Here is a 144179-nt window from a genome sequence, read left to right on the forward strand (position 1 = left end):
AAAACATTGGTAAATTTCACCATGCATGTTATTTTTAGTCTGATGTGTTGCACAGTGATACAGAGTCCAAGATATTCAGAATGACAGAGAATTTTTCTTCCCTCCACCTGCTGTAAAATGCAGACAGATAAACTTTATTAATCCCCAAAGGGAAATTCAGGATGAATGTAGGCTGCTAAATGACTACTAACAGGATGTACACACAGATGCTTACAGTTTAAAGCTCTGTACATAAAGGGCACTCTGGTTCTATTATACTGTAGTTCTATATTAGTTCAAACATTAAATTAAATGATCTACTGCAGTATGCTAGGGCAGCATGACTGAATTATTGGTGGGTCAACATTTTACAAGCTGATTTGATTTCCAACTCCAATATTGATCCAACTGAAAGGCTGTGTTTACTATGCGGTCAACAGGGCTTTATTCATGTGACCATGAATAAAATTATTATAGTATTAAATAAAACAACAATAAGACAGTAAAAAGCCAACATCAAACCTATTTCCCCCCCCTCATTTAAGGGTATATATTAACTTATTTATCAGCAAATAGGGGAACACATTTGCCTATTTATATTTCACTGTACTTTAATTGTGTAGGCATTCCATGTGTATATAATCTTTGTTTAACATAAACAAAGATCATATAAAATTACTAATTCCAACTCTGGCAAGTGCAGGACGGACACACATGCAAAAACTGAGCAGGAACATACTATGTTGCGTTTGCTTATAATTGCAATACTACCACCGAACTTTAGTATCTAAAATAGTCAAAGCAATTGGAAAAATAAGCCAACAAGGATGTTTGTGGTATTTCAGATGAAACTGCTCACATGTGAACAGCTGACAGTGAAATTAAACCAAATAAAGCACCGAATGATATGTGATATATAGTACTGCACACTACATACTGTTGTTGTTTAATATTAATAATGCAGTATAACATGTATTTGTAATGCTGAGCATTCATTCATTTTTACAAACAACTTCATCATGGTCAGGATTAAGATGGCTCAGAGTCTATCCTAATTCTGAGGGATATTTTCTATCACAGAAAAAACTACCAACGATTCGCACAGCCTCTGACCGGAGGCAAGAATTGAAGGTGAGGTTCGAACTCAGGGCCTCATGTTGCTGTGCCATTGTGCTGCCCATTTGAGTTTTGCCATTATGACGAAACTACTGTACACATATCGTGTTTTACCAGAGCTGGTTTGCCAAGTGTTAATATTTACATTTTTACATTTTCAGCATTTAGCAGACGCTTTTATCCAAAGCGACTTACACAATGAGCAATTGGAGGTTAAGGGCCTTGCTCAGGGACCCAACAGTGGCAACTTGGTGGTGGCGGGGCTTGAACCGGCAACCTTCTGTTTACTAGTCTAGTACCTTAACCACTGAGCTATCACTGGCCCACATGTGGTTTGTAATACAGTCGTTTTACAAATAAATGAGCTTTAACACAAGGGTTAAAAAGTGAAAACTGTGGAAGAGAAAAAAATGCAGTGTGGGGTCATTCAACTGAAAGTGTCCACAAGATAAGCCTGGCAAGGCTGGTACAATGGACGAGTTTGTGTCCGTGATGAGTTTCGTATGTTCTCCAGTGTCTGCAAGAGCTTCCTCCAGGTACTCAAAGGCCCCAAAAAAGCTCCAAAATGTTATTTGTTTTACATAAAACATTTTGCTTCTCTAAGTGTAAGTGTGCGGTAAATGTGAGGATGTTTGTTGGCAGGCATGGGGCGGCACGGTGGCTTAGTGGGTAGCACTGTCGCCTCACAGCAAGAAGGTCCTGGGTTCGATCCCCAGGTGGGGCGGTCCGGGTCCTTTCTGTGCGGAGTTTGCATGTCCTCCCCGTGTCCGCATGGGTTTCCTCCGGGTGTTCCGGTTTCCTCCCACAGTCCAAAAACATGCCACCAGGCTAATTGGAGACACTGAATTGTCCTATAGATACCTAGCCGCTAGATGCACAAACCAGTGCATCGTAGTGCCGGTTCCAAGCCCGGATAAAATAGGGAGGGTTGTGTCAGGAAGGGCATCCGGTGTAAAAGCTATGCCAAATCAATGCGGATCCGCCGAGAGCCGACCCCGCAGCCGAACGGGACAAACGAAGAAGGAAGAAGAGGAAGAAGAAGAAGTTTGTTGGTAGGCATGGTAGGGAACCAGGATCCAAGGTGTCTTCATGTCCTGCGTCCAATGTTTTGGGTAGACCACCATGACTCTGATCAGGATGAAGTGGTTAGTGGAAAATAAAGAAATTAATTGTTGCTACGATGAGATGACATGACACTTTAAAGGAAAAGTGTGGCATTTAAACATCGCCAGTGTAATCACAAACTCCAACCCCTGGCAAACGCTGGATTTGTGCGCATGCGCACTCAATGTCCAGGAAAGAACCGTGCTTCTGACGAATTCTTAAATACGAATTAAACAACACCAAACATTTAAACCCTGAAGTAAAGTTGAATTCTGTGGATACTACTACTACAATCAGCCAATTACCACTTGTGTATTTGTAAAAACGAACGGAAATAGTGAACAGCCAGTCTACAGCCAGGTTCCAGCTGAATCCCAATGGCTGAGTAGTTAGTCCATCTACAAGTGTGTTAGTCCGCATATAAAATATTCACACCCTATCCAGTACAAATGTCCGCTATGGAGACTATAGGAACCTCAATATCCAGTCTACTGAATGAATTCAGCACACACTGGTAGATTAGCAGCAGAGCTAACTGTACCCGGTAGAGCTGCTCTCTGGATTGACGCTCGGTCACTCAGCATTAGTTACCTGAACAGTTCAAACTCAAGCCGTGCTTAAACGCGTCTCTCACCTTCCACAATCCGCTCATACATCCACAAACTGACTGAGTTTCATCCGGAGTCACGAATTCGCTTCAGTAAGATCCACAATCCAGCGTGTAAACGGCTTTTTCAGCGGCGGGTAATCGGACTGTTCCTCTTAGTATTCCTGTCGTCTCTCCCAGCCCAGCTAACCGAAACCGCACGCGCGCACCCGCAGGCACGCTGCATCACTGCGCATGCGCAACGGGACACAGTAGCACCGTCAGTACAATGCGCGTACCTGTGCGCTTAATTTACATTTTCATTTACAGCATTTAGCAGACGCTTTTATCCAAAGCGACTTACACAATGAGCGGAACACGACGAGCAATTGAGGGTTAAGGGCCTTGCTCAGGGACCCAACAGTGGCAACTTGGTGGTGGCGGGGCTTGAACCGGCAACCTTCTGCTTACTAGTCCAGTACCTTAACCACCAAGGCCCCTAAACCAGCATCATAATACAGCTAACTACTGTATAAAACCAGGGTGGCGCAGTAACATGGGTCCTGATGAGCTGGGTTCGATTCTCACCAAATTCAGCACTGAACACGAATTAGATAGTATGTAAGGCAAATAGTATTCCACAGCTACTGTCTGTTGCATGATTTTGGACATCTGTTTTAGCATACACGTTTTTCAAAGTGACTTACAGTTTACCAAAAACAAGGCAAGCAATTGAGGTTTAAGGGCCTTGATCAGGGGCCCAACAGTGGCAAAATGGCAGTGATAGGGCTTAGACTAATGACCTTTTGAGCAAATGGCCAGTACCTGATTGAAGTCACCACTAGAACATATTGTGCAGTTGTAGCTCAGTGGTCAAGGTACTGAACTAGCAATCAGGAGGTTACTGGTTCAAGCTCCACCATCGCCAAGTCACTGTTGGGCCCCTGAGCAAGGCCCTTAACCCTAAATTGTTTATTCCGTATGTTGTCAGAATTGTAAGTCGCTTTGGATAAAGGTGTCTGCCAAATGTATTATATATGTATATGTATTTGGGGACAGTGGTAGCCTAGTGGGTAGAGCTTTGGGCTATCAACCGGAAGATTGGCGGTTCAAATCCAGGCTCTGCTATGCAGCCACTGTTGGGTCCTTGAGCAAGGCCCTTAACCCTATCTGCTCCAGGGGCGCCGTATGATGGCTGACCCTGCGCTCTGACCCCAGCTTCCAAACAAGCTGAGATATGCGAAGAAAGAATTTCATTGTACTGTACAACTGTATATGTATATATGACAAATAAAGTATACCTTCACTGAGTATACCTACAGTATATACGCATTCATTGTCAAATATACACTTATTTTCTCGTTGTAGTCATGTGCTTCATGTTAACACTTAAGGTAAATCAATGCAAAACCAGTTTTATGTACTGCAGGAAAAGTAATATTCATTCATTCATTCATTTTCAGTAGCCTCTTCATTCTATTTAGGATTGAGGTCCAGTACCACTAAAATGCTAGACACTATGCAGAAAAGCACACTGGAAAGTGGGCAATACACCATACATTAACAACTTGACATTCACACCTAGAGGCAATTTAAAGTTGGCAGTTTTCCTTCTGCATGTTTTTTGAAAGTGTAACAAAATGAATGTACACCAAGGTGACCCATGCAGAGACCATAAGAAGTACTGCTCCCTGAGGTATAATAAAGCCATCATCCCCACGTTGCTATGTGAAAGGCAATCTACCAACGGAACCACCAAACACAACATACATCATCATCACAGTTCATTTATTAACTGCTTCAGCATGGTCAGGACTGAGGTGGGCCGGGGCAAAATACTTCGAGCACTTAAATCAGAGTACTCGAAGGAAACCTATGCTGATGAGATAAACAGCGATCTTTTGATTAAATCGATACAAAATCATTCCCCTATCACTGCTCTCTGCAGACAGATGTGTTAACAGCTGCTGCATTGATCATGTTTTGCTGTATTAAACTGTTCAGCAAGTGCGGTCTCTTAATGTTTTTGGTGATAGAGCGCACCCTGGTGGTATCTGTAGCAATAGCAAGTTCCTCTAAACTGTAAGTGCAAATCGTAAAATAATAACTGGAGTATTTCAAACGTAAACAAAATCAGTGTTATATACATTTTAATCAGATTCATTAACATGTATAATGTCAGAAAATATTTCTATATGTAGGTAGATTGTCTTATGATCAGCTAGAAGGTGAAAATGTCCTTAAATAGGAGAATAGTCCCAGAATGGAAACAAGTACTGCCACAGATCACTCAAGCCATTAAGGTAAACATTAAGCTTTTTAATTATATTTGAAATATTAAATTTCAAAACGCAGTATCAGAAGAAATGGCAATGTAAAAGTTATATTTAATGTATGTAAGTAAGTTCATTCATTTATTCGGTTATTTTTATACTGTCTTGGGACCTGCACTTAGATAGATAAAGAAGATATAATTTATTTGTCAAATATACATATACAGTTGTACAGTACAATGAAATTCTTTCTTCGCATATCCCAGCTTGTTTGGAAGTTGGGGTCAGAGCGCATGGTCATCCATTGTACGGCACCCCTGGAGAAGACAGGGTTAAGGGCCTTGCTCAAGGACCCAACAGTGGCTGCATAGCAGAGCCTGGATTTGAACCGCCAATCTTCCGGTTGATAGCCCAAAGCTCTACCCACTAGGCTACCACTGTCCCACTGTCCCTAGACTAATGGAAGTGTTGGACAATCATGTCTGTGATGGCGGTGTAGACGGCTGAGATTTGAACCAATGGGTATGTTCGAAAACCTAGTGAGCTGCCTTGCTGTCTTACTGCCTACATAGGCAGCTGCCTCAGTAGAGAAGATTCTAATATGTCATTGACTTATAAGACAGGTTATTCGAACGTGCTACTTAGACAGCGATTCGCTTACTAAGCTCACACAGTTAGCCTCATGCCATTCAAACCAATGGGATGGGGTGGCACAACGCCCTAGCATGTCAACTAACATCTTCCTCTGTGTACCAAAAACGGTTAAATTTGGTGACAAGCCCGAATTTGCAAATAAAAACACTTGTGCAAGTTTATACAAATTAAATTAATTTATTTACGTTTGAAAATAACTCAGTTCGTTTCTCCGCACCATCCGCCATCTTTTTTATTTTTCTGTAAGAAAAAAATTTGTGCCGCACTGAATGCTGGGATTGCTCCCTTGTTCTTGAATCAAAATAGCGTTGAAATTTTAAGATGCCTCACTATTGAGCATATTAAGTTATCTAGGATTTCGAACAGCCTCCTTCTCTGGAACGCGCGTAGGATGACGTAAAATGCTGTCTATGTACTGTAGAGAGCTCCCTAGGTTTTCGAACACACCCTATATCTTAGTGGTATTGGGCTAGCATGCTTATTAATCAAATCTGCAGCAAAGTTAATACAAATTTAAGCAGTGACACAACGTGGCATTTTCACAGACCATTTGTTGATGATGTATGACATAATGTGACATGAAGTGACACTAAGAGTATGAAAAACTTTTAGCAAATCTGATCCAATGGCTCTGATTTTGAATTAATATTTAAATCTAGTCATATCTGTGACAAATGAAAACTAATTTTTACATGTAGCTTCTATTTTGCAATAATGGAAGGACATTTGGGATTCATAAATGTTTTTCACATCATAATTTTAATGGTGTAAAATGTACATGGTAAGCTGGGCATGTAAATATATGATTTATCTTAAAATGTCAATGCTTTCTCTGTTATTACAAAATATTCTGTGCTAGAAACAGGAGGAGAAAAACAGAGAGCATTCTCAGAAGATGATGATGTGTTTAGACGCAGCACCTCACAGTCAGTTCCGCTACTCATGTTGCCCGAACTATATCCAATGCCTAAGTGTATTTAGTGAGCAAAGTGGCACTACTGTGGTGACTTTCCAGTGGGGCTACAAGATGACCCAGCATCAGGTAAAAAAAACACAGATGTTTTGCTTAATTACTTATTGTCTCTCATTAGGTATTAGGTATATGTTTATCACAGAAACTATTTCTGAATTTAGTTTCTGGGCCATGGTCTCAGGAGTGTTATTAGTAACTCCAGCTGAGCATAAACTGAGCTACAATATGTAGAGCATACTTAGCAATAGTTTGTATTTACATTAATCTAGTATGTAGGGCACTCGAGGGGTACAGCAGTAAAACACGCTAGCACATAGCTGACATCTCAAACCCACAAGGCCAGGCGCCTATACAGACAATACAATCCTCATAACTGCTGCAATTATGACTTATGCTGGCTGATTAATGGCACCTGCACAGTAACACAGGGATAATGGAGATCAGTAAGTAACTCTGTACTTAATACAGATCTCCATATGAAACCGCCTCATGCCGGTGAAAAGAAGCAATCGAATATTCCACACGTGTCGAAGAGGGCATGTGTTAGTCACGGCTCTCTTCATTCAGGAGTGAAGGTTCAGCAGATATGACTAGATTTAGAGGACTACTGGGGAAAATGTGTACGAATTTTGGTTTATTGGTGCGTTGTTCTTAAAGAAAACCAGTGGTCCTGTAAAGTACCATTTATATATATATATATATATAATATAATATATAATATAATATATATATAATTTTTTGTTTGTTTATGCATTTTCTCCCTTTTAGTGTGTCCAATTGCCAGATTGCGTCGTGCTTCCACCAATGGCGATCCCTGCTCTGATTGAGGAGAACAAAGCTAACCCATGCCCCCTCCGACACGTGGGCAGCATGCCGTATGCATTTTATCATCTGCACTTTGACGAGTGCAGTGCAGTGCAGCTCAGCGTTGTGTACGGAGAGGACACACCCTGAAAGCACTCTTTTCTCATCTCTGTGCAGGCGCCATCAATTAGCCAGCAGAGGTCGTAATTGCACCAGTCATAGGAGAGAGACCCCATCCGGCTTAGTCCTGCCCATATCTGAACAACAGGCCAATCGTTGTTCATGGGGCCGCTCAGTCTTAGCCGGCAGGCAGAGCTGAGATTTGATACAATGTATTCGAGATCCCAGCTCTGGTTCCAGCGTGTGTTTTTACCGCTGCGCCACCTGAGTGGCCCCGTAAAGTACCAGTTTTAACTCATAGGTATTTACTTCATATAGGATAATTAACCATGTGAAACAACATTAGCCATGCTACATTTACTGGAACTTACTGAAGTTGACCAGACAAAACACAGAAACTCGTGCAGTTGTCATTTGGAAGACTTTTGGATTTGTTTAGTTCTTCAAAAGATTTACGTCTGTGTAAAAGCTGTAACTAGAGTTTTTCATGATGTGTTGCAATACTATTGTACAAGACTCTTCTGTCCTTCCTTTTTTTCATTAATTCACGTCCTATTATTTCCCCTTTTAAGATGAAAGTCTGGACTGAGAATTCAAAAGGAAAACTATGCCTTAACAAGAGCATCGCCTTGAACAATGACTACAAGATTCACCATCTTCTCTTCATTCCTAGTCAGAAAGTATTTGTCAGTGCCTGCAGTGATCTCTTGCTGCGTGTATTCTCCGAGCCAGCACAAGGCATGACCCTTCAGTATAATGCCAACCTGCTCAGTTCTGTGTTCTGTATGCACTACTCTAATCAGACAGAAGAGGTGTTGACTGGAAGTATGGGCATGATAACATTTTGGGGTTTCTGGACAACTCCAGAGGTCCAGCTTGGGGTCACTAGGGTACTGGACTGGAACTGCTGTTCACTGGATCGTGACTCTACCGTCAATGCACTGATTACGGTTCAGCAGACCTCGACTCTTTATGCTCTCTGTGATCATAGTATTAAAAGCTTTGACATAAGAAGCAAGAAGGAATTGAGGATATTTAAAGGTCATGGCCGGGCAATTCTGCACTGTGTCGCTTCTGACTGGGTACAGCAATATCTGTTTACTGGAGACATTTCAGGCTGTGTTCAGATCTGGAGTCAGGGATCAAGAACTCTGCTACAGGAGTTTCAAGCACACTTTTGCTCAGTTTCATCAATAGTGATTCGCCCAAATAAACGAACCATACTGACATCATCTGCTGATGGATGGGTGAAAGAGTGGAATTCCTCTGGACAATTGCTGTTTAAGTTACTTGTAGATGATCCTAGTGGGGTACGCACCTTGTGGCCAATTGGGGAATACCAGGTTTTGTGCCATTCACCATCTTCAGTTTCTGTATGGAAGCTACAGAGCATTTATCAACTCTTTTATGAAAGCTTCTGTAGCATGCAGCATCTGCGAAGAGTTGAATGTGGGTTTGGTTGGGCTCGACTTCTGGCCATATCTCAGAGTAGCCTAGTTCTCCTCTCACCTGTTAGTGGGGAAATGCTCGTCTTTTCCTGGCCATTCCTGTTTCTAAAACAGGCACTGGACTTTGCCTACAACCCAAGCCAAGAGGAGCTATTTGTCTCAAATGGTACATCAGAGGTCTTGGTGCTTGACATGACCCGTTGTCCATCACCAGTTAAGCAGATCCTGTGTACCCGTCGGAACAAGGAGGAAGATGAAAGTGTTATGTGTTTGGAGGCAGTTATGTTGTGTGGAGAAGGCTGGGCTGACACCAAACCTCGACCCTATCTGGTCTTCAGTGGTCATTGTAGTGGAAAGCTGCAACTCCTTTCTCCAAGCAGGTTTCACTGCCAGGTACCAAATGCCCATTCTGATGCAGTTTTACAAATCAGCAGTATACCTGGTGAAAACCCCCAGCTTTGCTGCTATGGAGCTGACAGGAAGCTGAGTGTTTGGGTGGTGAAAGCTGGAGAAAAACAAATCAAGCTGACCTGTACCACCCATATATACTGCAGCACAAGTATGATCCTAACACAGCTGACCCCGGGTCTCATTTTTGCAGTATCTCAGGGACATAACCTTCTATTGTACTCCCTTTTGGATGGAAACTGTTTACAGTTAGAAAGAATTTCATCTACTCCCATATCTTGCATGGATTACTGTGCATCTCTGGGCCTAGTTGTAATTTCAGGTCCAGCAGGAATTGTGGAAGTGTGGGACACTCATGGGATCCTGCTTGTTGTGATCAAACTGGGTGCTCCTGTAAGCCAGGTGTGCTTCGCTAACACACGTGGGGATCTACTTGCCTGCTTCAACGACAGTATTTTTATTATTTTTGCTGTAAAATATCTTCCAATTTGTATGCTAAAGCAGATGCCGGCTCATAACCAAGCTGATGACCTTCTAGAAGATCCCCTTCCATTTTTGCAGCAATCTTTTGGTTACTATGACTTAGATTTGGTGTCGAGGATGTTGCTAAAGCCTGTAGAAACAAAATCCTCAGAAATAAAGACAACAGAACCAGAAGTTGAAGCTCTGGAACCAGAAACGAATATGCAGTTGTCACACATGGAAATTCTCATAGAGGCTTCTAACCAACCCAACATTTTAACAAATAAAGAAGACCAAGGTGAGTTTAAATCTTAGTGTTAAATATAATTTTATAAGTTGTAAGCAAGTTTACCTTGCGTTTACATTTTTAGGTTCTCAGCCATACAGGCCACAAGTCAAATCTAAGCTAGACGAGAAGATTCAAATAGCAGAAGAATCAAAAGAGCCAGACACAACAAATGATGTTTGGAACAAGGTTGAAACCTCATTAGAACCAATAATTTTAAGGCAGGAGCCCTCTGGTTGGCCGGTTGCCCCTGATGGTTACATCCCTAACTCTGTAATTAGAAACTGGGGACAAAACCAAGAACCAGAGAAATCAAAGCTTGAAGTGGGTAAGCCCAAAATTCTACAGGAGACGTATGGTCTCTTGGAAGATGCACACATATCTGAAACTGTCAAGATTGTTCCCAAAGACCAAGCGCAAAGGATCTTAAAGCCAGCATTATTGTTGAAACAGCCTGCTCAGATTGAGTCTGTTACTGAGCTTCATATAGAAAAAGATGTAAACAGTCACAAAACTTTGCTGCAAATAATAGCTGAAAGCCCGTGGCTGGTAAAGAAACCTAAGGCTGTTGAATTAAACCCTGTCGTGAGTTCCTTGACACTGACCATGGATTCCATGGATCCAGACGTTTATGACAACTGTACCACGGCATTATGTAGCCTTTATCAAACCTACGAAATTCCACCAGAAACCAAAGAGATGCTTAGTCTGACTCTGCTTCAAAACATGCAGAAAGGAAATCCACACTGGAAGCGCCTGAGAGCACTGAAGATCCTGTTTCAGCTAAAACTCTTAAAGGAAAAAGACATGGCTGTAATAGCTGAGGTGCTAATTGATAAAGAGCATGATTTGCATCAGATGGCACGTGACGTCCTAGCGCAGGTCTACAGCATCAAGTATAAAGACAAGCTGCTGGATCATCTATGCAGCAAGGAGGTTTCTACTAGGTAAGATCTAGAAATTTAACATTACCTTGTTCCCAACTCTACTGAACGTCAAGATATGTTTAGACCACTGATGCAGCCTACAAAAGCGTTACAGTTTTATGCAACGTTTGGATAGCCCTGGTTAAATTTCACGTTTTGTAGATAGTAAAGAATGTAATCATTCCCTCTATAGCAAACAAAGTCTGCACATTTTAACGCTTAATTACTGTTTGTTTGCTGAATTTAACATATTGAAAAATAAGTAAAAATGTTGCATGTTTAGCATTAGTGGCACAATTTATTTTTTATATTTTTATGTTCAATTTTTTATATTTAAATGACACTTCCTGTCACAATAAGGTGACAGCTTGGGTTGTCTGATACATGCAGGAGACCATGCTACAAAGTTAAATGATATAACTTCTAATCTAGCACGGGGGCGGCACGGTGGCTAAGTGGGTAGCACTGTCGCCTCACAGCAAGAAGGTCCTGGGATTGATCCCCAGGTGGGGCAGTCCGGGACCTTACTGTGTGGAGTTTGCATGTTTTCCCCGTGTCCGCGTGGGTTAACTCCGGGTGCTCCGGTTTCCTCCCACAGTCCAAAGACATGCAAGTGAGATGAACTGGAGATACAAAATTGTCCATGACTGAGTTCAATATAACCTTGTGAACTGATATGAACCTTGTGTAATGAGTAACTACTGTTCCTGTTTTGATAGTAACCACATTTGTAAAACATGACGTTAAAATCCTAATAAACAAACAAACAAACTAATCTAGCACGTGTCTGTGTGGGTTTCCCCCGGATGCTCCAGTTTCCTCCTCGCTGTCTTAAAACATGCAGTCAGGCTAATCGGAGATACAAAAGTGCCCTAGGTGTGACTGTGTGTGTGTGTGTGTATATACAGTATATGAGAGAGAGAGAGAGAGAGAGAAAGTTTGCCCTGTGATGGACTGGCGACCTGTCCAGGGTGTTTCCTATTTTCCGCCCAGTGAATTGCACCCACCACGACCCTGACCAGGATAAAGTGGTGGTAAAACAGATAATGAATGACTGAATGAAGTTTATTTGGACAAAAAAGTATGTATTGCATGTATTCTGTCATAGAAAAGGAGAGTAGCAGAAATAAATGAAATCCAAAGATTGACCCATAGTAATGTATGCAAGTGTGTGTATCGAAGATCCCACTTTCTTTATGTTTTGATTAATGCCATCCTACTCCTACATTCTAGAAAGAAACTCTTTAAACAATTAGATGACCATCTTACCGAAGACCTTCAGCTACAGCAGAACATCCCAGCAGTTTGCCCCAAAACTACAAGAGAAGTGACCGTGCCTGTGTCCAATGGGCATCCCACTCCTCAGTATGATGACATGTCAGCTCAGATGCAGAGTTATTCAAATATTAAAGGGATTACTCCATCTGATATTCCTGCCCTTAAGAGACACGTCCCTGCTCAGCCATCTCAAGCCCCTGTTAAAGTCAATAAATCAGACATGTCCCCCAGTGAGCACCTCAAACCCACCCAGCATATCAGGAAGAAATACAGGAAGTTCAATATCTCTTTTCCAAAGAGGAAAGCCATTTTGTCCAAGTCAGGTGCGTCATACCTGAGCCTCAGTGACTCAACCCTAGTAGATCTTTACAAGAAGATCAAGACCAAACGTCTAACCTATTGCCCATTATTGCTGCCCAAACCAGAAGGGTTGGTTCACATGCCCCCCACTATCTCTCACCAACCTGAGCTCAACTATTGGGAGCCCATCAAAGGCCAAGGACAGCACAACTGGAGGGAGAACCTCTACCACCTTATCTCTCAATATGGTTTCCGCTCCCCAAATGCCAGTAGGATAGTACGCCAGGATCCCCCACCCACACCTGTCCAGGGTAACCTGTCCTGCACCCTACCCACTATTCCCACCAGTCATTTAACTGCTGGACAAAGGTTAGTGGAGAGGATTTGGTTTAAGAAAACACTGTTTCCTTCACAATTCCATCATATACAGCCTCTTCCTGAGCAGCTTAATGTCCACACACTGGATCACTCTGGAGAAAGCCAGTATGGAAGGCTGAAGGTGGACTGGAGGGCAGGACTGATGGACTGTACAGGAATAAAACTGGCACCCACAGGTACCAAAATGGCTCTGTAGTGTCACAAGATGGCAGTGTTAGCTGAGCTTTTAGTGTTATGGCGCTTTTCATACAAAGGGTGTACAAGATTTCACCTGACATCGTTAATAAAGTATCTAGCAATGACTGCATGCTTTCCACTATGATTTTATATACATTATAGTTTTTAAACGACATTGGTTGAATTTTAGATTAAGTGTGTTTAAAGGTTTTGTTATTGTGACTTGTACTTTAAATTGAGACTTATATTCTTATATGATCATTTAAGTTTGAAGTAAATTTAAGTTTAAAATATTGAAATGCTGATTATCTGAACGTGGTGGTGCATATTTATGACTTTTATTAAGTTTTAATGGTACAAACATCCACACATATCTTGCACATTTGTATTAACAATATTTAGGGTTTTTAATAAACAGTACTATATTTTTCTCTGAATTCTTTACATAATTAGAACTGTTAAATAATTCGGGACGCCGCTCAGGTGGCGCAGCGGTAAAAACACACGCTCAGCTCTGCCTGCCGGCTAGGCTGAGCAGCCACATGAACAACGATTGGCCTGTTGTTCAGATATGGGCGGGACTAAGCCAGATGGGGACTCTCTCTCATGACTGGTGCAATTACGACCTCTGCTGGCTGATTGATGGTGCCTGCACAGAGATGAGAAAAGAGTGCTTTCAGGGTGTGTCTCTCCATACACAGTGCTAAGCTGTACTGCACTCGTCGCTGCCCACTTGTCGGAGGGGGCGTGGGTTAGCTTTGTTCTCCTCAATCAGAGCAGGGATTGGCATTGGTGGAGAGGCAGCATGATGCAATCGGGCAATTGGACGCGCTAAAAGGGAGAAAACGGGGAGAAAATGCATAAATAAAAATATATGTAATAATTAGGGACTGTCTCCTTCATTTTATTGTTATTTGTGTTGACATTTAAAAACCCTTATTCTAAAATGTTATAATCATGGGTGTAACAGCTATTGTTTGTGACACTAGTGCCAGTGACGTTATAGCTGTTTATTCCACAGTAGCTTTAAAATAGACAAAAACTTCAAATTTACTTCTTTTTTTGTTTCTTTTTTAAGCCCCCTAAACAATCATTTGTGTAGGATTTTAGTAAAGGAAAAATTAATTACACTTTTCAAATAAGTTACATGATAGAGGTACACATTAGAACATGAAAACTTTATCTGGCTGTTTATAAAGGCATAAAACTGTTGATTCACAGTTAATTTCAGTATGTAGGCCCATATATATATATATAACTTTTATGAAAAACAATAGAAATTAAATAAAATATCTTGTGTTCATATGTTTTAAATTTCGTACAGACAGTGGAAACCAAACGTCTGTGACCGCTTCTATTTTGCATATAATGACTGTAAGAAGAATAATAATAAAATAATGTACATTATGTACATTAGTGGTCACAAACCTTCAACTTTCACTGTGTATTCTTGCTACATGAATATTTAAGACTATTGTAGCCTTTTTCCAAACATGTTTAATTATTTTAATGTTTTATTATTAGTTTTCATTTGAATTAAAATAAACAATCAGTGAATAATAAGTTTTCCAACTTTTTTCTAAATGCTCCAGATAAAAATGTTAACACATTTTAATTGCTTAGAAAGGAAAAAGACTTCTACAGATGTTCTACAGAAATAGTAGATGGATGTTAGGTTGATGAAAGCTGGAGTTGAACAGTTGATTGTACATTTATATTAGCTGTACCTGTACAGTATTTTATTCTGACACTAAATGATGTTCTGTTTTCCTGTAGCTGTGAGTAATCTTGTTTTAATTAGTCATTTAAAGTGAATTATATTTACAAGGATGCTTAAGTAAATATTTATCAGGTACCTGATAGTAATAGTAATCTAATACAGATAAGCTGCTCTCCACAAGAGCAAACATGAAAATACTTGTTCTTTAATTCACTGATGTTTAACTTCCTGCTCCTGATCAACACTAGAGTGCATGTTACCTAATTCAGTGCTTTTGACATTTGACCAGTTCAGTAACAAAAACAAAACTCTAAATAAGACAATCAATACCAAAGCATACAGTACGTTTTACTAATGAAATAAAAGCTGGGATATCAATAGCTTAAAGTTTGATCATCTGCTCTATGCATATGGATTGTCAGGTTGCAGTAACAGATTAATCACGGTTTAGTAAAAACCCTAAACTGCAACGTTGCCAAAAGAAAAATGTGACAATAATTATGTAAATCATAATTTATCAATAACATGTACCAACCAGTTAATAATTACCACATATGTATAATAACAAAGGACCAAATCCATTTGTGGATTTTGGTGATATTTTTACCCATTTTGGTCACATAATGTAAAACACATTTGAAATATTGTGTCTGTTAAGCCCTTTATATTCTCATTATTCTTGGCAAAATGTCCAGCGGTTGGCACTTAAATTTTTTTTTCTAATGCTGCAAAATAAATACATTATATTTATATATAGTATTATACTATTATATTTGTTTATATCAGTTAAGGCTGTGTCTATAACTTGTAAAATTCATTTTTCTTTTTAGACCTAATTCAGCTATGTTACATTTATTAATAAATAAAAAACAACACAATTAAATAAATTAAGAAATAGTGGTAAGCAATTAAGGACAATTATTTTCTCAGTAATTATAAGGTATTAATCATTTTGAATAAAATAGTTGCATACCATCCATCATTTACCAGGAATAAATTTAGAAAAATATTTATCACAATATATTTGCACAAATATTTAAACAACAAAACAGAGACAATTAAATTTCTTAATGGTGCCTAATCTAATATATATATTTTTTTAATGATGGCATTTTTATTTAATACTGAGATACATAATAATAATAATAATAATAATAATAATAATAATAATAATAACAATAATAATAATAATAATGACTTTTCATTTTGTTTTCATGCAGGGCCTCGTCGAACCTGGCATTGGACCAGCCGCGACCCTGGTCGGGATAAAAGACTTAATAAATAAGAAATAATAAAATAATGAATAAATAAAATAAAAAATAAATGAAAGAACAAATGCGACTTTAAGTATTTTGTAATATTTTTAAACTTAATAGTCCTGGTGTGTAAAATAAAAGAGTCCTGCATTTCCCTTTGCGCTCATTTGGAGTGCGTTTGGAACCAAACAACTACAATACCCACAATGCACTTGTGTTATCCACCCCCTCCTGCTTCAACCGGTGTATCTGGATACAAAGTCAGCCTGATCTGTCAGTCCGATCCATGGAGACGGAATAAACCCCGAGCGTTTGACAGAAGGAGAAATGAATAAAGAAATCAATTCGGATTCTTTGACATTGGCGCACTAACCGAGAGGAACCTGGCGCTGTTTAGATGTGCGGATGGAAATGAGAGAGCTGAAATGTCACGCCCGAGGTGCTGCCAGGATCATGATAATGATGATGATGGACTGTGAAGGATCTAAGCAACTATTCATGGGAATATATGGATCAGAAACCAGGCATTATATGGATTTTAGGATAAGGAGGTCATTTGTGGAGTACATTTAAAATAAGACAGTCGCTATTATTATTATTATTGTTATTATTATTATTATTATTATTATTATTACTGAGATAATGAAGGAATTTAGCGAGCTGTTTTACTGGATCTAATCACGGGCTCTTATCATATTTCATCGGTACTTGTAACGTTATAATATATCGCAGCGACTATATTCTGTATCAGGCCTGTCGGCGCACCTGTATGTACGACTGCGTTATTATATTTCCTTTAGAAATTACTGCGACAATCGTACCATTGCAGCAGCAGCAGCAGCAGCAGCAGGGTATCTGGGTATCTGGGTATACATGCATCTATGCATTTTAATCCTATGCAAGATTAACAAGTTGGGTACAGTGGGTGCTGGGCCATGATGATTGCATGGCTTCATTATGGACCTGTTGCCAGTTCATATATACTACACAGGTAAATGAATTACAGGACAGGTCAGTGTATTTATTCATAAACCGTTTTTATTTGTTTGTTTCTTTGTTTTTGATATTTCGTGAAGTTCTTACATTCTGTGGGCTGAAATATTTGTTCCTAAAAATCCTGTCCTCTGTGTTGCCCTAAGGTATGTAAACATAGGTGCCAGGCAAATTTCAACCAATCAGCACAAGGTGGCATTCTAAACATATGTTTTTTGGGGGTGTGGCTTTGAAGGAAACATGAAAGGGAAGGTCTATAGCGTTATCCTTCTTAGAAATTACAGACTTTCCATTTAATGATCAGGCTCATATGTACATTTATTTTAGATTGTGGATCTGACCCATCTTCATTGGACTTCATTGGACTGCTTAATTTCTGGGATAGAACCCTGGGGATTACTTTGAGTGCCCAGTGTGAGGTACAAGATTATATGTCCAAGTAAGTAATATCAGGTTTAATTATCATTTAATTCATGTACAATTTACATTTGGGAGATGCTTTTATCCCTAAGAGACTTACAGTTAAGACAGAATACAATCCAATCAATTGAAGGTTAAAGGTTTTGCTGAAAAGCCCAGTAGTCTCAGCTCGACAGTTGTGGGGCTCAGACTCTCGGTGTCCCAACCAACCAATCCATGCAACCAACCCATCAAGTCCACCACTAGCATGTTGTATGGAAACATAGAAACATAGACACAATCAAGTACTATAAATCTGTAAGACTGTCAAGTCTCTTATATATACAAAGATTTTATCTGTAGAAGAACCAACAGCCTATTTTCCAATGGTGCTGAATAAATCCAAACCACTGTATTGTAATTTGCACTTTTACAAACTGAGGTATAACATTAAGACCACTGTTGGACATTATTTATTTTAATCTCTTTAATCCCAAATAAGACATATGAGCATGGACAATGTCTTAAGACACCCTCAAAGTGCCTTTACTTTACTCTGACAAAAAGTACTATACAAACAAAACTACAGCACAAGCTTATAAAAGTCCCTGGGTTAAAGCCTGAATTTAGTTAATGTTTTCTGCATGGATTTTGCGCATGAGTTGACCGAGGTTCTCCCTCAGCTCCCACACCGCTGACTAGCGGGCTCAGAAATGGACCCGTATTCAAGACTGAGTGGTATGGGTAGTGGGGGTGGAGGCAATGCTGCCCCACTACCCTGCACTGGATGTGGAGGTTCGTGTGGGTCACCAGCTTCCTCCACAAACACAAATCAGACTTCCTGTCTTACTCATACAGAGAATGGCAGCAGCTGGAACTCGAGCACTATCTCCCCTCTGGTTAACTCACCTGATTCCCAAATCCACCAGCATCACGGAGCATCCAACACTTACTGGACAGCTGTGTTTGACTATGAAGCAGCGGCAGAGGAGGAGCTCACCCTGAGGCGTGGTGACCTTCTGGAGGTGCTTTCAAAGGACTCTAAGGTTTCCGGAGATGAAGGATGGTGGACTGGAAAGATCAAGGACAAAGTGGGTATCTTCCCAAGCAACTATGTGACTCGGAGCGATACCACTCTACCCCCTGGAGGTGTGCTGGTAGGTGGTCCATTAGAGATCGACTTCTCGGAGCTGTACTTGGATGAGGTGATTGGAGCAGGAGGCTTTGGGAAGGTGTATAAAGGTGTATGGAGGGATGAGGAGGTGGCTGTCAAAGCGGCCCGCCAGGACCCAGATGAGGACATTAGCGATACGGCGGAGAGTGTAAGGCAAGAGGCCCGACTTTTCTGGATGCTCAGGCATCCCAACATCATTGCCCTGAAGGGTGTCTGCCTCAAGGAACCCAACCTCTGCTTGGTGATGGAGTACGCCAGGGGTGGGGCACTAAATCGAGCACTGGCAGGGAAGAAGGTTCCTCCAAGGGTACTGGTTAACTGGGCAGTGCAGATTGCTACAGGCATGGACTACCTGCACAACCAGACCTTTGTGCCTGTGATCCATCGGGACCTGAAGTCCAGTAACAGTGAGTACTTCTTTAAGTTTTTGCAAGGTTTTATATTAATGCCTCATACTAAAATACTTTGGTGTGTCTTAAACAGGCAGGGGGGCATTTGCTTTGTCCCTTGGTTATTAAGGAGGTAACCTTAACCCGGGTCTTCATTGTAGTGGCCTAGTGCATTAGATCACTATTGCACCTGAGCGAGTATTGAGTATTGTCTTTTATCCCCTGATTATGGTAATCTGTGTCAGTGCTTGATGTAAACACAGCTTCATTTGAGTGTAGCTTTTCTTGGCCCATTTCTGGGTGCTGTTAAGGTGGAAAAGCAGGTGGAGACAGGAACATCTCTAGGATGATTTGTAGTGTCAGAGGAAAGAACCAGGCATTTCTCTGCATCCTCTTTACCCAGTGTCTCCTCTGCTGTAGGGATGCTGCTCTGGACCTCACAGTGTTATTTTTGGTGCTTTGAGCTACTTGTTAGGAGTTGCAGATGTTGGAGAGCTAGCAGAGAGGAGACAGCAGTATAGAGTACAGTGTGTTTGTAAGTGTATGTGTTCGGGTGGGGGAAGGAAACAAGAGTGCTAGATGCTAAGTGCATGGGGTTTTTCTCTTACTGCATTGCTCTACTGGGTGTTTGTGAAAACATTCTATGGCATACATGGGCATTCAGAGGCATCAGGACCCCAATGAATATTTTTAATGTTAATAACACAGCTTAAATCTGAATTTGATAGATAATCATGCTCTAATATCACATATTATGCAAGTACTTGGGTAAGTTTCCCAAACATTTTAATGTGGGGTCTAAAAACTACAGAATTATTCTCATTTAATTTAGAAAATGCTTTTAACCTTTAAAATAATTTGGGTGGAAAACCAGTCTGGGATGGGCATTGTGAGCTCAACAGTTAAAGTACCACTTTATTGATCAGAAAGTTGCTGACTGAAGCCTTGCCACCGCAAATTTGCCACATTTGGAGGACCATAACCCTTTATTGCTTGGATAAAAGCATCTGCTAAATGCCCTCACTGAAATAAGAATTACAGTATAGCGCAATCGTTTACTTTTGTATGTGTTGTGTTAATACCGCTAAAAGCAGAATGACATTTTTACAGGATTGATGATTATGACTAATTGCGTGTAACTATACATATATAGTTACTAAGTGTTAAACTAACATTAAATATGACACAGCCGGTGAGAAGGAGACTGATAAATACTATGATGACCTACCAAAAATCTTGGTGCCCAAGCAGTATCAAACAACACTGACAAAACATGTTTGACAAAGCAGTTGAAATAAATTCTCAGTCAGTCAGTCAGTCAGTCAGCAAAAATGGCTCTTTTAGTCCATTAGTACCATTTCAGCAGTCTAGCAACTTTATTCATGGTTAATTATACACATTCTGGACCTAAGTCTTTGACCACAACAACAGCCCTGGCTTTCTATACCTACTGTATGCATCTCATTTCACTTGCAGTTCCTTTTAGAAACCAGACGCTTGTATGCATTGCCATTATTTGTATGAGATGGGGGGCTGTTAGACTGTCAGTAGATAGAATTACACTTCTGCTCATTATCCAGGTGCTTAGAGCTCAGATATCCTCTTCAAACTACAGCCGCACTTGGCACAACCACCAAGGTAAGACAGCACAAATCCAAGCCCTGCAGCCTCTTCCCAGCACCCAAATTCTTCTTCATCTTACTCTGCCTTACTGGTACTGGTTATCCATTACACGGGTGGTCAAAATACATTCATTTTTTTTTTTTTTTTACCAATCAGTTTATTTTGGTCAGGGCTGCAGTGGGTCTAGTGCCACCTGGAAACACTGGGCACCTCAGACATTCACTCACTCACACCTAGGAGTGATTTAAGCAAGATAATTCACCTTCCGCATGTTTTGGTAGATGGGAAGACAGTCTAAGACAGTGACCAGAGGCAAACACAATCACAATTAATAGTTCCAGTTATTTTTTTCTTCATGGCCAAGTGTGGACTAGTTCCCAAAACATGTTAGCGGGAGGATGGCTTCTCTAAACTGTCCATGGGTATTACTGTGTGAGTGGAATGCAGTGTCATTGTCATACCCTGTGGTATACCTGACGTATACCTGGCTTGTTTTAACAATAAGCACCAGTACACTATAAATATAGTGCTTACTATAAAGATTAACAAATACATTACTTAAAAAATTTGGTAAAAAACTATTTTATTATACACCGATCAGCCATAACATTAAAACCACCTCCTTGTTTCTACACACACTGTCCATTTTATCAGCTCCAATTACCATATAGAAGCACTTTGTAGTTCTACAATTACTGACTGTAGTCCATCTATTTCTCTACATACTTTTTCAGCCTGCTTTCACCCGGTTCTTCAATGGTCAGGACCCCCACAGAACCACTACAGAGCAGGTATTATTTAGGTGGTGGATCATTCTCAGCACTGCAGTGACACTGACATGGTGGTGGTGTGTTAGTGTGTGTTGTGCTGGTATGAGTGGATAAGACACGGAAATGCTGATGGAGTTTTTAAACACCTCACTGTCACTGCTGGACTGAGAAAAGTCCACCAACCAAAAATATCCAGCCAACAGCGTCCTGTGACCACTGATGAAGGTTTAGAAGATGACCAACTCAAACAGCAGCAATAGATGAGCGATCGTCTCTGACTTTATGTCTACAAAATGGGCCAACTAGGTAGGAGTGTCTAATAGTGTGGACAGTGAGTGCTTCTTACTGGTCCTTTTTTACCTTCAGCTCTTCCAAGCACAATGAATTGGTTCTCCTCATAATAAGTCCAAAATAAAAGTGCTTCAGTTTGCTTATCTGGGCTTCATGTAAGAGGTTAGGTTTGATTTGGTTGAGGATCCAATTGTTTCGCTTCTTTGTCCAAGGCACTCTCAAAAGTCTTCACCATTGCTAAAGTTATATGGTATGCTGAATCTAATGGGTGCAGTCAAGCTAGCCCTGTTTATATGGGCAGAAATAAGCACCAGCTATAGTCAGTCAGAATCACTAATGAGGAATTAGGAGGCCACAAAGATTCATTACATTAGATTCATGTCTGTATTCTGCTTTATGTACAGTATTATTGGTTTGCAACATTATATGTATGAAATGTAGCCGATTTAAACCACTGTGGTAAAACCAAAACTTCTGATCATTTTTTAAATATGACTGATACACAAACAGTGCTACTGTATGTAGAACTATTGATATTTTGTAAGTCTTTAATTTTACCTTTGAAACTAAACATCATGATTGATTTAATGTATTTAAAGTCTTGTGTTACTTTAATGTCTATGCTGTTACTTTGCTATATTGCTCACCTCTTGTGGATAATGTGTGGACCTTGCATGTCTTCACTCTCTGTGTGGATCAACAGCAGTTTAAATATTCAATTGTAAGAAAGCAGAGAGGATTGTGGGTCATTCAGTAGCATCACCTGTCACCACCTGGCTCAGCAATCACTGAGTCATGCAGAGCTCAGCATCCACCATTACTGCATAAACCTCCCTTACCCAACATTACATAATGAAACTCTTTAATTCAGTGAAATGCTAAGAAAAATGGATGCTGGAGCAAAACCAGAACACAGTGCCGGTGGGGCAGTACACTATATGCTAAAACCATGCTTGCTGGAACCAAAATAATCTGATTACCATGAACTTCTTTGATGTGATGTCACTGGGCATTGGTGAGTTGATAGGCTGCACATGTTGGTCAGTCTGTATCACCTCCTGAGCTGAGCTGAGCTCACTCCACACTTAAGTTACCTGCTCCTGTTGCACACTTACATAAACAAAGCCCTGCACCTTGGCAGGGGTATGGGCATCAATTTGAGGGGTGACTCAGCGCACAGTAATGCTAAACCACCTGATCGCGTTCCCCAATGCACTCCTCAGGCTGGATGTTACCAGAATCCAGCAACAATGAAAGCAAGATCACATGACCTGAGCATTGCAGTCTGACACATGTTTACATTTGTGATGGGTAATGTTAATTTGATCTTACTATTGCAAATAAGGTGAAAATAACTAGAAAACATGCAGTTAAGGTACTCAACTAGTAGTCAGTTGGTTGTTGGTTCAAGCCTTACCTCTGTCAGGTTGCCACTGTTGAACCCTTGAGCAAAGTCCTTGACCATCAACAAGCAACTACAATGGATTCCAGGATTAGTAAATGTGTGATTGCTAGCTAAAATGCAAACTCGGTCTCAATGTTTCACAGCTTACTAGCCACCATGCTGTATTTTGCTTACAATGCAATGGTTCTAATTTGAAGTAGAATGCACCAGTATAGGTTTATTAAACCAAGAATCAGTGTCTTCACCATGTTTAAGCTTTGCATTTGACTACGTTGTATTAACAATTTATCTTGTTGGCGTTGCTTTGAAAAGGTCAGTGGCAAACTGGGTCAGAGTTCAGTAATACTTTATGTACAGTGGCAAGCTGTAAAACCGGGCATCAAAGCGGCAAATCTGTAAAGATAAGCGAGACCACACGTCTCCTTAGGAAACAATGGCACAGATCTTTACTGCTCACTTATGAAAACATGACGAACTGGCTTTCGTGCAGTGGCTAACATTTTATGATACTGTGTTTGCAGGGAAAACACAGTCCGCTGATTCAGTTCACTTTGCAAACACTACAACCCAACTTCTATCCAATCTACCTGTAATACAAAGAGTTATACAAGGTTAAACATCCTAATTATGCACTGGTAATTGTTGTGATGTTCTTACTAGTGCGGTTAAGCCTGTGATTATAGCCTGAGAACTTTAGTCAAGGGGTTGATGTATATTATACTCAAACAGAGCCTGGTTAAACACTTTATTTTGATCAGGGCACAAGACAAGCGGGAAATCACCCTGGACAAGGCACCAATACACACACTCACCCACAATATACACATGCGCCCACTAAGAGCATTTCCAAATTTTGCATGTTTTTGGGAGATAGGAGGAAACATGAGTACCCAGAAAAAACCCATGGACATTGGACCCATGACAGAACATTCCAAACAGACAGCACCCACTCCGCCAGCTGTGCCACCATGGTATTCATACTGATTACAGGCTATTTTAATAATATGTTTTTGCATGACAATGTGCCTATTATACTGTCAGATAAAATGTTAAAATGTATAATCCTCATCCTCAAAATGTAACCAACAATGTACATGTACTCCCAAAGGTACATCAGTGCTCTTTAAATTCCTATTTTTTAATTACATATGTTTTTTTATACATAGACTTTACTAGTTCTGTAGCTGGTACTGTGGGTGCCACACAGTATCAGGGGTCCTGGAAATGTTTTTTCTTCCTCAACCGTGATCACTGTTTGTAAAGAAAATTGTACATTCTTTTTGTCTGCTGTAGATATTATATTAATTGAAAAAAAAACAAAAAACGCCACACTGATTCCACACACGTCAACTCTTTCAGAAAATCCTTTCACTGCTGCTTAATTTAATGTTTTCTCCTCAAAAAGGCCAATTCTAATTAGCTACATTTCTCAATCATTAACCACCAGTTCTAGAAATATATCATTGGCTAGAAATGACATCAGCTTTAATAACTTTAGATGGATGTCTAAACTAAGACCCCAATTATTAAACAATAGACCCCAAGTTTCTAATGGAGAAAGATTATGCTGATTCTCAACAGCATTATAAATTTGCTGGTACTTTATTTACAGCATTTAACCATTAAGATTTGTTTATGCAATTCTGGGTGGAAAATAAAATGATTTAATGATGCAGCAGGTAGTGTAGGTGCTGCACAGGATCATCTAGTTTAGCATGTACTAAATAACTTGCTTTTACCTCCCAGAACCATCAGAAGGCAAAGTGGCATGTGAACGAGTGGGTAAATGAGTAATAGTGTGATGCCCTGCAGGTGGATATACACGTGTTGCAGTGTGGGCAGCATTATAGTGGTAGGGTTCCAGTTTGAAGAGCCCAGTCTGCTCAGTTCAACAACCACTTTACATATAAAGCTTCAGGTACAGTTTGTGCAGGTACAAAAATGGAGAAATCGGAGAAGGATGAAGCAGAACACAGAAAAAGAGAAAAATTCACATCTTGAGGCTGAAGTACAGCAGCATAAACAACAATGACCTCTTTATCACACATCTCAGACAGAACTGGGTTCATAATGACAGGAGGTGCTGCAGCAGGGGGAGGGGAGCAGAGACAGACCCATAGATGAGAGAACATACTGTTGCGTGGAGTACGTGGCGTACAAATGGGAGACCAAACAGAGCAAAGAACATGTGCCTACTGTGTGTGTGTGTGTGTGTGTGTGTGTGTGTGTGTGTGTGTGTGTGTGTGAAAGCTTCAAGGTCAGTACTGTCAATAGTTATTGAGGTCACTGTGATAGCAGAATGATAATGCTGTGTGTATCTCAGCAGGTGACACTACAGTGGTTTAACAGTATAGTACAGTATACCTATTAATCCAAATTACTACAAAGCCAAAAGTATTTGGACAATTAGACATCACATTTATATTTATGCATCAGATTGCCATAATGTTAAGCATAGGTGATCACTCAGGAGAACGTTTCCAGAGTCCAGTGGTGGTTGCCTTAAAACATTCAACAGAAACTAACTGGACATTACTTGACCGACTAGTGGCAAGGTCACATTGAAATATAAAACACATGGCAGAATGAGAAGCCTTTTATACAGTGTTAATGCCTATACAGAAAGATCATACAGTTGTAATTACAATCAGTTCACCTAAAATCTAGCATATAAATCAAATAAATCAGTTTGTATTGTAATTTGATCACCAGTTATGTGTGGTAGTAAAAAAATAGACAAGGCATTGAACATGTGACAATGTAAAGTAAAAAAAGCTTGAAAGTCACTAGGCTTTAGTTGTTTTGATTGTACATGTTGGATAAAAAAAAATTGTGCCCTGTGACAATAATGATTAATCAATCTGGTCATTTGATTGATAAAGTAACTTAAGAGCCAATTTTCTTAATACAAAGCTAGTTGGTGCTGGAATTTTTGTCTTTTAGTAAATGAAATGGTAGTATTTTGGTGCTCGGGTGGCGTAGTGGTCTATTAAGCTAGCCTATTGACCAGCCGGGTGTCTACACCACTGTGATTGGCTGTGCCTGATATGTGCAGGTGGGTTCCTAAAGTCTGAACTTTCCTTCGCTGCTCCATTCGAATGAATTCAATCAGAACGTGCTTCTAAATTTTCTTAATACACCGATCATCCATAACATTAAAACCACCTCCTTGTTTCTACACTCACTGTCCATTTTATCGGCTTAACTTACCATATAAAAGCACTTTGTAGTTCTACAATTACTGACTGTAGTCCATCTCTTTCTTTGCATGCTTTGTTAGCCCCCTTTCGTGCTGTTTTTCAATGGTCAGGACTCTCCCATGACCGCTACAGAGCAGGTATTATTTGGGTGGTGGATCACTCTCAGCACTGCAGTGACACTGACAGGGTGGTGGTGGGTTAGTGTGTGTTGTGCTGGTATGAGTGGATCAGACACAGCAATGCTGATGGAGTTTTTAAACACCTCACTGTCACTGCTGGACTGAGAATAGTCCACCAACCAAAAATACCCAGCCAACAGCGTCCCGTGGGCAGTGTCCTGTGACAAATGATGAAGGTCTAGAAGATGACCGACTCAAACAGCAGCAATAGATGAGCGATCGGCTCTGACTTTACATCTACAAGGTGGACCAACTAGGAAGAAGTGTCTAATAGAGTGGACAGTAAGTGGACACGGTATTTAAAAACTCCAGCAGCGCTGCTGTGTCTGATACACTTACACCAGCACAACACACACAAAAGCAGGCTAAAAAAGTATGCAGAGAAACAGATGGACTACAGTGAGTAATCGTAGAACTACAAAGTGCTTCTATATGGTAAGTGGAGCTGATAAAATGGACAGTGAGTGTAGAAACAAGGTGGTTTTAATGTTAAGTTCAGTAGGAACAGAGACGGCGTACTGCTCAGTTCAATCCATTATTATACATATTAGATTGGAAGAAAAATGAAGCATCCATGACATGGTCATGTTCACTGTTAATGTTTACACTTCTTTATTGCTTATGAGTTGCTGAACTGAGTGAAATATTCACCTTTGATATTTTGTGCTCTATCAATTAGTAATGAAGTGCATTCCTTGCCAGAGGAGTGCATAACTTAACCCCAGTGTTCACCTTGTACAAACAGTGTTGATTATAAAATGACCAAAAAGCTGTTTGTTTGCACTGCTGGTGAAGATGATGACTTACTGCCAGCACTTACTAATGTCCATACTAATGCTACACTCTGTTAGACTAAAGGCTTTTGGTTTCGCCAACACCGTGAGAACATGGACATGTGGGTCACCAGGTGCTGCTGCTACTTGGAGTTAGAAATGTACTCCAGCAGTTTGCAGGCTGAAAATAGACCCTTCTTAGCACAAATATCCACATGTATAAATCTAATTGTCAAGATCTGAATATGTTTTATTGTCAAATTTGGGAAGTTTAGTTTATACATTAACGTTTATACAAAAAAGGCACATAAAGTTGGATTCGCTACTTTGAGTAAGTAAATAGGTAAGTAAGTGTTTAGTGTCTTGTGATGGAAATATTGCTCTGTCCAGGATGTATTTCCCACTAGTGATTATGTCTAGTGATTCTTCTAAAAAGCAATATATGAATAAATAAATTATTTTAAAAAAGTTAAAATAATGGCAATTTTGTTGGAAGTTAAATAGTAACTACAGCAAATTTGGTGGAGTCCAAGGTTTGGTCCTGACCTCACATGACCGAGAGCGGCAACACACAGTACACAGTGTAAACAGAGACTCCACACCCACACAACACACATACGCACACTGAGATACACTCCTTTTCACCTACATTGTGCCACCAAAACACATACGAACACGTACACAAAGTAAGTGGCTCTTGTATAATAACTATTAATCACAATACAAACACTTGCTAACTCCTTAACACACACACAAATGGACAGCAAGCTAAGATGGCACAGAGTAGCCAATCCTAGGCCAGAGATTGATCCAGGGAAGAATAGCACAATGAGAGTAAGAGGCGTGTTGTTCCTGCCCAGCTGGTTTCAGAACTCCTCTGCACCGTGTGCCCTGGCACTATAGTCTCCAGAATGAGTGCCACCAGAACACTAACACTGAGCCACGCTAACACTGGGTGAGCCATGGTAGCACTTAAACAGTGGCATAAAGACGTCCATCTATATGAAGAGTTCATTGTGCCTATAGATGGGCTTTAACATGTAGTGTCTGTTATTGTGGGCTGTGTGTGGGTGCCACAAGTCATTCGTTTGTTCGACGGGAATTGACTGAGGGTCTGAAAATCCAGTAGAAATTCAGTTATGATGGAAAATACATTTTAGTCAATTAAATAATTAATTAGTTCTGGTCAAAGACTCCTCCTGGACACACAGGATGCCAAGACATTGCAGGGTTTTATGCACTTACGCATTCAGTCACTTATTCTCACCTGGGGCAATATTAAGCATCCAATCCATCTTGTACACGTTTTGGTAGGTAGGAGGCAACAAGAATACCCAGAGAAAATATGAATCAGACGTATCATTTGTGATTGTTGAATTGTCAGTGATACATTGTAAGTTTTGAAGACATACACTGATCAGCCATAACATTAAAACCACCTCCTTGTTTCTAAACTCACTGTCCATGTTATCAGCTTCACTTACCATATAGAAGCACTTTGTAGTTCTACAATTACTGACTGTAGTCCATCTGTTTCTCAGCATGCTTTGTGAGCCACCTTTCATGCTGTTTTGTAATGGTCAGGACTCTCCCAGGACCACTACAGAGCAGGTATTATTTGGGTGGTGGATCATTCTCAGCACTGCAGTGAAACTGACATGGTAGTGGTGTGTTAGTGTGTGTTGTGCTGGTATGAGTGGATCAGACACAGCAGCGCTGATGGAGTTTTTAAACACCTCACTGTCACTGCCGAACTGAGAATAGTCCACCAACCAAAAATATATCCAGCCAACAGCGCCCCATTGGCATCTAGAAGATGACCAACTCAAACAGCAGCAATAGATGAGCAACCGTCTCTGACTTTACATCTACAAGGTGGACCAACTAGGTAGGAGTGTCTAATAGAGTGGATAGTGAGTGGACACGGTATTTAAAAAAATTCTAGCAGCACTGCTGAGTTTGATCCACTCATACCAGCACAACACACACTAACACACCACCACCATGTCATTGTCAGTGCAGTGCTGAGAATGATGATCCACCACTCAAATAATACCTGCTCTGTGGGGGTCGTGTGGGAGTCCTGACCATTGAAGAACGGTGAAAGTAGGCTAAAAAGGTATGTAGAGAAATATATGGACTACAGTCGTTAATTGTCCAACTACAAAGTGCTTCTATATGGTCAGTGGAGCTGATAAAATAGACAGTGAGTGTAAAAACAAGGAGGTGGTCATAATGTTATGCCTGATCGGTGTAAGGTTCATTCATTTGGATTGTGTTGTTGTATTTAATTCACTGGTGCAGTAGCTTGGTTGGCTCAAACTGAAGAAGATGAATAAAAAAAAAATATATGAATAGTATGTGAAGTGTCACACCTACAAAGTTATCAGATCAGTCCGACCAGCAAATCCAGCTGCTTGAATGTCATGTGTAGAATGTAACACTCTATAGTGGTGGTATGCGCTATTTTCCTCTCATTTTTACTGTGACAAAACAGAACAGAAGATATTATTTGATATCAAAAGAAAGAAATGGGGGCACGTACAGCTGTTAGGAAGGTGAACTTGAAGCAGGATCAGTGTGGCTTTAAGGGAAAGTGTGTTCTCGTCACCCTCCTCTGTCCAGGCAAATTTTCCTGTAGTTCCTGGTTGGTGGTTTGCATTCCAAATAGCTTTCAAAAAGCTGCATTTGTGTTTAGAATATGTTGACTTGAGCATGCACACTGTGCACTCTATAGACACTTAAGTGGTCTGATATTGATGTTGAGAAATATGTAGTTGTGCTGGTAATGTGCGCCCTCAGAAATTTCAACAGTGGCACCAAAACCTCACCATGCAAAAACTTCATCATGCAAAAAAGTCCACCATGCAAAAGCTGGTGGCTGTGATGTACAGATGTAGTACAAAGTGCCTTATGGGAGTAGATATACACCCCTGGAGCCAAGCCAGTGGATCAGTAATACGGACTATAACAACTCATAAAATAATCATAACATTCACTGTATGGCCTAAAGTATTTAGACACCTGACCGTTAGCTTGTTGGACATGCCATTTCAAAACCAAACGGTGACCTCTGTGTGATCTTTTCAGCTATAACAACAACCACTCTTTTAACAAGGCCATCACAATTTGGCCCTTGTCAGACTCGCTCAAATACTTACGCTTGATCATTTTTCCTGCTTCTAACACATCAACTTTGAGGATAAAATGTTCACTTGCTGCCTAATATATCTCACCCACTAACAGGTGCCGTGAGGAAGAGAGAATCAGTGTTATTCACTTCACCTGTCAGTGGTCATACTGTTATGCCTGGTCAGTGTATAGATATAAAAAATTTTCTATAATTTGTTTTGTAAAAGGTTTGAGGGCATGAAAATGATTTAATAAATTGATATTACACAGGCATCATGTTTAATGAGTATCATGTTAATGAAGGTGAAGTTCATCTTTGTTCAACTTAGATGAGCATCATATTATTCATTCACATGGTACATGAAGGGCTAAAAATACACTTTGGATAGAGCACCAGTTAATTGCATGGCAAACCACACCCACATTCACTTACTTACATCTAATCAAGCCACCTTTTGCAAGTTTTTGGGAGGTGGGCATAAACCCGGGGACCTAAAGAAAGCCCATCCAGATATAGAAAGAACATAGCAGTAGGCAGTGACTGAACCCAGGTCCTCAGATGTATTTCTTTGTGACACTCTAATAGTTGCACCACTGTATTGCCTGTCAGTTGCTGTTGTTAATGAAAAGTATTTGCTCTATCAACAAAGAGTAAAGTGAACAAGCTTAAAGAAGAAAAATGGGACATCCATGTTTCATTTTCACCTTCATTCTGTATTACTTACCAATTCTTAATTCCTCCCCACAATATTTGTATTGCCATCTTTCATAATACTGTACGCCCTATTTTCTCACTACCTCTCCTCCCTCTCTTCCATCCCTATCTTTGTCTCACCCTCTCCGGTTTGGTGCAGTATGAGTGCATCTCTGAGCAGACACCAGTGCAGACACCAGTGCAGTCAAGAGAGGAATGGAGGGAGGGAGGATGAAATGAAGAAATGGATGGAAATAAGAGGGGGGTAAGAGGGATTGTCTACAGGGCATGGTGATAAAGAAGAGTCTTAGTCTCCCAGAAACTGAGCACAGGGAGGAAAAAAAACAGGCACTGATTGGACCAAACAAATCCCACCCTGATTGCCTCTCACACCTCATTGGCACACAGCAAGACTTTTGCACTTTATCAGCCAATAAGATTTTGATTTAGATTTAGCATGTACATCTGCTAAGGAGGTGCATAAATGGGATGGTCTGTGCTATTATACCAATGATGCCAACAAACAGCCAGGATCCTAATAAATTAAGGCATAATATATGAGTTGGGATAAAATATGTACCCGCCTCTGCAGGAGGGGGTAAATTTGTAAGATCACACAAGTCTGCCTGTAGTGTTTGCTGGTAGAAAGTACAGGGATACACACACAATGCAGGAACAGGACTTGATTCACCTGCAGCATTAGCTGTATTGTTTGGACACTTTCTAAATCACCTCTCTGCACCCTACTAACTGTGTTCACTATTTAGCAAATATAGGGAGGATTATTGACTCGTTTTGTGAAAATCCTTGGCTCTACCATACTAATAGCTCTTACAAGAAAATGGGCTATTTGTCCTTGTTAAGTAATTGAAAATTGATCCTCAGTTTTCTTTGCTAGATGTTGACTGTCAACAAATTGAGTGAGTTAGTGAGGTAATGTGTTGCGATAGGAATGAACAGTTTTTAGTCTATTTAACTTTTTTTGCAGATTTTTGACTAGCCACACTGGTTTTAATTATACAGGTAAGGTTTACCAACCATTTGCTTGCAATCAGACATAACTAGCCTCGAACTAGCTTCAAACATTAGACAGCTAACATTAATACAACACTGTTAAACTATTATATTGTGTAATTATTTATAATGAACACTAATTTGAGACAAAATTAGGCTTTGCTGGATTGCTACTAAACAGCACCTACTGGATTGACAGGGGGTGTTAAACTAAGCACAATGACTTTTTTTTTAAATTTACGTGATGATTACGATGGCATGGATGGTATCCGATGGCCAAACGGGCACTGTATTTGAGGTAAGCTGTGATGGGCGGAGTGGCCAAACCTGTGTGACCATGAGCTCAAATATCTTTTGACAGATGTAAACACTTTCTCATACGCACATACACACAGTGTACAGATATACAGTAGACAAGACAGAAAACAAAGGTATGTTAGATCAAACACACATACATGCACACACAAACACACGCATAGTGAATAAACTGACACACCTTTGCCTGTTTTTTACTATACTTCTTAAAATACACTATCCTGTATTTTAATGCACTTTACAATGTTTCAATATACTTTACTATACTTTATCCTGCTTTAAAATACTTCATTATAATTCAGTATACTACACTTCATCACTGGTTAATATACTTCATTATACTTTAGTATAAGCTACTATACCTCAGTACAGTTCACTATGCTTTGATATACTTCATTATACTTCGGTATACTTCACTACACTTCAGTATACTTTGCTGTATTTCAGTACACTTTACTTCAGTATACTTCAATATGCTTAACTATACTTATATACACTTCATTTTACTTTAGTATACTTTACTATAATTGAATACATTTAACTCTACCTTACTATAATTCCCTATACTTCTCTATACTACACTATACTTCAGTATGCTTCACTATACTTCAATATACTTCACTAAACACTATATCAATAAACCTTTAACTTTTCATTCATTCAGTCTCAGAAAAGTGGCAGAAATCAAAAAAATCTCACGAATGCTGATGCTCGAACATAATTCATTTTATAATTTTCACTTACTACGTTATTCTTGTTAGGGTTTAGTAAACACCCAGAATCAATGGACATAAGATGGAAATACATGTATAGGGCCACCAATCCAACACAATGCAACATACACTCACCAACTTACAACTAGGGAGTATTTAAAGCAGCCAGTCCACTTTTTGCATGGGAGGTGAGAGGACATTTCCTGTTCCAGCATGACTGTGTCCTTTTGCACAAAGTGTTGAGGAACTACACAGGCTCGATCTCCACCCCAGTGAACAACTAATAAATTAAAAAGTAGATTGAGAGACTGGACTTTTTTACATTAATGGTTAAACTTACAAATGTACTTCTGACTGAATGGGCAGAAATTTCCAGTCACATTTAAAAATCTTGTGGCAAGCCATCACAGAAAGGTGGACACTTTTGAAGCTAAAAATGAGAAAAAAAAAAGTAATAAAAATGGCGCTCATGGTCAGGTCTCTACATCCATTTGGCTATTACATGTATGAAGCAATCAGTAGATATGATGATTAACATCAGAGGGCCACTCATAGCAAAATGGTTTATGTCTTGTACTTAAAAGTTGCTAGCAGAAATTAGAATTTGATTTAAAGCCATTTTCAGCTTTCAAAAAGAGTCGTCTATCCCTGTAAATGAGGGCTCATTTGCAAGCTTTCTTTTTCCTGAGGGTCTGTTTATTGTTGTAAAGGATTTAAGTGCTGATCCACAATGTATGTAATGTGTTGCATTGGATCAGAGCTTTTTTCACAATCACAAATATTGTAATTACAATTACAAATATTGCTAAATCTTCCCTTTTATTCCCCTAAAAAATAAAATAGTTAGTACTTTATTTTAAATGTGCAAAATAAATGAGGGATGTGAATACCTTTTTCAGGTACTGAACACAAAAAAGCTTCTCAGTCAAATAAAGTCATTACTATGCACTCTTTTTGTCTCCCTTAGTAATTTGCATATGCATGGGTGATAAGAAAAAGGTATAACGTGCCCCACCCTTTTGCCTAACAACTCAGCACAGTCCATTCTGGTATTGACACTCTAAATATGTCCACAGTTGGAACACATATGGAAACTGCATAGCGTAGAGAGTTTCGACCCCTCATGCTCGCTCATTTTCACCCACGCCCTCTCAATTTCGTTTTCAGTGTCAGATATTTACACGTGTTACATCCTGACTGAAATCATCTGCTAGAAGATTTTCCAAGACTGATAAAACAGGGCATGGTATGGCATTGTGGGGAATTCATGACATTCATATTGGCTGTAATTGACTATCAAATTGGGGTTTTTTGGGCAAAATCCTATTTTCAATCCCTCTCATTGGAATCATTATGCTAGCACCACCCCTTGTGGCTGAGGAGGGTTGAGACTATCACGCACCTCACTCCAAGCATCTTTTTACCTGCCCGTAGTCACAGAGAGAACTGTATTGCATTCAGAGAGACACACTAAACTTCCTAGATTATCCTTTGCTAGGGCAAGTGCCTCGACCAGACAACAGAGGCCACTATTGTACTGGAAATGAATGGAAATGAATTTTCAACCTTTTCCCTTCCATACAGGTGCAGCCAGGCATGCCTGTGGGTGGGCCAGTAGAAAGCACAGCTGAGATTCGAACTCAGTGGTGACAGTCAAATCTTGGGGTGGTCTGGCTCTGAATTAGCTTGATCCATGTTGTTGGTATCCTCAAAATTTCCATATGCAGAGAGCCTAACCCAGCCTCTAAGATATAGTTAAAAATAGAGATGTGTATTCTTTATTCTGAAGTGATACAGTGCTTATTGTTACACAGTGTTGCTATAAACTTGTTAGATATTTTAAAGCAGTACTCTAAACTTCACAAAATACTTCCTCTAAACTGATTGGCAATCCAGCTAAGAAATAACCTTAGAGAAGATCACTATACCTGAACTAGATTGCCCGCATTCTCCACCAACTTGTTAGGTGCAGCCTAAAGTCACTACACAGTTCTTTCTTTGCTGATCTATGTTTAAAAAAGGGACGTCTGTGTAGTGACTAGGCTGCAGGTAACAAAACTATATTTATCTTTCACATTACAGTCTGAAAATTAAAATAGTTTTAATCTAACATTTAACAGCTATACTATTTACATTGTGATAAATGTGTTAGGTAAAATAACTATGATCAACCCTTTAGAATACTGATTATAAACTTTAGGTACAACCTATCACATCATGTAAACCTTAGATTACACTATATGGCTAAAAAGTATTCAAACACCACACCATCAGCTTATTGGACCTCCAATTTTAAAAACAAATAATATTAAAATACAGTGACCTTTGTGTGATCTTTTTTGCTGTAACAACATCCACTTTTCTGAGAAGCCTTCTCACAAGGTTTTGAAGTATGCTTGTGGGAATTTGTGCCATTCAGTTGGACAAGAAAGCCTCAAGTGATGTTCCAGTAAATTCCAAAGCTGTCAGTGGGGCTGAGATTAGGGCTCTGTGCAAAACACTGGAATGTCTTTAAATCAAGCTTTTCTTCATGTATTTATAGACCTCGCTTTGTGCACAGGGGCACAGTCATGCTGGAACAGGAAAGGGCCTTCCCTAAACCATTGCTGCAAATTCAGAAGCATATAACTTCCTTTATATAATTTAATTATTTTACCTGTTAGCAATCGCTGTGGTTGAAACACATGAATTAGTATACTGTAATGGAGACATTGCATTTTGACGTATAGTGTCTGTATCTTTTGTGTCTATGCTATGCTGTATCTCATAAATAATGTGCTAAACCTGCTGTTTTGTGGTGAATCATCATTTTTCAGCCTCTGATTATGATAGATGACTATGTGGCTAAACATGTAAATGTGTGGATGTTTGCTAGCATGGCAGTATTAGCGCAAGCCAACAGAGCCAGGATGTGTGTGTTATCTTCACACCTTACATGCTGCTCAGAGATGAATGTCTGATTATAAACAGACCTCACTATTGTGCACATTTTATTCCAAAACTGGAATCCATATGCTGCTCACTGTAGTGTTTTCTTTGCATCTGATTCAATTAATTAATCAAATAGTAGCATTTAGGAGGGAAAGCAGGTGTAATGCCAAAGTGTGGAAACATACTACAGGATAAAGAACAATCCCATTCATCCTACATGAAGAAGTTATGATCTTGCTCAGAGAATAAAGAAGAAATGTTATAAATTGTCTTTACTATGAATGTTTATAGTCATTTGTTGTGTTTTTCTCTCCCTTTTGTTTCTTTCTGCCATCAGTTTTAATACTGGAACCTTTAGAGTGGGATGATCCGAGTGGTAAGACACTAAAGATTACAGACTTTGGACTGGCACGGGAGTGGCACCGCACCACTAAGATGAGTGCAGCAGGCACTTATGCCTGGATGGCTCCTGAGGTCATCAAGCTATCTCGCTTTTCCAAGAGCAGTGACGTGTGGAGGTATGACATTGTGTTCGATCTGAGGGGGAAATTCACTATCGGGACAAATGAGTGTTAAATCTTAACCATGATTTTGTTTTAAGACCATGGGTCTTTGGATAAAATGTGTGAAAATGACATTTTATAGTATTACCTGTCAGCTTTCTATGAAAAAAACACACAAAACTATTAAGTTAATCAAATATTCTTCATCCATGCTTGACCTAAAGTTTTGACCGCAGACCAACTGAGCCATTTGTGTCTCATTAGTTTTGGGGTGCTGCTGTGGGAGCTGCTGACTAGTGAGGTGCCATATCGTGAGATTGACGCCCTGGCTGTAGCCTATGGAGTTGCCGTGAATAAACTGACCCTCCCTATCCCCTCCACCTGCCCTGAGGCCTTTGCCCAGCTGCTGGAAGGTAAGACTCATATACATACTTACAGCTACAACAAGGTCTCAATTTGTTATTCATGGGAACAGCATCAGGTAGATGGTCCACTGTATTACTTTACCCCCAATACCTGTAACAGCTATAACAGCTCCCACTCTTCTGGAATGGCACTGGTGTGTAAACAAAAAGGCCCAGCCCACAGTCAATGTTCCAATTTTTCTCAAAGGGGTTATGTTCAGGGCTCTTTGCGGGGTACGGGAGTTCCTCCACACCAAACTCATGCCATTCTTTATCGACCTCCGTCCACAGGGGGACAGTCACACAGCTGTCAACTTGCTTGGTAGAAGGTTTGAATGGCTTGTTGGGTTTAAATGCCTTACCATTTCTCCTCCAGAAATACTTCTGGTCATTGACCATAAAAGTCTTTTTCAGGGGGCCTTTGCAATCAGCAATCGATGAGCTTTAAGATGACTTGTTTTGGGCAGGGACTTTGGGAAATTCCAGGGCATTAAAGAAAACTCAGCTGACCATGGACTGAATTATCTTTGTTCTAGTAGCTCCAAATTTATGGCGACCTTCTTTTTTTGCTGGTTATTGGTTTACATCTGACCATTTGAAGATGTTTCCTCTTCTATGTAATATGTATTTACATGTTGTGTAGTAGTGTATATGAAATTTTGATCTCTAGTAAATGTACTTATCTGAGCAGTCAGAGCTTTAGGGGGATTTGCAGACCTAATGGTTCTTGAAACCTCAAAAAATTAGCACATCAGCACAGAACATTCACTGCTACTGTACCATAGTTTAGAAAAGACACAATCTAGCTTTTAATACTTGAGGTTTTTGTACATTTCTATGACAGCATTATCATAGCATTATCCCTTATCTAATCCCTCTTTTATTCTTTTCAGAGTGTTGGAGCCCAAATCCGCACAGCCGTCCCTCTTTTAGTTGTATACTCCAAAGGCTGCTGGCTATCGAACAGTCCTCCATGTTCCAGATGCCCCTGGAGTCCTTCCATTCACTGCAAGAGGACTGGAGATTGGAGATCCAGCAGATGTTTGATGAACTGAGGGCCAAAGAGAAGGTCTTGTTTTTCCTCTTTTCGATCAATACTGGAGTTTAGGCTCATTTATCCTATAGGCCACATTTTATTAATAGACTGTTAGTATTTCTCACAACACTTCTAAAAATGTTGCATTAAAATTATATTGTTTAACTTCAAATTTCAAAAATATTTATTGAACATATAATCATTTTATTATCAGCCACAATACGTAGTAAAAATCAAAAAGATCACTAGAAGTTTTATAAACCTGGCTTTTATACAGATCCAATTTTTAGCTTCTTGTTCCATATCTCACAAACCCTTTTCCCAAATCATTTTCTATTAATCTATTAACTGTCATTAATAAACAAAGAGGACATATTATTGGAAACAAGCATCAATATATTAATATTAAGTAGCCAGTAAACCTTTACGTCTATAACAGGTTTAATAATCTTAGGAATGATCTTATACAAGCCTGAATGGTTTGTGATGAAAAGTTGGATCAATCAAGTCAAAAAAGTGAAGTTGCTGAAGATCTACTTTACAGCCTGCAGTCCAGAACTTTCTACAGAGATTTAACCAATAGTAAAATCTGGTGACTGCAGTATCTGGTGACTTAGCACTTTGTAAGGAGGTGTTATTATCAGAAAAAGTCATCAGAAAAGAGTATTTACACCATAGGGTGCACCTTGTCTTACAATATTGCCTGATATTATTGAGATATTATGATATTACTTTTCTTCATTTCTTCATTGTCCAGATATGAGTTTCACACACATTTATTGAGTTATCGATCTTTTATACATAAGGTTTTTGAAGGGCAGTACTGTGATGAATTACTTGTAAATGCGAATCTTATAGTGTACAGTTGTTGTTGGGACTTTGTGTTAGAGGTACCCAGTAGGGGTGGGCGATATGGCCCTAAAATAATATCACGATATTTCAGGTTATTTTTGCGATAACGATATTTTTGGCAATATAACAAAACACTGAAAAATATTTTATTTATTTAGAGAAAACACTATTGCAAAAAAAAAAATAATGTTCAGTTTTTATTTAGAATTAATATAAGTTAACACTTCCTAAAATGTAAGAAGTATGTAAGAATTACGCACACTTTTCTGTATTTTGTCTTTCCAGTAAAAATAATGTAACATAATGGAATGGCGGAGTCAGACAATTTCCATAGGGGTGGCCAGACTGAGACCATTGCTCACACAGGGGTCGCACAGAAACTGATACCTTTTTTTATGTGGTCACTCACTCATTTACCTATACAGGCAGTGAGTGCCATGTAGAATTACATCACGAAGACCCGCATACTACTAATAAGCTTTTTTTCTTTTCATTTTCCCTGACAAGTAAAAAAAAAATAAAAAAAAATATAGCAACCTTAACATTATGAGGAAGAATTTCAAAGATATTCCTTTGCAATACTTTATAATTTGGCTGCCAACTTGTGTGTAATGATGACACTCAATTGAACCCCAGAACATGCTAGCGTGAATGCATGGAAAACTAATTTTAATTTTCTTTTAACAATATGATACAGACTGACCAACACTATTAAGCCAAATCAGCATTGAAAATTGACTTTACTTTTAATAACCTTCTTCAATGCTGGAGCTTTTTAAAACGGAATATTTTCTTTAAAATAGAAGTGTTATTTAACTGCTATTAAATTGTTTCCCAACAAAATCCGCCCAATTTGGCAACACTGGAATGCGCAGAGCCCGGTGGCGCCTTTACTCGTAGCACGCCACAATTACTACTAAGTACAGTAGTATTAGTACTAAGTACAGTAATAGTAGTACTACTTCTGTGTTGGTGGTTGACATTAATGTTAAGCGTATTACTGCACTGTTTGGTGGAGGTGCGCTGTTGAATTGCGTCCCTGTGTGAACCTGCGTGCAGAAATACTTCCGCAAAAAAGTTGCCGGCAAAGCGGTGGTTGGGGTTTGGGTTGCCAAAGATTAAATTATGGTGGAGTTTTTGGAACAAGCTCCTCCACCGCAGAGCCGCTTTCTGCCATACTCGTTGCTGTGCCCAAATGACCCACGTAACGAACGTATGCCATTTGCGTAGCTGTGTGACGTCATTACGTAAACAACGCAGAATATCGCTATTATTACGATATGGGCTTTTTTGTATCGTTTTAAAAATTATACCGGTATTATCGTGAACGATACGATATAGCACACCCCTAGTACTCAGTTAATTCTGTTGTTATTTTTGTGGTCGTTATTTTGTGGCATTTAGCAACTACACTGTAAAATTTAATTTATTTCTCTTAGTAAGCTTCAGTTTGCAACCACTGTTTCTGTTTTCAGATGTTTTAGGACATTTTATTCCCTTGAAACAGTAAGTCGTCTTTTAATTTTGTTAAGTAATGCACCTGCAGCTCGGACACCATTTACCTGACCACTTTGAAACTCTGTTGGTTGCCTCTTATTGCTTTGAAATCTCACATAATAGAGTGCTGATTGTCAGAGATTTTTTATATCTGAGACGTGTTGATAATTGGCTATCAATCTAATAGAACTGACCTGTAGAACTGTGTTGTAACATCACCTAATTTAGGATACTTATTATTTCACGTTTGCATTGTTTTGTCCATTATGTGTATAACTACAACATGATTGCTAACACAGTTACTCTCGAAATAAACCACAGGAGCTCCGTTCATGGGAGGAGGCCCTGGCCCGGGCTGCAGAGGAACAGAAGACCCAGGAGGAGCTGCTGAGGAGGCGAGAGCAGGAGTTAGCCGAACGTGAGATTGACATTGTGCAGAGAGAGCTAAACATCATCATCCATCAGATGTACCAGGAGAAACCACACGTCAAGAAGCGCAAGGGCAACTTTAAGAAGAGCCGCCTTAAACTGGGCAAAGACGGCAACTGCATCAGTCTGCCCTCTGGTGGGTCAGATAGAAAATGCAACAAAATGCAAACACAAGCTGTATTAATTATTCTGACAGACATGACTGACTGTAAATGAGTAAACTCTTTTATTTTTTGTGCAGATTTTGAGCATAAAATCACAGTTCAAGCTTCTCCCAGTGTGGATAAAAGAAAAAGTCAGAGCAGTGAGAGCACCACTCCACCAGCCAGCCCCAACGTCATCCCACGCCTCAGGGCCATCCGCTGTAAGTACATATCATAGTACTGAGAATTTCAATCCAGCTCTTAAGGACTCCCAGCTGTAGTCAGTCAGACTACATGCCTGGTGCTCAGTGAGCTTTTTTATTTGAAGTAGCTGACATGTAACGGTTGGTCTGTTTTAATCTAAAAAAACTTTCTGTAAATACCTGCCCTCACTCATTTACATTAACAACATTTAGTAATTGCTTCTTTTAAAGCTGACGGACAACTGGGGCAGAATACAATACACACCATATGGGCCTTGCTCAGGGGCCCAACAGCAGCAAGCTGGCAGTTGGGGTGGGGGGGGGGGCTGCCCACCACAAACCACTTGCCTTAAAGCACATTTAATTGTCAAGTTACTGCTTACAGACTTGTTTATGTGGTTTTCTGATCCACTGACTAACTGTGAACATGAACATCATAAAATATTTATCATGTAGCTAAATAATCTGCATCTTGTTGCTAAAACTACATTGAAAATGGGAAATATGTAAATGTAATTTTTTTAATTCTAATTTAAAAGCAAGGAGTAGTTTCATTTCATTTTTACAAACAAATCATAAAATCAAATAATCAACAAATAAACATTTGTTATTGTGATATACTTTCAGTTTTCACACCTTGTGAAAGATTAATACAGTATACATACCTAACTGAAGCCCAAAGGGCATTTTACAAGATATGTCTGAGGTGTTTAGTCCAGAGCAAGTTTATAGGTTAGCAATACATAAATAATAGATAAATACCTGTTATGCTAGCCCACCATTCCTGAGATGTGGGTTGAAATCTCATCGGTACTATCGGCCATCTGGGCATCCACATGAACATCTTTTGCTATGTCTACTGGTGGCAGAAACTCTATGATGGATTGACACCTGCAGTGTCTCCCCTTGAAACCGGATCTGCTGATGAAAATGAAAAAAAGAAATTAAATGAAAACATGAATGTAAACAGTTTGTTTTATTGATTTCCATATTTATTTTTTCTTAACCATTGTGCTGTCTTAATAGTCAAAAATGACCCACTAATTTGTTTATCAGCAAATAAGATCCTCTCAGTCTGAGATTTGACTTAAAGTGACCCCAGATATTCACAAAGATTGTGATCAATGGCAGGTTGTTTCTTTATGCAAATTTGGTTTTGGTGTTAAAATGTAATTAAGCTGCCTTTATGAAGTATTTGCTATAACTGTTGTACCATCATAATAATGCTCAATCAGTAAAGATTTTCATTTTGATCCGTAGTGACGCCAAGTGATGGCAGGAACACATGGGGCCGTACAGCTGTGTTTAAGAAGGAGGACCTGGCAGGGACTAAAAAGAAGGGCCGTACCTGGGGTCCCAGCTCTACCCACCAGAAGGAACGTGTTGGAGGAGAAGAAAGGTACATACAGCCTAATGTGCTGAATTTTAGGACCGCTTTTTGGACCAGTTTGTAATTCTGTATTTGTTTATTGGTTGCAGGTTAAAATCACTTGGTGAGGGAAAGGTGTGGTCATCCAGTGCTCCTAATTTGGGCAAGTCCCCCAAACACATCCCTATAACTGGTGGCTTTTCCAGTCTCAATGAAATGGGTGAGTCACAGGCAGTTTTTTATTCAAGATAATAATAATAATAGCTTTATCAATTAAAGGAGTGGATGAACAAAAAGTCACATCATCTTTATGCAACAATTCAACATTAACCCCCCCCCCCCCCCTTCTGCTCTTTTGATTAAATGGGCACAAATTTCCACAGACACACTTTAAGATGTTGTAGAAAGCCTTCCCAGAGGAGTGGAGGCTGTTATAGCTCTAAACACTAAAAATGAAGTTCATATTAATGCACATGGTTGTGGAAGTGGCAGGTGTAAAGAACTTTCCCAAATGTTTTTGTCTTCACAGAGGAACAGTCTGAGACAGACGAGCGATTGAGTCTGGAGAGCAGTAGTAACGGGGCAACAGAAGATGGGGGCCAAACAGGGACAGCTGTGGGACCTGGTGTGGGTTCCCAGGATCCTTTGCGGCGCTGCAATCAGAGGAAAAAGAGTGACATGGTGCTGCTGGGGTGTGCCTCCTTATTGGCTGCTGTAGGTTTTGGATCAGACCTGCTGCAGCTAGGACGAATGCAGGTACAGCAAAAGATAAAAAAAACTTGGTTGTATCTGGGGTCTGTTTTTAAGCCTTTAGGTTTTAAATGAAAGTGTGCAGTGTTCAGATCTTAAACTGTTGTAATTCTGTAGTTCAGTTATACAAATTTAATGTTCTGAGTCCAGATTTCAGGACTAATATTCTTTGGAGGACTTGGGGTTGGTTTATTTGTAATAGTAGGGTGTCTGCCAGCATGAAAAGGAAAGTGCAAGACAGTAGTGAGATCTGTTATGTTATATGACTCGGAGGCAGTGGCACTGAGTAAAAGACAGAAGATGGAGGTGGATGAAAAATGAAAATGCTGTGATTCCAGTTGGGAGTCACGAAGATGCAAAAAATAAAAACACATTAAGTAAGTGGCAGTTCTGGGGACAGAAACGCCTCATTGATGAGTACAGTCAGAGGAAAATGGCTAGACTCGGTTGAACCAACAAGAAGGCTACGGTAACTCAAATAACTACTCATTACAACCACTCTGAATGTCTCACAATGCATTATTTTAACAATTTAGGCTTCTGGTGGTATTGTAATGAAGTGAGGAATGTTTTCTGGGAACACATTGGGCCCCTAAAACCAGTAAATATGTTGTTGCTGACTGTGTGTATTGATTTATGACCACAGTTTACCATTTTATAATGGATACTTCCTCTAAGTTGTGGTCTTTTAATGGTTCTGTTCCACTGATGGGCTAGAGAAAGCTGAAACTGTAACAACCGGAATACAGCCAGTAATAAACAGTGTAATTATTTAATGAGTGTAGCTCAGGCTCAGGTTTTGCATTCCAGTGTGTGCCACTAAATGTAAAAGCATACTTGAAATAAGCTTTCCATTCACCTGATTATTTATTCATGTATTCGTCTTTAAAACCACTGCCATTTTGGGGTGGTGTAAACAATGGAGTTACTTACAGAGGTAAGTAATTTAATGACTTAGTTTGATGTAGAGAACAAAGAACTTGTTACTGTGCTACACCATATATTTAATACATCCAATACCCCATGCACTGTCCAAGAATGGGCATGCAGGCTAGCCAACAACTAGGCTCTTTACTAGACAGTGGTTAGTCCTTGCAAAAAGATTTAACATTCCCACCTGGGGTGCACCCGCCTATGGCAGACACCTGTCAGCGAGATCCTCCCCGCATACTGGTGTTTGCCTCTCGGGTTCGGGCGAACAAGTGGGCCTTTAATACTCACAACGCCCCCCAACCCAGAAAGAGAAAGAGATGTAGGTAGCCGTTTTCTTAAGGAAATAAAAAGATGGAAAGAGGACGATGGGCATTGGTCAGGGAGTGTGGCTGGTCTTTTTATAGTGTGTCCCTATGTCCTGTCTTCTGGAATCAGAGTTTCCCTCTGAAAAGCAATGCCCCGGTTTTGGTACGGTTAGGAGAAGTAAATAAAAAAAAGGACAAAAAATAGATTAAACATTAGCAGAGAAACTAAACCTTGCTATGTTATTATATGACAGAAAGGATTTATTTAATTTGTTTTAATTATTGTGATCTATGATGTAAATGATATGTGATTAATTAGTCTCATTGGCAGATGGATCATAGCAGCAACTATTAAATTATTACAATTTTACCTGTCGTGTGTGCAGGTCAATCAAGACGAGCAGGATGCACGTGATGACCAGAAGAAGAAGAAGGAGGGTCTGTTCCAGCGAACAGGCCGTTTCCGTCGCAGCACATCTCCTCCGAGTCGGACACTATCCCTCTCCTCCCACAACCGGCATCATCATGAACCTGCCCTGCCCTGCCTCGACCCGTCTCCAACCGTTACACTCCTGTCACTCTCCTCTTTCTCTGACTGCAACTCCACCAAATCCCTGTTGCCCTCAGACCCAGACGATATGCTCCCGAGCCCAGCTGCCTCAGGGCCCAGTCCTGCACCAGCTCTAAACCCCTTGCTGGACCTGCGGGCAGAGAGCTTCAAGCGGGAGCCTAATCAGTCACTCACACCCACTCATGTTTCTGCCGCCATGGCTGTGAATCGCGGGCATAGACGCACACCGTCGGATGGAGCCATCCGACCCCGGACACAGGCGGCGATGGGACACAGACGCTCACCCTCAGATGGCAGCATGCCCATTCCTCTGACTAATTCCACAAATGCAGCTCATACAGGTAGGACAGATGAGGACAACAAAGAAGTCTTTCTTTATCTTGCAGTTCACCTTTTGATACCATTCCAGTTTCATGCTTGATTGACTGTGGGTAGAGTCTGCTGTGTTACAGCCAGTATAATATATGACAGACTTGTTGGTTTGACCATCCAGGAAAAACTTCCTCTCAGTATAAGGTTGGGCTTTTTTCCTGAACTAGACAAGAAAGCACTGTTTAATTTAATTCTAAATGGATTCAGTTAAACTAGCCTGGATAGATCTACAGCTATAGCCAATCATAATCAATCTTTACTGCTAGAGTTACTATACATTATTATATGGTCTTGCATTGTATGTGACATAACACCAAAAATAATTATTTGGATACTCAATATTTGGGTAATTAAATCATTTTAATTATGATTTACTTTTATTATATTATAACTTTTGTAATAATTTATCTTATGTGTTTATACAATGGCCATAAAATGATTGTTTCTGATTGGTGGTAGGTACACTATATTGCCAAAAGTATTCACTCACCCATCCAAATCATTGAATTCAGGTGTTCCAATCACTTTCATGGCCACAGGTGTATAAACCAAGCACCTAGGCATGCAGACTGCTTCTACAAACATTTGTGAAAGAATGGGTCACTCTCAGGAGCTCAGTAAATTCTAGCGTGGTACCGTGATAGGATGCCACCTGTGCAACAAGTCCAGTCGTGAAATTTCCTCGCTACTAAATATTCCACAGTAAACTGTCAGTGGTATTATAACAAAGTGGAAGCGATTGGGAACGACAGCAACTCAGCCACCAAGTGTTAGCCACGTAAAATGATAGAGCGGGGTCAACGGATGCTGAGGCGCGTAGTGCGCAGAGGTCGCCAACTTTCTGCAGAGTCAATCGCTACAAGACCTCCAAACTTCATGTGGCCTTCAGATTAGCTCAAGAACAGTGTGTAGAGAGCTTCATGGAATGGGTTCCCATGGCCGAGCAGCTGCATCCAAGCCTTACATCACCAAGCGCAATGCAAAGTGTTGAATGCAGTGGTGTAAAGCACGGCACCACTGGACTCTAGAGCAGTGGAAACGTGACCTAAACCCGATAGAACACCTTTGGGATGAATTAGAGCGGAGACTGCGAGCCAGGCCTTCTCGTCCAACATCAGTGTCTGACCTCACAAATGCACTTCTGGAAGAATGGTCAAAAATTCCCATAAACTCACTCCTAAACCTTGTGGAAAGCCATCCCAGAAGAGTTGAAGCTGTTATAGCAGCAAAGGGTGGGCTGACATCATATTAAACTCTATGGATTAAGAATGGGACGTCACTCAAGTTCATATGCGTATGAAGGCAGACGAGCAAATACTTTTGGCAATATAGTGTATGTATTCATTTATTGATACACTTATGTCCTTCATGATGAAACAGTTCTAAAGTATATCTATAATGTTTCTTTTAAATCCAATCATATTAAGGCAAATATCAAAACTTCACATGGTATTAGCAAAATAATACCAGGGGTACATGGTGGCGCAGTGAGTTGCACTGTCTTCTCACAGCAAGAAGGGCCTGGGTTCAATTCCCTGGCCAGGCTTCCTGAAGTTTACAGGTTCAATTGGCAGTCAGGTTAATTGGAGCTATGAAAAATTGTGTGTATCTGCCCTGTGATGGACTGGCAACCTGTCTGAGGTGTATCCTGCCTTTTGCTCAATGAATCAGACCCACTGTGAACCTGACCAGGATGAAGTGCTGGTAAAACAGACAATGAATTGAACTGTCTTGTTATAATGACGTAACAGGTTTAGTGAAGAAAACAGAACTCTTCGTTGCTATGTGATGTTCCTTAAATCCCCCTTGTTGTTTATTTTTATATATCAGAACAGCTGGTTGAGCAATATCTACTATTTTCAACCCTAATTTTAACGTTTTTTATTTTTCCCCAGGTTCATGTGATACTCTTGATATCCCCCGTCTACCAGACCCATCCACAGTCTACCCTGCAGTGCATCGTCGTAAACCTCCTCCTCCTCCTCCTCCTCCTCCTCCTGTAGAATCCCAGACTGGGACACTTGAGCGTCCCAAGACGTTGGAATTTGCCCCTCGTCCTCGTCCCACCCCAGTCCGGGCACGTCCTGATCCATGGAAGCTGTCTTCACTGTCCCGGACTCTCAGTTCATCCCCTGGAAGCAGCTGTGACAGTCCACTAAACTCTGGGGACAGCGGGGTCAGTGCTGGTGCCACCACCGGCTGCCAGACTCTGCTGGATATTGACATGGAGGGGCAGAGCCAGGACAGTACGGTGCCCCTTTGCGGAGAGCAACACCCACTGTGCGGGGAGAGCTATTCATAAAACACACCAAACCATGGCTTACCATGGCTTACTGGGTTTGGTCAGCACCTTCCAGAGACAAAAAATGAGCCACAAAGTCTCAATGAGACCAAAATGGAAGATATCAACAAAACCAGTGCTACACCATAACAGGGAGCAGATGAAAGACAAATGTCATTCGGAGGGCTACGTCATTTTTCATAAGAATTGCAGTAAACCACAGTCTCAGCGATGTAACAGTTTTATAAGGTCCATAAAATAAAGGTCAATCATACTGCTTGCATTATTTCCCTTATACAGCGTCCAGTCAAACTCTTTTGAATAACCAGGATCTGTGTGTGTGTGTGTGTGTGTGTGTGTGTGTGTGTGTGTGTGTGTGTGTGTGTGTGTGACAAATTACACTGTCAGGAACAAAAGAAAGCCATTCCTCAGCCAAAAATACAGCAACCTCCTAAAATTCTGCCTGCTTAGGGAAAAATTCATCACTTTGGTTCATAAAGTACATTCATTTTCCTTCATTGTCTGTATGTTAGTGTTGCTGTATTTAGCACTGTATTGTTTGCTAAATGTTTAGCATGTTCAATTTTTTAGTATCGTAATTTGTAACTTACCATGAGACAGCCTCCCACAGTAAACGCTGGAGTAGTAAGTCCAACTTAAATGGCACAGCATCACAATTATTGGAGCAGCATGCTTAAAAAGACATACAGGTGTAGTACGGTAACCACTAAAGTAGCACTGCTGTCGTGAACATTATTAAATAAGCAAATTACGGAAACTCATAAAAAAAAATGCTCACAAATAGGCATAGTACCATAAATGCTGAATTAACATGCCTGGCATTACATATTAACAAATGGAGAACTATAGTAAGTTATAAAGTAGCATGGTTGTTGTAAAAACACTAACGAATTGACAAATTATGCCTAGTTCACACTACATGATTTTTGCCCTGATTTTCGCTCGCCGACTGGTCAGCGCTAGATTTGCTGGCTCGGGAGCAACTCACCGAGTGCTCTGCGACCGAAGAGAGATATCTATCATGTCAAATATCTGGATCTGAGTCGCCCAACTGGCAATAAGTGCTATGTCCAACAGCCAATGAGAACGCAAGATACTCAGATTCATTTATTTTTTCAAACTTTGATCACTCGCTACTTGTTGACGTGCATTTTTGGACGTGGTATCATTAAACCTCTCGTCACTTCTCGTGTTTGTTTTCATGACAAAACGTAGTTTGGGAGACAAGAGAAGCTCGCCTGCGATTCCAGTTGGTGATAGATGGTGTAGTGTGTGACCCCCTATTGCCGATCAGTCGTGTAGTGTGAAAGCCACACCGACTTGAAAGACTCCCGATTACAAGAGATCCAGTTGTGTAGTGTGAACTGTACAGCAACCTGACGACTTGGAAAGTTGTGTAGTGTGAAATTGGCATAAGTGAACAGCTCCATCTAAAATGTAACACAATAGATTGGCATGAAAGAACATGGCAAATTACCCCAATTCCTAAAGTAAACTGACTGATGTGAAATACCAACAAACAGGCATATAACTGTAAGTGTTGACATAACATGCTATCATAAACATAAGTACACTAAGAAATGTCATGCTCCATAAGTCAAAGTAACAGTTCTTCTACAACAAAACATCAGAAAGGATAATATCTTCTATATAGTTTAAGCTTAAGCTCAGGTGCAGAACCTTATAAAGAATCAGGAGGTATTACTGTGTTTAGGTTTGGTCAGTTTTGTCTACAAAAGTCACCTTTCCAAACGAAGTGCCAATCTACTGTAACTTTCTTCTTTCTGTATCTTGAGTAAAGCAGCTACTCCAAATGATCTGACAAATGAGGCTAATTAATAATAATATCAAATATGTTGCAGTATTAGTGGAAAAGCATGTAAACCAATTCACATTACTATAACTTCTAGAGTATATATATATATATATATATATATATATATATATATATATATATATATATATATATATATATATATATATATACACCATAAATACACTAACAAATAGGCAAACAATATATAGGCTAAATGCATGCAAGTCATGCTAGAGGGGTAAATGTGACATATAGTGTGAAAAATATAGTAAATACAGTGGATGAAATGATATATCATAGTACAAAGGGGGCAAAATGCATGGCTTATAGTCCAGTAAATATAAAGATAACAAAGATAACGTATTTCCTTTTTAACAGAGGACTTAAAATATCAGGGTCTATGCAGAACCCTGTTAGAAAGCAATAGATGTAAACAGGTTTAAAAACTGGTGCACAGTGACTACTGAAACAGGCAGATTTCAATTAGGCAAATACAAAATTAAGTGGTTAGGGACAAAGATCCAGTCTAGTCATCCAGTACATATAGTAGATATAGATATTTGTTTTGCAAGTGTAGACAGAAGAAGTACTGGAGTAGCACACCAACCATCAAAACAAAAACAAATGGGCATATTATAATACGGTTACTGCTAATAATATACCAAATGAGTCACAGGATGGTTTGCTATGGGCAAGATGCATGCATTTTTATCCAGAATTTATGATAAATAAGAATAATATGCTATTTTTAAGAGAGGATTGTTGTAACTGCTGGAGTAGTTCACTCACTGTAAACACAAGTGGACAAAATCCAGTTCCACTAGTTTTAAAGTCCTGGACCAACAAATTGTGTGGAAATTCTAAATTATACCAGAAATGTCACAATAACTGTTGGAAAGCTATAAAAATGTCTTAAATATTATGAGCTAAAAAGTATGGTCCAAAAAATCTTGTTTTTTAAAAGATAATTCTCTATTCTAACACTAATCAGACAGCATGAGCTATTGATGTGAACCAATCCAGTCTGTATTGACATCACATCCTGTTGTACAGTACATATTGCCTGTAAGTACGTATGAATGTGTGCATGTGTAATTCTGTGTGGATGCGTCATACAGATACAAGCACTTGTTGTTATGTTATTTCCGGTTTAGTGCATTCATGTGAAACACAATAAGCCTGGAGAAAAGGGAGGGATGGTTTCAGTGAAATAAGGGACACCATCCATTGCAATAAAACATGTACTACCTGTTTTATGACAGCTGAAAAACCAGCCATTCATCCTCTTGTTTACCTCTTCAGCTGAGATCATGGATGTTCTTCCTCCCCTCACACTGATGATGAGAAAGGAACTGAGAGATGTACAGACGTAATTTGTGTTGTTTTGAAGGACACATTAAAAACACACTGCAATCAAACAGAAGGATGCGTACAGACACCGAACAAGAAACACTTGACCTTGTTCATGAACTGAACTGAGCAGGAACACACGTCTATGGTTCAACCTGGTATTTGACAGTATTTTTGACTGTCTACCAGAAGTGTGTATGTGAGTGTGTGTTTGTGTGTGTGTGTGCGCACGTGTGTGTTGGAGTGTTCTTATTGGTATCATTTGTATTGGTTGATTTTGTGGAGGGGTGAAATGCAAAGCCACCCTATATTTCCTGTATGAAAAGAACTAAGAGTATTTATTAAAATTATTGGTATGATTTAATAAGTGATGCTTTATTATTACAGACAGTTTATTAAGCTAATTATTAAAGCTAATAATTAATGAATTATTTAAAAATGCATTAAAAAATTTAAAACTGTTGTACCACTTAATACATTGTGCCGCCAGATGTCGCCAAATCTTTAAGATGAAAAGAGCCTCACGTAATTCAAGTCAGTTTTGAATAAATAAATGAATTAATAACATTTTAATTATTATAATAATAATAATCATTTATATCTATTGCACCCAAAACATTATAGTATGTATTTATTGCATCCGCTATATTTATTTTTAGTTTATTTTTATATTTACACTGCTTATTTGGTCAGGATCACAGAGGGTTCAGCGTGCCTGGAATTTGTAGGCACAATGCAGTAACACACCCCAGACAAGACACAAATCTATCAAAGGGCCTTGGCCACCCCACTCAGACATAGCCAATCATGTCTGTATGTAGACACCCAACCGGCCGAGACTACCACTGGGGGTTTAAACCCTGGATCCCAGCAGTAGTGGGCTAGCGTAATTTACCGCTGTCCCACCTGAGCACCACTTAATCTAGTCATTTTCAATTTCCTTTAATTGTAATCATGCTGCTAGCATGGCCTTCCCTCTCCTTTCCGAGGAGGGCTGAGAATATCAGGCTCCCCTCCGACACAGGTGTACACAGTCCAGTACCTTAACCACTAGGCTACAGCTGCCACTTTTCATTTGCATTGCGTTTGAAGAGACACGCTAAGCTCTCCAGATCATCCATTGCTAGTGCAGGAGCCTTGAACAGACAAAGAAGGCAGCTATTGTACTGCAGCTTGTACTGTTTTTGGACTTTTCCCCTCCAATATAGGCACCTGGCTGGTTCTTGTCACAGCTGAGATTCAAGCTCGGATCCCAGCAGTAGTAGGCTTGTGCATTAGACTGCTCTGCCACACAAGTGCCCCTAGTATTATTATTAAAAATAGTAAGATGTAATTATTCAATTTTTTTTGGATTATTCTTTTTATTAGAATATATAATCTTTATCATTTACTGGATCTAACTTTGGCAGGTCAATGGTTTTGTGGCTTGATCCTTTAACCTTCTGATCACTAAGGTCACAGCTGGCCCACTAGACATGATGAAGTATATGAATATAACCCTTCACCCTCGAAACTGCTGACCAGAAAAACTCTCACCCAAAAATATTATTATGAAATAACCATAATTACTAAACACACACATACACACACACACACACACACACACACACACACACACAATCACACATTGCTGTACTGTGCTGCACCACTGGTGTGTAAAAGCATCGCCACTCAAGACACTTTCAGACGCCAGCCAGTTACCTAGCAACCCCACATCACTTCCATGGCAATGCTATAAAAAGCAACAAAGAAAGGGGAATGGAGGATGGTGAGTGTGGCAAAACAAAGGACAGGTTTTGTAAACTATAAAACATGCTTTCTGACACGCATGTACATACAATGGATAAACATTATGGCCAGACTTTGCCCTGTAAATATGTACTTAAGCATACGTGTTTGGGTGGTTTGCATTGGGGAAGCATGCCATACATAATACAGTACACAATATTAAAAAGTACTATGACCTAATGGCATGGTGCTGCAGCTGCTGGACGTGGTACTACACCAGTTCTCAGGTACTACATTAATAAGTCTGTAATGTCTAAATTTGTGTGGGTTTCTTCCAGGTACTCAGGTTTCCATTCACATTCCAAAATAAATGGAGTACACTGTGTTGCCATTCAGTGGGAGTGTATTTGTAAATGTTTAAGTGTGTGCTGTCCTCTAATGGACTGGTACCCTGTCTGGTTCTATTTCTGCTTTGTGCCCAGTGTTTCCTGGTGGTGCTTGACCTGATCAAAATAGACATAAAATGTGCTGTGCGTAAGCCTTCTACAAATTCAGAAGTATTCTTCCTGCAGTACCCAGTCTTACCAAAATGACAGCAATTTACAATTACTTCAATTAAAGCAAAGTTGATTTAATTTTGAGTCATTTTATTTATATATGTTAATATTCTTAGATGTGTTCTGTCAATCTGTGAATCCTGCTGTATCTTTCATTGTGCAGAGTGCCAGGAGCTGTTAGGATGTGCAGTCAGGGGTGACATAGTCATAATTACCCCAATCAAAGAGGGAGAGTCTTACAAAAGGAGATGAAAACAGAAAACAAAGAAAATGTTAAATCAAGAATATGCACCAATATTTATAAATTAACAACAAAAAAGGAAAAAAATTGTGCTTAAATCACATCAGCTTTGTAAGTAGAAATAAAGGTGCTAGTGTGTTTATGACTGTATTATTCTAATCTACATCATCTACAAAAAAGCTGCAGTGCTAAAAAAGTATTTTTGATTTTGCTTGTGGGCAGAACTGAACACACAAGGTGATTCACATAATAATATTTTTTAAATTTGTGTTTTTGGAATATGGACTTATTCTGCTCCATTATACAGTTGTACTTTTGAACTCAAATGGACCTGAACTACAGTGGGCCAAGGCAGTAAACAAAAGCATCTGTTGGGTCACACAAATGCATTAATGAATAATAATAATCAGCAGAGAAGTGCAAGATTCACCTACTTGTGTCTGGAATCAATCAATGGTTCATTTCCCTTTGTTTGTTAGCTTGGGTGGCACGGTGGCTCATGGGTAGCACTGTCACCTTACAGCGAGAATGTCTTGGGTTCGATTTCCAGGTGAAGTGGTCCAGGTCCTTCCTGTGTGGAGTTTGCATGTTCTCCCCAAGTCTGTGTAGGTTTTCTCTGGGAGCTTTGGTTTCCTCCTACAGTATAAAGACATGTAAGTTAGGTAAATTGGATATACAAAATTGCAAGTTCCATGTCCAAGGTGTATTCCTGCCTTGTGCCCAGTGATTCTAGGGTTGACTCAAAACGGCAATGCAACCCTGATTAAGATCTAGTTTATGCTATAGATAGACAAATGTTTTCTAATATTTACTGGTCTATAGCAGCAAGCTTGGTTGCCATATACAGTATATGGTGACTGTGTGAATTACCATGCCTTACCAAGTTTTTACTAGTAGATTTAGTCTGTCATTAAACAAATGACACTGCACATGAAGCCAGACAATCCAGCTGGTTTTTTCTTTTTTACTGACAATTACTGTAGAATTTGGAGTCTCAGTCGTATTGTTTTACACTGTATTGATTAAATGTGAAGTGTGCTGAGTGCAGGAGGATTTTCTCTGAAATTGACCTTGCTGAATTATGTTCATGATCAAAATGTGTAAAGGTTTATTTGGATAAAGTGTTGCTGTAATAAGAGATAAAATCATCTGCTGTTTACATATCCAGCTGCACGACTGTAAAATGGAAATGCATTTGTAGATATCTACTGATTGTAATTATGTTTATTTTGAATGTTTAACATGCATCTGATTTTTAAGAGAAGCAACAAAGCAATCAGCATGAATTATCTAGGTTGACTGGTACACTTAGCTGTTAGCAAAAAAAGATTATGCAAAACTATGCTAAACAAATTTACACACGTCATATTTGTAATAAAGATGGTTAAAATGATTCAAATCATGTTAAAAATGCAGTAACAGAAATGTTGGCTTGTCTGGCTATGCTGGCCACCTGTGTGCCTAATATCAATATCAAAAAACAAATCAATTTTAGTTCACCATTCTGTGTACTTTACAAAGCTTTTACACATTATCATCTCAACAGCCCGGTCTGCAGTGGTCAGTATCTATCAAAAGTGGTCCAAGGAAGGAACAGTGGTAAACCAGCAACAGGGTCATGGGCGGCCAGTGCTCAATGGTGCAAGTGGGGAGCGAAGGCTGGCCCGTGTGGTCCGATCCAACAGACAAGCTACTGTAGCTCAAATTGCTGAAGAAGTTCATGCTGGTTCTGATAGAAAGGTGTTTTTACAAATTCTAGTGTTTTTATGTTTGCGAATGTATTTTTTATTTTTCATTGTTGCCACATCTGAAGCTGAGCGATTTGGCCATATGAAGGGGATGATAAATGTCATAAAATCTAGCAGTGTGCTGTAGGGATGTAGGGCAGTTCTGTAAAGCAAAGCTGAATAACTTTACATGTTCAGGAAAATGTGTTTCATTTGTGTAATTGTGTTTGGTTTAATGATCTATCTAAATCTATCAGCTGTGATAAATATGTGATAGTCAGGAAGGGGGAAATGACTTTTTCTCACCAGGGTTAAATTCTGACTGATTGCCCTATTTAATTTATTGAGATCGTGATGCAGCACTAACTTCTTGGTTTCCCATAATGCTTTGCCACTGAGCTGTTTGTGTCGGTGGTGCTGAAGCTGAGAGAGAGAGAGAGAGAGTGTGTGTGTGCGTGTGTGAGAGAGAGAGAGAGAGCTCGGTAGTCGTGAACGCTCGTTATCCAGCATCAATCGGTGCAGAAGAATAAAGGGAATAAAACAATCCGGGTTTGTTTTCCGTTTTCCTGTGTGCACTGATACTGAATGTTCCTGGACTGTTAATTCAATCATTTCCGTTCATTATCATCCAGCACCGGTCGCGTCCTTTATGCACAGCACGCTGCTGCAGCCCGTTAAGCGGAGTCAGGCCGCGGGTGGAGACGGAGGAGGCGGCGGTGGAGGAGGCGGTGGAGGAGGAGGACCTGGAGCACGGAGTTCAGAGATGGAGGCCAAAATACAGAAAGCGATCGACTTTAAGATGGAAGGTCACCGGTGCTACAAGGAGAAGAAATTTCGCGAGGCCATCGGCAAATACCACCGCGCGCTGCTCCAGCTCAAAGGCGTGCAAGTGGCTGCGGGCGGCGGCGCGAGCGACGTGGAGCTGCTGAACCGAGCCGCTGCAGATCAGCTCACCGACGATCAGAGAAAAGCCGTCAGGAGCACCGAGATCGAGTGTTACGACAGCCTGACAGGTCGGTTACTCCGAATCACCTTCACTGCATGCACCTTTCCCGAGGATGTGATTGCATCCATTGCATGTGATGCCGTTGCTGCATTTTGCTCATGCATGTGTACAGATCATGCAACAGCGTTTAGAAAAAAAAAGACTATTTGGACTCGATGAACTCATACTAGTATGGTCGTATAGAGAAAAGCATTATTTGCTACCCACTTATATACAGATATGGTAACTCCACATCAAAGCCAGTATGCATGCACCATGCTTCTCATAAAGGGGGTTAGGAATGTAAAATAAATATGGACTGAATTAGTGGAATGTTATTAGGCAAGGCAAGTTTATTTGTATAGCACCTTTCATACACATTGGCTATTCAAAGTGCTTTACATAAGGAGAAAAAATTAATTAAAAGCATTAAAACATTCCTGAGATCTAGAACCTCAGACTTCTTGCAAACATTTAGTTACAATTAAGAGAACATGAAATTCAAACAAGAGAGATAAAAAATGAAGAACATGAAAAACTACAAGAAAATATAGTAAATTATACCCTACAATTTACAGAGGGTAGTATATTATTCTCTAGCTGCAATTTCCTAAAATGTCAAACAAACTCCAGCAACATAAGACCAATCCCGTTTTAATGTTTCAGATTAAAATGCATCTGGATCTGATGATTTAACGATTGTAACCAGTCCAGAGTAATGCCCTTTGCTTCTGTAATCGGGTATAGACTAAGCTCATTCAGTTTGTATTTATGAAGATTAATTTCAATTTAAATGCACCATGCTGTTCATGAAATGTTAGATGTGGAAATATAAGTCTATATTACTGGACTAAATAATGAACTGGTACTTTATTTAGTACCAGGGACATATGGATAAGACTTTCTGCCACTGGTTCATGAATATACAAAGTAATTCCACTTACAATTTGCATGCACAGAAATGCAACCTGAATCTATATACTGATTCTAGTAGGGTCATAAAGAGGATCAGTCTGCCATCCACTCTGTCCACAAAAGATAGTATTTCTACTATTGTATTTGTACAGGTTTAAAACAATGTACATGTACCATGAATGCTAAAATGGCACAAATATACTGATTTTACTGATACATGTTCAATAATTAGATACATTCTAATTAAGCAGTTACGTCTTTGGTGTATAGAGATATGCACAATGTTACTTTTGCATGCATGTGTGCAGGTTGATATTTATTAGCATGCATAAGCACCATGCTGCACATGAAATGGTGCTTAGGAATGTGGGCTAGGTGTGAAAACATTAGGTTTCATCAGTTGAAAAGTAATGGACTGATTCTCATAAGATCATTTTATAGCATTCTGTTGTTGCCTCTTAAAAGCAAGATGCAGACAAAACACCAAGGCTAAGATTTAATAATTACATTCAAATAAAGAAATTCATTTTAAATCCTGCAATAGAATATACATGATGTGGCTTTTTGTATGCATTTTGGGCAGGTTACACCCCAATTAAACCCAAGTTTAGGAAAATATAATTTAGGAAAAAGGACTGCTTGGGTCATGCAGAAGATCCACCTTAAAGCCTGTTTGTATGTGCCATGCAGCCAATAAAGGGTGTTTAGAAATATATGGGTGTGGAGCACTCAGGTTGTGCAGCAGTCTATTAGGCTAAAGATGCTCTCATCCTCATGTTTTATTTCATAAGAGGATAAAACACTGAAAGACAATTTGATTACCATTGATTCAGACTTAACAAGAGATCTGAATCTTGTAGTGTAACCATTATAATAATAAATGGGCACAAATTCCCCTAAAACATCCCAATATCTAGTGAAAAGCCTTCCAGAGGGGGGGTGGTGGTGATGGGTTTGAAATGAGATGTCAACAATCTCATTGGTCACGTGCCCACATATTTTTGGTCATATAGTAGTGTACCTATAGAAACATTATAAGGTACAGAGAATCAGCCCACCATGCTGGTCTGAAATGGCCTTTTAACGAGTCTTAGGGCAGAAGGCTTAGCATGTGGTCTGTGCACTTACCTGCCCACTGTCTACAAGACAAATTTTATACAGCACAACATCAGTGTTATTGGCTGTTTGTTTCTGGTAGCATCAGCATACTTTGGGTGGAGCGGTTACTTTTAATGGTGTGTATCGGGATGGGATGGGGTGATAGAATAGCCCGCTGCGAGTCCTGCCAGGCTCAGTCAATACAGATGATGCTGTTGTTAGTCTCTGAGCGCGAGAGAGAAAGTAAGTTAGGAAGAGAGAGACACCATTTAAAGGCTTGTTTGTTCAGCAAAAGAGCAGCTTTGTTGTTGTTCGACTTGAACCAGCTTCTGCAGCTTCTGACGTGACACAGCCTCTTTACAACAACAGCTGTTTTCTGCAAAAGATGACAAAAATACACACAGCATCCTGAATGATTCATTTGGTGGTGCTAAAAGTTATAGAATCATATGAAACATTGAGGCATGGTATCTCATTTCATTGTTAGTGAATATTATTGAGCATATACATCGACTAGGCATAACATTATGACCACTGACAGGTAAAGTAAATAACACTGATTATCTCTTCATCACAGCACCTGTTAGTGGGTTGGATATATTAGGCAGCAAGTAAATTTTTTATCCTCAAAGCTGATGTTAGAAGCAGGAAAAATGGGCGAGTTTGACAAGGGCCAAATTGTGATGGCTAGACAACAGGGTCAGAGCATCTCCAAAACTGCAGCTCTTGTGGGGTGTTCAGTCTGCAGTGGTCAGTATCTATCAAAAGTGGTCCAAGAAAGGAACAGTGGTAAACCAGCGACAGGGTCATGGGTGGCCAAGGCAATCCAACAGACGAGCTACTGTAGCTCAAACTGCTGAAGAAGTTAATGCTGGTTCTGATAGAAAGGTGTCAGAATACACAGTGCATCATAGTTGCGGGGCCATTTTGGCAGCAAACGGGGGACCAACACACTATTAGAAAGGTGGTCATAATGTTATGCCTGATCGGTGTAGCTGGTGATTGCTCTGTGCCCATATCAATAGGGTAAATTTGTAAATAATTGTATATATGAGATGGAACAGCAACATCAAATGATAAAAGATATTATCTTTTATCTTTATGATTTTAATAATAAAAGATTTTATTTGATCATAAGTAAAGATCAGTGGTCTCAAAGCACACAGTGCTGACTTGCAGCTAATTTGGCACTATAATGTTAGCCTGACCTTTCTTACAATGACATAGCAGCTAATACAAATGCAAATAAGTGGTAACATATTCATCCCACCTTAGGCTTACTTTGAAACATGGGCGTTCCATGTTGTTTTTACACCCATGAGCACAGGAATGGCTAATTAACTGCTAAATGCCCAAACTTTACTGATTTAACAAATTACTGATTAGGTTTGGTGTGCCAGTTGTATTCACATCCCTTAACCCAAAGTATTTTTTAAAATAATGCAGCCGATGCAATGCAACCACCTTAGCACATCTAACTCAACATATTAGCATATTAATTAAGCTGTAACTTTCTGTTCATTAAAGTGTAGTCTTTTCTAACATTATATAACCTGCATGAGTCAGTATTCTGTTTGGTTTCCATTTATAATTCTTTCACAATCAATAAGCTGCTTACTTCTTATGGGCAATTAGGATTTAACATATAGCCATGGCCTCTCTCAGTCCCCCTCGTTCTCGCTCTGACGAGAGCAGATAGCATTGGCATTATATTTTTCTCCTCAAGCAGAGGGTGTTTATCACAGAAACTAATCACACGGGAGCAGGAACAAACTCAGACTGCTGTAAAACTGCCTGGGTTGTTCAGAAGCAGCCTGAAGTGATGTATGAGGGAATTGGGTAAGAAGAAGGAGGTGAGAGAGATTTCAGTCCCCTTACAGTTCGTGGTGTTGGTTTTAAGAGTGGTGAGGGCAGCAGAGTGGCGAGGGTGGCTGATGCCAGGTCCGCAGATGGCATAGCCTCTCTGTGGGGTTCCACACAGAACAGATCCTACTGTACAGTACTGTATTAGATCATTCAGTTCCATACACCACAGAAAGAACATGAGTAAAGATATTTACAGAGACAAGGACTGGATGTACCAAGGTGAGGTGAAACGGTACAAATTTGGCTTTACTGTGATTGGCGTATGGGCTGCCAACCAGTCAGAAATAACTGTCTAATTGATTAAGACTGTAACTAATCACACAAACTGTGCCTGGTACTGTCTACAGTTCTCTGCTTGAGGCGCAGGGTTTAGTAAACCCTCTTAGTAAAGTAGGATTTTATGATTTCTGCTATGATTTATGATTTTTTTCTGATTAAACTATTGGAACACAGACTTCATTGTGGCAAACAGGAGGTTTTTTGTATAAAGTTACTGTGGATTTTAAAAGAAATGCTGATTCAAAACTAAATGTACAGCAACTTCATTTCTAAAATGTCTAAAATATAGCTGATGACTCCTCTAGGCTTATATAAATAGGGCTAGTTTGACTGACTTGCAGTACATGGAAATGTGATATTTTGCCAAGGCTGGGAAGAAACCCAAACCGTGACCTTATGCTGAGAGAACATTTGTCCAGATGGTCATTTGTAATAAAAAATCTGTCACGAATCAGAAGTTGCTGGTACAGTCACATGAGCTGTAAATCATCAGAGTCCATGCTGCTACTTTTTCATTCTGTGTCATCAACAAATCTTATTCAAGCTTATTGGTGCCTGTTTTAAAGCAGGGGCTTTTTGCTTCAAGGTACCCTCCAAACTCACTTGATTGTGGATGGTGTCACTCATCTCATAGCAGCTTCTAATTTATGGCAGACCAGTTTTGTGGCTCATGATGATCTGGACAAATCTTTTCTCAGTGGCCCTAAGGCAGTGGCTTGCCATTTTCCATTGCTGTATATTACATTATGAATATTGATGTTGTTTCAATGTAGCTAAGCAAATGAGCCAAGAATGCTTTCACTGCGGCACACTGAGCCGTCAACGCAAAATACAATCTATGTGGTAAAATGAATTTAAATTAAAGAGTGATCTATTGGTGACAGTCCTGATAGATTCTCACACAGCATGATGCCATTCAGGATTAAAATTGAACATTTATTAAAAGAAGTGTATACCATTCTACGTCTAACGTTTTTTTCAAATATAATTTATTTCAAAATGGTCACATTTGCACTACATTATTTTACTATAGATGTTGTAGAGGTTTTGTGTGAGTTTGCTGAAAGTTCTAAAATTCTGCATCATCTGACTATCTGGCCGATGATGCTGAGTCATTTGTGGTGTCCTGGACCGAGTGTGTGAACACACTGTACCTTAGTGCTGTCCTTGATGCTTTCCTGAGGCCAGTGTAGATTTGATCCTCCCTGGGTAGTTTTATAAAAAGAAATGAAAAAGATTAAAACAGAATTATTACTGGATTACTGGATTAATGTATGTGAGATATTTTTATAACAGCCACATTTGCAACTGCTATAGTTCTATGACTTGAGACTAGAAATGTTATAGTATAAGTATTTCTTACTGTAATAGTACTGATAATTATTTTCTATTGTATAGCTGTTTTGTTAAAATATACAGTAGTGGAAACAAGTCAAGGGCACATAAAATGTATGTATATTATGCTTTTCAAATAGGAATCTACTGATGATACGACTAGTTGGAAAGGATGACAATGTGGAACAAGCATGGTAACGGTGAACATGCTAACTAAAGTCATTTACAAAATTATTAAACAACAATGAAATAGAAAAAGCAACAGAAACAGGAAATACCTTAAACATGTGTCAATACAACTGATTTAATAATAAAAAAATCATAGACCTGCAAAATTTTCCAAGTCAGCTATGCCATAAAGTGCTCTTAATATGATAATAAGGGGAAGGTAAGAGAGAAACCACCAGCCAACTGAGTTATAGCTGCAGTATGACCCAGAAACAACAGTTACACAGTAAGCAAGTTCCTGTTTCAACTCCCTACACAAATCTAGAACTAAACATAAAGAAATACACATCTAGAACACTGCTGTAGAGTTGTAACAGGGCGGATACTGCTTTGTATACCTGTGGTGCCAGACCCACCTATTTCTTTTTAAAAAGTTGAATTTGAAATTGAGCATAACACTAGCATTTAACAAGTACTGAACATTAATATTGCTCACTGGAAAAATCTACTCATTGATTACACATCAATAGAACATCTCTCAACCTCTATTCAAAACAAATCCCATGATTTCAACTCGACTTGGTCAACACTCAACAATTTCATACAACAGTAAATCTAAAAATACATTAATACAATTTATTTTAAGTAAGCAACAACAACTCCCACTAGATATATACAAACCACCTAGTCCACTCAAAAAAAAAGAAAAAAGAAAAGCTAGTACTGAAAATAGTAAAGGCTTAAAGGTACTTGAAGCCCAATTTTTCTATTACTAAATGCTACTGATAGACTTCATTGCTGTCTAACTGGGTATCAAACTGCATCAGCTCCTTTACTCTTATTTCATTCCATTTGGCATGACTAGACATATTTTCACAGCAAGCATAGGCTTTAGAAATGGTCACTGTTTGGCATGTTTCTGAGCAGTAAAGATAGCAATGGAGCTAAACGTCCTTGAGGTCCTGTCTATGATCTAACTTGCAGAATTAATATAAACATTCACATTTACAGCATTTAGCAGACACTTTTTATCCAAAGCAACTTACAATTGAGGACTAGGAGCCTTGGCCAGGAAACAAACAAACACAACTCAGCAGTGGTGGGGCTTAAACCAGCTACTTTCGGATCACCTGCCCTGGAGAAGTGCTCTAAACGAGGCACAAAATCTATAAAAATGTAGTGTAAAACATGCTGTCACCAGTTAAAGGATCTTAGATTTAGATATTAAAGCCCAGATTTAGTTTGTAAATGCTTGATGCTTTTAAATGCCATTTAGTTTATCTTAGAGAAACAAACCCACCCAAATCTGTGAGTTTTTATTTTTTTATGTTACAGATCAGTAAATTTTATAATGATAAAAACAATCTAAATAATAATTAACTGACCAGTACACAGTTAACATTGATTTTATTTCACTCAGAATTATTAGTAGTTAGCGATTATGTTACATTTAACTCCACTTACTCAAAACAAGAAAACAATCAGTTCCTTGGAGCTTAGAAACAGAAGAAAGGCTAATTGAGGACAGTTTCTTTATGGTAAATAAAAGTGCCAGGTCTGATTCCAGCACGCACCACATGCTACTGGAGAAGTGCACCAAACGAAGCTCTAAATGTGAAATAAATAGATTTAAACATGGTGTCACCGATAAAAAACCTTGGCTTTAGATATTAAATCCCAGATTCAGTTTGTGAATGCTTTTAGATGCCATTTTATTGCATCATAGGAGAAAATTAAATTTGTGCAAAGGCTGCTAGCTGCCATTTCAGTAAGTACATACTGGCAGAGAGGAAGGCAGTAAAAGTTAGAGCAATGAAAAACACAAGTGCCAATGTCTTATAGCATTGAAAAACACAAGTGCCAATGTCAGAAGGTTCATGTCCATATATTACCACATTCTTGGCTGATATTATTAGATATGCTGTATGTATATTCCTGACCCAGCAAGCCTACAGTCAACTTCTCTGACAAAGGAATCTGTAAATGTGTGTATTTTAATTATTTTACCAGAAAAAATGAGCAGTCAGAAATCCAAAGAATGCCTCGACTTGCCCAAACATGTTTGTACTATAACTATTCTGCTAACCCATTCATGCCCGGATTGGCTATGTCTGTGGGATGGCTGAAGCCCTGCGATGGATTGGTGCCCTGTCCAGGGTATTCCTGCCTTGTGTCGAGTAGTTCTTGGTGGGACTGGACCTGCCGTGACCCTGACCAGGATAAAGCAGTTAATGAAAATGTAATAACAAAAACTGAAATGAACAAATCTTACTATATTTTTAGTAACAGTACTTTTATTTAGTAAGTAAGACTTTGAGTAAGAATTTTGGCTAATCTGGCTAAGCATGCGTTTATTAACCAGATATGGGTTCTCGATAGGGCTGGCACCGAGCTGATACTCTGTATCGGTCCGATATTGGCCCAAATCACTGGATCGGATATTGGAAGGAAAAAAACGTGTAATCTGATCCGATACTGGATTTTTTAGCGCATCCAATTTGTCTTTCGCTGCTGACAGACTCCAGATTCCAAAGACATCCAAGGAGAGCACGCCACTGCCCACGCCTTCTTTACATGTGTACAGCCCTCCTCTTCACACCGAGCCTCGAACCCGGAAGTTCAGAAACTCAGTGCTGGTGCGTCAGCGGAATATCCCGCTGCGCCACCTGGGCGCCAGCGATCCGATACTGTTGCTTATTGTAAATAACACTTAATGTAAATAACACTTAATGTAAATAACACTTAATGTAAATAACACTTAATGTAAATAAGGCCATTGTTTGTGTGCAAAGCAAATAACACACGAAGACGAAGATACGTTACAACGGAGTGCTGTTTATTGCCAGCTTACTCGGCAACTGCCGCAGCAAGGTGCATCTTGATGACATCATTAATATGTGCCACTGATCTGCAACTCATCTGCAACAGCCATTCAGAAATTAAAACACACTGATCTACTTAAACCTTTAGCTTTTTAAAAAATTATCTACTACTGCCACATCTAAAAACACTGTTTAAACAATAAAAATCGCTTTATAAATGATCAGTCGCTCACCTGAGATAAAGAAAACTTGTCCCGGCTTGGAGATATCTCACATCCTCAACGATTAATCCATTAGTGTTATGAAATATAACAAACTACACTGTTTCCCGTTTAGCCACAGATGTCCTCTTCCAAATCCAGCAGGGTTTAATAATCTAAAAACGTGACAGAACTTTAACGGAAAATCTCAAACAAACTCTGCGTCAATTCTGATTGGTCCATCGCATTTGATTGACATCCACATCTTCCAATTGTAGACACTTTGGACGACACGCCGTAAAGCAAGATGTGTCACGTGAACAACAGCTTGAACGTAAGTGAAACCAAAAATGCTGTTGTGGGTTATATATTTATTCCTTTAGAATATTTGTTTCACAATCTGAGCATTGTTATTTAGATAGCTAGTTTAACCATGGTGCATTGAGACATGTATTATTACCGCTTAGTTATTCAGAGGAGAAATGACGGTATCGGATTGGTATCGGAATCGGCAGATCTCAATTTGCAGTATCGGTATCGGACATAAAAAAAGTGGTATCGAGCCAGCCCTAGTTCTCAATATACCTAAAGTTTACCAGCAAACCAGAATTCAGCAGCCCAATGTACTGTGTAATGTGTACAGGCTGTGCTATAATCAAATGCTATTTTAGATGCAAGTTATGTAATGTTAAGTTGTTTAACTGATGCAACCAGACCAGACTGGCTATTCAAGTGTTATTGCCTCCAGCATACTGCTGTCTGTTTTTATCACAGCGAGTCAACCAGGGACATCCTACTGCTCCTCTCTCATTAACATCAACATTTCAGGTCAGCAGCACAACATGTTTTCCACCAGGAGCACACAAAATCCGAACCTGCTTTTTATTCACCTGCAGTACTTTTTCCTGTAAAACCTGCAGGTCTGTCAACAAGCAGATAATCAGGTTTACAGTTAGAAACAAATATGAGACAGAAGAATATAACTCAATACCTCCTCCACAAATCCAGCCATGCATTTCTCATCCCTGCCCTAGTAGGAGAGCTCAGTTTATTATGTAATAGATAAAGAAGTAATTAATATTCCTTTTTGTCCAAACACCGAAATAAAACATGAGGACAGGATTAAGTCAGCATCCTTATAGTCTCTAGTGGCTGCATCGTTGGCAGCGGTTTCCACCATGATGCCCTCTTTTTTCCTCCAGAGTAGCACTTAAAGAAATGGGTTGGCTTAAAGAAAATTATAAAGCATTCCAATCACCACAAATGTATCTGATTGGTCAATACATCTAATCCTACGTTAGGTGTAATCCCACTGATTAGAAAATACATACTGTATCTGGTGTCCTACGTTTGTTAAATATGCAAATTCAGAGAAGCCTCTCTGTTTTTCTGCCATCCCATAAGAGCAGAACCTGCTTGCTCACAAGTGCTTCAAATGAACCACAGTGTCTACCATTTTTGCCCCATTCAGCCAGCATGATGGAGGTCCTGCTATAGGGAATTGAAAAAGAAAAGCTAAAAAGAAAATGGGTTAAAAATCCAAAAAGATAAATCTACAATATAATATAATGTTTATACACCGATGAGGCATAACATTATGACCACTAATATTGGTTGGTCCCCCTTTTGCTGTCCTATACGCAACAAACTGTGATGCACTGTGTATTCTGACATCTTTCTATCAGAACCAGCATGAACTTCTTCAGCAATTTGAGCTACAGTAGCTCGTCTGTTGGATCGGACCACACGGGCCAGCCTTCGCTCTCCACGTGCATCAATAAGCCTTGGCCGCCCATGACCCTGTCGCCGGTTTACCGCTGTTCCTTCCTTGGACCACTTATGGGGGGGGGAACACCCCACAAGAGCTGCAGTTTTGTAGATGCTCTGACCCAGTCGTCTAGCCATCACAATTTGGCCCTTGTCAAGCTCGCTCAAATCCTCACGCTTGCCCATTTTTCCTGCTTCTAACACATCAACGTTGAGGATAAAATGTTCACTTGCTGCCTAATATATCCCACCCACTAACAGGTGCCGGGATGAAGAGATAATCAGTGTTATTCACTTCACCTGTCAGTGGTCATAATGTTATGCCTAGTCAGTGTATAATGTAATATAATACATAATGTTTTTACTGTTTTATTGTAATACAAGTAGAAATAAATATAACAACCAGTGCATCCTTTTCATAAGTATGTTTACAAACTGTCCCAATTTTAGATGATAACGATTTTTATTAGGGCGCCCAGGCGGCACAGTGATACATTACAGTCCACTACTGTTGGATCCAAAGTTTGAATCCTCAGTGATGCTATCAGCCAGTCGGATGTCTACATACAGACATGATTGGCTATATCTATGGATAATGGATTGGCGTCCTATCTGGGGTGTGTTCCTGCATTGTGCTTAGTGATTCTGGGGAAACTTGACCAACTGTGACCCTGGACAGGATAAATCAGTGGTAAAAACTTTAAATGACAGCTTTCATTAACTTTTAAGCAATGCTGGTTAATTACTTAATGTACACTGATCAGCCATAACATTAAAACCACCTTCTTGTTTCTACACTCATTGTCTATTTAATCAGCTCCACTTACCATATAGAAGTTCTTTGTAGTTCTACAATTACTGACTGTAGTACATCTGTTTCTCTGCATGCTTTGTTAGCCCCCTTTTATGCTGTTCTTCAATGGACCCCCACAGGACCACCACAGAGCAGGTATTATTAAGGTGGTGGATCATTCTCAGCACTGCAGTGACAATGACATGGTGGTGGTGTGTTAGTGTGTGTTGTGCTGGTATGATCAGACACAGCAGCACTGCTGGAGTTTTTAAATACCGTGTCCACTCACTGTCCACTTTATTAGACACTCCTACCTAGTTGGTCCACCTTGTAGATGTAAAGTCAAAGACGATCGCTCATCTATTGCTGCTGTTTGAGTTAATCATCTTCTAGACCTTCATCAGTGGTCACAGGACGCTGCCCACAGGACGCTGTTGGCTGGATATTTTTGGTTGGTGGACTATTCTCAGTTCAGCAGGGACAGTGAGGTGTTTAAAAACTCCAGCAGCACTGCTGTGTCTGATCCACTCATACCAGCACAACACACACTAACACACCACCACCATGTCAGTGTCACTGCAGTGCTGAGAATGATCCACCACCCAAATAATACCTGCTCTGTAGTGGTCCTGTGGTCAGTGGTCCTGACCATTGAAGAACAGGGTGAAAGCAGGCTAAAACAGTATGTAGAGAAATAGATGGACTACAGTCAGTAATTGTAGAACTACAAAGTGCTCCGATATGGTAGGTGAAGCTGATAAAATGAATAGTGAGTGTAGAAACAAGAAGGTGGTCATAATGTTACGCCTGACTGGCTCAGATCTTAAACAAAAGTGCAAGTGCGAAAGTGTTTTCCTGTGATCTCACACACAAGTCACGATCGCGATTATATTTTAGTCATGATTGCGTTTGGGGTGTGAGTCACCGGCTCATGAATTATGCAGCAGAGGAATGTTGGATCAGCCTGGTCTGATCTGTGTGGCTGCATGCTTTGAGGAAGCTGCGGGAGAGCGGTTGACGGGATACCCCATTAATATTTCATCCATCTTCTCAAAATGTGCTTAGCATCTGCTTCTGCGTCGGCGGCGGCATGAGCCCTGTTCTTTACAAGCTGATCTGACTGAGTAATCTAACATTCCGTATCACAGCAATTCCTGCTGCACTATGGGTAGTCCGTGCAGCATGGTGCTGGTTTTCGGGGGTGATGAGTGTGGTGCGGGTAATGAGGGGGAAGCACGGGAGTGCGGTATGGTGTTCAGGAAATGCAATTATGCTCTGATTTACTTGGATGTCAGATAAAAAGTACTGATTTAACAGATCATAGTGCTGTGTGTGTTGGCACAGCTGGCAGAATAGATGGTTTAAACCTTGTCTCCAGTCTATAAACTGCCTAAATATATTTAGTGTGTTCTCCCTGTGTTTGTTTAATGTGGTTTATCCACACAAACATTTACAGGAGGTGGATTGGCTGCTTTGAAAGGCCCCTAGCTCTGATTGAGTGAGTGAGTGAGTGAGTGAGTGAGTGAGTGATTGATTGTGTAAGTATGTTTGACCCTGATGGACTGATGATCTGAAGGTGTTTTCCTAGTATTAAAACCCCAGGGTGGGTTCAGATCTTAAATCAATCGTCTAGAAACAGCAGAACTCCCACCTCAAGGTGAAAATGGGATCTTGTGCTAGAAATTCAGCAATGACGTAGCATTTTATCTATATAGCTGACTTTCAGGTTGAGGATTAATTCTGGTTCAGCACAACACACACTAACACACCACCACCATGTCAGTGTCACTGCAGAGCTGAGAATGACCCACCACCAAAGTAATGCCTGCTCTGTAATGGTCCTGTGGGGGTCCTGACCATTGAAGAACAGCATGAAAGGGGGCTAACAAAGCATGCAGAGAAACAGATGGACTACAGTCAGTAATTGTAGAACTACAAAGAACTTCTATATGGTAAGTGGAGCTGATAAAATGGACAGTGAGTGTAGAAACAAGGAGGTGGTTTTAATGTTATAGATGATCGTATTGTGTCCTGACCTGCCTCACCCAACATGACCAGCTGGTAGGTGGGCACAGGTATAGTGTTCTTTGAATTACACTTCAAAGCATTCCCTGCCTCTCATTAAACATTACATTGGAACCTTGATTTAAAGGTGCACCTGGGATTTAGCTCAGGGCAGATTCCTCTGACTGCCTGGATTCTCTTGTCAGCTCTCTTGGTAGCATCCTTCAGCTTTGGTATGAGAACATAGTTGGTAAATTATAGCTGCCACAGGTATCCTTCTGTTTCAGGTTCTTCCAGTCTTCCAGTTTCTTCTTCCCATGTCTGTAAACTTGCTGGTGGACTGAGTAGTTGGTAGAGTTTTACCCGAATGCTCTTTTTTGGAGTCTGTTTCCCAAATTTCCTAGTGATTAAGTGGAGTACAGTGTTTCTGCTCCCATAATGCCTGTCTGCCATCCTTTACTTGAGTCTTGCATTGGTCTGTGGCTTTAATTTGGTTTTGTTGTATTATTATTACTTTTTAGCAGTCAGAGTATTGGGCAGCTGTTGCCTAGTGGTTAAGGTACTGGACCAGTAATCAGAAGGTTGACGGTTTAAGCCCCACCACTGCCAGGCTGCCACTGGTGGGCCCTTGAGAAAGGCCCTTAACCCTCAGATTGTATACTGTTACAACTGTAAGTCGCTTTGGATAAAAACGTCTGCTAAATGCTGAAAATTTAAATGTAAATCAGTATTGTGCTGCTTTGGTTAAGTCTTCTGCACTTGGGTTCATCCTCACACAGGGCAGGTGCAGGGTGACGTGGCAAATCTGTCAGGCTCTTACCACCAAGTGACACATAAACTTTACATAAAACAATTGCAAAATAACATAAAGGTTAGAAGTCTTACTTGCATAGCAGCCTCAGATCCCAGTGATGTAGGATGGTCCTGTAGCTTCTAACTTATGACGAAGTCTCAGCATAAGGTGAAAGTTTGGGTTTCCTTTTCATCCCTGGCAAGAAACAACTGCGTCATGCACTTTTATCTGATGCAGTAAAACTAGCATTGAGCACAGAGAAGTCACCGACGTTAGTCAATAATAACAAAGGTTTTAAGACAAAAAAGTAATTTCACAGTGGCAGAAATAATTAAAAACTCAAGACTGCCATAAGAGACCCTCACACATGTATGTAAACTTCTGACTTCAACTGTATGTACAAAAGATGATTGAAATAAATGATTTGGATTAAATGATGCAATAAAAAGAGCATGAGAGCCAGATACAAGTCTAGATATGATCTTAATCTCATGTAGTTGTTGGTGGCTGCAACAAATGAAGTTATCTCTGCGCAATTCAATTTTCCAGTCCAGTCCTGGATCTTCTCTGACAGAAAACAGAAAGCAAGCGCAGGAGAAAGATGACCACCCACGGCCTGCTGCTTTGCTAATCTGTGTAAACAGTCTTGCTAGTTTTCCCACTGGATGTCTGGATATGTCTAGCCTCCCTCCTTGACCCTGTGTGGACTTCAGATTCTTCTTATTGCTATTTTTCTGTTCCAGCATCATGAATTCAGAAGCTCTTCGTCCAGTCCCCGAGTCAGTAAATTACATAACCATGACACCCTGAAGGCCGGAGGCAAAAGGCTTTGACGCTTAGCGTGTAATGGCTCAGAAATCCAATCACGACTCTCAGACCTACACTGAAGGCACTTCGGCTACACAAACCAATCCAGCCTCCCGTTTAGCGTCAGAAATGCACAATCCGTTTGGCAGGTGCTGTGACCGCATGTATAATTTAAATGTTAGTTCCCCGGTTGCTGAGTGGCAGTTCCTGTGCTGCGTTTTAAGGCCTGTTGCTAATGTGTTGCTGTCACTCAGTTCACTGCAGCTTGAAGGACACTGCGTTGTTAGGAAGCTGTAAATCACGAGGCCATGCACAGCCAACAGCACTGCTGTCTTTTTCTTTTTCTACCAAAATACCTGCTCCACATGCTCTCCTCGGCTTCTGCTGTCACACTCAGTATCTGTAGCTGCTTAGAAATGTTTGTGAACCAGAAATGTTCACAAGACACAAAATACGAGTCTGAGTCAAGTCACGAGTCTTTAGGCTAGAGTCTAAGTCAAGTCACGAGTCTAGAGTCAAGTCACGAGTCTTTAGGCTAGAGTCCGAGTCAAGTCACGAGTCTTTAGGCTAGAGTCCGAGTCAAGTCACGAGTCTTTAGGCTAGAGTCCGAGTCAAGTCACGAGTCTTTAGGCTAGAGTCCAAGTCAAGTCACAAGTCTTTAGGCTAGAGTCCAAGTCAAGTCACAAGTCTTTAGGCTAGAGTCTGAGTCAAGTCACGAATCAATATAATACACACAAAACATATATTGGAAATGTAGAGTAGAAATAAACAAATAATATGTAAGTTCAGATAAAAAACAACAACAGATTAGTGACTGTATTTTGCCATTTTACTGAATGTGTGAGTGAGCGATGTCCTACAGTACGATGAACTTTCATACTTTGTCTAGGGAGTATCCCTACCTTTCTCTCAGTGTTTCCCAATTCTGCCACATAACACCACAACTCTGACCTAGTAGAGGCAAAAATTGAAAATGTGTGGATAAAAATAAATGGTGAACATAAAACACTAATAAAACACAATTTGTAATAAATAGCAAATAATATATTGTACCTTCTTCAGGTGTCATGGTGACTCGGTGGGTAGTGTGTCACCTCACAGCAAGTAGGTCCTGGGTTCCCAGGTGGAGCGGTCCTGGTTCTTTCTGTGCATGTTTTCCCTGTGTCTGTATGGGTTTCCTCCAGGAGCTCTGGTTTCCTCCCGCAGTCTAAAGACATGCAGTCAGGTTAATTGGAGTTTCTAAAATTTGCCTTAGGTGTGAATGTATGTGTGTGTCTTTGCCATGTGTCCAGGGTGTTTCCTACCTTGCCTGGTGAATTGTACCGCCGTGAATCGGAGTAGAATAAACTGGTGGTAAAACAGACAATGGATAAATAAATGATTTCTTTTGTTTGTTGGTTTTGAGCTGTCCAGGCAGTGAAGCAGCTTTAAACCATGATGCATCCTCCACCATGTTTTAAAGTTGGATGAGGATTTAGTATTTGGTGTATTTATTTAAAAAATGTATGCCCAAAATGTTCTTTTAGATGGTATTTTGTAAATTGGGACATTTCCTTTATGCATTACCTTTCTTACTTTTACAAGTTTGTGGTTTATTGCCTCCTTCAAAAAGTTCAGCTGGGATTTTGGTGTGATCTTTGCAGGATGCTCTTCGCAGGGAAAGCAGCAACACTACATACGGTATATTTTGACTTTTTGTGGATTGATGTACACAGAAACGCGTTTTGTAGCATTTGCAAGCTGTAAAATTTAAAAATGCTTCGATTCAGGTTCTGTCTGTCCATCACATACCACATCACATTATTTAGGTGGTTAATTACAGAATACAGTACAGGTCAGGAGGTTTGACAAGGACATGGGTAGAGAGATGTCCAGCGGAATTATGGGTTCCTGTATTAGCCATTATAATTCCCTGAGAAGTAATTACAGCCTGAGCGACAGCGAGGTGATCAGCAGCACCTAACGCTAGCTGTAAATTAGCCCTGTGTGCGCTGGACCTGTCAGAGGAGAACAGACCTTGGAAGAACAGTATGGGGGGAGTGAGGGAGATAAAGGAGGAGAAAGAGCAGTGGAGGGACAGTGACAGAGCAATCATGCTCAGTGGAGAATAATGCTGCAGGAGGAGGGCATTTACAATCAATTACATCTGAGATCTCACTTCTACTCGGCCTCACCTTTTGTACCCAGCACACTCATCGCTTTTTATCTCCTGCTATCAGTCATCTCGGTTCTTCTCTGAGTTTTCTGCTCTTGGAGATAAAGAGGCTTTTATTTATTTTAAACTGCAGAAGAAAAGGGCATGATGAAAATCTGCTGGCACACCAACAAACATTTGCCTGTTTCCAAAATCTCAGGCCGCAGCTAGGGTTCAGCTACAGTGCTTTGAAAATAAGCTGTATAAAACTGCTCGTCACCTTTTCCTTTCCTTCCTTTCTTTTTTTATATGTTTCTTTTTTCCCGACTTGAGCGTATCCAATTACCCAATTGCGTTATGCTTCCTCTCTACTGATGCTGATCCATGCCCTGATTGAGGAGAGCCAAAACTAACACACACCCCCTCCGACACGTGCACAGTAGCCTGCATCTTTTCACCTGCATGACGCAAGTTCATATGCGGATCAGCTTTGTGTACAGAGAGCCACACCCTGATCCCCATTATCCCTCGACTCTGTGCAGGCGCCATCAATCAGCTAGCAGAGATTGTTACTGCATCAGTTATGAGGTCCTGTCCGACTCCCACTCAGTATGAACAACAGCAAATCGTTGTTCATGTAGGCGCCCAGCCTGCAAGATAGCAGAGCTGAGTTTCAAACCGATGAGTTTAAAATGTCAGCTCTGGTGTGCTAGTGTGTTTTACTGATGTGCCATCTGAGTGCCCTTTCTTTCCATTCTTGTTAAAGAGTGATTGGTAAGCTAGCTTAACTGATTGGACACATCCAGGCAGGAATCTCATTCATTCATTCATTCATTCACTTATTCATTCATTCACTGTTTGTTTTGCCACGGCTTTATCCTGAACAGGGTTGACCTAATCATTAAAGTCAGGCATTTATCTTAAAGTTTCTAATGAAATACCAAGCCATGACCTAAGCAAATTCCAAAAGATCTGCATAAATGTTGCTGGAATGTAGAAGTTTGAAATTGGCTACAAATGTACACTGTATGGACAAAAACATTGGGACATCCATTTTAATGACAGCATTCATGTGTTTTAGACACAACAATTGCTAACAGTTGTAATAAATCAATTATATGAAGAAAATGATGTGCTTCCAACTTTGCAGCAACAGTTTATGGAGGGCTCTTTCCTGTTCATGTGCACAAAACAAAGTTTGGATTAAACAAAATCCAGTGGTCTGCACAGATCCCTGACATCAGCCCCACTAAACAGCTTTGGAATGAACTGGAACATCAACTGAGGCTTCACTGATCAATATCAGTACCCAGCCATATAATAGCTCTTTTGACTGAATTGGCACAAATTCCCACAGACATACTTCAGGGTCTTGTGAAAAGCCTTCTCAAAAGAATGGCTGTTATTCTAGCTGAAAAGATCACACAGAGGTCTCTCTATTTTAATCATTTGTTTTTGAAATAGGGTGCCCAACACACTTATGGTCAGGTGTCTAAATACTTTTGGCCATGTAGTGTATCTTAATGCTCCAGTAGTCAAACAACAATCATTATTTTTATACAGAATAAAAAACTTAAATTTACCCAGAATTTTCACTTGCCACATTCTGCATGTGTTAAAACATGGCTATGTAATTACATAGTGTAGTGCTAGACTGACCTGTCTGCAGTCCAGACCTGTCTTGATCTAAAACATGCTGTACATTTTAAAGCACAGGATACAACAACAGACACTGTGCTTCAGATATTAATTTTTTCCTTTTTTATTTATGCATTTTCTCCTAATTTAGCGTAGTCAGTTTGTCTTCCGCTGCTGGGGGATCCCTGATTGCAGTCAAGGTGGGTATATTGCTGCTCACGCCTCCTCCGACCCGCGTGCAGCCCTTAGCGGAATCCTTTTTCACCTATGCATTCTGCACAGGCACCTCTCTATCTGCCAATCAGGGTCCTTACACAGAGTTTGAAGACCCCACCCACATAGTCCGGTCATCCCGCCCTAGCAGAACCGTGTCTGCTTAAGGCACTGCCAATCATGCCCGCTAGATGGTGCCCAGCCGACCGGTGGCAATGTCGAGTTTTGAACCGAGCAGTTCAGAATCTTGGCGCTGGTCACAGATATTAATTTTATAATGAGCTTAAAGTATTTTGAAAACAATAAAGTTTATTATAATAAGTAAAACATTATCTAGTGTGTTTGTACTATTTTTATTTGAATACAGGTGGAAGTAAACCTACAAACCAGTGCCTTCTCTTTTTTTACTTTCTAAAAATAATGTTTGCCTTGACAAAAGACTAAAACTATATGAAAATGTTCTGTGAAAATAAACACTGCTTGACTTTCTGTAGACACTAAATGTATCGATCAGTGTTCCTCATGAAGTTAAAGCACTTTAGAGCTCTGCATTGAGACGGATTACTTTTTGTCTCTGACCACTTGGCACTTTATCCTCTCCTCTCATCGCTGAGGCTCAAGCTGAAGATGAAAGTGCATTCAGCCCATTAATGTGCAGCCTGGATGCATCATTATTACACTGTCCACATTTAAGTGCAATTCTGCATATCCACATTGCGATGCCCCATCCATTTGTCTGATGAATGAGAATGTGGTAAGAGTTTTCTCTAATACAGAATGTGGTATGAATTTTCTCTAATACACTAAACGTCTAAAAGTATTAGGACACCGGTCCATGAGCTTGTTGGACATCTCATTTAAAAAACAAATGATATTAAATTAAAGTGACCTATATGTGATCCTTCCAGCTATAACAACAGCCTCTCTTTTGCGAAGGCTTCTCACAAGACTTTGAAGTATGTGTGAGGAAATTTGTGCCCATTCAGACAAAAGCATTTGTTTGGCTGGGCACTGATGTTGGTCAAGAAAGCCTCAGTTGATGTTCCATTTCATTCCAAAGCTGGTCAATGAAGCTGAGGTCAGGGCTCTGTGCAGATCACTAAAATGTCCTTATACCAAGTTTTCTTCATGTCTTTATAAAGCTTGTTTTGTGCACAAGGGGAGTAATGCTGGAACAGGGAACTGTTGCTGCAAGTTGGAAGCACATAATGTCCATTATATCATTGATTTATTACACCTGTTAGAAATGGTTGTGGCTGTCACGCAATAAATTAGAAATTAGAAGGGGTGTCCCAATATATTTGTCCATACTCAGTATATGGCCAAAAATATGTGATGACCAGGCCATTAGAATGTCATTCCAAATCCATGGACATTAAATTGGCAACTTATTTGGAAAGGCTTACCACACAGTTTTGGAGTGTGTATTTGTGTCCAATAGGTCAAAAGAGTCATAAATCAGACTGATGTTGGATGAGAAGGTCTAGCTCACAATCAGCATTCAGACTCACCACAAAGGTGTTCAGTTTGCTTTTGTTCATGGTTCTGTGCAGGCCAATGGAGCTTCTCCACAACAAACTTTTCAAACCACGTCTTTATTTTTTTTCCATTTTTTCCATTTTTCCTCCCAATCTAGTCGTATCCAATTACTTGATTGCGGTACGCTTCGTCTTTACCGTTGCTGACCTCCACTCCTGACTGAGGAAAACCTAGATTAACACATGCCCCCTTCTGACTGCATCTTTTCACTTGCACGAGGCAAGTTTAAATGCGGATCAGCTTTGTGTACGGAGAGCCACACTCTGATCAATGCATGCGCCATCAGTCAGCCAGCAGAGGTCGTAATTGCATCAGTTATGAGGTCCCATCCGGCTCCCACCCTGTATGAACAACAGCCAGTCGTTGTTCATGTAGGCGCCCAGCCCAGCCGGATGGCAAAGCTGAGTTTCAAACCAACGAGTTTGAAATGTCAGCTCTGGTGTGCTAGCATGTTTTACCACTTTAAGAAAGTCACTTTGTCTACTGGGGGACAGTTGTGGGAGGGGACGCTCACATAGTTTTTGCCATACAGTGTATATGTGTTTGGGTTTGGGTGGTGAGACAGATGGTCAGAAAAAAAGAAAAATCAAGGCATTACAATAAGGATCCATTAAGCGTTTATGGTTTGTAACTGAATACAGTAGCAGCTTAGCAGGAACCTGGGAGCCTAAAGTGCTCTGGAGGAGGGGGAGAGTAATGTGAGGGAGACATTGGAGACATTTACTGTTTCACCAATCCAATGCAGATCTCAAAGGGGTGGGGCAGGGGTGTGGGGTCATAACAGGACATGAACATCTGAGAAAAGGACATGATGAGCACAGCTGTGAATTAAAAATCAATGTCACTTATAAGCCACGAGAGGCCGTGCGTTACTGTGATTTTAGCACGGGGATGACGTTTTTGGCACGACGCGAAGCGGAGTGCCTAAAACTTCTTTCCCCGTGCTAAAATCATAGCAGTAACGCACGGTCTCGAGTGGCTTATTGCTTTTATAAAACGGCGGTCAACATAAAATACAATAAATACAACAATGTTTAATTCATAAATGTATTTATTGTGTATAAACTTACAATAAAGCATTCTTCCGCGACGCCAGGTAGTTCGATTAACAGTGTTGCTAGGCAACATGAGGGCGAAAATAACATTAACTTTTTCTTTTCAGTGGCGTATTAATATGGAACGATGTGAGGTGGTCATAGGTGTGCGTTTATCGGGGATTTTACAACGGCTTCGAACGCGGCTCAGCCAATCAGATTTTAGGACCGGAACTATCCGTTTTATAATGTCTGTTTTACCACCACTGTATCTTATTCATCCTAGACATTCCATTCCATTACAAGGCAAACACACCCACCCACACACACACACACACACACACACACACACACACACACACACACACACACACACACACACAGGGCAATTAGTACCTCCAGTTCACCTGACTTCATGTTTTTGAACTGTGGAAGGAAACCAGAGTTCCCGAAGAAAACTATGCAGACACAGGGACCTGGTCCACTCCTCCTGGGCATTAAACCAGGGTCCATCATCAAATAATACTCAACAAAAAATACATTGATCGCTTAGGTATGTTTGTTTATTAATCCTAATAATTGGGATCTGTAATTTAGGTGTTCATTTTATTCATCTCATTGTCCTGGTCAGAGCCCTGGTGGGTGGGATGCAGGTCAGGACTACACACCGGATGCAGGGCATAACACTCTTTCACTTACTAACTGATTTACTTTATCATTTACAACTAGGGCCAATTTAGAGAATCCAGTTTAACTTCTGCATTTTCTGGGAAAATTGCATGAGGAATTACATGAGGACTAGAGGATGAAATGACAAAACAAAGCGTGAAAGAAATTAAGGAGGGAATGCAGAGCAAAAATGGAAAGGGGAGCAGAATAAAGGACATAAATGAATTAGGAATGGAGGAAGAAATAAAAAGGGTTTTAGATGGAAGATTTAAGAGAAAAATATAGAAAAAGGGAAGGGAAAAGGAAAAAAAGGAGTGAAGAAGACATTTTATTTCCTCGGTCTGGTGGCCAGGAATTTCTGTGTGGAGTTTGCATGTTCTCCCTGTGTCCACATGGGTTTCCCTATATGTGTCTGTCTGATCTGTAGTGGACCAACAACCTGCCTGGGTTGTTTCCTACGTTCCCCCCTATGAATCAGACCCACCATTACCAGGATAAAGTGGTGGGAAAACAAATAATGAATAAATGAATGAAGTGGAAAAATGGAAGCAGGAAAGCAAAGAGGCACAAAGGGAGGAATGGAAGAAATGAAGAAAGGAATTGCAGGAAGAATGGAGGGATGAATAAAAGGAGGAGTGAAATGTGGAACAGAGGAATGTACACAGAAGAGACATGGACAAAGGTGAAGAGATGAATTGGAAGGAGGCATTGATGAAGGAATGGCAGGAGGAATGAAAGAATAAAGCTAAATGAAGAAAAGAATAGAAAAAAATGAATAATAGAAATAGATGGAGGAACAGAGAGTGACAGAATGTGGCACCATGCTGTGGTCAACTAGTTCTGCTGTCTACCACACGCATTAAGCTTGACCTGTGCTAATCAGCCAGACTCTCAGGAGACACCATAAAAAATCATCATCCCATCAGTACACTGACAATGCCTTACAGGAATATCAGGAATTCTAATGAAGCTTACGGGGTTTTTCTGAAGCTTGATTCTCAACAACTAAACAAATTCTTTACTTGCCTTCTAAATTTTTGTGCTCTTAAAGAACTTGTAGTAAAAGCATGTAGTGGACCTTTAAAACTCATTAAAAACGCATCATTAGACCCTAACGTACCCATAATTTAAATAGTTAAATAATTCATTTATTGTCTGTTTTACCACCACTGTATCCTATTCCTTGGGTAAAAGGTAGGAAACACCCTAGACAGGTCGCCAGTCCATCACAGGGCAAACGCACACACGCACATACACACACATTTACATTTTCACTATTTATCCAGAGCGATTTCCAATTATGACCAAACACAGTTTGAGCAATTGAGGGTTTAGGACCTTGCTCAGGGGCCCAACTGTGGTGGTGGTGAGGCTTGAACCGGCAACTTTATGATTACTAGTTCAGTATCTTAACCACTGAGCTACCACTTCCCACCCACACCCACACCCACACCCACACCCACAGCCACAGCCACAGCCACACCCACACCCACCCACACCCACACCCACAGCCACACCCACACCCACACACACACACACACACACAGCGTAGAGCAATTAGTAACTACAATTCACCTGACTTCATGTTTTTGAACTGTAGGAGGAAACCAGAGTTTTTACAGGAATATCGGGAATTATAAAGAAGCTGGGTTTTACTGAAGCTTGAATCCATGTTGAATCTCAACAACTAAACAAATTGAATCCTCATTTGTCTTCTAAATCCATGCCTCAAACACACTGTAATGTGCAGATTAGTTAGATATTGAACACCACCATCCTTGCCAGGGAACATTTTCTTCTTCCTGTGTACAGAAACTTAAAAACACTGACTCCCACTCGAATTCCACTGAGAATGTAGCTTACAAAAGCTGTTTACATGGAGACAATCAACAGTGTTTCTCACAGTGTGAAATATACCTGACAAAGAACTGGGCTGATGTTGCACTTCTGGTGATAGCTAGACTGCTATTAAGTGCTAGCGTGTTCCATGTACAGAGCTATTTTTGTCAGTGTTTTGGATAATTAGCGAAAAGCGAATGCATAACATTAACCTGAAAAGAGTGATCTGACATTGGTGTGCAGTGGGTTTTTGAGACTCGTCTGTTAGAAGTGGAATATTTATTAATTTATAAATTACACACATTGGTTACATTCATGACAGAAACAGTAGTTACTGGTTACACAAGATTCATCAGTTCAAGTCTTTAATGTCAAACACAGTCATGGACAATTTTGTATCTCCAATCCACCTCACATGCACGTCTTTGGACTGTGGGAGGAAACCAGAGCTCCCAGAGGAAACCCACGGAGACACGGGGAGAACATGCAAACTCCAAACAGAAAGGACCCAGCCCGCTCCACCTGGGAATCGAACCCAGGATTTTCTTGCTGTGAGGCAACAGTGCTACCCACTAGAGGTAGAATAAAAGATTAAAAGAAATCTTGTGGGACATGCTACTTATAACTACATACTGTATTTTGGCCGACTTTGTTATAAACAGTTTCCATAAATCACATTTGGATAATTGGGTTTTAAACATAATATGTATATGCAAAGTGAAAATCATTGGATTCATTAGAGTAATACCTGATTTATTAAGTTATGCGTGTAATTTTGCAATAAAACCCCACTGCTCTTGAAAATGCTTGCTTGATTTTTAAAACAGATAAAACATTAACACATTTATGGATTTGGAAGGTGGTTTAATCCAAAGTGACTTACAATTAGGACAGGATATGATCCAAAAAACTGAAGGTTAAAGATTGGTCAGAGGTTCAGCAGTGACAGCTTGGCCTTCTAATCAGCAGTCGAACACTTTAGCTGCTTATTCTCTACTTCCAATGAGGAAACAGAAACAGTAAAAATATGAGGGTGGGATATGTGTGGGACATAGTTAAATTTAATACACACACACAGATCTGATTCTAACCCCACTGAACACTTTTGGGATGAACTGTAATGTCTAATGTGAGCCAGACCTTCTCCCAACATCTGCGACTGTTCTTACAAATGCTCTTTACACTGAATGGGTACAAACCACAGACACATGACATAATCTTGTGGATAATCTAGATATTAGTATTACATTGCTTGTGCATTAAATCTTTATAGTTGTTAAATTTTTATGTTGGTGCTTGAGTTGTGGCTGGGAGTCTAAAGTACAGAGATGAGCAACATGTCTGTCATTGAGCTGTTGTGAAATGTAAGCAGATAAGAAACTACACTTAGCATAGAATGGAGGTTCCAAAGTCCAGCATCCAATGTGATGTGACTAGAGTGGTATAAAGGGAGGCCCTCAGTTCATACACTGCTGTAAGAACCCATGATCGTGCCGGTAAATTCTCCAATCCAGTCAACTGTAAACTGTTTCCTTCTATCATCTGACCTTATTTCTTCACAACAAAGCCTTTCTAGAAGAGTATAGGTTATATTGGTCAGATGCTGACATATTTTGGCCATATATTAAAGTTTTAAAATAAATAATACTATACAGTAGATGGGGCCCTTGGAGTTGTGGGGTCTTACTCCTGGCCTGGTACTGTGTAGTGTTTATGTGCCAGATGTGTCAGGTGGAATTACAAGGCCAAACACTGACAGTATCTTTAGTCTGAGTCAGATACCCAGCTAATATTAAAGCTCTGTTAGATCCATGACTCATTTTAGTGCAGATGTTCTTTCAGGGTCCAATGCGTCTAATCTGATCTTTCACAGAGCTATTAATTATCTGTACTATTTTTCATTCCTGCTGAACACCTCTAATGTTTTATTCATTTCACATGGAAATGGGAGAGGAAATTGGATTTTATCTGTCTTGTAATGTTAAAAATAAACAAGGAAGCTTTAAAGTAGCCGTTATTCATTTTTATAAATCATTTGGTCAAGGTTGCTTTGAGTCTGTCGCCGGCCAGTAACATTGGACCCCAGGCATAAATGCAGCCCAAATACACACTTACTCCATTCACTCCAGTCACACACACACATTTCAAAAGCAAGTAGCCAATCTATCATCTGCATGTTTTTGAAAAAAGTGGAAGGAATTATTAGAATTCTGATTTTGTAACCTTAACACCCATCACATTCAAGTGATCTTGTTAAACATCTCATTTTGAAGCAGATAACATTAATATGAACTATTTGGTACAGGTGTTAACTCCCTTTTAAACACAGTTTGGCTATATTTGCTCAAACCAATTTCAGTGTACTGTACACATGTATACGTATATATCTGCCCTAGATTATTATTATTCTTGCCGTGGCCATATCAATAAATCAAGTTTGACTACACATTAAGATAGAACAATGTCCTCCTGCCTAGGTGTTAAAGAAAACCCAGAATGTTTATAACCTTTATTCTGAGAGATAATATGATTACCAAATGTTCAAGAACTAAGAACTCCAGGGTGCTCAGGTGGCACAATGTTAAAACACACTAGCCCACCATTGCTGAGTCTTGAGCTCTTGAGTTGGAATTGCTATCAGCCGGCTAGGTGCTTACCTAGACACATGATTGGGGAGGGACAATGGCTGAAACAGGGTTCCTTATTGCTGGTGTAAATGGGGCCTCTGCTGACTGGTCTAGGAACCTGCACATGGTACTGTGCTCTGTAAGATCCGCCCCTGGCAGGTAAAAAGAAGCTGTCGGAGGGGCCTCTGCACTTCTCGGGTTATGGGGTGGGGGTGGCAGCCACAACTAGATTGGATGCAAAAGGGGGAAAAAGAACTAAGATTTACAGCCCCTCCCCATCCAACCACCTTTCCAATAAAAATAAACTTGAAGAAACATGGTTGAAATGTTTGGATGAATGGATGCCCTTTTAGGTGCTAATTGGGAAAACAGTACTGAGTTTGCTTTAAGGTAACTTTACAGATGAAATTCCGATTAAACCATCGATTTCTGTTCTCATTTTGCTGTGTTTTGTTGGTGCTAAATTTTGCCTCCACCCACCATGTCCAAGATTTTAATAATAGAGGTTACATAATAATAGGTATTACATAGCTTAATTTCCATAATTGTGACAAGCCTGCTTATGTGCTGCAGTTGTGATGGATGGGTTTGTTTCAAATTTGCTGCATTATACATTTAACCAAGGTGAAGAAAGCATAGTTTCTCTCTTCTTGCAGATAAAACAATTACCACATTAATAGCACATAGCTTAGCAAAGCTAAATAGTCCAATCAGATCTTCATGCTGTGATAATGAACTTATCTGCACTCTGATTAATGCAGAGAGGATTCAAGCGCCAGTGCTTATATATGGCTGCTGTAAAAAGGGTTTCTGATCTATTCCTGAACCACCCATTTGTTTTACTATGAGCTTATTTTAGCTCCTATCTTTAACTTCTCTTTCTAGCTGAGAAGTGATGTGTCAGTTTTAGACTTTTATCTATAGGTTAACTTTTCTATTTTCTACCCAGGCGCTCTCTCTTTTCCTTACATTTCATTATAGCTGCTCAGCCATCTTATTGTTGGTTTCGTTTTCTCTCTCAGTTCACTGTTCGGTTCAGTTGTAGCATGACTTGATTTACCTGCAGTGTGGCATTGTGTAAGATTTACTTTGAAGATTTTGTACTAATAGTTGTTGTGATGGTGTCAGTTTTTCACAGTTTTATTTGGAGACCTTGCTGCACTGTATTATTACTGGCTGCAAGTCCTTACATGAGATATATTTGAGGACATTTGTAGTAGTAGAAGTAGTTCGCAGGCCTCATAATCTACATAGAGAAGAAATACATTTTCAAAAGCCTCGCACCAACAAATCCACTTTTTCTGAATATTCATCTGTCTGTTCTTTTTGTCCACAGTCAGTGGGGTCCTAGCTGTTTTTTTTTTATTAGTAAATGCGGTAGAGGGGGTTGACTAAGTGTACAGAGCAACAAATGGGCTACAAACAGTAACTGCATACCTGCAAAGTGCATCCATATAGAAGGTGTAGCTTATGAAATTGCCAGTTAATGTATGTCCAATACAGGTGTTCCTAATAAAGTGTTTAATGATTGTGTATTCATCCTTATTAGTGATTATTATTCATTTATTATTATTATTATTATTATAACTAACCGGTATTTAGTGCTCATGTGTGGAGTATTGGCATATTCTTTGTTTTGTTTTTTAGCTCATCATATTTAAATGGATGCCTAAATTCTAATGGCAGCACAGTGGTGCCACATAGCTACACTATGTGTTTCTTATATCCACATACTATCATTGCAAAGTTTTTGCATGTTCTCCCCACATCCAAGTAGGTTTTCTCCAGACACTACAGTTTGCTGCCACCTCTAAAGTGCCCTTTGGTGTAAATGAGTAAATGTGATGCTTTGAGATGGATTGTGACCCTGACCATATTTCTCATGTCTACATGTACATGTATTCTTGTGTGTGTGTGTGTGTGTGTGTGTGTGTGTGTGTGATGGAAAATGTGTATCTAAGATACTTAAATTCTTAAATCTGCTGTTTTTAGACGTGTGGTTTACATAACCTCTGTTTATTTCTGTCTGTAGCGTGTTTGCTTCAGTCAGAGCTGGTGAATTATGAGCGAGTGAAGGAGTATTGTTTGAAGGTGCTGGGCCATCAGCAGGATCATTTTAAAGCCATGTACCGTGCCGGCATCGCCTTCTACCACCTGGGGGACTACGAATGCGCCCTGCGCTACCTCCGTGATGCCAAGGGACGTGAGCCCACAGGTAGCTCTAAATGTTGTTGATTTTAAATGAGTATAAAGAAAAGAGTTTTTGAATCTGTGCCACCCTCTTTTTGTCAGCTTGAACTTATGGTCCTTCTCCCCGCACAGTTGTAATTGCAAATAATCAACTGTTCTGCAGAGCTGTATTTTGCTTTAAATAAGTCCTTATCATTTAAACGATGTAGCAAATTAACAAAAAGGATACTGTAGTAATTAAGAATAACAGTACATATTGTTAATACTGCCATGTCACAATTATTCAACCCCTATGTAATATTGCTGATTTTAAAACCTACTGCTAGTCTGTAGGACCTAAAGTTGGGATACAACCCGATTAAATCTTCATTCATTTGCTTTATCTGTGATGTGTCATATAAACACCATCCAGAGATGAGATTCAAGTGTTCATGGTGTGTTGGAACCATGGTAAAGTGTAAGGAGCTGTTACAAAAGCTCAGAGAGAAGGACATTTCATTGCTCAAATGAAGCAATGGGTATAAGATGTCCAAGGTCTTGAATGGCAGTATTGTCCAGAAGTTCCAAACAGTAGCAAACCTGTCTGGCCATGAGACAGAAATGAAGGCTGTAAAAAATGGTGTAAGAGTACACTATATGGTTAAAAGTATGTTAATACTTGACCCTGAGCTTGTTGGACAGCCAATTTAAAAACCAAAAGATCCCCCCTTTCCAATTCACAGCTATCACAGCCTCCACTCTTCTGTGGCTTTTAAGGCGTCTCACTTTGGGCACAGGAATAGAAAAGGGCACTTCCCAAATTGTTGCCACAAAGGTGGAGGCATATACTTACACACCTGCTAGCAGCAGCTGTGGCTAAAACAGCTGAAATTAATACCTTAGGCCATACAGTGTGTATTGCTTGCATATTTCCTCTAGAAAAAAGTCATTGATTAAACATACAATGTGTATAGAAAAAGAAAGCGATTTTTTACCTTTGATGTTCTGCCTCTCTTTTCTATCCTTCTGCAGATACGAACGTGCTGCGCTACATCCAGCTGACAGAAATGAAGATGAGTAAGAGCGTTCAACAGGTCCGAGAAAGCAACAAAGAGGCTTTGGGTTAATCTGCCCATACAGCTGTTCATCCGGCCATTCTTCTCTTCACAAATCTTTCCCTCTTTTCCTCATTGCCCGCCCATACTATGGACTACCAGGACCCCTGTACTGTGCCCTTTTCTGAAGACGGATTGCTTTTGGCACAGATAACAAACATATTTGACTTACTTGCCCTCTCGCTCCTTTCTGACTCATTTCTTTCCCTTTAAAAGCAAACCGCCCCGGTGCTGTTTCCCAGGTACTGACTGACAACCATAAAATGTAAAAAAACAAATTAAAGAAGCAATGAGGTGGTCTGAAGAAGGTTTTACACGGACCTGTTAATGGACATTAAGCAAACATCTGGGAGTTGAACAAGCAGTAAAGTGTAGCTTTAGAGAAGTGGAGATGTTTTACTGTGTGGCCACCATCTGTTAGAGCACATATCAAGAGCCACAGTGCTGCAGCAAAGCAAACACTCACATAGTAGGGCCGATGATTATACAGACGACACTCAAAGTCAAGTGCAAACCCATTTTATACCTCCTCCTTTCTCAGGAGAGAGGTCACTTTACAGAATGCAATTCAGTCTCATTTCAATCTATTTGGTTGTGTTTTCATTGTCCAGGTTCTCATCCCCACCACTATGCTTTGGAAATGTGGGTGATTTTTCTCAGTTTTTTAACTGTTTAAATTTAAGGGCTAATTCTTACATTTGTAATTTGTCCTTTGATATAAGTTACTTAGATTGTAGTTTAGTCTAATTGTCTTTTCTTAAGAAAGAAAAAAACAAATTCTAGAGTTAACAGGTATGTTGAGAACCCACATCTTGCTTTGTCATCTACTGGATAGTTAAACATACAGTAGGATGGGTAGGATTTCACCCCTTTTAGAGATCGACAAATTAAAGTATTTCATGACAGCAAATGCAATTCATTACAAAGTATCATATCATTTATACAGACAGAGCTTTAAATTATAATGCACATTGCTTACCTGCTTTACATAATCATAACTACATTACATCATAACTACATATTGTTATTCTGCTATAAATATGGCCTACGCGATGATATTCAGGCATGTCAGCAATTTTGATCACTGGACGCAAGTGAAGCAAAGTAAATGCGTTTCCTGTTCTGATTTGTCAGACCTTGGTGGTTCACATCATTTGTTTTGTAAAGAAAACCTTATCCGAATCTTACAAAAAGTGTTTCGGCTTAAAATAGCTTTCCCAGCATTCATTTTACCAATGGGTTATCTGTATTTTTATTTTATAGCTAAACTGACTTTTAAATGCTGTTTTATTCATCAAACATGTAATTTCTCTTTTAAGTTTTAGTTAAAAAATTTCTTTTTGATCTTAAGACATGAAATGTTGATCTATGATGTCACAACACACAGTAAAGCTGCTCCGTTACTCTCTCCTTATTTCTCTGCTTTTCTCACTTTCACATTCTTCCTCTTATTCCTTCTTTTCTGTATAATTGTTTTATTTATTTTTTCTTTTCCTCTTTTCTCTTTCTGTCCTAAACTCATTTTGTCCTTAATTTCTAGTTCCATACATACATTCCTCCTAATTCCAACCGAGCTTTTAATAATAGTTTTTATTGAAATCATCACTGTTTCATCATGATTATTTTTGGCTCAGAGAAAAACAGAGAATATTTGACCCAATATAAGTTGGCGTAGTAATGGTGTCAGTGCGACTCTGGGGATGGCGAGTGGGTTTAGGAGAGACTGTGATGATAAAAATTAGAACAGCGAGAGCAGGAGACAAAAAAGGATGTGCTGGTGAGATACTGATGGGTGTAAATCAATAAGGTACAGTGCGACCTGAGAAACAAAATGCTTACTTTATGGTTTCCTCACTCTGCAGTGCTTTTCTAGAACCTTCTGTATTATATTTCGTCCTATCTTTTTTGGACTTTGTAAAATATTTTTGGTTGATTATTATTGTTTTTTTTACAAATGATTTTGAGGGCAAAGACTATAGCGATGCATCAGTGGAGTCTTGAGTCATTAGCTCTGTTAAACGTGTCTCTCATGTCCCTCTGTGCTGGTCGTCCTTGGTAAAGTTTACTACACAGATGGTAATGATTCAGGCCTTGTGTTTTTGTCAAAAGCACAAATAGAAGATTGTGTGGGCTTAAATGAAGAAGTTTACTGTGTTTTCTTTGATGTCACTTGAGGTAGGTGTTTGTCAAATGTTCAAGTAGATACGTGTGCTTTTGAAACAGCTGTACAAAACAATGGTTGTGAAAAGCTTTACAGAATTGTTTTATTAATGTATGAGAGAAAATAAAAAGAGTATGAAAATATATTTAAGAATCAAATGGGGGCACATTTGTACCTGTGTACTGTATATGTTAACGATTTCTCTTCTGTTCATTGCTGTTTCTATGATGTCATATTTTCAGTCTTGTTGAAATAGCTCTCCCACAGGTTTAAGGGGATGACCTTTGACCTCCCAAAGGTGCACAATCAATGTCATGTGCAATGAAAGATGAAGGAGTGAGGTTACCCAGCTGACCTGAACACAACAGAATGACAATATTATTTTTTTCATTTATTTGTCTATTATTGAAAGAAAGACTCCTTACATTCTGGTCAGTATGATTGTTCCACCGGCTGTGCTTGGACCCCTTAGCAGGCAAACAAGGCTCATCAAATTATTCCACCCAAACATTGAAAGACCTAGGGATTGGTTACATTTACCTGCAAGCCCAAGAATGCACTATTGGCTGATTGGTATTTAGAAGCTATAAATAAACTGTAAAAAATAACAAGTGTACTGTCTGTTTTTTTAGCATCATCAATCCCCAAACACACCAGGTTTTTAAATATAAATGTACATGCATGGAATTCACAGTAGTAGTAGTAGTAGAACTTTATTGTCACTATAATCAGTAAACATCCAATGAAAAAAATTACAAACCTAATTTCCAGATTAGTTGGGACATTTTTAATTCTATTAAATCCTTATTAAACTGACAAAGGTAGAAAATATTTGAACTATTTTTACTGATCATTGTATTTTGTAAATGTTTGTTTGTTTATTAGGATTTTAACGTCATGTTTTACACTTTGGTTACATTCATGACACCTGGGGATCGAACCCAGGACCTTCTTGCTGTGAGGCGACAGTGCTACCCACTTAGCCACCATTCCACCCATTTTGTAAATGTAAACAAGTTTAGAATTTGATGCCTACAACACACTCAATAGAATAGAATACCTTTATTTGTCATATATACAACCCCTGGCAAAAATTATGGAATCACCACTCTTGGAAGATGTTCTGTCAATTGTTTAATTTTGTAGAAAAAAAATAAATCACAGACATGCCACAAAACTATCATTTTTCAAAATGTCAACCTTCTGGCATTAAGAAACAATAAAAAAAAGAAACAAATATAATAGTTGTGGTCAGTCACAATTGCTTTTTTTAGATCAAGTAGAGGAAAAAAATATGGAATCACTCAAATCTGAGGAAAAAATTATGGAATCACTCTGTAATTTGCAGTTTAAAAACAAAACATCTGCAGCAGATTAGATTTGCTAATTATTCTTCAGTTTAAAAAGAGTGCTCACACCTCGGAGAGCTGTTGCACAAAGCAGATTGTCATGAATCATGGTTCCAACACAAGATATGTCAGTTGAAACAAATGAGAGGATTATAAAACTCCTTCAAGAAGATAAATCATTGTGGAATGTCGCAAAAGATGTTGGTTGTTCCCAGTAAGCTGTGTTTAAAATCTGGACCAAGTACAAACAAAATGGGAAGGTTGTAAAAGGGAAGCATACTGGTAGACCAAGTAAGACATCAAAGCATCAAGATAGAAAACTTAAAGCAATATGTCTTGAAAACAGAAAATGCACAACAAAACAAATGAGAAACAAGTGGCCGGAAAGTGGAGTCAATGTCTGTGACTGAACTGTAAGAAATCACCTAAAAGAAATGGGATTTACATACAGAAAAGCCAAACAAAAGCCACCATTAACACCTAAAAAGAAAAGAACAAGGTTAAAGTAGGCTAAAGAAAAGCAATCGTGGACTGTGGGTGACTGGATAAAAGTGATCTTCAGTGATGAATCGCGAATCTGCATTGGGCAAGGTGATGATGCTGGAACTTTTGTTTGGTGTCTGTCCAATGAAATTTATGAAGATAACTGCCTAAAGAAAACATGTTAATTTCCACAGTTGTTGATGATATGGGCCTGCATGTCGGGTAAAGGCACAGGGGAGATGGTCTTCAATAAATGCCAAAAGTCCACATTGAAATTTTGGACGCTTTTCTTATTCCATCAGTTGAAAGGATGTTTGGTGATGATGACTTCATTTTTCAAGATGATAATGCATCTTGCCATAGGGCAAAGGACGTGAAAACTTTCCTTCAAGAAAACATATAATGTCAATGGCATGGCCTGCAAATAGTACGGATCTCAATCCATTTGAAAATCTCTGGTGGAAATTGAAGAAAATGGTCAATGACAAGGTTCCAACCTGCAAAGCTGATCTGGCAACAGCAAGAGACAGTTGAAGGCAGATTGATGAAGAATACTGTTTGTCATTAGTTAACTCCATGCCTCAGAGTTTAAACCATTATAAAAGCCAGAGGTGGTGCAACAAAGTAATAATGGTGCAGTGTTTTCTAATGATTCCATAATTTTTTCCTCAGATTTGAGTGATTCCATATTTTTTTCCTCTACTTGATCTAAAAAAAAAGCAATTGTGACTGACCACAACTATTATATTTGTTTCTTTTTTTATTGTTTCTTAATGCCAGAGGGTTGACAGTTTGAGAAATGATAGTTTTGTGGCATGTCTGTGATTTCTTTTTTTTCTACAAAATTAAACAATTGAAAGAACATCTTCCAAGAGTGGTGATTCCATAATTTTTGCCAGGGGTTGTACATATACACGTGTACAGTATAACAAAATTCTTCCTTCGCATATCACAGCTTGTTTGGAAGCTGGGGTCAGAGGGCAGGGTCAGCCATTGTTTGGCACCCCTGGAGTTGAGAGGGTTAAGAACCTTGCTCAAGGACCCAACAGTGGCTGCAAGGCAGACCTTGGATTTGAACTCCCAATACAGAGGAATGGGACAGAGGCATGTTTATCAATGTGTTACATCACCTTTCCTATTAAATAATTAATTAATCTTACTTTTAATTGTCTGGGAACTGAGGACACTACTTATTGCAGTATGTAAGTGAACTGTATGCCCATTCTTGCTTGATACGGGACTTCAGCTGCTCAAAGGTCCATGGAAGTTGTTGGATTTTCTCTTCATTATGCTCCATACATTTCAATAGGGGACAGTTTTGGACTGCAGGCAAGTCAGTCAAACACACACACACTGTACCTTCAAAGTAATTCTGTTATAGGGTGTGTTCAAAAACCTAGACCTAGCTGCCTTGCTGTCTTACTGTCTACATAGGCAGCTGCCTCAGGATTCTAATAAGTCATCGGCGTATAAGTCGCGTTATTTGAACTTAAGACAGCGATTCCATCAGTTTTCGCTTATTAAGCTAACACAGTCTCATGTCATTCAAACCAATAAGATGAGGTGGCACAACGTGCAAGGATGTCAACTAACATCTCCACTAGGTTTTCGAACAGACCCATAGTGTGTGCAGAATGAGGCCTGGTATCATGCTAAAATATCCACAGACTTCCTGGGGGAAAAAACATCTTCTTGTTGGTAGCAGATGTTTCTGTAAGATCCCAGTATACACCTCCTTGTCAATTGTACCTTTACACTTATGCAGGTCACTCATGCTGTGGGCTCTGACACATTCCCATACTGTGACAGATGTTGGCTCTTGCACCTCTAACTGATAACAGTCTGGGTGGTCCTTTTCATTCCTGGCACAAAGAATCCGGAATTTAAATACTCCCAATCCCATGTAGCTATATTTACTGCAGTAGCGTGATAGTTTCTCGTGCAGTGCAGCCTGGGGACTTGAAGGCCATGTACATTTAACTGTGGTTATTGGCTTTGCCCTTTACTGATTAATAATTTTCTGGATTGCCTGATTTTTCTCCCCACAATTTCCATAATAAAGAACTTTTAGTTTCAGCCTAACTGCAGTTCTGTCATTTTATTGGCAACCTGGCAATGCTGTAAATGCTAAATAACGGAGGAGCTAACCCAAGCAGTATGCAGGAATTAAAAATAATACACTTCCAGTCAGCTACAGAATGCTTATCAGTTTTATAGTTTATGGTGCAGAATTAATTTATTTTATAAGATTTTATTCCCAAACAATCAAGCTGGAAAATTCATAATTAATTCATTATTTTGAGATGAAGCACAGCTAATATGCTGACTCTTGTTTTGCTGAAAGACAAAATGCAAGTCTGTACTACGACAACGACCTGAGGCTGCAACTAAAATGCAGATCTGTAGATCCACAGCATTACACAAATAGAAGTGCCCTAAATGCCTCCTCCAGAGCCTTTTCCTTAGGAGCTTTGAGAACAAAATCTTATTCTAGACCTGAAAACCTGAACAAAGATGCTTCCAACAGCCAGCCCACACACACTAACCTGCCTACCCACATCACGATCGATACAAAAAAATGTCAAAAAATTTCATAATCCTGCAGATGGTATGCTCAACACAAATAAACAGAAATGATTCCTTTTTAAAGTGACAAGACATGTAATATCACTTAGGACTTAAGGAAATGAACATTATTTTAAAAGGTGTACATCTACACAAAAGTGTTTTTAAACTGGAGGATGTAAACCGTTTGATCGATAAAAACATATAAAATAAATAACTTCATACAGACTCTCGCCTGGTTTATTTCTTACCTTACAGACAGACAATACCTCATCTCCATGCAAAAAACACATCATCCACTGCTCCGCTCATATAAGGTGTTCCTCAAGGATCTGTTCCGGGTCCTCTTCTTTTCATAATTTACATGCTTCACCTTGGTCACAATGTCTGATGTCACCACCTTAGTTTTCACTGTTATGCTGAGGACACATTTCACATATTTCTCCTCCTTTATTAATAGCATGCACCTGTAACATAAAGTACTGAGTGCATTACAGTGTTAGCAAAATCATCTCAGACAAAATTGGGATCCTATTAGTAGGCCATAAAAGTCAAATATAGAGGTGCTTAGACTTTACCCTTGATACCTTGAAGTGCTACTCATACATTCAACATACAGTCGCTAATTTAGGTGTTATTTTTGACCCTCTGCTTAGCTTTGATGCCAGCTCCCTTACCAGAACTGCCTTTTCTCATCTACACAACATTGCACGACTTCGTTCTTCACTCAGCATAAAAGATGTAGTTTCTAATTCATGCCTTTATAACTTCTGAAACTGGACCACTGCAACCCTCCACTCACTAGACTTTATACCTAAAGCACAGCTCGACTACAGCACATTCAAGATTCAGCAGCTCGATTACTTACTCCACCAGGAAATCTTCACTAATGAGCCCCATCCAGTACAAGCTTCACGTTACTGAATTCAATACAAAATGCTGCTTGTCACCAACAAAAGCTCTTCATAATCCTGGTCCTTGTTACTTTCCAGAAATACTCCATCCAAACTTTCCTTCTAAATGTACCAAAGTTTCAACTCCTGACTCTAAACTAATAACCGTTTTGATTCTGATTTTGTTTGTTTGTTTTATTAGGATTTTTAACGTCATGTTTAACACTCTTTGCTTACATTCATGACAGAAACAGTTGTTCATCAGTTCACAAGGTTATATCGAACACAGTCATAGACAATTTAGTATCTCACTTGCATGTCTTTGAACTGTGGGAGGAAACCGGAGATCCCGGAGGAAACCCACACAGACACGGGGAGACCTTCCCCAGGACCTTCTTGTTGTGAGGCGACAGTGCCGCCCACTAATTACTGTAAAAGTGGCTATAAACCTTTTTTCCCAGTCATGTCCTACTAATTCTGCTCTGGTGTAAGGGTTGTTTTTAATTCTTGGTATGTTTTATTTACATTCTATATAAATTAAAAACATTATTATTAAAAAGTCAAAATTCTGTTTAGCTGCAGACACACTGCAATATTTAATGTGGTAGAGATTTCACTGCTCCCAGTTCCAATTTCTCAAGGTAAGTTGTAACCCAGAATGGACACAAAAAATAAATCACACACTTATCTATACCAATGTTTGATAAACTGCCAGCTTATTATCACTTTAAGCACCCGGAGGAAACCCACGCAGACACGGGGAGAACATGCAAACTCCACACAGAAAGGACCCGGACTGCCCCACCTGGGGATCAAACCCAGGACCTTCTTGCTGTGAGGCAACAGTGCTACCCACTTAGCCACCAACATACATTCAGAACCTCATTGTTTAGCTCTATATTAGTACATTGTGGATACACACTTTAATACATATCACTTATTATTCTATTATTAATAAAAGTCTTATTACATTGAGTCGATGTCACCAAATTGTGATCAATAATCATGATTTCAAAACTAAACAAAATATTATGATTTCAGGCATTACAGTGCCGCCCTACAAGATCATTCGTTCATTTTAATTCATTTTAGATCAGTTCTGGAGTTGAGGCCAACATAAGATCTTTACAGATTAAATTAAGTAAGTAAAAAGAATCAGCTATGAGACATGTTTTTTTCCCATTTAATGTTTGATAAGTTTCAAACACAAGCCGTCGATTCATTTTTATAAAATAAACCAACAAGTATCTTTTCCATCTGGCATATTTTTTTAAAATCTGTACACGGTAAAGTTCTACTCGAAGACATTACAAATTAAAATAAACATATAAAAAAGGCAAAGAGACTAAAAGAGTCATGTACCAGGTAAATACAGTTCATAGTCCTGGATAAACAGTGTGGTCAGCAGATGCTGGTGTAATTCAAACCCACAAGTCATTATTGTAGCATTGGCCAGAAAACGGGGTGGAAAACAACAACACTCTAGGGTACATTGCTGTGTGTGTTGCCTGGCAACAACCCGATTCCCAGCAGAGGAAGATGACACCCTGCACGTTGTTCCATCTATGTAACACTTAACATGATTAAACTTACATCAGAGAAAACTGGGGGAATTTACAACATGCACATTAGCAAATCTTTCTCTGAGACAGTAACAGTTGAGGTCTGAAGGTTTTCTAAAAGATACTGAAGGTGTGAAGTCATTTCATTAAAAGACGTTTGGAGGACAGTTGAACTGGTTTGACATCAAATTCACAAAGTTGTTATCCAAACTTGTTACCCAAATTTGATCAGCTGAGAAATATTTGGTGTTTGACACTCTTAGGCTACAAGGCTGATATAGCTAACAAGCAACATTCATATTTTTGTGGTATTTACATTTGTATCTGCTGTAATCAGTTAAGAGTGAATCTTTATATAGTGTTTACATTAAAGTCAAGTAAACATCACCACCAAATATCATGTATGGCATTGCATGTATCAACACTGCAAAAAAAATGATCAAAGCCAAACTATAATTTATTTTCACTTAGCTGCAAGGCAATGGGAATTCACACCAACAAGGTGCCAATCAATCATAGGGGTGGTAAACTAATTTACTCACTCTTAGGGCCAGCTTCAAAGTAGGCAACTCACACAGACATGAGAAGGAAACACGCAAAAACAACTTCCAGACAGTGATGAAGGATGAGGACTAAACCCTGGTTCACAGGACTAAAGACCCACTTCATCACCTGTACCACTGTGACATCAAATAACTCCAAATACTGCCCATAAATAAGCAGCAATGCATATGATGTAATCCCCACACAGGTCCTCAGTATTGTTACAGAGATGCTAATGTCATTTATTTAAATGACTGATAACGTATATCGTTGAATATCGATCACAACATATTGCCTTTAGCAACACATAAATAATTTGTGGATTCAAATCAAACTAAAGAGGCAGATAATGTTTTCCCAACAACCATACTATTAAAAAATGCAAACAGCACAGCAAGATCAGTAAAAACGATGGTGAATGCCTATAATGTGACTGGCAGAAAGAATGTAAACAAGCCAGCCGGTTGCTTTTTTCAGAGGCTGTTTTCAATAAGAACAATTGAATACTGATCCCTAAACCTTCAAGGCAGTCTCTGTGCTCTGTGTTCAGGTGGTTCATATAATTAGTGTTGAAGTAAATACAGAAAAAATTATATACCTCAGTGGACTAACTGCTACTTCACTACATTAGTTTTTAAAAATTAAAATAATTAAGATAATTAAAAATGAAAACTTAAAGTTTGAAAAGCTTTTAAACAAAGCTTTGGGCATGTATTTATGCATACAGTGTCATTTGTTAGCTATATTAGCCTTGCAGTACAAAACTAGAAGTAAATGTCAAACACACAGGTCTTGATCTACATTTTAAAAGCAGCAAATTGTATTTTTTTTGCCAAACCATTTCAATATTCTGAGTAAAGCATCTGGAACTGAGTATGTTTGTGGGTGAATCTTTGTATACTTGAACTTTCAGGTAAATAAAAAAGGAAACTGCAGCTTTTGGGTGTGTGGTGCTTAATACCATATAGAGTGCGTTTACATGCACAGAAAAACTAACAGCAGAAATCTACATCTGATTTAAGATACAAGCACTTGGTAATGTGATAACGGAAAAGGACATCTAGCAACATGCAACAAGGCTGTTGCTTTATTTTCCAGAAATGGAGTGGCTGTGTCACTTCTTTAAAATCCACTGACTTTCTTTTATCTGCTCCTGTATTTAAGGAAGCATTCTGGTCCGCATAGCTGATTTGAGGCAGTTATAACAAAGGATGCCATTATTTTATCAGGATATAGGACCGGCACTGACCAGTGCACCTCCCAATTGTTAGGCTGTCCGGCTGAGTTTAGAACCTCGGATCTCAGCAGTAATGGGCTAGTGTGCTTTTATGAGCTAGTGTGCTGCGTCACGCAAATGCCAGAGGTCACTAGTGGTGGAAAAAAGGTATTTTCACAGATGTGATATAGCAGCCAGACTTAAGTACACTTGGGCATGTATGAAAGCAGTTTTTGGAGACTGAATGACCTTCCTGAAATTAGTGGTCTGTGGTTTGCTTTAAGTGAGGTTGGATGCAGACACTGTGTGAAAACGATCTGCTTACAGGGTTGGAAATAAAGTTCCATGGTACTTAAAAAAAAAATACAACTTTATGATTGCGAACTTAAATGCCTATGGCCACTCTAAATAGAATGTCAAATTAGTACACTACAGATGGTGTAATTAATAGAAACATTTTAGTGCCATAAAAGCCAAAAGAAGTGGATGCTTTTTATTTGACCACTTGAATAATGAGATACTGCCAAAATCATATCAAATTCTTATAGCTCATGTAAACGCACTCATAAATATGCTAATAATCGATTAGAAAAAGCTACACCAGAACAGCTTCAGTGAAACACTGTCATGTTTGTCTCACACCTAAGACCTGTAATGGCTGTAGTTTTGAGTTCACGTGATCGAGGCATATTTCTAAATGTTTCGGGTGAAATCAGCAACTCCCAGACCTTCATAAAAACTGGTTTAAGTGAAAAGGCGGTTTCTTTCTTAGTAAAGGGAAAGGTGCCATGTATTTCCTGCACACATGTTCTGACATTAAATGTGGGTTTATTCTGGGTAAGAAATTCAAAATCGAGGAGTATTTAGGTGGTGTTTGTCCATTAGATGTTCTTGGCCCCCAGTCTCTTAAACACACTTACTGTGGTAGCGTCCATCTGAGCCACGTGAGAATCCCTGCCTGACCCTGTGCTGCTGCTGACTTTGGAGCTGGCCACAGCAGAGCTTGCCTTGCTTTTGCTGCTGGTCACATGACTATCCTGCATCTCTGCTGACTGGCTGGCTAATAAACCGGAGGTGGAGACAGGGGCTGAGGGAGCCTTCCCCAACCTTCGCAGCAATCTCATTTTGGGTGCCACCTCCTGGGTAGATGAGGTGGAGGAGGGAACGGAAGGAGGGGTTTCTGATGAGATGATTTTTACTTTGTTCCGCTGGCGATGCAGGGCAAATTGTTTCGTTTTTTGGACAACAGGCTCTTTTTTGGGGGGTAGTGGGGGTCGTTTAAGGACGCCGGCGTACTGTAATACTGAGCCTTCACCATCACTGTCGTCGTTATCGGAAACAAGGTTGTCTGTCTTTTTCTTCTCTGCATCGTTCACTTTGTCCAGGCGACTAAACACTCCTGATACCTGCTGAAGGGAAGAAGTGATGATAAAAAATATTACATTTACTTTTCTAATTAAGAAGAATAACAAGCAACGTCGTAATGAAAGCAATCATAACATCACCTTATTGGTTGCAGAGGAGTCTGCTTTAGACTCTGATCCCAGCCTCTCAAACACAGACGTGCGTTTTAAAATCTTGGCTGTGTTCCAAACAAAAAAGAAAGACGCATCAGTAAAGCTGTGTAGCTTCAGTGCAGTGCTTCAGTTTATGTCCTGGATGATGAACTACATCGACATCAAATCCGATCAAATTAAATGTATGATTAATTTTGAAACCCAAAATTCTTGGATGCATATACATCACACCCATGCAAAATCTGGAAAACCCAGTAACAGTAACTAACAGAAGACAAAAAAGGCAAATGTCTGCTAAAGCCAGAACGTATGCCAGCTAATTTGCAGGCACCTTTCTTGGCCTGTTGGGCCAAAATGCGTCGGCTGCGGGCGGTGGTGCCCTTTGGCATGTTGATGATGTATTTACCCTCCATCTCTGCAGTCACTCGCCGGCGCTTCACTGGCAAGCCGTTCTCAGCTACAGGCTGACTGGCAGCTAAAACAGAAATGGAAGGAAAGACAGAGCAGTGAGCAATAAAAAATGTGTGAAAACCACAGAGGTGTGGGCACTGAGCAGATGTCTGTGCCTGAGACGTTCCCGTTTGCTGAGAAATAAACATTTACAGCAATCTAACACCCAGTGACACGGCGGTGACATGGCGAATGAGAGGAGCTGCCACCAGAAGGTGAGGTGTACCTGTTTTGGCGCCCTTGTTGGAAATAGTCACTGAGAGACGGTTGTCTGGCCGGTGGGCAGGCGTGCTTGGTGGGGAGTCCCGACTTAAGGCATTGGCGATCATGCGTGTGGCAGCTGAAATAAGAGCAGGTGACCATTAATTAATTACTACCAAAATTCCAACTAAGGATCTGGAGAGTCAGCTGTTAATGAAATAAAGATAAATGATTTCCACCTAAACATGTATAGACCGCTCCTTTAGCTTTTTAAATGAACTGCTGATATGATACTAACATGCTTTTTGAACAAAAAATGTTTTTACACAAAATATGAAACGTGTAAGAGATGATTATATTTTTAAAATTATAAGATGAAATTTTGCCCTCTAGCAGGGGCTCCAACCTGTAGAGCAAAGTGCTTTAGAATCAGCCCAATCTAAGTTCATATTTATTACATAGATACAAACATTAGTCAAATAAAGTCACAAAAAATATTCACATTTCTTACTATTTTTTTTTAAGTGAAGGAGAATAACTTGATCTAAACACGTGATGGAAAAACTATGTAATTTACAATGGCATTATAGTGAGAGGGACATTGTGTTGAAATTGTTGAGTAAGCCTGCTGAATGGCCACATACATTTGTGCTGAAACTGGTTATTTACTGCAGTTAATCAAAGACCTGAAAAACGACTTGCTATTCCTCACTGTTCAGATACGTAACAATTTATTGAAGGATACAGATTGATGAATAAAAATAATTAGAGATGGGACGATCGATCGGCTATGAATCGGTATCGGCCGATTTTTAATCAAAATATGCTATCGGCGATCGGCCGATATCTCCTAAAAGTAGCCGATCCGATCGTGTGATATATAAAGACCACGTTAAGCTTAACAGCTCAGTGGATTGATCCAGACGCCAACCATCACATCACCATTCATCAACCATCGTACAGAAACCACAGTGAAAGCTCTTCATGACCTAAAATAACATCATTAACTTTGTGCATCATACATACGATGTAATTTTGCTGATTGTAATATTTACTTTAAAAAGATAATTCAACCCGGTCACATCTGAGTCGATTTTATCAGCACGTTATATAAACTCCTGGTTCACTTTGGTAAATCGTGAGCGGTTCTTACTTGTGATGTAGATGAGAACAGAAAACGTTACAGAGCCAATCAGAGGCAAAAGTTTATTCATTAGCAAATTCGTTAGTTCAGGATCATCTGCTGAACTTTTAGCTCCTTAGACGGAACGCGTCTGACGGTCGGTTACAGATCTGTGGTAATAGCAGTTTAATGAAGCTTTTTAATGTAAGAGAGTCACACAGAATGTTCTGTAGTAGCTGGTGTTTATTTAAAACCACAACATTTAATTAATAACAGTAAACACGGAGAGATAACTGAGAAGAGAAACTTACGCTTGGCGAAAAATGAATCGACTCATGAATCAATGAATCACTTATAGCGATACTGTGAACAAAGCGTATCTTCTAAGGGCACACACACACACAAACACACACACGCGCGCTGCTCCGGTTTATCTTCACTGTGAGGCTCTTTTTAAGTTTATTTATTTTATTTACTGCTAAACCCCCCCAACCCCCCCTCCCCCCCGATCGCAATCGGCTATCGGCCGATGTCCCTGAAAGGAGATCGCAGATCGGAATCGGTGCCAAAAACCCCGATCGGCACATCTCTAAAAATAATGATGCATAATATACTTACGAGTATTGGCAGTGCGCCTCAGCTCGGCCTGAACGCTAGTCTGGCCTGAAGAAATGGCTTCACTGGTCATTTTACACATATCCTGCAGCAAAAAAGAAAAAGCACTTTTTAAAGTTTATATCATCATCATCATGTCCCACGACACATATCTGTGTATTCTTAATGCAAAGAAACTGTAATTATACTAGCACAAAGCTTTTACTGTGCAGTAATCTCTGCACAATTTGAGCAAAAGTTGGGACAGGCCTCAGACTTTCCATTAAAAAGAAATTTATGTGTTGTGAGAAACTGATAAACAATGATGGCATTAATATTATTAAAATATTTGTCTTTGGAACACTAAATATGATAATTCGTATCAACACCAAATACGAAAGTTTTTTAGTCTGGAAGCTGTCGTAAATACAAACTGTACAGTTACATTTAGTGCAGAACATTAAAGATAGCGAAAGCACAGGCTGATAATAAGATGCCGTGAGTGCGTATTCAACAGAGTTTTGGTAAAACAGTAAACTGTCTGGAGAGTCCAACAGTATGATACACTGTACTCTAATACAAACACTTCACAAAACATTAATCACTGCCTTGCTTACCTGTCTGTAGACATGCTTGGCATGTTTGAGAATGGCAATGATGTCACCGATAACTGTAATGCCCAAGTCTATCATGATTTCCTTACTGAGATCCATCAGCATGCTCTTTTGAATTCTAAACAACAAATAAGAGAAAGTACACAGTACTCAAATATGGTGCAATCACAATGTTTGTTAATGTTTTAATATTAGAACACAGAACAGTATCAAGTCTCTGTTAAAACGAGTTTTACCTGTTGTCTACAAAGGACACGGCATAATTGCTAGCCAGACCCGGAGGGATTCCTGCATCTTTAAAGAACTGGATCCACTCTGATGTGGCTAAAATTGAAAACAAAATAGTTTAATAAAGCTAATCCAGCCTGTAGGCACCACAACTGTTCAGGTGGCCAAAACATCAAGGCAGCTTTTTATTAGGTATAGGAGTGTTACAAATGTTTGGTTGGTAAAGCTGAGAATACACTGTAAATACACAGTAGAACACTGAATTTATACTGTGCATGCAACACTGCATTAAAAACACAGTTGGCCAACACAGTAAGCAACTTTTCACTGGGGCTGGTATCCTGTATGGGCCTTTAAGTTTTGCCAATTTACACTAAAATGCAAAAAAAATGTCACGTAGACCTAAACCCAGGAGAACACGTTTAGAAAAAAAAACAAAGAAATGTTTGTTAAATGTGATATAACTTATGAGATGTTTATTATTGGCTGCCGAATTTCATAATCCTATTTTATATTAATTATATTATTAGCATTTAAATACCAAAAGGTAATTATCGGCGGTAGGGTGGCACCACATGATTTGAATCTAAGCAGAGCCACCAATCGAACTGGGTGTCCACACAAACATTGGCCATGTTTGAGGGATGGCAGGTCAGATGGGGTCTGTTTCTGCTGCTGATAACATAGTCAATCTCTGGGAATGGTCAGGGCACAGGCACAAGTGAGGGGTCACATTAAGACTAGCATGTCTCTCCGTACAAACACGCCGTCTGGTAGTGCAAACAGAAATTATAATCGGAAATTGAAAATGATGGGGGTAAAGTGGAAAAATCCAGAAAAAAGTGAGTTAATTACTTATCATCATTATTTTTAACAAAGTTTTTGAACAATTAATTATCTGTAATTATAATTATTTGTTTATTTATGTATTATAATATTTATTTTACAGGTTGTCAGATCTGAAAGGCAAACAGAAATTTTATTTATTTTACTGATAATTTAAAAAAAGACATGTACTGTCAGAGAGTCAGAGTCAGAGTCAGAGAGTCAGAGAGGTTTTATTGTCATTTCAGCTACATACAAGTACATATTGAAACGAAACAGCGTTCCTCTAGGATCACGGTGTAACACGGTACAAAAAGTGCAAGACAATACAAAACAGTGTAAATACAACAATAAATAAAAAAAATCCTATAATAAATAACTACAAAAGATATTCCTAATTATCCCTAATCTAAACAAGTAATTAGAAGACAGGACTAAAAACAAGTGTTAGTACATGATGGTGAATAGATGGTACAATGGTTCATGAGGTAGTGACATGTTGTACATTAGCAGCGTAAATATATATACTGTATAGTCATAATTACATTATCAGGTCTTTTTACAAGAGTGGCATTAAGTAATAAAGAAAAGCAAAAATGCTACTTTTAACTATCATATGAAGTGTAATAGATGTGTCGGGTTGAGCCACTCGTGATATGACCCACTGAATAAGAGCAGCTGGATGTTATTTTTAAAGCAGCCACAGCAAACTGTGAACACTGCATCTCCTGACCTTACTACAAAGCCATCACTCAGTCATGTTTCAGCATATTAAAGTCATTAAAATGTGTATTTATATTAATCATGGCTCTATAATGTAAAAATAAACAACATGCAGGGTGATTTGACGATTGTAAATTGCCCTTATAGGTGACAGTGTGTGAAGATGCAGTGGGTATTTTACACCCTAGCACATGCCCTTTTATAGTGAGCTATTATATAGGGAAGCTATTTGACATTCAGCTTTAGTGGTCTCTTTATGTCCGAGTAAGAGCCAGTTAAATATATCGATTATAAGCCGCATGGAACAAAAGTAGACTAGAGAATCTACAGAAAAACTAACAATTGTGTTTTGTAAAACAATTTAGTAACTGCTTAATGACCTCAGGACAATCTGGCTATACATTTCAATAACCCTATATCGGCTGTATATGCTTTTTCAATCCTTTAAGCTGATTCATTTTGGTATGTGTTAATGCCAATGCTGCATTACAGTCGTCTGATGGTTATGCTGATGGTGTAATGGCACCAATGAAGCATGTCTGCAATACAACTTTATCAGAGAAAATAAAAATGTAACAGCCACATGTAATACCTGATTATCACAATCTGTATTGTTTTGGGGGGTACTTAAAAAAGGTTACACACAGCAATGTCAACTGTTTTTCCCATTTTTTTGATTTTCTGACCTACATAGAAGACATATGCATTGACCCTTTCTATTGTCCTGTTTTGTCTATCTTAGTACTTTTAGACAGACAATGCAGTACTTGAAAATGTTTTCATCCTGGGATTGAGATAGTGTGAGACCATTTTCAGCAGGTCATTACAGACTTTCTTAGTTACAGTTTTGTTCGATCTGTGTGTATACTCAATAAATTCTCAATAAATTTTCGTACTCCTCTACAAGTTGGTTAAAACTCTCCTAGTTTCTGATTAGTGGTGTAGAAAGTTCTATAACATAATTTAAATGTGTAACATGCCCCCTAATGCCTTGTTAGTAATTACGATGAACATAAAAACTGGTGACTTCTTTGTGCCTATATAAGTAGGACTAGGGTGACAATGACAAACTACATGAAACTGTGACTAACACTTACCCTATACCGTAGATACATTTGTCCAGATAGCCAGGTGTTACCCACAATTCCCCCAAAACAAAATCTATCATACATTAGAAGTCGTTGAAACATAAGTGGCAACATGATCAGCTATGCGAGGCTGACATTACCATGGACTTTCAGCTGTTTTTTATATTGTGATCAGCAACAAACTTCAGTCGAGCTTTAATGTGCTGGTTTGCAGCAGAGGTACATTTAACGTGTGATAAAACTTAAATATAGAAAAATAACAGCTCCAAGCCTGGCCTTAAACAAACGCCCCTTACCTCTACAACCTCCAAGCATGTAAACTTTTAACTTCAGCTGTGTTGTACCAAGCACCTTCTATCAGTATAGCTGGTATAAAGAAATTACAGTTTAAACAGCTTGTCCTACACTTTATAAATTATGATTTGATGACACGGTAGGTTTAGTTTTTGAAACGTGATTAATTTCACACCCTAATTCGTGTCCTTATATAGTGTGTACCTAGCGGATCAAACATTCGAGATAGGCTAGTTCATTTGGTCTGTAAGTCAAGAATAATCATTTGTAAATGAATAGTAAAATGTGGACTAGAGATCCAACAAAAAGTAATGTTAATATACAGTAACGCAAAGAAAGCTATTTTAGTGTGCACGCCAATGTAGCTTAACAGAACAGAAATTCACAAGTTAGCTTAGCACAACACATGAACAACTTTATCTAGAATTAATACAGAATAAGCATAATTATATCATTAAATACTGAAACATCTCGTAGCTTGGTGTGCACGTTATATATAAAGCCACACGAAATGTTTATTTATGAAAAGTATCCTAGCGTGCGGAAAAGAATTAGCTAGCTAGCATAAGCCACTCAGGATCTAGCCTCGCCGGCTAACGTTACAGCGCTGTAAAGAAATAAAATGTGCATGTTTCTAGTTGGTATCAACAACAGCAAAGATAAATACACGAACCTAACTCAAATTAAACCCTCTCTGATCAATGTAATTGTGACTACATTGTGCCCGGTGGTAACTGTTCCACTCACCTGTTGTCACGGACGCCATCTTCCTGAGGGGAAAAAAACACACTACTGCGGTTCAGCGCGACGCAATGACGTAATGGCGTAACGTCCTGGCCATTTTCGGAACGTGTCGGAAAAACACGAACTTTTCCGAGTCTCCACAGCATCAGACGGGCTCGTTTTGTTCCTCTGTGTGACTCGTTATCAACGCTTTAAAAACTAAAATAGTACAGCATTAGATTTCTTTCCAGTTTGGTTTTTATTTTTAAAAGTTTAAGCCACGGATGCCGTTTGGAATAATAATATAGTATAGCTATGAATAGGGAATTTAAGTTGGATGACCTAAAACATTTACATTTTTGGCATTTAGCAGTTGGTATTCAGTTTTACCAACAGCTTTATATGAGTCAGTCAGGATTGCGGTGGGACAGAAAATCTTTCACAGACACACATTCAATAACTCACTAACATTTGGGGGTGAGCCAGTCCACCTTTCGTATGTTTGGAGGTGATAGAAAACTCAAGCAGACGCTGCGAGAACATACCAAACTTCTCAAGGACGGTTGACCGTAAATGGGAAACGAACTAAGGTTCAGAAGACGCTTTACCAACTATCAACTGTGCTACCGTCATTAGTTTAGGCAGATTATATTCTTGTGCATTTATTAGTTGCGGTATATTTTTGACCACTAGGCTGCAGTAAAATACCAATACTTACTCGTGTTTGCATTAAAATATAACAATACAAAGACGACTCCGTTATTGCGCTATAAATTTATACATCATACATTTGCTCTAATCATTTGTTGGTATTTTGAAGCACAAATGAAACATTTCAATATTCTAAATTGATGTAATTGACTGAACTGATCTGGAGGGTACTGTAATAAAACTGATGTAGCTAATAAAGTCTTTCTTTTAAGAGCAAAATGTGGAATTACATACATTCGTTCATTTATTGTCTGTTTTATCACATTTTTATCCTGGTCAGGGTCGTGGTGGATCCGATTCATTGGCCAAAAGGCAGAAAACACCATGGACAGGTCTCCAGTCCTTCATAGGGCATACACAAACACACAGAATCACACTTAGGGCAATTTTTAGTATCTCCCATTGGCCTGACTGAATGTCTTTGGACACAGGGAGAACATGCAAATACCCCACAGAAAGGATCCTGGCCGCCCAGGTGGGGAATCAAACCCAGGGCCTTTTTGCCACCAGAATTTATACAGTTGATGTTAAAATTTTTTTAGACTTCTATGACATCCCATGATTTCTGCAAGTAAATGATAAGTCTAAAAAAAACTGAAAAACTTTTAACAATTTTGAGTTATTTCACAAATTAATTGTGGTTTTCTAGAATATACTATCTGCTGGATCAGTACACATACTGCAACATATTTATGTTTGTGGTGAAAGTTCTAATGCCACTTTAATTTGTGGCATGGCCCCAGTTGTTTGTTGGTTATTACATATAAATGGGATCATTTATAGCATTAGACCATGCCATAGACATTACAATTGGTCTAGACAGCTCTCTACAGATCTCTGAAAGTGGATCATAGAATTTTACAGGTCAGAAATGTCAGTCATTTCTAAGCAACTTTTTTAGGTCCCAAGATTAATCTGTAAAAAAACATATGTTTCTGAGTATGAAGTGCCCAATACAGAATGAAGACCCTGAGAGGAAATTTGGCCAGATGAAAGAAAGTAATTAAATAACCATTACAAAACATGTCTGTCAAAAATAAGATGCATTATTGTGTACAGTCAAGCAAGCGTAATAATGCCATAGGTTTTAGTGCTGCTGTGGGAAAAGTTGATGTATGTATATTTTTGATTGAGCAGATTTTATTATTTGCAGACATTTATTTTAACATTTATATGTGCTTCATTAGTTCATTCAAAGAAACAGTGCCATGACTGACAAAATTGTCCCTTACAAACAAACAAGGGTATGCAAACTTTTGATGTCAACGGTAAAACAAAGTAAAGTCAATGACAATAGTTTCAAGATTTTTTAATTAATCAGAAAACAGTACTTTTTTAATATGCTTCAGTTTATTTTAATGTCACTTTTTTAAACAAAAAGATGGTCCAAATGAAATCTGAACAGCTCAGCACACCCAGGTTTCACAGCCTATGCAACAAGGTCAGAAGTTCTTTTTAATTTCAATAAAAAGCTTCTACAAGGAATACAGAAACTTGGAAATATATTTTGCAGAATGTTATAGATCCAAAGAGGTATTAACTTTCAAATAGATATAATATAAAGTCATGAGATCTGCTGAAAGGCTGGGACTGGTAAATAGTCAGGGTTAAAAATGTTCTTTACAGAACTAACAACCATGACTCAAGGTATCCCAGCCTAGTCAGAAAAAATATATCGCACATTTATCATACATATCTGCACCATCATACAAAGACATACAAGAATTGATAAAGAAGCTTTATGTTGCTCACTGCAGCGCCGCTTTTAAAAAAGTCCACAAAATCTCCATCAAAAATAGAAATCATTCTATGTAAGTATTCAGCTCATACTAGTGGTCACTTAGGAGGTTAAGGTTTAATTAAAGACATTATTAAAGAAGGTCCTCGTCAAATCAAAAGCTGATATGACAGAAAGCTTCATTAACAAGGACATTTTCACTAAGGCAAAGCCTTAACTTCATCCTTAATATGACACTATAAATGACACTATAACATATAATCCATTGTATCAGGCTTGCTTAAATGTTTCTTCAAACAATCTACAAATGGGTGACAAATTGAAGGCATTATACACATTCTCCTTTAATTTATCACCCTTTGTAAATATTGCATCTCAGCAAGCATCAAACATCATAAAATACATAAAATCCTATAAAATGCCAAAGACAAACAATCACTGCAACAGTATTGGCTTGTGGATCTCCATGGACATCTTTGCAAAGCAAAAGACTCTTCACAATAATGCCATTTAGCATACAGTAACAGATACAGTACCACTATAGTTTGGCTTAAAATGTACAAAAGCATCATAGCACCAGAACCAGCAGAAGTCCTGCTTTACAACATCACAAGGACATCATCTGCATTTTCTATACAGTTCTATATTGTTTCATTTACACATCATGACATCATAATTGTGCCATTTTATGCAACATTAGTAAATGTGAGTATCTAAATGAAAATATAAGTCATTGAAATATCTTTTAGCACTTACACATCGCTCTATAAACTTTAAGCTTAAAAAAGTACACTTAAACCCTTTGCAAAATCCTTTCTTATGTCATTATCCATAAGCACAGTAAAAGATAGCCGTTCAAAATGTTTGTATATATGTAAAGCTTTTTAATGAAATAATGTTCACATTTTTATAAATTGGTGTTCTACTTGCCAACATATAAAATTTTGTCACATACAGGGGTTGGACAAAATAACTGAAACACCTGTCATTTTAGTGTGGGAGGTTTCATGGCTAAATTGGACCAGTCTGGTGGCCAATCTTCATTAATTGCACATTGCACCAGTAAGAGCAGAGTGTGAAGGTTCAATTAGCAGGGTAAGAGCACAGTTTTGCTCAAAATATTGCAATGCACACAACATTATGGGTGACATACCAGAGTTCAAAAGAGGACAAATTGTTGGTGCACGTCTTGCTGGCGCATCTGTGACCAAGACAGCAAGTCTTTGTGATGTATCAAGAGCCACGGTATCCAGGGTAATGTCAGCATACCACCAAGAAGGACAAACCACATCCAACAGGATTAACTGTGGACGCAAGAGGAAGCTGTCTGAAAGGGATGTTCGGGTGCTAACCCGGATTGTATCCAAAAAACATAAAACCACGGCTGCCCAAATCACGGCAGAATTAAATGTGCACCTCAACTCTCCTGTTTCCACCAGAACTGTCCGTCGGGAGCTCCACAGGGTCAATATACACGGCCGGGCTGCTATAGCCAAACCTTTGGTCACTCGTGCCAATGCCAAACGTCGGTTTCAATGGTGCAAGGAGCGCAAATCTTGGGCTGTGGACAATGTGAAACATGTATTGTTCTCTGATGAGTCCACCTTTACTGTTTTCCCCACATCCGGGAGAGTTACGGTATGGAGAAGCCCCAAAGAAGCGTACCACCCAGACTGTTGCATGCCCAGAGTGAAGCATGGGGGTGGATCAGTGATGGTTTGGGCTGCCATATCATGGCATTCCCTTGGCCCAATACTTGTGCTAGATGGGCGCGTCACTGCCAAGGACTACCGAACCATTCTGGAGGACCATGTGCATCCAATGGCGGTGCCGTGTATCAGGATGACAATGCACCAATACACACAGCAAGACTGGTGAAAGATTGGTTTGATGAACATGAAAGTGAAGTTGAACATCTCCCATGGCCTGCACAGTCACCAGATCTAAATATTATTGAGCCACTTTGGGGTGTTTTGGAGAAGCGAGTCAGGAAACGTTTTCCTCCACCAGCATCACGTAGTGACCTGGCCACTATCCTGCAAGAAGAATGGCTTAAAATCCCTCTGACCACTGTGCAGGACTTGTATATGTCATTTCCAAGACGAATTGACGCTGTATTGGCCGCAAAAGGAGGCCCTACACCATACTAATAAATTATTGTGGTCTAAAACCAGGTGTTTCAGTTATTTTGTCCAACCCCTGTATGTTATAATAGCAATATGTATAACTTATCTCCTATAGAGTGTATTAAGTATACTGTTGCCATGAGTACAGGAATATCAAAAGCAAGTATTTAACAACTGGCTTATGGCACAAATTGAACTTGTAGGTATTTTGTTGACACACAATTTGCATCGCAATACAACGCAAAAACACAGGAGACCAAAGAAAATCTGATAAAACATTTTAAGATACATTTTAGTGTGTTATAAAGGTGCTTAGTGTGACAGTTGCATTAATGATTTTCACAACATTCATAGAAGTTGTATTGTGACATACTTTATCACAATTTATTTAATAATTCATCATAATATCATAATTTGGATCATGTTTTAGAAAGACTAAGTATACTTTGTAAAAATTTCTATAAATAGAGCACTACACCAACTCTATGTGTGTATTTAAAGCAGGAATCTAATGCTACTTATAGGTGGGTTATAAAGCAAGGTTTAGATTATGGAACAATATCACTAAATAAAGGCATTTTTACAGTCTATCCTTTTAAAGATATAAAATAACGAAATATTTAACCCAAGAAGTAACAAATCTGTTACAAAAGATTTCTTCTTAATGTGAGAAATTATGAAGTTGATTATGCATATGTTAATACTGATGACATGATATTCCCAGGATATTTACTGTGGCGTCTCTTGTTGCAGTATGTAATAATATCACCAGCTCATTGGAGGCAGTGATGACTCAGCTGTTGGGATACTGGACTACTGTTAACTGCCCCTCTGACTAAGGTTTCTAAACCTTGCTTGGATTGTTTCCTGTGTTAATTATAAGTCCTACTGGATAAAAACGGTCTACCAAATGCCTAAATGTAAACAGCCTTATGAATTGTGTACAGGTTTTAACAGCTGCTTAAGGGTGGCAATACAGCAAAAATCACAATTTTAAAGGCATTAAAGTGCCAATTTATTTTAAAGTGCCAATTAAAGGTGCTTTTACAAAATATGTTATGTGACACAACATTTAGATTTTATTACAATATACCAGAAAAAAAGTTGTGCCACATTACTTAAAATGAGTTTAAATGCCAATCAAATAGGCAAAGAATTCCAGATAACTGGTTCTCAATATGTTGTATTTGTAAGTAATATTGGATTTTGTCTGTGTTAAAGTAGTACTGTTGTATCCACAACATTACATAAATTATAGTGTGACATTATTTAAAACAGATATTAATATATAGTTATATCGCTCAGCCTTACAGATGCTGGATAAACATATTTATACACCAACAGATTTAAAATCATCATTCTTGCATTTGCCTGCCCGTTTAAAGCCATTGTAATATTAAAACAGCCTCTATGAGATTAACATAGCTTGTGCTTCTGTGTGCAGTTTCACATGGGACAGTACACACTGGAGTACTGAAATCAATAGAGAAATATCACTTAATATTTCTTCATATTGCTGAAGTATCACATTTCAAAAGAATTGAATAACTTAATTTACATTGAGACCATGATTTATATCTTCACTTTTTTATTATGCACTTGCATCCAGTGTGTTTTGTCCACCGAGGTTGTTAAGTGAGGACCGTGGGCCAAGCTCACATTGACAAAGAGCAAAAAGGCTCAGCATTGCCTTATTAACCCATAATCCAAGAGGACTTTGTTATATGCATTTCAGTCGGAATCCACTTATTGTACATATGTGTTTTTTATACAGAACATATAAATACACAGCAATAGAGCAAAGGCAGTGACAACGCTTCTCATACTGAAGGAAAGGCGGGCTATTATTGTATAATTATAATATCTTTTCATTCTTTTATAAAAATATCTTTTCAAAACCAAAAACCAGCCTCACAAAGCTCACCCTTCTTTCTTCATTAACAAAAATAATCATTTTCTCAACATTCATAGACTACAATCTTTTGTACATATATACGTGTATATATATATATATATATATATATATATATATATATATATATATATATATATATATACACATATATACATATATACACATATATATACACATTTGCATACATAATATAAAGCATTTTAAGGTTACCTCAGGACATAAAAAGGTTCATAGTGCACACGTTTTAGTTGCCAAAAGTAAGATAACAATGAAATAATTACAATAATAATTAACAATACTTATATTGTAATCATTACAATGAGACAACAGTAACAGTTGCAGTAAAGGAGCAACATTTGGCCCCACAACATCCTCCATTTGGCAGCAATGACACAGTCAAAAGCAAAAAGAAGAAAGCTTAACCAAAACTGAAAAATATCCAAAACGATATTTAACAAATTCACAGAAAAATAAGGGTTTCTTTCATATTTATAAACAACTTCTCCTCTATATGCCTCGACCAATGGTTGTGCTTTCTCAACACATCTTTGAAGAAAAAACTAAACTGGAGGAGCAGCTTCAGTGACGCTCTTTCACAATAAAAGCTTGCAGCTGCCTGTTAATCTGTTACAAAAATATGTCCAGCCTCTTTGCCCAACCTGTACGTTGTAAGTAAAGTTAAATTCTTTTGCATTGTAAAATTTCTCACTTGAAGCTGGCTAGCACAGAAAACTTGTTGAAACGTGTTGATCACCTTTATGTATATACCACATATTAAAGTCACTGCTAATACTATTGCAAAAACAAAGCTGCAAAATCTTCAGTAAAGGGATGTATGGATAATGTGAGGACTTTCTGAGTAACGGAAAACAGCCTTAATGGCATGGGCACATTTTGAGATGGAATGTTTAGATGATGGCTGCTGTAACGCATTTTTTTGCTTTTTTTGCTGTGTTCCTCTAGTGGGTGTCCAGCTTGGATCAGTCCCTTTCCTAAGTCAATCCATTCTTCAAAATCCTTTAGGAATCCTGGTGATGGATGCCTGGTTTTTCATCGTGTCTGATTCGTGTAGCTGGTACGTTGTTGTTGTTTTTGAGCTCTGCAGTTCCTTGGTCCATGCTGGAGGGGATAATGTGGTGCTGGGGCGATCATTCAAGGTTCCATGGGTTTTCGGGGTCCAGTGGGCTCTCATGGGCTGAAGGCTTCACAGATAACCAGAGGCACATAGAGACAGAAGAGAGGAGAAACAGATGGGCAGATGGACGATGCAGGAGACAAGAAAAAGAGACAGATAGGAACAGACAGATTGATTTATGTCTTAATTGATTGATTCTGGAGGGAGCGTGTCCCAAATGTTTATAGTCCCAGCAAATGAAGCAAGATGGAGAAAAAGTGCAGCTTGTTCTGAAAAAACAGACTATGTTGAAGCCATAGAAAGTCCCCATTGCAACTCAGACAAATACAGAAGATCAAAATGGTGCTTGATTAAGTGTCGTTTTCAATGTATGAGCGTGTGTGTGGAAAGAGGGATAATGGGGTAATGCTCTTGCCGATGCTGTGCCATTTTTATACTATGTCTAAATATGTTATAAATTAATACTTGAATAGTGATTCAGGTCTGAATGAAGCCACTAAAGCACTGGGTACAGTGCAAAACTAGCTGGAGCAACCAGACTGAGAACTTTTGAATGGTGAGGTATTTGATACAGTGCTTGAAAAAGTATTTGGCCACAAAAATTTAAATAGTATTTATTTGCTAAAGTACTTTGTCCAGTTTATCTTTTAAAATTAAACATTTTAGTAGTTCTTTTCAATAAAAATTAATGACAGTGACTGAAGACCACAATCAAACCTAGGTCCTCATTACTGTTGCTGTGCTGCACCCAACCTACCAGATGCAACACTTTTCCAGCCGAACTTAATTTATTCCATCATAAAGACAGTAAAATTACTAACCTGCAGTTACAATGCCTAGGTTAGGCTATCTTTTTAAACTTCATTGAACTAAAAGGGCGCTCATTTCAATAGCAATTCTGACACCAATTGTATAGAAAGTCTTGTGGTCTAATAAGACTATTATTTAAAATTTTAAAGTGATATGTGCACCTTAAAACTGACTATGCAGACCAGCCGGGTAACAATATTCCCATTGTAATTTATGGTGGTAACATCTCGTTATGGGGTCTTGTTCGATTAAAAAACAGGATTGATTGAAAATAAATGCTGCAGAGGACAGAAAGATCTTCCCTGACCATCCTCTTTACATCTCTTTACCAGAAAGCCTGAACTGGAGAGGGACTTCGTCTTTTAACAAGACAATTAGCCAAAACAACACTGAAGTTGGCTAAAATAAATAAAATTAAGTCCTGATAATTTTTTATATTGATTTGCAGTAGCAAAAGCTTTTAAAGACAAATTTTCTACAACTGCTCCATGAAATTGTACAAAATAAATGTTTACGTATACAAGGTCATCTCACTAAAGACTGTCTAAGTGGCCCAGCCAGGTAAAAAGAATACATTTCATTTAATTTTTAAATACATTTTTTAAAAATTGGATAAAGCTTTAATACTAATTTAAAAAATGTCCCAAAAACCTTTTCAAGACACTGTACGTCCAGTCAAAATCAAGTTAGATTTACCTTCAGCGTTAAATAAATATATCAAAGTATGTATCTTCACTGTGATTCTAAACTTTGCAAACATCTACTGTGCTGTTGTACTGATGTATACATGTGTTTGTAGATGTGTGTGAAAGGAACAAGGACAGGCAGAAAAATGGGCGGATCAGGGCTTTTAGAGTGCAAGAAGCGAGGGCGAGTTCATGGAGTCAGAGGACTGCTCGCTGCTGCTGGCTCGCTGGTTAGCGCTGGCGCCGCAGGCTCCCTCTGGGTAGGTGAACACAAATGAAGATGTGTATGAGGGGTTGTGGCAGATGGCATCAGGGTTACCGCCGCCATCTGCAATGAGACACGGGCCACCCGGCGCCGGCTGGCTCGGCCCATAGAAAGAACTAGAAAAGGCTACCTCCTGCATCATTCCTTGCTGCTGTGGTGGGGGCTGCTGCTGCGGCTGGTGGTGCTGCTGCTGGTGGGATGAGTAAGGTGGAGGCAGGTAGAACATGTCCTCCTTCACAGTCAAACCCACCACTGCCACAGAGGAGGACGGGAGCGGAGGAGGCACTGGCGTCTGCTGCTGCTCTTCCTGGTATGGGATCTTGCAGGTTGGCTGGTGAGTGATAAGGACAAATTCCAGACGTTCCTTCTCTTTCTGGAGCTCAGAGATCTCTGCCTCCAGCTCAGCCTTTTCCTCCTCCAGAATGTCTGTCTCCTGAGAAGAAACAGGAAAGTGTGAGAGTCCACTGATCACCAGTGAGGCTTCTGTATTTAGAAATCCCCTTTCACTGATGTGCCCAAATAATGAATCCTAATTTAAACATTAACAGTAACATTAGTCTTGTTCAGTACACGTTGAGGCCAATTAACTACTTCTGGCTAAAATCTAAATTTTTTCACTAGCAAAAGAGTGGCCATTGACAGGTTCCATAGATCACATACAAGAATAACTGTAGCACTTACCATGTTGTGTCTATAATATTGCTTATTTATTCTTTATTATTCATTTAAGCAATAATGTGCATTTGATTTGTGTTGGAATCGCTCACCGACTGTAGTCTGTCTGTAAGCTCACGCCTTCTGTTGCGACACTTGGCCGCTGCTAATTTATTCCTCTCCCTTCTAACACGCCTCTTCTCCTCCTCCTCCGGAGTCAGCTGATAACAAGAAAAAATTTTTTTTTTAAACTCAACTTGACTCAAACTAATTGATACACACACAATACACACATGGACCCATATAGAGACACAAATGACCTGACAAGAAATTGACAAATTAGGAAACCAATTCACCAAACCACACAGACAGTTAACTCAATCCTGAGCCTCGCTTACCGTTTCATCACGTGTGCGACGGCGGCTCCGAGAGTGACGAACCGGCCCAGGGGTGTCTGAGCCAGGAGGGGTAAAACCTGAGCCAGATGAGTAGCTTGGCCCCGGAAGGTCATAAGGATCCATTGCGACAGACTGGGTCATGGTAGTTGTACCTGTGCTACTCTGACCAGGTGCCACAGAAGAAATAAGGGTAGGCTGTACCATCCACTGCAGGTCCTGACTGGTGGTGATTGCTGTCACCGTTGGGACAAAGGAGCTGGGCATTTCCACCCCTGCTCCACTGCCAGCTGACCCACCAATGACCCCTACACTGCCAGCAGCAGATACACACTCCTATGAAACAGATATAGAAAAGATTGTGTAAGGGAATATTAAGTTTGCCTGGTGCATACCATAGTTTATTTACATTTACTTTTGTAAACATGCATACTGAAGCTGCATTAAGTTTAAGAGTACCCCCCATGACAAGAACATTAAGTGGGAGGACCAGATAACTTAACAAACTAAATTAGACTGGATTTTTTATGCTATGTCTTGCCTTTGGTTTTTACTTTTAAAATTAAGCAAATTATTGTATATCTACTTTATATTTATTTATTTATTTATTTATTTATTATGGAATGGTCATTTGAGGTTGATTCAGCGTGAAAGTCACAAAGGTAAAAGGGTGTGTCAACATGAGCATACAGCAAGTTTTCAGGCACAAAATATATAATGAGAAAATAAATACATATATTTTAGTGTTAAATTTTAACTACATTTTATCCATTATTATCACTATCCATTAAGCTTTTTGTGTATAAAAGAGAATATATAGGGAATATAAAAAGTGCTGTTCTAAAGAGGTCTTGGCTAGATTGTTAACCTTCCTTATTAACTCAGTGATAGGGACAAAAAGTGGAACATTTTATAGTACAAGCTGGAATGTTTTATATGATTGCACTTTTATTTATTTATTATATTCCAAACTGGGAAAGTTGTAGCCTAGTGGGTATGATACTGGACTTTTAATCAGAAGGTTGCCGGTTCAAGCCCACCTCTGTAAGTCGCTTTGAATAAAAGCGTCTGCTAAATGCTGAAAATGTAAATGAAAAAACTGTACTAGTAATCGAAAGGTCGCTGGTTCAAGCCCCACCACTGCCTGGTTGCTGCTGTTGGGGCCCTTGATCAAGGCCCTTAACCCTCAATTGCTTAGATAATATTCTGCTAAATGTTGAAAATGTAAATGCAAACTGTTCTTTTTTACTGTTCATTTTAATAACACTTACATTACAACATGTTTTATACGGTGCTAAATAAAGAGAATGTCGTTTGGAAGGCGCAAGGTCCAAAATAGAAGCAGAATCGCTAGATTTAGATGTTAATTATACCTGCGTGCCTTTTCTAGTCTCGGTGCTTTATTTAGCAGCGGGGGCGCGCCGCAGTGCCCGAGCGCGCACGGGAGTTCTGGGCCTAGTTAATATTCATATGAACGTAGCGCGTCATAAAAATCAGCCAATCGGCGCTCTCCCCGCTCTGCGCTTCCCCTCCCGTCACTCCTCCGGTGCTCCCCTTAGCAACGCGACGTAACACTCCAAAATAGAACGCATTGACGTCACAGCGCGAGGCCAAAGCGCGAGGAGGGAACCGGAGACGCAGCAAGGAGGGGGGGTGAAGGGGGGGGGGGGGGGGGTGAAGGGGGGGGGGGGGGTGACTGGAGGAGGCGGGGCACCGGAGAAACACACACCGACCGCGGCGTTACTACCGAGCTGATTAAGCTGAATTCACTCACACTGCGTATATATATATATATGTATATATATATATATATATATATATATATATATATACACATTTAGTCCTTTTTATTCTAGGATTTTTATTCTACCGCATGAAATCTATTATTTCTATTCTGCTCCAATTTACTCTAATAAATATTTCATTTAAGTTTGTTCTAGTCTGCTATACTAGACTCTGTAGTCTTCTACTTTGCAGTTATACCCCATTAACATGTAAAGCACACTGAACTGTGAATGTGTATACAAGATAAATTTAGTATAGAATTACTTGCCAATTCTATTCTGACCTATTGCAACTGTGCAATGCTTTAAAAGTGTCCTTTTCTTTTTCTTTTGAGTGCATGTCTTGACATTAGTTGTAGCCTAGCGGTTAAGGTACTAAACTAGTAATCAGAGGGTCGCTGGTTCAAGCCTCACCACTGCCAGGTTGCGGCTGTTGGGCCCTTGAGCAAGGCTCTTAACCCTCAATAGCTCAGACTGTATACTGTCACAGTAATGTAAGTCGCTTTGGATAAAGGCGTAAATGTAAATAATTAATAATAATAACTAATTGCATTTCTGATTCCATACGTTAAGATTGTATTGTAATGCATGTTTACCTATGTTTACATATGCAAAGTTGAGTGAATGTTCAATGTGTAATAAATACAACTGACCTAACATTTCCTCAACAATAACGGTAGGCAATCAACATTGGTGCTTATAATATTGTCATAGAAAACAAATTTTCCTAAAGTGCATGTTTTTTTTGTGTTTTTTTTTACATTTTCTAGGTGTCACAACAGAAAACCATATCGTAACCAGATCGCAAATCATAAACAAGGTGGTGCAGACAAAAACCAGTGTGTTTTGATGTATATGTAAAGCACACTGAATTGTATTTGAGCATAAAATGTGCCATCCAAATAGCCTATACTTGTATTGCTCATACAGCTGTACCTGTATTGTGCAATCAAGTGCATATGTTATTTACTCTCTGATCAACATATACTATAGATTATTTTCCTTTTGCTTTTCAGCATGCTTAAAATAGCTAAGCACAGAAAATATCGAGTACAGGCAATATGAACATAAATACAAGTAGCATGTGTATATGTATGTATGTATGCAAGAGCTTAGAAATCATGCACTTACTTGTGGTGCAGTGGTGGTGGACGGGCTCCCAAAGGAGTCCACGGAGGACAAGTAATGCGATTCAACCGATGGAGAGGAACTTCCACGAGAGCTGTCCGGGTCACCGGGGAACCCCTGGAACATCTCCCCGGCAGAGCCGAGAGGAAACGAGAAACCACCCGTTCCTGGCGAGAATGGAACGTCACCTGGAGCCACAAGAAAGGTTTGATGCATTTTCTTTTTTACAATGCAAGTTTACAATGCATTTCAGTTTAGTTCGTGAAGTACACCTGTCCTGCATATCTCAGTGATTCACTTCTTTTTAAATACATAATGTAACCTATTTTAGTTTGTTAATAATATGGTACTTTGAACATATGCAGAACATGCGTACTCCAGGACCAGTACTAATAATGTTTCGTGTTCAATTTAAGAAATGATTGCAAAGCTTAAATTTAAATCGCACAGCATCACTTAACCTAAACGTATATATAATAGACTATATAATATTAATGTCACTTACCGTAGCACGATTTACTTGAAGAATCGGTCAGGATGCCTTTAGTGTCTTTCCAAAAAAGTTGCATTAAGAAGGCAATCCAGTTCTGCTTCTAGCGAAAATAAGTTTAAACCTCCACTTTTCCCTGGAGCGAAAAAGTCCACGCTGGCGAAACACAAGTCCCTAATATGTTCCTTTTTTAAAACGTGTACACATAAATCCATGAGACCGAGCCGGCGTTTCTCCACATCTGAATGAAGCCATCTGAGATCGCTTTGTAAAGTAGGGAGTCCTGTCTCCGCCTCTTACTGGAGTTCCGCTGACGTAGGTGCCCATATATGGTTCATAGAGCAGTGTTTTTGTTTTTTGGTCTCCTAGGCGATGACGTTGAGGGATTCCCTCACCCACAGAAAAAAACGCTCTAAGGCGCGCGGTCGAGAATAGCAGCATTTACTATAGCAGCTTCCACTGGAGATATTTTTGACTACCTGTTTTTTTCTTATTGTAAATAAAGAGAAAATGCAGAGACAACCAGTACCGAGAATATTAGACTATCTGCGTAAATTGCGTCAAAGAAAAATATCTAATGCTGCTGCTTACAAAGTTCTTATTTTGGGATTAATGTTGCTGGGAGGATGATGCGCAAGAGAATCGGAAGGATTATACCCCTAATCCTATAGAGTTTAAAAAAAATAAAAGCTTACAAGAGCTATATTATATCAAAACACACTATAATAACATATGTACCTACCATAGTCGGACCTTGAAAACCACCTACACAATTATGCGCTAAATAGCCTAAATAGTATCGCATCCTAAATACCATGATTGATTCCAATGCCGGGAAAGAGGCAGAAAAAGAAAGAAGGAGTAGTAAAGGATAAAGGAATTTTAAAGCTGTCAAACGTGTACCCAGAAAATGCTATACTGCTGCACAGGTGAAGGAAGTGGAAATATTCTTAACACAACTCTCCACTTTCTCACGGGTCTTATGGAATCTCCACTGGGCTATTATTAGACAGGATTCTAGTCAAACTAACTGTCCTGAGTGTTTATGCAACAACAGAAAATAACAATTTAATAATAACAATTATCGTACAATTAACGGACACAGGCTATCTACTACTACCACTACTACTACTACTACTACTACTACTAGTACTACAACTACTACCACTACTACCACTACTACTAGTACTACTACTAGTAGTACTACGGATGATGATAACTTTCTTATAATCGAAAGGAATGCCCCTAATGTTAGTTAGCTGGGTGTCCAGGAAATATCCATGCAACAAATATCACAACTGATATTATTATGATTATTATTTGATGAAAATGATCATGAACAAAACTCCCAGCTGGTCTAATATAAAAGTGAAAATAGGTTTCTTAGGCTGCTATTGCCAATATTGATACTAAATTACACTACATTACTAATAATAAGGCTACGTCGAGGACGAGGACGACTACTACTATTACTACACTAATTATTATTATTATTATTATTATTATTATCATTGCAGAAGGCAATCACTATTGTTATCCGTCTGTCTGATTATTATTACTATTACTACAGGTGTGTATCTGATTTGAAAGCAAAATATGCAGGTTTCTACATTAGAGTATAAAACAACAGACTAATATATGAAAAACAGGCGTGTGCAGTAGTGGGACAGTTTTTGGCTTCATCTTTTAAATATAACTGAATAGACAGTTCATTATTGAAGCACTGATCGGAAGAAGCTGGAGAAGTTTAATGAGTCGTGAGGCAGATACGAGGCAGAATGAAATGTCAACATTTTGAGAGAAAGAATAAATGAATGAATGAATGAATGAATGGATGGATGGATGAATGAATGGATAGATGAATGAATGGATGGATGGATGAATGAATGGATGGATGAATGAATATAAGGGTGAGCGGGGACGACAATTAGTCAGCAGTCGGACGTCACTGCAAAGAACGAACTGTTCTGTGTAGCTGCAGGTAGGAACTAAGCTCGGATACTCCAACTGGGATGACTAAACCACTGACATCCACCACTACCAACATCTCCACTAGAACTCACATCCATTAAATGTGGAAACACGTCAGATTAATCACATCATATCCCCGGAAGTATGGTGCTTTTAGCAAGAAGCAAAAAGTATTTTTAATAAAAGGTGCGGTGTGTTACCATATAAAAAATAAAATAGTAATGACTGACCACAGCCATTCAAGCATAACATTGACATGGGTCCTGCAAAAAAAGAAGCACCAGCTCCTGTATCTCTTTGTCCATGTGAAGCCAATTTTCTATTTCATGTTAAATTACCCCTGAATTAAAACCTATTTTTCAATAAACACCGTTTTTTAGTTTGCATATTTTAGTTCTATAATTTTATTGAGTGTCAAGATGCATGGATGCTTTATACCTTAAAAAACATTTAAAAAAAACATGGTAACAAGTGTAATAAGGTTTCCAAATGCATTGTTTATAAAACACGAACAAGCTTACATCCAGATACTTTTTAGCTAATTCCTATAATATGGATTTAAGCTCTTAAAGGGAACATCAGCGACTGTTAAGGATAGATAGATAGATAGATAGATAGATAGATAGATAGATAGATAGATAGATAGATAGACAGACAGACAGACAGACAGACAGACAGACAGACAGACAGACAGACAGACAGACAGAAAGACATACAGACAGATAGATAGATAAGTCCCAGTAGCATTACACATCAAAGACACACTATTAAAATTAAAAATTCAATAATATACATTCGAAACAACAGCACAAACATAACAACCAGTACTGGAAGTAAAAGTTCAAAGAGTTTTACATATATTGTCTAACTACAGTGCAGTTATTAATGATGAAGAAGGATTCGAGTAAAAAATGAATGAAAGTAAAAGTGCAGGGAGGTGCAGTTATCAAGTATACAGTGTATGGTACAAATTAAATATAGATTAAATAATAAATAGTAAAGTGATAGAGTAGCAAGTATTGCACATTGAATTGGGTCAATATAGCCATATTTATATACATATATATATATATACATATATATATATATATATATATATATATATATATATACATCAACATATATATAAGCCTGTGTATGAATATACTTAAGTACACATACATACATGGCTACATGTAGAGCCCTCAGTCTAACTGTGGCTAACTGTGTTTAGCAAAAGCTGTTTTTTTTAAACTAAACAGCTAAACCCTTTTGGGTGTTTTATCTAAAGCCATGCTGTGGTCACTGTCTGTGATCCATTCTGAGGAATGAAAACAAGCCAGTAGGTGGACTGGCTGCTATACACTTCTGGATCATGTACCTAGCAAGTCTGTATATATCAATAAACTAATTGATCTTCCAAGATAGAATGTGGCAGCATAAACTAGAAGATGCATGATTTATCAGGTAAAGACAGTCTGGAGAACATGCTCAAGTTCTTCACCAGAAAGCTTTTTATTAAAGAACTTGAAGATTTTTCTTTGTTCCTCTTGCAGAAAAAAAAGATCGACATTTTCTCAAAGCTTGTATTTAGTAAGAACATTTGTGTATGTTGCAAACCCCCGAAATTCTTCAGATTCCTTTATTAAATGCGCTATAAATGAAAATACCGGCCGCATGCGGCGCCACTGCTTCTCACGGCCCGATCTGCATATGTGTGTGTGTACGAGCGTTACGTCGTCAAGGAAACGCCGTTCCGGCACGTCTGACGCAGCGACGTCATGACGGGTTGAGCTTTTTTTGTTTTTGTTGCGTAGCAACCGGTCTCTGTGGCAACCCGCACACACTGAGTGAACGTTTTAGGTCCCGTCTCGAATACACACAGTTTATATAAAGTCCACTAGATAGCGCACAGACGTTGAAGGTTCACTCCCTTTGTAGTGCACTTGCGCAGGGAGTTCCGAGTGATTTGGAATACATCTCTAGACGGATTCACAGACGGATTCAGACTAGGATTACACTTGCGGTACACGGCTTCAGACGTTTCTGGATTTTGCTAACGACTTTCAAATATCTTAAAAGTAATTTTAGAAGTAAATATTGAGTATAAAACACGTTAGAGGCGTGTTATATTTAGATATAGCGAACTCAATATGGTGTTATCTTGCTTTAATCGTTGGTCAGGACATTAGCTTGCTATTTTAGCGAACTAGCCATTTAACCTTTGCTCTATTTGGAAGCGTTCCTGTTGCTAATAGCTAGCAACTGAACTGTGTGCGGTTTGATAATAACAGAGGCACCGCTAACATGAGTGAGGAAAAGGTAAACAAACCAGCCTTAACTTTTACAGGAATTATGATGGGCACATAAACAAACGCCCTGCTAGTCAAGTATTTACTGAGCAAGCAATGGCAGAGCTCATTTTAAGGTTAGCTTTCCAAGTTTGCTTTGTGCAAGTTAAAACGCCTGTTATCAAGTGTTTAGCGAAATGCCTGAAAGTCTGGACTTCAGGGCTGGATCCGACAAACTGCTCCGTGAAATGCATTCAGATGGATGTCAAATTAAAGGCAAACAGCTTTAATAAAAGTCATTCTTATAAAATGAAACTCTGGTTTTAAGTTTATGCGTTTGGCAGACACTTGTTGAAAGAAACTTCAGTGGTGCATTGAGTATAATTACAAAGTACTCTACAAACAGTAACTGTATATATAATATATATATGTAAAACTCAGGTTACCTTCAGTCTTGGTTGTTATGTTTGTGCTAACAACCAAGACTGAAGGTAACCTGAGTTTTACACATATATACGTATATTCATATATATATATATATATATATATATATATATATATATATATATATATATATATATATATATCCAATATATATACAGTATATACAGTGTATCACGAAAGTGAGTACACCCCTCACATTTCTGCAAATATTTCATTATATCTTTTCATGGGACAACACTATAGACATGAAACTTGGATATAACTAAGAGTAGTCAGTGTACAGCTTGTATAGCAGTGTAGATTTACGGTCTTCTGAAAATAACTCAACACACAGCCATTAATGTCTAAATAGCTGGCAACATAAGTGAGTACACCCCACAGTGAACATGTCCAAATTGAGCCTAAAGTGTCAATATTTTGTGTGACCACCATTATTATCACTGCCTTAACCCTCCTGGGCATGGAATTCACCAGAGCTGCACAGGTTGCTACTGGAATCCTCTTCCACTCCTCCGTGATGACATCACGGAGCTGGTGGATGTTAGACACCTTAAACTCCTCCACCTTCCACTTGAGGATGCGCCACAGGTGCTCAATTGGGTTTAGTCCATCACCTTTACCTTCAGCTTCCTCAGCAAGGCAGTTGTCATCTTGGAGGTTGTGTTTGGGGTCGTTATCCTGTTGGAAAACTGCCATGAGGCCCAGTTTTCGAAGGGAGGGGATCATGCTCTGTTTCAGAATGTCACAGTACATGTTGGAATTCATGTTTCCCTCAATGAACTGCAGCTCCCCAGTGCCAGCAACACTCATGCAGCCCAAGACCATGATGCTACCACCACCATGCTTGACTGTAGGCAAGATACAGTTGTCTTGGTACTTCTCACCAGGGCGCCGCCACACATGCTGGACACCATCTGAGCCAAACAAGTTTATCTTGGTCTCGTCAGACCACAGGGCAGTCCAGTAATCCATGTTCTTGGACTGCTTGTCTTCAGCAAACTGTTTGCTGGCTTTCTTGTGCGTCAGCTTCCTTCTGGGATGACGACCATGCAGACCGAGTTGATGCAGTGTGCGGCGTATGGTCTGAGCACTGACAGGCTGACCTCCCACGTCTTCAACCTCTGCAGCAATGCTGGCAGCACTCATGTGTCTATTTTTTAAAGCCAACCTCTGGATATGACGCCGAACACGTGGACTCAACTTCTTTGGTCGACCCTGGCGAAGCCTGTTCCGAGTGGAACCTGTCCTGGAAAACCGCTGTATGACCTTGGCCACCATGCTGTAGCTCAGTTTCAGGGTGTTAGCAATCTTCTTATAGCCCAGGCCATCTTTGTGGAGAGCAACAATTCTATTTCTCACATCCTCAGAGAGTTCTTTGCCATGAGGTGCCATGTTGAATATCCAGTGGCCAGTATGAGAGAATTGTACCCAAAACACCAAATTTAACAGCCCTGCTCCCCATTTACACCTGGGACCTTGACACATGACACCAGGGAGGGACAACGACACATTTGGGCACAATTTGGACATGTTCACTGTGGGGTGTACTCACTTATGTTGCCAGCTATTTAGACATTAATGGCTGTGTGTTGAGTTATTTTCAGAAGACAGTAAATCTACACTGCTATACAAGCTGTACACTGACTATTCTAAGTTATATCCAAGTTTCATGTCTATAGTGTTGTCCCATGAAAAGATATAATGAAATATTTGCAGAAATGTGAGGGGTGTACTCACTTTTGTGATACACTGTATATATATATTTTTTTGTTTTAGTCACATTTCATGTTTTTTTTCCCAGCAGACCATTTGCTGCAATGGTATCTTCAGTTACGAACCATTTAGCAAGTTATTTTGCCATGTTTGCACATGTTTGTAACCAGTAAATCTGGAGTGGAGTAAAATGGGGGCTTGTGTCTGGCAGAAAAGATTTGTAAACAAGCCAGTCTGGACATGTGTTTCTCATGCTCATAAATCATTTGCTTTGATCACATTGTTTTAAAGTTTCTGCTTCATCTTGTCATTAACGAAGCCATTTCTATTTAGATGTAGATTGACATGTTGATCATGTTGGACTTAACGCTCTCTTTTGCAAAAAAAAAAGTCGTTATAAATTGGTTATATTCATTTCATTGTAAAATCCTTTTAAAGATAGGTGCCAGAAGAGTCATCTTTTAGTTGCATTTTGCATTGTTCATTTCCACTCTGTTTATTCACAGCCTTGCTCAGCACAAAGGTGCAACGCGGTGTCTGTAAGTCTTTTAAAAGACGAGTAGGCTCTTGCCCAAACAGAAGGTTTTGTTTACTGTGCACGCTCTCAGTTTTCCTGTTTTGTTTTTGTGGTGTCGGCGCGACTTGTGCCCCCTGCAGCAGTCACGAGAGCGGCCTGTTTTCTGGGGAGGCAGGACGTGTTTGCCCATTTCCCAGCCCAAAATATTTGTAACCAGGCAACAGACAGGCCCATCCCACCACAGCTTTGCTGTTTACTCCCCTTTTGGCTGCTTTCTCAGACGCCATTACATAACTCCTTGCTTTTATGTCCCATCAGTGCAGAAGTGAAAAGAACCTTCTGCAATTCTTGGACTGCATGAACTTCACTCAAATCCATTTTATATGTGCATTTCTTTCACTTGAATTCTCACAGGGCCTCTTTGTATGTAAGCCTGCATGTTTTTTGTCCTTCAGCTTTGTTTTAAAGCTGTGGTTTTAAAGATTTGCATGATTTGCAAGATTCAAACAATGTGTTGCTATTCAGCGAATCTGGCTGAGTGTCAATTTTTACCTCATGTTTACTTTGGCTTTGTGTTTACAGAGACACTGGGAGTTTGCTTAAATAAACAATATATACAAAATAATAAATATAATTGTTTTCTATATAAACTGGTTTAAATTAAAGAGGAATGTAGTGAACACAGTCAATAAAATCTATTTAAATACACTGAATTAAAAACCAAGTATAATAATGTGCAAATAATGGAAAAATGTTTTTTATTTTTTTTATTATAACTTTTTTTGGCTTTACAACACTGGCCTAAATTAAACAAATTAACATTGCAGTAGGGTGCCATTAGAATTGGTATTGCATGTCATTACAGACATGGCCAAAAATATTGGCACCTCTGCACTTCTTTTAGACAGTAGTTGCAATTACAAATGGTTTGGTATTTACATACAAATCTAATGTCAAATCTAATGTCATTCCCCATTCATTGGGGCTCAGTCTCGCTCACAGAGAGTCATGCACTGATCCCCATTATCCCCCGTCTCTATGCAGGTGCCATCAATCAGCCAGCAGAGGTCATAATGGCATCATTTATATTAAGGAACCCCCTTCGGCATCCGACCTGATCGACGAGCCAATCATTGTTTGTGTAGGCGCCCAGCCTGTCGGTAGCACAGCTGAGATTCAAACTCACCAGTTTGAGATGTCAGCTCTGGTATGCTAGCATGTTTTTCCGCTGCACCACCTGAGTGATGTGATGCTCCTTTAATTTGTACTTAAGCTCATCTGTTGCAAGTAACAGGTGCTGGCATCTTGCAATCAGTTGAAATTAATTAAAGTTGATTGAACAATGAAAGTTGAATTTTCCACACTGAACATGAAGAAACAAAATTGTGCAAAAGAATGGATAAGTCTTCATGGCAAGACCTTACTGTGTCCACTGTGAGCAACATCATTAAGAAAATAACAAGGCATGGCACTAAAGTTGACCTCCCTAGACATAGATGGAAGAGAATAATTTATGGTAGATGGCAATGATGGATTAAGACTGTCGATCAACTTCCAAACAAATTCAACCTGACCTGCAGACAGTGGGTACAACAGTATCAGTTTGCGCTATCCGTGATCATCTGAATGAATTGGGACACTATGGAACAATAAAAGAGACATATAGAGACACACAGACATAAAAAAGCAAGACTGGAGTTTGCCAGAACCTTCTTGTGAAAACCACAGTTCTTCAATTAGAATGTCGGATACAAAACAAAATCAATTTGAATCTATAAATTATGTAAATTATATGCTATGACCTTTGTAGTCACCAGATTTCAACCCAGTTACACAATTGTGGAGGAATTTGGACCAACATGTTTGTCAGTGCTTTTTACCACCATAATTAAAATAAAGAGTAAAGAAAAAATCTTTTATCATTCTTATTAATCTTATCATTCAGTTCCCTTAGGACACTGACTGAGACTTGTACAATCTATGACCATTAAAATGAAGTCTGGGGAAATCATTTAAAAGGAAGTTTTTCTTCCCTTCAGCCTTGTAGAATTGATGCCATTGATCATTAGAGCTGTTAGCTGGGTCATGGTGGCTTAACCACTTTATTTAGGACTTTTTTTTGTTACCTTTTATAATGTTTTCCTCAACATTGCCCAAATTAAAGTTTCATTAAAAAAAAAAAAAAGGAATGCTTTCAAATGAAGAAAAAACTCTTTGACCTGACACTTGGGATATCCCTCTGAGAAGTAAGTCAGTGTGTCGCAATGTCTGTTTTTTTTCTTCCTTGATAATCCTCTTGTCTCTCAGGTTACTCACAAGTGAGGAAACACTTGGTCGTGTCTGGAAACATCTGGCATGTACACCAATATGAGGTCATTGCTTTACCTCCTGCGCTGTCTTACTGACTGGCTCATCGTGTGTTAAAGTTTCTGTACTGGGAGTGGTATGCATAAATAAAAACAGGTTTGAAATAAAAACAGTAAAAAGGGCCAAGCAGACAGTTGTGTGTCTTAACTTAGCATAATTCTGTTAGCTCACTTTATTTAGACAGACGGAGTTAAACCAGTAACTTTCACCACGTCTGGAATGAAACACACTCCCTGACTGTTAAGACGAAAACACAAAGTTATTGGCTTGGAACAAAGTACTGCAGTAACCCTTTATGCATCAGACACTTTCTGTAACAAACTTGTGGTACAGGAAAGCAGTCTACAACAGACACTTATTACCAGTAGTGGAAAATACCAGAATGTGGTTTCAGAGTCACGGCAACTGTCTACCGAGTTTCCTAGGTGAAGGTGTCCTCAAGGGGCTGGACTATTAATGACTATTAGAGATAGGATGGGGGCCACAGAGGCTTCATTTGCATTTTTGGACATTTTTGGAACACCCTTGTTTTGGCTAGGATTTAGATCAGGGATATTAGTGAATTAATGTTGTCAGTTATAAGGTCATTTAAACCAATTAAGCAACAGCTAAGGTTTGATTTGAATAAAGCAGAGCTACGGATCTCCTACAAGCGGTAAAGCACTGTGTGTTGGGTGAGGTCCTGTATCTGCATGGGGTTCCTCTGCTCTGTGTATTTTGGATTCTACCACTTTTCACTTTTCTGCTTTACCTCGCCCTTGGTGTGAGGGAATAAAAAAAAAAAAAACTGTGGGCCAAAATCATACCAGCTCTATTATAAAGTGCCCCTGTAAAACCCAGTCATTTCCTCCATTTATTTAACTGACCCAGATCATATTTACATTGTAATCCTCAGTCGAGTTCGGGTACAATGATTGTTGCATTATATGTACTTCCTCACTTTCTTTTGGGATTGCTTCAGTACCGTGTTTGGGGAAGTAACATAGAAACAGGAAGCTGTGCAGAGCTTTGATATTTTCGGAGAGATTTTTAACTGCTTGGTAATGAAGAAAACATACTGTGTTACAATAAAGTTGGCAAGGATAAAGTATTCCTGGACATCAAGTATAATTTTGTCATTAGGAATGAAAGCATCATGCTGTGATTGTTATTAAAATCTCTTTCAGTTGTCTTGTCCTGCTACCATTGGCATCAGTATTCTGGAAAAAGATTCTCACTGGTATTGTATCATGCAAGACATTGCAATGAGGCAGACTGAGGCCGATGCAATCAGTGGGTTTAGTATTCAGCTGCGTAGTGTGACTCAGCTTTAGCCCGAAGCGCGTCAAACATAGCCTACTTTTAGTAGGCCGCATGCCAACCAGCACTAGAGAGAGAATGAGAGAGAGGACATTCTTTTTTCTCATCCTAATCTTTGCATCTACATCAATCTTCAGCGCTCAGTCTCACCCCCACCTTCTCTTCAGCCCTCCTTGCCCATCACCCCCCTCCTCGCTCCTCAAGTGCTTATGCAACGCTTGCCCAGTTTTTCTGGGGGTGGCTGTGAAAGAACAGGGAAAGAACAGGTAGGAGGAAAAAACAGATTAGGAGAGGGGGGTAAATGTCAGGTATAATACAAACTGTCCTACCTGCCCCCTTCCTCACCCCCAACTTCCTTTGGTTCTAGTCATCATTTGTGCATTTTGGATTTCTTGATTAGGGTGTAGCCAAAAATGGACGTTTTGACATTCCCAACATACAGTAGCAGCATCATGAACACAATGTGATTAAAACTGAACAGAACTTAACATTCTGCATTTTGTTGAATTTGTGCTACAGCAAGGGTTAAAGGGTTGAAGGGTTGCTACTGCAAAATACTGTTGCTTTACCAGGGTAACACTATTACAACTACAATAACTAGCTCACTGTTGTCCTGTGATCTTTCAGTAGAACAATGTATGTCCAAAAATGGTTTACTGAACACAAAATCAAGCTTGGGTGGCACCAAGAAGGGCTTGGGCAAACATGCAAACTCCACACAGAAAGGACACTGCAACTTGATGGTATAAAATACTGTAAAAAAAAAAGACCACAACCTTTTAGACACTAATGCAGAACAATAAAGCTGAGTTGTTGTTAGAATTGTTAGAATTAAGGGTCAATAGCTTTGTTTCAAAGGTTTTTACAGCCTGAAAACAATGTGTGAGTGCTAGCAAGAGCTTAATTCTCTATAATAATGTAATTATGACAGCACTAGGTATGCAATTACAATTTAACCAGCACTATAATTATTATAAACCTGAAACCAGATTAGACAATTGAATAAAAAAGGTTTTGACATGGAAGTTGTTCTATAATTGTTCTATGTTCTATAATGTTCTTTATTCACATATATATGTCATAATATGTTAGATTTGTATGAGGAAAATGAGCAATTTAAATGAACTGGTTCAAAAATAGGGCGGCACGGTGGCTTGGTGGGTAGCACTGTTGCCTCACAGCAAGAAGGTCTTGAGTTCGATCCCCAGGCGGTCTGGGTCCTTTCTGTGTGGAGTTTGCATGTTCTCCCCGTGTCTGTGTGGGTTTTCTCCAGGAGCTCCTGTTTCCTTCCACAGTCCAAAAACATGCAGCCAGGTTAACTGGAGACACTAAAATGCCCTATAGGTGAAAGGGTGTGTGTATGTTTGTGTGTTATGTGTGTATGTGTGTCTGCCCTGCGATGGACTGGCGCCCCGTCCAGGGTGTTACTGTGTGCCTTGTGCCCATTTAAAAGCTGGGATAGGCTCCAACACTAATTGGATAAGCGGTTAAGAAAGTGAGTGAGTGAGTGAATGAAAAATATATTTAAATATTCAGTTTGTTGTGTTACCATGAATGACATTCTATGCCATTCTCACTCCTTGTTACTGAACCCAAATATTGGCATTCTGTCCTTATGGCAAACAGAATTGTGACAAAACGATTCTGTGCCAAGCTCCAGTAACACTTCACTGGTAAACAACACACCTGTGGTGCCAGTCTAATTAATCACAACTGTGATCAGTCACGAATCAGACATTCTAATATTTAGCATAGGAAATAATACTGCTAATAATATGTATCTAAAATAGTGATACCACGTCACAAGGTAGGATAAACATCCTATTTTACTGAAGTGTTTTGACTGGCTAATGCCACTAGAGAGTGTAAGCCAGTAACATCATGACAATAGGGCACTATCAGAGACGAAAACTTTGATGATTCAATGTAAATCATCACAGTAATAAGGTGATGTTAAAAAGTTTGTAATTAATGTGAAAAGAGTTAATGTGCAGAGGGAAGTTTGTAGCTGTTTGTGGCTGGGGAAATAAAGACAGCAAGGTATGACTATTCTTTAATCTGGATATAATGTAATAAGGATATTTTCCTATCTGTTAGCATGTGTACTAGCTGCTATGTCATTGTAGGAAAGTCAAGCTAACCTCTATATTATTGTGAATTCATGTGAGTAATTAAGTTGGGATTTTTAATGATCGCACTAGAAGCTTGTAGACATCCAGATCCATTTCTTTATTCTGTTATTATAAAGTGGTTTAGTCTAAGAGCAACAACGGCTTATTTCTGAAAAGACCACACATCCTCTGATAAAGGATTAATAATGCCTGTTTCTTTTGAAAGCCCTTATGCCAAGTTCCCACTACACAACTTTCCAAGTTGTCAGGTTGCTGTACAGTTCACACTACACGATTGGATCTCTTGTAATCGGGAGTCTTTCAAGTCGGTGTGTATTTCACACTACACGACTGATCAGCGATAGGGGATTACATACTACACGATCTATCACCAACTGGAATCGCAGGCGAGCTTCTCTGGTCTCCCAAACTACGTTTTTGTTCACGAAAACAAACGCGAGAAGTGACGAGGGGTTTAATGATACCATGTCCAAAAATGCACGTCAACAAGTAGTGAGCGATCAAAGTTTGTACGCTGATGTGCAGCGTAAAATCAAGTAGGAAAAATAAATGAATCTGAGTGGATTTGGCTTGGATTGTTCTATAGTGAGTTGGAGGTTAATAAATATTTATGTCATGCAACAATGGTATGTTTTGTAGAGAACGATAAGGTCAGAAATACTGTATAAAACTTGTGTATGCTGATGTATTGTGATATTATGCCCCTGTCCCACCTTTTTACAACTCCTCTCCTGCGTTTCCCCTCACTCCGTATCTTGCGTTCTCATTGGCTGTTCAACATAGCACTCATTGACAGTCGGGCAACTCAGATCCAGATATCTGGCAAGCTAGATATCTCTCGCCGCTCGGATCAAGTTGTTGAGTAGTTCACACATAGCGATTGAAAGCTGAGTTTTGATCGCCGAGCAAACGCCGAGTTGCTCCCAAGCTGGCATATTTAGCGCCGACCAGTCGCCAAGCGAAAATCAGGGCAAAAATTGTGTAGTGTGAACTAGGCATTAGTTGCAGTAAAAGTACAGTAGATCTCAGTTTGTAAAATGCACTTTTTACTAATACATCATGACAATACCAACGTGTCCAACGTGAGGTCTATAAAAATAGATTGAACTTTCTGTACAGTCCTAAACTCAACCCTTTCCAATGGTTTATCCTTTTAAATGAATTAGTATACTGACTGAAAGCCAGGACTTTCTTGTCCAATATGTCAAGGCAGGCTAAAGCTCCTTTGATTACATGCCAGTAAATACTTGCAGTTTTGTTTTAAAATCTGTTATTTATTGGAATAACATATATGTAACAACAATGTAGCTGTAAGGATGTGGACCACACACCACTACTACAGACCATTTGGCTCAACTGAAGTGAATACTCAACATTTTATTTGAAAATCTAGTTGGTATTCCTCTCAAAATTAAGGCTGTTATTAGTTGATGTAAATTGGCATTGGTTTAAAATAAGATGTTCAACAAGCACACCTTTGGCATCTAGTGTATGTTCTGTACATTTCTGATAATAACTTCTTTAAACTGAACACAGATGCAACTAAATATTTAGTGTGGGAGCAACCAGCTGGACTGAATTTGAGTGACGTCTTTCACACCCAAAAATCTGACATTTTCTCCATATTGTTGTCATTCATAAGCTGTGACTCTAATACACCCCCCAAAGAAAGTAGTCATTTATAGAAAGCTGCCACGGCTTGAAGCCACTGCGCTGACTAGTAAAAAGCTTCATGTGTAATGCGTCTTTACGGAGCAAAGAGGCGTTGTTGTGCGTTTCCAGCTTTCTGCCTCAAAATATCATACAATTACCATTTTCGTAAAGACTTTAAGAATAACATCTTTAAATCCCCCCTGCTGACGAATAGCATTGTGTTAATCGACATCATCACGGCAGCAGAGCTATATTTGCTTTTTGATTTTGGCAGGTTCTTTACACAATTTCCCCCCCTCTTTTTTTAGCTTCTGGTCTCTCTGGATGTATGACTTCTACAGTACCCTCTTCCTTGCTCGCTCCTCCCTGGCTGATGAATACGCCCCCACATGCTACACTACAAATCTGGCTCTATTCCTGGAGCCGCCCCCAGTGGATCAGAGCCGAATTACTTTCGCTGACTGGAACAGGCGCAATGCCATGTCACTGCGGTCCAGCTATGGTTTCTATAGAGAGGAAAAAAGAGTGGGCTAAGGGAACGGAGGGTACGAGGGGCATAAGAAGGACATTAAAGATTAAAGCTGTGGTTTCCAAACCAAGTCTAAATCAGTGACCTCCACACATAGTTTGTAGATAAATGAATTGTTTGTCAGCTGTGACTTTCTGGATGCCCTTGGAGAAATCTTAGCAGGTTAGACACTACTAGGTAGATTCACCACTGTTCCAAATTTCTTAGTTTTCAAGATAACAGCTGTTATTGTGGTTTGGTGGAGTCCCATATATTACAAATCAGATCAATTTATCAAATCTTTTTTCTGCTCTTGTGAAATATCTGTAATTAATTAAAGCTACTGCTTTATATTGATGGTAAGGTCCTAGATAAGTGAAATTTATATTATAAAAGCCTGACTGAAAGTAAGCCTGATCATCCTCAGTTAGTTAAATTGGCTAAACTGGCTTTAAATTTAAATTTGATAAACTGGCTGATTATATAACCAAGGGGCAATTATTATTATTATTTGTTACATAGGTGATACATGGTGTTGGATATCATTCAGGAAGGGACTATTTCTTTTTTCACACCACTGTAGTATGTGGCATTTTTGCTTTTCCTGTGGTGATAAATTGGTAGCAAACATGTTTAAATTGTTCTGGTACAGTACGTTTTTGAAGTGATTCATTAATTTTCACTAACTGCTAAATCTGGTGAGGGTCACGGTGGATCTGAACTCTCTGGAGAGATTACAAATCATGCTTCATGAATCATGGCAGGTCATCACATTCTCACACAATTACTAATTTCCTTACAACCAGGGGCATTTTAATAGCCGATCCACCTTCTCCAGCCAAGACATTATAGATTCATTATAGAACCTCAGGAATCAGGATACATCAAGATCACTCAGAGCCTAAACTACTGTATAAGTTAGTATTGGGATCATACTTGTTTTGGATACATTTTCGACCCTGGTTGGTGTCTATAAGGATTTAGGTTAAAATGAGTGCACATGTGGGAGTAAAAGCCATTTGGTTGTTTGGCACATGCTGTTACTACTGTGTCTGGTGTTGTGTGACGATGTGTGATGGTAGGAATAGTGGTTTGGAGAGACGATCCAGCTCTGTGGGAGGTGTTTTTCATGCAGGGGACAGGAAGTTTCCCAGCAGGTGGCCTGACAGTCTTTCTTTCCAGCAGCGCACGGCTAGACATGGCTTACTCCAGTCCAGATCCACAGGGTTCGAACCGAGGCGGTGAGTGAAGAAGCGAATCTCAAGCACCAAATGATCCAGCTGTTCCAGACAAACACGTGTTCCCCTCCTAAATCGCTTTGGCCGTTGCTGGGGGCAACCTCTGCTCTGTCTTGCATAAACCAGCTTCTATAAATAGGGGGTTCTGAAGAAGGAAACCAGCATATGGAAGTGTGTGAGTGAGCTTATGCGGCTGCGTGAGCGTACAAGGGAACAAGGGGAGGAGGCAGCAGGCTGAGCCAGTTACTAGAGAGAGCTGGATGGATGGAGGGAGAACGTGGCGGAGGAGGGAGCGATGGCGTGATGACGCTGTACGTGGCGTCAAAGTGATAAGAATAGAGGCGATGCGTGCAGTGCTGCTGAGACATCGCTTTTAATACCAGCAGTCACTCTCACTCCCCTAACACAGTGTGTGTGTGTGTGTGTGTAGGTTTGTAGGTGTACACAAACGCATCCACTATTAAAGGAACAAATTATATATGGTTACTCATATTTATTTTGGAACTCATTTATTTGCATGCCATATAAAAGGGAAAGATACAGACTAAATAAAAGAAATAGAATTAATTTTTATTCAAACATATAAACTCTTTTACTGTGAATTTCCTCACTGTAAGGTGACGATGCGTTTGTGCCCCATTGGTGTAAAGGTGATGCGACAGATTTGACAATCCAATAATTACATTAATGATTTGCTAATGAAGTGTCAGCAAATTAGTACTGACACATCTGGAAGCATGGCTTCAATTGTTTGATGTGTTATTATTCAAAATGTTAATCCTCCAGAGTCCAATCTGCTATTTATAACTACCATTTACCATTATTGGTAAGTAAAAATGTGCACAATACAATATATGGACAAACGTATTGAAACACCACTTATTTTTGAATTTATGTGTTTCAGCCACAACAACTGACAGGAGTAATAAATCAATTATATACAGAAATGATATGCTTCCAACTTTTAGCAACAGTTTAGGGAAGGCCCTTTGCTGTGTCAGCATGACTCTGGCCTTGTGCACAAATACATGAAGAAAAGCTTGATTTAAAGAAACTCCTGTCCTGCACAAAGCTTTAGAACAGCTTTAGAATAAACTAAACAGCTTTAGAATAAACTAGAACGTCAATCAAGGCTTTCCTGACCAACACCAGTGCCCAGCCATACAAATGCTTTTTTGACTTAAGGGCACAAATTCCCAAAGTCCGGGCGGCACGGTGGCTAAGTGGGTAGCACTGTCGCCTCACAGCAAGAAGGTCCTGGGTTCGATCCCCAGGTGGGGTGGTCCAGGTCCTTTCTGTGTGGAGTTTGCATGTTCTCCTCATGTCTGCGTGGGTTTCCTCCTCGTGCTCCGGTTTCCTCCCACAGTCCAAAGACATGCAAGTGAGATGAATTGGAGATAGAAAAATTGTCCATGACTGTGTTCGATATAACTTTGTGAACTGATCAATCTTGTGTAATGAGTGACTACCGTTCCTGTCCTGAATGTAACCAAAGTGTAAAACATGACGTTAAAATCTTAATAAATAAACAATATATTCCAAAGTCTTATGAGAAGCCCTCTCTGAAGAGTGGATGTTGTTATTGCTGAAGAGATCACATATAGGTCACTCTTGTTTTTGAAATGAAATGTCCAAGTTCAGATCAGGTGTCCAAATACTTTTGTCTATATAGTGTATTTACGATTCCTCAGGTAACTGAGTAGTACACTTGTCAGTGGGTTTCAGACAGGATTTAAAATGGTTTACACTGAGATGTGCGTGTCTGTCTACTAATAAATAACATCAGGAACCTAATTTGTTTTTTTTTCATCGGTATAATATTAAGATTTTAACTGCATGCGAATACACTTAATAGTGTCTTCAATTGGCCACATTACAACCAATCGGTGTGTATTATGTCTCACAACACTCGACCAACCACTTACTGAGTTGTTTCTTATTTAGTTTTAATTTGTAAGAGTCTTTACACAGCTTTTTAATTTCTTAAATCTTGAAGAGTGGCACAACCGTTTTAAATTTGATGTGTAGAAGGATAGTGCTCAAGTCAAATTTATTTGTATAGCACCTTTTAAAATACAACATTGTGTTTTTATGTTCATGTTTAAAGTGATTAAATAGTTTAACACAGCAGTAAACCTATTTTAATTATATTTTATTTACTATAATACTTAAGAAGGTGTTTAGGATGTATTGAAACGCAACTGTTTTTCTGAGATGCTTCTGACTAGCAAAACCCCACCCAATACATTACAATGTATAGCACATGATTCATGACACCTATTCCCCTCACAGGTATTAAACAAATCTCTCCACGACATGATCAAACCACCAATCTTTAAATCTTTGAAGTTCCATCGATTTAGTAGACTTGTTTAATCTATGACAAGATGCATAAAAGCTTTTCTGGAGGCTACATCTACAACATCCTTTTTTTCTAATTTGTATAATATAAAATAAGCAAAATAATACAGTACAAATACACTATAAAAAAATCTCAAAACTCTGGCTGAAAAAAGAAATGTAGCTATTTAGAACACAGACTGTAACAGTCTCTTATTATTAAGCACTGAGGCAGAGATCATATGTGCATATGGACCATAAGGGTAAATGACCCTGACGACCTGTACGATGAAGCTTTGTGTGGGTGGAGGACATTAGAACAAGGGTACAGAAAGTGATGGTGTAAATAAATTGAAAGGGGCCAAGTAATAACGCAGGTCCAGGTGAATGGCGTCAGTACATTACTGGCCGCGCAGGTCCGTCCTGCTGAGGTGTCGCATCTGAGCGTGCTCACACAGTCAGCAGCCTGAGTAGCCACTACAGAAAAATTCAAAAACACAAACGGTTACAAACTGTACAGCTATTAATAACCTCCATCTTACAGGAGCTGAGCTTTCACATCAACCTGCTCTGTATACTTACTTCTTTAGCAATTAGTGTCATTCACACAGGTCATTCATTTCAATAGTGCAGCAATACAGTTGTAACATGCATCCTTTAAATTATCCAATACATTTAAATCTTGGTTTCTTTTTTATTGAAGTTTTAAAACAATAATAAAAATCGTATCTATCTGTGCTTGCTGATTTTCACCATGTCAGCTGCGTGGGCAAGTAGGAGGGTCAGTAAAGCCCCTTACACACTTCATGTGTAAATACCAGTAATGGTATATGTTTGTGTCAGATGGCTTTACATTGTAATTTGTGCTGTTATTATTTATGTAATTAAAAACAGCAGAAAGAGCAGATGTGTTATTATAAACTTCACTGATTTTTGTACAAATGTAATTCCAAAAAAGTTGAGACAGTAAGTGAAATGCAAATGAAAATTGATTTATACACTGTCTTATATAGGCACCAAGTTTTTTATGCTTTATCTTATTATGTACCTGCAATACATACCAAAAGTTGGTACAATGGCAGTATAAGACTGTGAAGTGAAATTATCATAAACACTTGTTTTGGAACTAGCATTAATGAAAGGTTAAATCATTTAAAAATAAGGACCATAATTTGCCACTTTGTGCATAAATCCATAGGTCAATAGTCCAACAGTTAAAGAACTATGGTTCTCAGCACACAACTGCAAGGAATTTGGGGATTTCTCCATCTACAGCCCACAACATTATGGAGAAATCTCTGTGCATAAATGGCAGTAGGCAAATGTGTTTAATTGAAAACAGAGGCAAAGCTTTGGGCTGCTGGAACCTAGAAATGTCATCAGTAAGTGCTGCTTAAACAAATTATTCTGGTTTCTTCTGGTTTTTAACATTACATTGTTCGGCTAAACAGTGAAATTTGGTTTATGATGTTTATAGACACTGAATTATAACACTCCATCATTTGAATGGGGTTTAAGAAATATGGAATGCATTTACAAAAAGAAAAAAAAGATGACTATTTTTATATTGACAACAATTGCAGAGCAGAGAAAATGTTTCTTTATTTTTTTTAAGAGAACAACTTACTGTCTTTATTCCTCTGTTCTTTACCTCTGGGCTGCTTTCTGATTCAAACAGAGCTAAAAAGAAGCATATTTCACAGTCAAACTCTTTCACAGTCATTAATAAAAAATCTGTAAGATACAAGATTTTTAGAGCCTGCATTTCTAAAGTAATCTAGATGGGCTATCCTGCTTTAGAACATCAGCAAGATGTCCTGTAGCTAAATCATTTACAGCTGTACAGGTCAGAAGCAGGACTTTGTAGTCTACACAGAATTTAAAAAACAGCCAGTGTGAACTTAATTAGACCAGGTTAAGATGATTAGTCTTACATTTGGTTCCTGGTAGGTGATACAGCATTTTGGGTTAGTGACCAGCCTATTAAACTGCAGGGCAGCAACACACTGTCAGCATTCAATCTTGATGTTATAAAAGCATGTACTAGTTAGTGAGCATAACTAATTTATAACTGCTTCAGTCTGATCAGAGTCACGATGGGTCAAGGGGCACCTGGAAACACTGGGTGCAAGGCAAATTTGACAGTCACCATTGCACTCCTATGCAAGGCAGCAAACACTTACACACAGATGGTGTTCAGTCTCAAACAGAAATGGGGAAAATGGTCAAAACTCTTAGACTATGACTGGAAATGAAAATCGAATACAGGTTCCCAGGACCTCTCATGGTGTAGGGCATGTGTATAGTAACAGCTGTGCCACTGTGCCCCTCAAATTGCAGTTTTTTAACCAGTGTTATGCAGTGTAAGACATGTCGTAGAAATGTTTAGTCTACAATGTGTAATATCTTTAGAAATGTGGAGGCAGGGGCTCAGCAGGTAGTATAGTAAAAACCCCCACTATACTGTACTTTCAACACTATAGTAAATGCTAAAAGTCAATTTAGCACAATACTGGCTTTTGTTTCATCAATCTATCTATGTACTTCTCAATAAAACCAGTAACTATGTGTGGACCAGTTTGGATTGTGTAAAACCTTTTGGGGATTATTTGGTAATGAAGAGACTCACCAAAGAGGACCTGCAGCCTGGTGACACATGACACAAAGCTGTAGAACGGCAGATTCTGTTCTCCAGAGCCAAAACGCTCCCACAGCATGTATAGTGTATCATTATCACACTGTACACCTTCGAGACAAAGAGAGAGAGAGCGAGAGCGAGAAAGAGAGAAAATGGGAACTGTAAATTGTACTTTCTCCACGTCTCGTGCAGGTATTTGTATGTATCTGTGAGTATTTAGTGTTTTTTACCTGCTGCTTTGAGAGCCTGACTGAGCTCAAATGGACTCATAGTTCCTGATGAATCCTCATCATACTGAAGAAAGATTGACTTAAAAAGAGAAAAATGATTTTAGCAGCAAGTATTTACATCTTCTATAAACAACAATCTGCTCCACATATTTTCTCCTATGGAGAACCACAGGAATGGAATCTAAGCCATGCATGCCACACTAGCTCTGTTTTTCAGCTGTGTATAAAAAAAGATGGGGGTTCTGGCTTAACCAAACACATTTTGTTCATTTTTCCCCCAAACTCAGCTAAATAAAGCCTCACACATCTATAACTCTGTCTCCACCGCTTAACAAACAGTTGAGTCTGGTCATACTGTTTAGATGGGTTTAGTTCCACACTCAATCAATTTAGATGTATTTAATTCTGTATGGAATCAGTTTAGATGTGTTTAGTTCTGTATGGAATCAGTTTAGATGTGTTTAGTAACATACTGAATCAGTTTAGATGTGTTTAGTAACATACTGAATCAGTTTAGATGTGTTTAGTTCTGTATGGAATCAGTTTAGATGTGTTTAGTAACATACTGAATCAGTTTAGATGTGTTTAGTTCTGTATGGAATCAGTTTAGATGTGTTTAGTTCTGTATGGAATCAGTTTAGATGGGTTTAGTTCTGTATGGAATCAGTTTAGATGGGTTTAGTTCTGTATGGAATCAGTTTAGATGGGTTTAGTAACATACTGAATCAGTTTAGATGTGTTTAGTTCTGTATGGAATCAGTTTAGATGGGTTTAGTTCCATACAGAATAGTTTAAATAGGTTAAGTCTCATACAGAATACATTTACATGAGTTAATTCCCACATTAATTCCCACATTCAATCCATTTAGATGGGTTTAATTCTATACAGAAACAGTTTAGATAAGTTTAATTCTATACTGAATCAGTTTAAATAGGTGTAATTCTGTATGGAATTAATTTTGATGGTTTAGTCCCATACAGAAATTAGTCCTATACATTTAAATGAGTTTAATTCCACACTAAATCAATTTACATGAGTTTAATTTAATTCTGAATCAGTTTAGATGAGTTTAATTCTATACTGAATCAATTTAGATGAGTTTAATTCCATTCTGAATCAGTTTAGATGAGTTTAATTCCATACTGAATCATTTTAGATGAATTTATTTCCATACTGAATCAGTTTAGATGAGTTTAATTTCACACTAAATCAGTTTACTTGGGTTTAGTTTAATGCAGAATTAATGTAGATGAGTTTAATTCCACACATAATTACTTTAGATGAGTTTAGTTTCAAACTGTATTTGTTTATAGGTTTGTGTACCTTCAGGTTTCTCAGAGAAGAGAGCAGCTTCTCAGTCTGATCCCGGTTCAGCCTGCCTCGACCTCCAGTCTATTTACATATTCGTTCAGTATAACAACCATGAAACCAACTAAAAATAAATAATTCAATAAAAAAACAGATGCAAATGGATTTTGAGTCCACCTATCAAATTCTCTTCTTCTCTGTGGTAAATAGTTATCAACGCCATGGTGTCACTTTCAAGGCATGGGGGGTCTAAGCGTCAATGGCATTCATAACCTGTACATCCGTGGAGGCACTAACAATGATGGGTACATGCATTTGGAGCAACATAAGCTGCCATCTAGACAACGCCAAACCACATTGTGCACGTTACATCAACATTTCTTGGTGGTAAAGGTGTGCAGGTGCTAGACTGGCCGACCTGCAGTCCTAAATTGAAACTTGGTCTATTATGAAGTGCAATATATGAGAAAGAAAAAAACACAAAGACTTAAACTAACAACATCAATTAAAAAGTGAGAGCTTCATGTGGCTTTAAGTGAAGGATACATCTTCAGAGAAGATGAGCTGTCTGCAGGTCTCCAAAGGAAGCTGGTATTCTTTCTCCAGCACTGTAACACAGAGACTAGTGTGTGAGAACCTACAGCCCTGGAACTCTAGAACAGTGCACTACATACAGCATTTGGTTATAATCAGATAGAAGTGAGGTTGCATGAGTTCATGAACCTTCTTCAGCACATATTTCCTACAAGCCTTCCACCTTGTGGCAACTTCTGGTACTACAACAGACAGAATCTCAGTTTATAAGGTACAGAAACTAGAGGCAACCCCTCAAAAATGACCCTTCTCATGTAAAAGACTTTTAATAATCTTACTGACCAACTTATTATATTTTGTAAATATAAAATAAATGTAGAATTTAATGCCTGCAACACACTGAAATAAAGTTGGGATGGAGGCATGTTTACCACTGTGTTGGTTCACCTTTTCTATCAATTATATTTTGTGATTATGATTTTGGAAACTTAGGACACTAATTGTAGCAGTTTTCACCCATTATTGCTTGATGCAGGACTTCAGCTTTCAATAGTAGACAGAGCTGGGCTGCTGGCAGGCCAGTCAAGCACACACACTGTGTCTACTAAGCCATGCTGTTGTAGCACGTGCAACATGATGCCTGCTGTCATCTTGCAAAAATAATCATATACTTCCCAGTTACAGATGGCAGCATGTGTCTCTCTAAAATCCCAATATATGCCTCCGTGTCAGTGGTAACCTCACACATATGCAAGTCACTGACTCTGTGGGTACAGACTAATGCACCTACATTAAACAGGGGCATTAATAGGAAAGGTGATGTAACAGAGTGGTAAACATCACTGTCCCAACTTTTTTTAATATGTTGCAAACCTCAGATTCCAAGTATGTTTGTATTTACAAAATATAATATAATCAGTTAAATAAAGGTTCAAGAGAATTAACAAATACAGATGTTTCTTTTTATGGCATTTTACACCAACTTGAAAACGGCATATGTATTTAAGGCTTTGCTTGTTGTTTATTGTTGGTAGTAATTTGGTCCCTGACTAAAATTACACATTGCATTAACCACGACATACAGTAATTTTGTCATTTTGTAAAATGTTAAAAGATCAATGTTACATCACAGCTTGTCGTAGAAAGAACAGCACAAAGAAAGGAAAGCACCCAATGTGTCAACCCCAGACTAGGTGACATGGGTACTTTTAATTTATGTATTTTTTTAATGTATCAGCAATGTTAGATTTTTTTTCTGACCTGAGTTCACCAGCTTCACAAACTTTAGTGCATTCAGTCTGTCATCCTGTAAAGAGAATCAGCATTATTAACTTCTTACATTTAAAAATACAGAAATACAGAATACAGAAGTGTTTCCAGTAATATGATTTTAATATGATTTTACTGTCTGTGCATGGCATGCTTTTATAAAAAAATAACCTACCGACCCTGCTTCCTCGTCAAACCATTTCTGCACTTGCTTTTGTTCTTCAGGAAGTGGAGGGTCTGCCATGACAATCTTCAGATCAGAAACACAGGTTGTGTTAGTTTGTGTTTGAATAAAAATGCTGTTGCTGCATTAAATGATGAACGTTACACTTACCGTGTTAAAAGTTGTAGTACAGTTGATCCCAGGCACCCTGCAAACAGGAGAAGACATTTTTCTTTTGTTTCATTACTAGTTGTTTAAAACAGCTCAGCATTTATTACAGTAAATAATTTTTTACATAAATTACAACTACAATAAAATCCTAATAAACTAAAATAACCTCCACAAATAAAATACAAATCTACTGAACCTGAATATTGTTATTGTTTCTCTAAAATAAAATAAATCTGATGTAAATTTCAGATTTCTGTTCACCAGAGAGAAAAAGAGTATAGCAT

At 39.1% G+C, this 144179-nt stretch overlaps 6 protein-coding genes and 1 long non-coding RNA gene across 13 annotated transcripts in view; 3 read left to right on the forward strand and 4 right to left on the reverse strand.

Moving 5' to 3' along the window:
- Window positions 1–9025: 9025 nt before the first annotated feature.
- On the forward strand, window positions 9026–16319 carry LOC134323587 (WD repeat-containing protein 87-like). The gene is made up of 4 exons (XM_063005134.1): window positions 9026–10225; window positions 10299–11160; window positions 12373–13271; window positions 16213–16319. Exons 1-4 carry the CDS (start codon window positions 9034–9036, stop codon window positions 16275–16277), a joined length of 3018 nt encoding a protein of 1005 aa, XP_062861204.1. The 5' UTR covers window positions 9026–9033; the 3' UTR covers window positions 16278–16319.
- Window positions 16320–16512: 193 nt separating this feature from the next.
- On the forward strand, window positions 16513–48186 carry map3k10 (mitogen-activated protein kinase kinase kinase 10). Of its 2 annotated transcripts, none has more exons than XM_063005132.1 (13): window positions 16513–17259; window positions 17388–17680; window positions 18324–19221; window positions 36581–36761; window positions 37011–37159; window positions 38044–38219; window positions 40857–41100; window positions 41206–41328; window positions 42571–42709; window positions 42790–42899; window positions 43209–43435; window positions 45054–45579; window positions 47506–48186. In XM_063005132.1, the coding sequence occupies exons 3-13, from the start codon at window positions 18354–18356 to the stop codon at window positions 47910–47912; spliced, it is 3150 nt and encodes a 1049-aa protein (XP_062861202.1). In that variant the 5' UTR covers window positions 16513–17259; window positions 17388–17680; window positions 18324–18353; the 3' UTR covers window positions 47913–48186. The 2 variants fall into 2 exon arrangements, with proteins under 2 accessions (XP_062861202.1, XP_062861203.1); XM_063005133.1 differs by having other exon boundaries at window positions 16513–17239.
- A 5270-nt stretch (window positions 48187–53456) lies between these two features.
- On the reverse strand, window positions 53457–58406 carry LOC134323154 (uncharacterized). Its single transcript, XR_010014021.1, has 3 exons — window positions 58360–58406; window positions 54039–54240; window positions 53457–53598 (listed from the first exon to the last, which is right to left on the reverse strand). It is a non-coding gene; the product is annotated as an uncharacterized LOC134323154 (long non-coding RNA).
- Window positions 55981–86768, forward strand: ttc9b (tetratricopeptide repeat domain 9B). The gene is made up of 3 exons (XM_063004584.1): window positions 55981–56344; window positions 84889–85071; window positions 86058–86768. The coding sequence occupies exons 1-3, from the start codon at window positions 55981–55983 to the stop codon at window positions 86150–86152; spliced, it is 642 nt and encodes a 213-aa protein (XP_062860654.1). The 3' UTR covers window positions 86153–86768.
- A 10952-nt stretch (window positions 86769–97720) lies between these two features.
- c11h19orf47 (chromosome 11 C19orf47 homolog) lies at window positions 97721–105347 on the reverse strand. 4 transcript variants are annotated; one of them, XM_063004427.1, is made up of 8 exons: window positions 105317–105347; window positions 101648–101735; window positions 101415–101529; window positions 100822–100903; window positions 99106–99219; window positions 98761–98904; window positions 98418–98494; window positions 97721–98321 (listed from the first exon to the last, which is right to left on the reverse strand). In XM_063004427.1, the coding sequence occupies exons 1-8, from the start codon at window positions 105333–105335 to the stop codon at window positions 97794–97796; spliced, it is 1167 nt and encodes a 388-aa protein (XP_062860497.1). In that variant the 5' UTR covers window positions 105336–105347; the 3' UTR covers window positions 97721–97793. The 4 variants fall into 4 exon arrangements, with proteins under 4 accessions (XP_062860497.1, XP_062860496.1, XP_062860495.1 ...); XM_063004426.1 differs by having other exon boundaries at window positions 97721–98318; window positions 98836–98904; window positions 105317–105336; XM_063004425.1 differs by having other exon boundaries at window positions 98836–98904; window positions 105317–105336.
- A 6619-nt stretch (window positions 105348–111966) lies between these two features.
- fosb (FBJ murine osteosarcoma viral oncogene homolog B) lies at window positions 111967–119242 on the reverse strand. 3 transcript variants are annotated; one of them, XM_063004430.1, is made up of 6 exons: window positions 119145–119242; window positions 118643–118827; window positions 115731–116063; window positions 115446–115553; window positions 114809–115111; window positions 111967–112984 (listed from the first exon to the last, which is right to left on the reverse strand). In XM_063004430.1, exons 1-6 carry the CDS (start codon window positions 119206–119208, stop codon window positions 112931–112933), a joined length of 1047 nt encoding a protein of 348 aa, XP_062860500.1. In that variant the 5' UTR covers window positions 119209–119242; the 3' UTR covers window positions 111967–112930. The 3 variants fall into 3 exon arrangements, with proteins under 3 accessions (XP_062860500.1, XP_062860499.1, XP_062860498.1); XM_063004429.1 differs by lacking the exon at window positions 111967–112984 and adding an exon at window positions 114469–114669; XM_063004428.1 differs by lacking the exon at window positions 111967–112984 and having other exon boundaries at window positions 114469–115111.
- An 18541-nt stretch (window positions 119243–137783) lies between these two features.
- The window catches only part of capn12 (calpain 12), a 32687-nt gene continuing 26291 nt past the window's right edge, over window positions 137784–144179 (reverse strand). Inside the window, exons 12-20 of the mRNA XM_063005034.1 lie at window positions 143896–143932; window positions 143737–143811; window positions 143553–143598; window positions 142305–142366; window positions 141774–141842; window positions 140450–140528; window positions 140211–140327; window positions 139209–139261; window positions 137784–138058 (exon numbers count right to left, since the gene is read on the reverse strand). Of these exons, the coding sequence (XP_062861104.1) occupies window positions 138032–138058; window positions 139209–139261; window positions 140211–140327; window positions 140450–140528; window positions 141774–141842; window positions 142305–142366; window positions 143553–143598; window positions 143737–143811; window positions 143896–143932 (565 nt within the window). The 3' untranslated portion in view covers window positions 137784–138031. The remainder of the gene's footprint in view (window positions 138059–139208; window positions 139262–140210; window positions 140328–140449; window positions 140529–141773; window positions 141843–142304; window positions 142367–143552; window positions 143599–143736; window positions 143812–143895; window positions 143933–144179) is intronic.

The sequence above is a fragment of the Trichomycterus rosablanca genome, chromosome 11 (assembly GCF_030014385.1).
Source record: "Trichomycterus rosablanca isolate fTriRos1 chromosome 11, fTriRos1.hap1, whole genome shotgun sequence".
NCBI classification, from domain to species: domain Eukaryota; kingdom Metazoa; phylum Chordata; class Actinopteri; order Siluriformes; family Trichomycteridae; genus Trichomycterus; species Trichomycterus rosablanca.

Coding starts and splice junctions, on each gene's coding strand:
- LOC134323587 (XM_063005134.1), top strand. CDS start 9,034: ATGCAGCATCTGCGAAGAGTTGAATGTGGGTTTGGTTGGGCTCGACTT. Junction 10,226..10,298: donor AACAAATAAAGAAGACCAAG/GTGAGTTTAAAT, acceptor TTACATTTTTAG/GTTCTCAGCCATACAGGCCA. Junction 13,272..16,212: donor AATAAAACTGGCACCCACAG/GTACCAAAATGG, acceptor GTTTTCATGCAG/GGCCTCGTCGAACCTGGCAT.
- map3k10 (XM_063005132.1), top strand. CDS start 18,354: ATGGACCCGTATTCAAGACTGAGTGGTATGGGTAGTGGGGGTGGAGGC. Junction 37,160..38,043: donor CTTTGCCCAGCTGCTGGAAG/GTAAGACTCATA, acceptor TATTCTTTTCAG/AGTGTTGGAGCCCAAATCCG. Junction 42,710..42,789: donor CGTGTTGGAGGAGAAGAAAG/GTACATACAGCC, acceptor TATTGGTTGCAG/GTTAAAATCACTTGGTGAGG.
- ttc9b (XM_063004584.1), top strand. CDS start 55,981: ATGCACAGCACGCTGCTGCAGCCCGTTAAGCGGAGTCAGGCCGCGGGT. Junction 56,345..84,888: donor GTGTTACGACAGCCTGACAG/GTCGGTTACTCC, acceptor TTCTGTCTGTAG/CGTGTTTGCTTCAGTCAGAG. Junction 85,072..86,057: donor CAAGGGACGTGAGCCCACAG/GTAGCTCTAAAT, acceptor ATCCTTCTGCAG/ATACGAACGTGCTGCGCTAC.
- c11h19orf47 (XM_063004427.1), bottom strand. Junction 98,905..99,105: donor CAACAAGGGCGCCAAAACAG/GTACACCTCACC, acceptor TTTCTGTTTTAG/CTGCCAGTCAGCCTGTAGCT. Junction 98,495..98,760: donor GGCCCAACAGGCCAAGAAAG/GTGCCTGCAAAT, acceptor TTTGGAACACAG/CCAAGATTTTAAAACGCACG.
- fosb (XM_063004428.1), bottom strand. CDS start 119,208: ATGCAACTTTTTTGGAAAGACACTAAAGGCATCCTGACCGATTCTTCA. Junction 118,828..119,144: donor TTCAAGTAAATCGTGCTACG/GTAAGTGACATT, acceptor TTGTGGCTCCAG/GTGACGTTCCATTCTCGCCA. Junction 115,554..115,730: donor GTCGCACACGTGATGAAACG/GTAAGCGAGGCT, acceptor TCTTGTTATCAG/CTGACTCCGGAGGAGGAGGA.